Source organism: Oryza sativa, chromosome 2 (genome assembly GCF_034140825.1).
Source record: "Oryza sativa Japonica Group chromosome 2, ASM3414082v1".
Taxonomy (NCBI): domain Eukaryota; kingdom Viridiplantae; phylum Streptophyta; class Magnoliopsida; order Poales; family Poaceae; genus Oryza; species Oryza sativa.
The window spans coordinates 5,437,944-5,548,328 of NC_089036.1; the positions used below are offsets into that span (position 1 = coordinate 5,437,944).

The 110,385-nt window shown below is 42.4% G+C and overlaps 16 protein-coding genes and 3 non-coding genes across 24 annotated transcripts; 5 read left to right on the forward strand and 14 right to left on the reverse strand.

Annotated features, from left to right (window-relative positions):
* Positions 1 to 14,619: 14,619 nt before the first annotated feature.
* Positions 14,620 to 20,024, forward strand: LOC4328620 (MLO-like protein 13). 2 transcript variants are annotated; one of them, XM_066307125.1, is made up of 14 exons: positions 14,694 to 14,894; positions 15,622 to 15,679; positions 15,947 to 16,107; positions 16,336 to 16,452; positions 16,532 to 16,633; positions 17,478 to 17,552; positions 17,640 to 17,728; positions 17,815 to 17,864; positions 18,245 to 18,285; positions 18,388 to 18,597; positions 18,747 to 18,814; positions 19,007 to 19,067; positions 19,363 to 19,613; positions 19,697 to 20,024. In XM_066307125.1, exons 1-14 carry the CDS (start codon positions 14,766 to 14,768, stop codon positions 19,821 to 19,823), a joined length of 1,539 nt encoding a protein of 512 aa, XP_066163222.1. In that variant the 5' UTR covers positions 14,694 to 14,765; the 3' UTR covers positions 19,824 to 20,024. The 2 variants fall into 2 exon arrangements, with proteins under 2 accessions (XP_015622664.1, XP_066163222.1); XM_015767178.2 differs by having other exon boundaries at positions 14,620 to 14,894; positions 19,363 to 20,024.
* Positions 20,025 to 23,760: 3,736 nt separating this feature from the next.
* On the reverse strand, positions 23,761 to 25,928 carry LOC107277661 (protein MONOCULM 1-like). Its single transcript, XM_026023267.2, has 2 exons — positions 24,370 to 25,928; positions 23,761 to 24,268 (listed from the first exon to the last, which is right to left on the reverse strand). The coding sequence occupies exon 1, from the start codon at positions 25,801 to 25,803 to the stop codon at positions 24,463 to 24,465; it is 1,341 nt and encodes a 446-aa protein (XP_025879052.1). The 5' UTR covers positions 25,804 to 25,928; the 3' UTR covers positions 23,761 to 24,268; positions 24,370 to 24,462.
* A 10,515-nt stretch (positions 25,929 to 36,443) lies between these two features.
* Positions 36,444 to 37,069, reverse strand: LOC4328621 (uncharacterized). Its single transcript, XM_015768613.2, has 2 exons — positions 36,887 to 37,069; positions 36,444 to 36,781 (listed from the first exon to the last, which is right to left on the reverse strand). Exons 1-2 carry the CDS (start codon positions 36,966 to 36,968, stop codon positions 36,678 to 36,680), a joined length of 186 nt encoding a protein of 61 aa, XP_015624099.1. The 5' UTR covers positions 36,969 to 37,069; the 3' UTR covers positions 36,444 to 36,677.
* Positions 37,070 to 37,702: 633 nt separating this feature from the next.
* On the reverse strand, positions 37,703 to 41,262 carry LOC4328622 (ultraviolet-B receptor UVR8). Its single transcript, XM_015769944.3, has 4 exons — positions 40,441 to 41,262; positions 39,522 to 39,738; positions 39,125 to 39,437; positions 37,703 to 38,649 (listed from the first exon to the last, which is right to left on the reverse strand). The coding sequence occupies exons 1-4, from the start codon at positions 40,803 to 40,805 to the stop codon at positions 38,165 to 38,167; spliced, it is 1,380 nt and encodes a 459-aa protein (XP_015625430.2). The 5' UTR covers positions 40,806 to 41,262; the 3' UTR covers positions 37,703 to 38,164.
* Positions 41,263 to 41,290: 28 nt separating this feature from the next.
* LOC4328623 (chlorophyll a-b binding protein 8, chloroplastic) lies at positions 41,291 to 43,625 on the reverse strand. Its single transcript, XM_015769946.2, has 3 exons — positions 42,869 to 43,625; positions 42,710 to 42,771; positions 41,291 to 42,161 (listed from the first exon to the last, which is right to left on the reverse strand). The coding sequence occupies exons 1-3, from the start codon at positions 42,995 to 42,997 to the stop codon at positions 41,543 to 41,545; spliced, it is 810 nt and encodes a 269-aa protein (XP_015625432.1). The 5' UTR covers positions 42,998 to 43,625; the 3' UTR covers positions 41,291 to 41,542.
* LOC4328624 (uncharacterized) lies at positions 43,571 to 46,659 on the reverse strand (the record flags this gene model as incomplete). Its single annotated transcript, XM_066307211.1, has 8 exons — positions 43,571 to 43,953; positions 44,154 to 44,246; positions 44,597 to 44,679; positions 44,879 to 44,987; positions 45,104 to 45,296; positions 45,426 to 45,493; positions 45,989 to 46,250; positions 46,585 to 46,659. Coding segments are annotated over 8 exons (891 nt in total), but the record flags the coding sequence as incomplete, so codon positions are not given.
* A 3,094-nt stretch (positions 46,660 to 49,753) lies between these two features.
* LOC107276623 (B3 domain-containing protein LOC_Os02g10420) lies at positions 49,754 to 50,810 on the reverse strand. Its single transcript, XM_026022903.2, has 2 exons — positions 50,790 to 50,810; positions 49,754 to 50,065 (listed from the first exon to the last, which is right to left on the reverse strand). The coding sequence occupies exons 1-2, from the start codon at positions 50,808 to 50,810 to the stop codon at positions 49,754 to 49,756; spliced, it is 333 nt and encodes a 110-aa protein (XP_025878688.2).
* Positions 50,811 to 51,341: 531 nt separating this feature from the next.
* Positions 51,342 to 53,503, reverse strand: LOC4328625 (uncharacterized). Its single transcript, NM_001425699.1, has 4 exons — positions 53,196 to 53,503; positions 52,578 to 52,685; positions 52,162 to 52,226; positions 51,342 to 51,979 (listed from the first exon to the last, which is right to left on the reverse strand). Exons 1-4 carry the CDS (start codon positions 53,298 to 53,300, stop codon positions 51,832 to 51,834), a joined length of 426 nt encoding a protein of 141 aa, NP_001412628.1. The 5' UTR covers positions 53,301 to 53,503; the 3' UTR covers positions 51,342 to 51,831.
* A 1,852-nt stretch (positions 53,504 to 55,355) lies between these two features.
* Positions 55,356 to 61,947, forward strand: LOC9266683 (uncharacterized). Its single transcript, XM_015767293.3, has 14 exons — positions 55,356 to 55,795; positions 57,122 to 57,203; positions 57,314 to 57,417; positions 57,656 to 57,782; positions 57,856 to 57,950; positions 58,241 to 58,364; positions 59,167 to 59,247; positions 59,821 to 59,919; positions 60,060 to 60,227; positions 60,332 to 60,419; positions 60,504 to 60,574; positions 60,644 to 60,712; positions 61,012 to 61,143; positions 61,384 to 61,947. The coding sequence occupies exons 1-14, from the start codon at positions 55,755 to 55,757 to the stop codon at positions 61,588 to 61,590; spliced, it is 1,488 nt and encodes a 495-aa protein (XP_015622779.1). The 5' UTR covers positions 55,356 to 55,754; the 3' UTR covers positions 61,591 to 61,947.
* Positions 61,948 to 63,141: 1,194 nt separating this feature from the next.
* LOC4328627 (uncharacterized) lies at positions 63,142 to 64,709 on the reverse strand. The gene has a single exon (XM_015769388.3). The coding sequence runs from the start codon at positions 64,455 to 64,457 to the stop codon at positions 63,315 to 63,317; it is 1,143 nt and encodes a 380-aa protein (XP_015624874.1). The 5' UTR covers positions 64,458 to 64,709; the 3' UTR covers positions 63,142 to 63,314.
* A 9,099-nt stretch (positions 64,710 to 73,808) lies between these two features.
* LOC4328628 (probable calcium-binding protein CML21) lies at positions 73,809 to 77,023 on the forward strand. 2 transcript variants are annotated; one of them, XM_015768248.3, is made up of 5 exons: positions 73,809 to 74,622; positions 74,774 to 75,013; positions 75,524 to 75,723; positions 76,297 to 76,471; positions 76,567 to 77,023. In XM_015768248.3, exons 1-5 carry the CDS (start codon positions 74,538 to 74,540, stop codon positions 76,680 to 76,682), a joined length of 816 nt encoding a protein of 271 aa, XP_015623734.1. In that variant the 5' UTR covers positions 73,809 to 74,537; the 3' UTR covers positions 76,683 to 77,023. The 2 variants fall into 2 exon arrangements, with proteins under 2 accessions (XP_015623734.1, XP_015623735.1); XM_015768249.3 differs by having other exon boundaries at positions 73,809 to 73,961.
* Positions 77,024 to 77,686: 663 nt separating this feature from the next.
* LOC4328629 (ADP-ribosylation factor GTPase-activating protein AGD12) lies at positions 77,687 to 81,057 on the forward strand. 3 transcript variants are annotated; one of them, XM_015767492.3, is made up of 10 exons: positions 77,687 to 77,842; positions 77,960 to 78,091; positions 78,227 to 78,298; positions 78,609 to 78,693; positions 79,088 to 79,163; positions 79,338 to 79,501; positions 79,703 to 79,820; positions 79,927 to 80,043; positions 80,187 to 80,282; positions 80,549 to 81,057. In XM_015767492.3, exons 3-10 carry the CDS (start codon positions 78,274 to 78,276, stop codon positions 80,828 to 80,830), a joined length of 963 nt encoding a protein of 320 aa, XP_015622978.1. In that variant the 5' UTR covers positions 77,687 to 77,842; positions 77,960 to 78,091; positions 78,227 to 78,273; the 3' UTR covers positions 80,831 to 81,057. The 3 variants fall into 3 exon arrangements, with proteins under 3 accessions (XP_015622978.1, XP_015622976.1, XP_015622977.1); XM_015767490.3 differs by lacking the exon at positions 77,960 to 78,091 and having other exon boundaries at positions 78,092 to 78,298; XM_015767491.3 differs by lacking the exon at positions 77,960 to 78,091.
* A 174-nt stretch (positions 81,058 to 81,231) lies between these two features.
* LOC112938032 (small nucleolar RNA R11/Z151) lies at positions 81,232 to 81,330 on the reverse strand. The gene has a single exon (XR_003241081.1). It is a non-coding gene; the product is annotated as a small nucleolar RNA R11/Z151 (small nucleolar RNA).
* Positions 81,331 to 81,629: 299 nt separating this feature from the next.
* Positions 81,630 to 81,723, reverse strand: LOC112938033 (small nucleolar RNA Z152/R70/R12). Its single transcript, XR_003241082.1, has one exon. It is a non-coding gene; the product is annotated as a small nucleolar RNA Z152/R70/R12 (small nucleolar RNA).
* A 150-nt stretch (positions 81,724 to 81,873) lies between these two features.
* On the reverse strand, positions 81,874 to 81,972 carry LOC112938031 (small nucleolar RNA R11/Z151). Its single transcript, XR_003241080.1, has one exon. It is a non-coding gene; the product is annotated as a small nucleolar RNA R11/Z151 (small nucleolar RNA).
* A 1,856-nt stretch (positions 81,973 to 83,828) lies between these two features.
* LOC4328630 (uncharacterized) lies at positions 83,829 to 90,674 on the reverse strand. Of its 2 annotated transcripts, none has more exons than XM_015768307.3 (22): positions 89,931 to 90,674; positions 89,680 to 89,776; positions 89,488 to 89,578; positions 89,305 to 89,385; positions 89,077 to 89,211; positions 88,855 to 88,976; positions 88,524 to 88,688; positions 88,341 to 88,446; positions 88,128 to 88,233; positions 87,924 to 88,037; positions 87,667 to 87,839; positions 87,462 to 87,579; positions 87,054 to 87,278; positions 86,288 to 86,478; positions 86,031 to 86,198; positions 85,788 to 85,893; positions 85,580 to 85,708; positions 85,334 to 85,492; positions 85,052 to 85,255; positions 84,750 to 84,944; positions 84,596 to 84,667; positions 83,829 to 84,191 (listed from the first exon to the last, which is right to left on the reverse strand). In XM_015768307.3, the coding sequence occupies exons 1-22, from the start codon at positions 90,561 to 90,563 to the stop codon at positions 84,078 to 84,080; spliced, it is 3,504 nt and encodes a 1,167-aa protein (XP_015623793.1). In that variant the 5' UTR covers positions 90,564 to 90,674; the 3' UTR covers positions 83,829 to 84,077. The 2 variants fall into 2 exon arrangements, with proteins under 2 accessions (XP_015623793.1, XP_025879182.1); XM_026023397.2 differs by having other exon boundaries at positions 89,488 to 89,581.
* A 1,273-nt stretch (positions 90,675 to 91,947) lies between these two features.
* Positions 91,948 to 92,565, reverse strand: LOC4328631 (uncharacterized). Its single transcript, XM_015768314.3, has one exon. It carries the CDS (start codon positions 92,507 to 92,509, stop codon positions 92,252 to 92,254), a length of 258 nt encoding a protein of 85 aa, XP_015623800.1. The 5' UTR covers positions 92,510 to 92,565; the 3' UTR covers positions 91,948 to 92,251.
* A 4,095-nt stretch (positions 92,566 to 96,660) lies between these two features.
* LOC4328632 (protein DNA-DAMAGE INDUCIBLE 1) lies at positions 96,661 to 101,302 on the forward strand. Its single transcript, XM_015772171.3, has 16 exons — positions 96,661 to 96,858; positions 97,253 to 97,285; positions 97,394 to 97,524; positions 97,818 to 97,926; positions 98,050 to 98,166; positions 98,540 to 98,605; positions 98,958 to 99,020; positions 99,103 to 99,147; positions 99,334 to 99,395; positions 99,618 to 99,711; positions 100,019 to 100,111; positions 100,205 to 100,274; positions 100,460 to 100,536; positions 100,620 to 100,677; positions 100,779 to 100,810; positions 100,889 to 101,302. The coding sequence occupies exons 1-16, from the start codon at positions 96,793 to 96,795 to the stop codon at positions 101,018 to 101,020; spliced, it is 1,248 nt and encodes a 415-aa protein (XP_015627657.1). The 5' UTR covers positions 96,661 to 96,792; the 3' UTR covers positions 101,021 to 101,302.
* Positions 101,303 to 102,597: 1,295 nt separating this feature from the next.
* On the reverse strand, positions 102,598 to 109,611 carry LOC4328633 (subtilisin-like protease SBT5.3). Its single transcript, XM_015767785.3, has 7 exons — positions 109,292 to 109,611; positions 109,090 to 109,187; positions 108,801 to 108,965; positions 107,143 to 107,251; positions 104,459 to 105,094; positions 103,804 to 104,049; positions 102,598 to 103,722 (listed from the first exon to the last, which is right to left on the reverse strand). Exons 1-7 carry the CDS (start codon positions 109,540 to 109,542, stop codon positions 102,828 to 102,830), a joined length of 2,400 nt encoding a protein of 799 aa, XP_015623271.1. The 5' UTR covers positions 109,543 to 109,611; the 3' UTR covers positions 102,598 to 102,827.
* Between the last annotated feature and the right edge of the window lie 774 nt (positions 109,612 to 110,385).

Consider the following 110,385-nt stretch of genomic DNA (forward strand, 5'->3'; position numbering starts at 1 on the left):
ATATGAATCAATGGCTCATATTTGTTAGATTTTCGGGCTGCAATGGGCTGAGAGCAAATGCTTATGGAGGAAAATTTGGCCCAACAAATACTAGACTTACTTTTTTTTAAGAGGAAAGTACTCCCTCTGTTGCAAAATGTTTGACACCGTTGACTTTTTAGCACATGTTTGACCGTTCGTTTTATTCGAAAAAATTTGTGAAATATGTAAAACTATATGTGCACATGAAAGTATATTTAACAATGAATCAAATGATATGAAAAGAATAAATAATTACTTAAAATTTTTTGAATAAAACAAATTGTCAAACACGTACTAAAAAGTCAACGGTGTCAAATATTTTGAAACAGAGGGAGTACTAGACTTACTAGTACTGTTTTTTACCACTATTTCTGAACACCGTTTGGCGCATCCAACCATTATCATAATTTCAATTTATGGCAGTAAAGACATAAACATCTTGCCTCTTCTTGATCATATTAGAATATGAGAAAGTTGAGAGTTTAACTCATGAACCTATGAACCTATGTCTCGAATCTTAACTCATGAACCATCATTGTCGACAGGTGATGCCCGTAGACCGGATATAGAGGGTATTGGGGTACTTTGGTACAAGGATCTACGTAGTACGACATCAAGCGAACAAAAGACAAGAATTATACTGGTTCAGGCCCCTTGATAGGTAATAGCCCTAATCCAGTTGATGTGGGATTATATGGTAGAAAACACAGGTTACAAAGGGAACAATGGAACTTGTCGAATCCGGCGAAATCGTAGTCGAGTTGATTCGACTAGATCTCGATGGCTTGGCTCCTTGCAGGCTCCGGCTTCGTAGGTTATGTGGGTTGTGTCGGCTCTGAGATTCGATCCTTTAAGCCCTCACCAGGGGTCCCTTTTATATCACAGATCTGGAGGTCTCCAAGTAGAACTCGGAGATATCAGACCCTATTCGATACGTCAACGACCCAATCTTGTCCGAGTAGGATTCTTCCCATCCGTAGATTCCGTGAAGTATTTCCATAGAATATATAGGAAGTATCTGTATGCGCGTGGGTATACCATACCGATATGTAACATATATCGAAGGGTAAAGGGTATGCCTAACCCGTAACCCTGACAGTAGCCCCCGACTTCTGCTTAAAATGGGCTCGTGTAACCATTCACGACTTCGGGTGTCGAGATTGTTGTCGTTCCCGGTGCGAGGATCGCGGAGACAGGCCGTAGTCGAGCACGCCATTCAAAGCCCAACGGTCACGAGCGAATTTTAAACTGAAGTCCAGAAAACCGCCGCGCGTAACGGACCCAGAAATTTCCGGCGGGCATCTCTCTCTGTCCTTGGAATTCGCACCGTCGGTAGTGCGCCTATTTAAAGGAATTTTGGAGATCCATTTTGAAGTCCGCCAACCGTGTTGAAAACATTCCACCTGTAAGCGCTCTTCGCCTTCTTCGCCGTCACAAGAAACCCTAGTTCATCAACCTAGGCCCTTTCTCCGGCGATCTTGAATCAGCAATGGACCTCAGCAAGTCATCTTCCACCAGTGCGTCGCTGAAGAAGCTTCAGGAAGACGGCGTCCTTCCTGGCCGTGGAACCATGGAGAGAGAAGCAGGAGGTACTAATCCCCAGCCCATCTTGGGTCGCATGGTTGCGATCGAAGATTATGTTCTCTGCGGTCTTCTCCCTCCACCTTCCGAGTTTCTTCTCTTGGTTTTGAATTTCTATGGTCTTTCTCTTCTCCATTTGAACCCCAATTCCATTGCCTTTCTTAGCATCTTTGCCCCATCTTTGCGAGGCCTACATTGGGGTAGAGCCTTTTCTTGATCTCTTTCGCTCTTACTATGAACTGTGTTGGATGGAATCCAACAGGGTATCTGGTTGCGTCGGGTTCCGACTTCAGGATGGCCTGAAGTCGCGTTATATCCCCTTCCAGTGCCCTTCTTCTCGCAGCAAATAGCGGAATAGGTGGTTCTACCTTGAGATCAAAGATTCGAACCCTGTCTTCGTTGTTCCCAAAGAACAACCGGACAAGATTTCGTCTTGGACCGCAAAGCCCCCCTTGACCCCTTCTCTTCAGCCGTTTATCGACATCATCGATGATCTCCGAGTACGGGGCTTGTCGGGGTATGAAGTCATTGCAGACTTCGTTGGTAGGCGGATCCAGCCACTCCAGGCTCGGGCCTATCCAGCTTATAATTATTCCGGACCGGAGGACGCGACCCGGGTTTCTCCTCGGGGTATCTTTCTCGCATTTATCCTGACATGCTTATGTTCGCGTTCCTATTGACTCATCGAAATCTGGTTCTCGATTTACAGGTCTGAACAGTGAGGCCGTGGAGCGCCGTGTCGGCCAGGTGATGATCAGCGGTCCGACAACGGCGAGCAACATCCCCACGCCTCTTTGTGAAAAGGGGGCGGCCGAGCGTGATGACGCTATCAACGTAAGTGCACCCGATAAGCATCACGCATTTTTCCTTCGAGATCACCTTATGACTTGATTAAGCGTAGGCTCTTCCTCTGACTGACATCATCGGGCCACTCACAGACCATCAGGTGGCGGCGTCTCTGAAAGAGAAGGTCGCCAAGGAGGCGTATGATGCTGCTGCTGCCACCACTAGCGGTGGCAATGTTGCGACAAAGGGGAGGAAGTTCTCCTCTGTAAGCGGACATCGTCGCAAGACGCCGACACCCTCGGTAATTTATCCTGTCGTCAGATCGTGCAGCCAGAAGGATTTTGCCTTACTTTGCGTTGATTGTCTTTCAGGCCTCGGACGCGTCACCCCCACCTCCACGACGACAACGTATTGTGACGATCGGCGAGAAGTAAGTAGATGAATTTTTAGATTTCCGTGATTCTATTCAAGCGTTGTCTGACCCATGGTCGTCCTGTAGGGAGGCGCGGGCAAAGGCTGCGCAAGCCAAGTCCGGAGGGACTTCCAGTGCGTCGCCTGCCGCGGCTTCGACGGATGTCGTGCCCGCAGCCGGGAGCTGGAAGGCGACGCCTAGCGGCCCAGTCAGCGATCCCGCGGTAGGTCGTGATCCACCAGCTGCCGTCCTCACCTGGGAGGAGCTCTAAGTCAAGATGGGGCGCCTCCTCGAAGCGGGTGCTCGCGGTATTGGCCGCGAGATTGCGGAGGCGAGGTCGGAAGCAGCGCTGGCGAACGCACGTGCTGACCGGCTGGTGCGCGAGTTGGCTGGAGCTCGTGAAGACCTCACGAAGATGAGGGAATTGGTGGCCGGCAACGAGCGACAACGGAAGAGGCTCGAGGACCGCATGTCGGAACTCGGGAACAACCTATCGGAGATCCAGGGCTCGTTGCGGGTCACCTACACTGGCCTGCACCAGCTCGCCGGGGAGTGCGGCATCAAGTTTACGATCCTGGTGAATCCCGACGAGTTCTCGCTGACCTCCTCCCTTGCGGAACTGGCGACGGCGATGGGGGAGATCCCCTCCAAGCATGCAGCCAGGATCGCGAAGGAGACGTCGAACGGGATCTACACTGGGGCGTGTCATGTCCTCGCGTGTGTAAAGCTGTCGCGTCCTGAACTCGATCTGCGCGAGATCTTGGATCAGGGGGCGGCTAGTGACACGCGGAGGGAGGTGATGGAAGAAGTCGGTGATTTGGGGGAGTCTGTTCTCCCCCTATTTGAAGAGTAGGACTTCTTGTACTTCCAAGACACAATGTGTAAAACTTGAATTCTAACCTCCTTCGTGCGGGCGATTATCATCCTAGTTTACTTTTGTATGTTGACCTCAGGAACTCTTGTCCTTTGTAGAGATGCTGATGACGAGGATGTCTAGCAGCGCGGGCAGCCCGAGTCACTGGCGATAATTCCAGTACTCGAGTTTGAACCACACGTGTCGCCCGACAATGTGGATTAGACCCTTGATACGGAGACAGGGATAACGACGACTTCCTCAGGTTAGTAGTCCCTTCACCCCTTGATGCCATCCCGACTAGATCAGCCATGTTCTCGAAAGAGGCGTACAGCTTGACTTAGTGGTTATCACATTATGCAGATCTCGAGGGTGCCCTTGCTAGCCAAGATCGTCATATCCAATACTGGAAGATGAAGTTTGAAGTGGCGGAACTCGAGAGAACCATGCTGGCCGTGAAGAAAGAGCAGGCTGTGGAAACGCTCCGAGGTCGTGAGGTGTGGTTTAACTCGTACTTAAAGAGTTGCTGCACATCCATAGCCAGAGTCTGTAAAGAACTTCGAGTGGTCCGCGGAGATCCTGAGGAGTCGGCGGCCGGGTACATCTCGTGGCTGAACGGGGCCTGTGCCCAACTCGATGGCATCGGCAAGCGTATCGACGAGGCCTTGAAGCAGGAGTGTCGTCGATCGAGCCGATACGCCGGAGGGCACGTGTTGGCTTGCCTACGAGGTCATCGCCCGAGCTTGGACCTCGAATTTCTCCGTGAGGGTTTTGCTTGTTCTCGGAGGACTCCGGCGGAGATAGACCATCTAGCGAGGTCGATGTCGCCATTGGCCGAGAAGATCTTCCAGTCTATGGACTAGCGTTGGCCTTCTTGGTAGTTTTCGTACCCTGTGACAAATATCTTAGGAAAAAGATGTAATGTAGCGAAAGATTTGTGTAAAAACTGTAACAAGTATTGTGTGAAATAGTAAAGAAATCTATCTTTAACAAATGTCTCTTACTCTGAATGTCGTGTGTAAGAGTGCGTTCTCAGTTAACGACTTTAGTCAGCCGTTTGAGTCGTACACTCTCCCTAGCCCCCAGCCTTGTTGTCGGAGAAATTTTCTCGGAGGATAAGGCTCTTGGACCTTTGACCCGCCTTGGTTAAATAAGCTCTGATCCTAGCCCCCAACCGTGAAGTTGGAAAGTTGATTTCCGATTTTACGGCTTGGTTAATACGCACGGCGAGAACACTTACATGACCAGATCTTACATGGTCTTTCGTCTCTACAGGATCTGACAAGGCCTTATCGGCTCTGGGCGTCCCCAGCCGAAGATCCCTTAGGTTCCTCAGAGGCCTTTTCAAGACGGCGTAAAGGGACATAAGGACAGGTTTCAACGCGAGGTGTCATCAGGGTAAGGGATCATCAGGCGAAAACACTTTGATTGTAATATGGGCCTAAAAATAGGCTTCATTGATACTGTAAGGTGTCTTACAGGTATGGATGGTATTGACTCATACATAGAATTTACGTAGTTGGTCAATGTTCCAAGAATTTGCTAACTCGCGACCGTCGCCGTCTGCGATTTTGAATGCGCCTGGCCACAAGACTTGTGTGATCGTGTAAGGTCCTTCCCATTTTGGTGAGAGTTTGTTTCGCCCTGCTTGGCTTTGAACTCGTTGGAGGACGTAGTCGCCGATCGAAGGTATGCGTGCTCGGATGCGCTTCTCGTGGTAACGGCGAAGGGCCTGTTGATAGCTGGCTGCTCGGACGGCAACCTGTTCACGATGCTCCTCAAGAAGATTTACATCGATGTCCCGCTGTTCCTCCTGGTCCTCATCGCAGTGCTTCTGTACTCGTGTACTCTGATGTCGTAGCTCGCCGGGAAGCATAGCCTCAGAGCCGTACACAAGGAAGAAGGGTGTTTCCTTGTTAGACGTTGTCGGTGTGGTGCGTACGGCCCATAGTACTGATGGGAGTTCTTCAACCCATTTTTTGTCGTGTGACATGAGTCTGTCGTAGACGCGGGTTTTTATCCCTTGTAGTACTATGCCGTTTGCCCTCTCGACTTGTCCGTTGCTTTGAGGGTGAGAGACCGAGGCGAAGCATATTTTGACCCCTAGCCCGATGCAGTAATCCTGGAAATCGACGCTGATGAACTGGGAGCCGTTGTCAGTTATGATGCGGTGCGGTAGTCCGTATCTGCAAAATATCCCTTTGATGAATTTGATGGCGTTGTCGGCCTTGATTTCCCCCGTGGGTACTGCTTCGATCCATTTAGTGAACTTGTCGATCGCCACGAATAGGAATCTGTAGCCGCCCTGCCCTCGTGGGAATGGCCCAAGTATATCTAGCCCCTAGCACGAGAACGGCCAAGTTAGAGGGATAGTCTGGAGCGCTTGCGCGGGTAGCTTTGTGTGTTTACTGTGGAATTGACAGGCTTCGCATCGCTAGACCATGTCGCATGCATCTTTAAGGGCGGTTGGCCAGAAAAAGCCTTGTCGAAAAGCTTTCCCGACCAATGTCCGACCGGCGGCATGTAACCCACATATGCCTTCATGTATACCGAGGAGAAGGTGTCTGCCGTCGTCGGTCGAGACGCATTTGAGAAGTACCCCGTTTGGCGCTTTCTTGTATAGATCGTTGCCGACCATACAGTAGATCTTTGCTTTACGGGTTATTTTCTCGGCCTCTGTATCGTCCTCAGGCAACTCCTTGCTGTTGACGAATTTGATTAGTGGGATGCGCCAGTCGTCTGTGGTCTCGATGTCGGCGACGGCACGTTCTACCTTGGTGACCTCTGAGCTAATGTCGGGGGTGTCCGAGCTAACTTCGCCGCTAACCTCTTTCACTGATGGCTTCGTCAGGATGTCGAGAAAAGTGCCAGGCTCGAGCGATTCTCGTCTGGACGCACGTCGTGCTAGGTCGTCTGGCTCAATGTTGTCCTTGCGGTAGACGTGTCGGACCTCGATCCCATCGAACCTTTTCTCTAGTTTCCTTACTTCTGCAAGATACTTGGATAACTCGGGGTTAGAGCATTTATAATCTTTGTGCACCTGGTTCGCGACTAGCTCGGAGTCCCCTTTGACGATTAGTCGCTTGACTCCAAGTGCAGCTGCAGCTCTTATCCCGGCAAGTAGTCCTTCGTATTCTGCTGTGTTATTGGTCGCCCTGAAGTTGAGGTGGATTGCATGCTTGAATTGATCTCCGGAGGGAGACGTCAAGATAAATCCTACCCCTGCTCCTTGGCTGTTGAGTGCGCCATCGAACGTCATTGTCCATGTTTCGTTATCAACTTGGTTGTCTGATTTGTTATCCGGCATAGTCCAATCGGCAACGAAATCGGCGAGTACCTGGGACTTGATGGCTGTTCGTGGCACAAAGTGGACATCAAACTGGCTCAGCTCGACTACCCATTTCGCAATGCGGCCGACAACATCTTTGTTTCTCACAACTTCGCCAAGAGGGAAAGAGGAGACAACTGTGACTCTGTGAGCTTGAAAGTAGTGGCGTAGCTTCCTTGATGTCATGATGACCGCGTAAAGTAGCTTTTGGATCTGTGGGTATCTTGTCTTTGCGTCGTGGAGAGCTTCGCTGACGTAATAGACTGGTCGTTGTACTTTCTCTCTCTCGACAACAATGACGGTGCTAACGGAATACGGTGTGGTGGCAATATAGAGGAATAATTCTTCATTAGGTTGGGGAGCAACAAGTACAGGGGGGTTTGATAGGTAGCGCTTGAGTGCAACAAATGCCTCTTCGGCTTCCTGTGTCCATACAAATTTGTCTTGTTTCTTTAGCAGAGCGAAGAAAGGTTGTCCTCGTTCTCCCATCCTAGCGATGAACCTGCTCAGTGCCGTCATGCATCCGGTTAGCTTTTGTACCTCCTTGAGTCTTGTGGGCGACTTCATGTTCTTGATTGCCTTGATCTTCTCGGGGTTTGCTTCTATTCCTTTGCTAGAAACGAGGAATCCGAGCAGCTTGCCCAACGGTACTCCGAACATGCACTTCTCTGGATTGAGCATGAGGCGATATCGTCGGAGGTTGTCGAACGTTTGCCGCAGATCGGCAATCAATGAGTCGCCTGTCTTGGTTTTGACAACGATGTCGTCGACGTATGCCTCGACATTGTTGCCAAGCTGGTCGCTAAGTGCGCCCTGGACCGTGCGCTGGAAGATATTCCCTGCGGTTATTAGTCCGAACGGCATCTTAACGTAGCAAAATACCCTGAACGGTGTGATGAATGCTGTCTTCTCTTCGTCCTCTTTTGCCATGCTGATTTGGTGGTAGCCAGAGTAAGCGTCAAGGAAGCTCAACAACTCGCAACCGGCTGTTGAATCCACCAGTTGATCTATTCGAGGGAGAGGGAAGTGATCCTTGGGGCATGCCTTATTGAGGTCGGTGAAGTCAACACACATTCTCCATTTTCCGTTGGCCTTCCGCACCATGACTAGATTGGCTAGCCACTCTGGATGAAGTACTTCTCTGATGAAGCCAGCTTTGAGAAGTTTGTCGAGCTCTTCTCGTATGGCTTGTTTTCGGTCTGGTGCAAATCTCCGCAGTCTTTGCTTTACTGGCTTGGCATCGGGTCGCACCATGAGTTTGTGCTCAATCACCTCCCTGGGGACCCCCGGCATGTCGGACGGCTGCCAAGCGAACACGTCAGCATTATCGGGGAGGAAGGTGATGAGCGCGAGTTCCTATTTCTCGTTTAGTGTCGCCCCGATCTTGACGGTCTTGTCAGGGTTGGCACTGGAGAGTGGAACGATCTTGATGGTGCCGTCCGGTTTCGGCGTCTTGTTTGTCTTGCTCACTTTCTTGGGTGGCTCAGTCATGGCGGGTGGGCTGGGCGTTTGCTCGACCATGTCGAGGCTCCGCTTGTCACACTGCACTGCCAGCTTTGCGTTCCCTTGAATAGTGATTGTTCCCTTCGGTCCCGGCATCTTGAGCACTTGATACGCGTAGTGAGATGCGGCCATGAACTTCGCAAGTGCAGTTCTCCCGATGATGGCGTTGTAAGCTGTGTCGAATTCAGCGACATCAAAGGTGATCTGCTCTATTTGGAAGTTGTTGGCTTGGCCGAAAGTCACGGGCAACGTAATCTTGCCCAATGGTTTTGGGGAGTAATTCCGTGGAAGGGTTGATCGGTTGGTGTCAACTCGCTTTACGGAATTCCCATTGCGTCCAAAGTGCTGGCGAAAGGAAGATTGATTGAGCTGCCACCGTCGATGAGGACTCGCGCTACCTTGATGTTCCGAATAGTGGGTTCGACCACGATCGGATATCGTCCTGGGATGACGGCGGTCTTGGGGTGGTCTTCTTCCGAGAACTCTATCTTCTGCTCAGACCACTTCATCTTGGGTGCAGCCCGCTGCCATGTCGAACAGACGTCACGTTCCACTTTCTTGTATTCTCGCTTTGAGGAGTACGTTGTGGAACCGCCGAAGATGTGTGAAACGTGGAGGTCGGAGTCTGGATACGCTGGATCCGATTCGTGAGGAACCTCCTCCTCGTTCTTCTCGACCACGCGTACTCGCTTGCCTTTTTCAAATGCGATGTGCTTCTCGAGCGATTTTTTGAAAACAAGGCAATCTTCCAGAGAATGTTTGTCCGTCTTGTGAATGGGGCACCATGCTTTCTTTGTGTTGCTACTTTGTGGGTCTGGGCGCTTGGGAGGGTTCACGTATTCTGCTGCAAGAACTTCCACTTGAGCTTTCCTTTTCCCATTTTTGCGATTTTTCTTTTTGCTTGACTCAGATGCGTCCGTGGCTGGTTTCTTGTCTCCCCCGGTCTTCGGCTTATCGTTCTTGCGTCTTAGCGCATCATCTGCGTGGGCGCATCGCTCAACAATCTCGAACAATCTCCGAGTGGTTGTGATGCGTCTTGTCGCCAACTCCTGTGTAGTGTAGCGATCTCTGACACCGGATTTGAAGGCGCGAATTACAGAAGTGTCGGTGATTTCGGGGATTGTATTTCTGCACTCGTTGAAGCGCCGAACATATTCCCTCAGTGATTCACCCGAGTTCTGAGTCAACACGTGTAAGTCGTCTTCGATCGCGTGGCGCTTGTATGTTCCTTGGAAATTGGCGACGAACTGTTGCCATAGGTCTGCCCACGAAGAGATTGAGTAGGGAGGAAGATGCATCAGCCATGAACGTGCAAAACCTTTCAACGCAGTTGGTAAATAATTTGCCAACGCGTTGTCGTCTGCTCCGGCAGCGTAGAGTACTGTGGAGTAGACTTGAAGGAACTCCTCTGGGCCGGTGCTCCCATCATACTTTTCTATTGCTCCAGGTTGGAATCTCTCAGGCCATCGGACATCACGCAGGGAACGACCGAAAGCCCTACACCCAGCGTTGGGGGCGGTGGGTTGTCGGCGGTCGTGTGTCCTTCGTGGATGTCTGTCTGATGATGAGGAGGACGAGGATGATGACGATGACGACGGGTCGCTTGGTTCCGGCGTACGATTACGAGGATGTCGGCCTGGATCTCGGGAATCCTGTCGTCGTCTCCCACTGTTGTCTCGGCGCCGATCTCTGTCATCGTCTTCGTTATGGCGATGGCCTCGACCTGTATTGTCTGGCACCCGTCGTTCGCGATCGTTGTGATCGTGGTGGTTGTCCTGGTCTCGGTCCTCGTTTGAGCGGTCTCTTTGATTTCCGTTATCATGGCGCCGTGAAGAGACATGACGCCGAGAACGATTCACATTGTCTTGTGTACGTCGTGCCTCTCGGCGGCCGTTGATGTGATCTCGGAGATCGCCAGTGCCGCGAGGTGGAGGGGTAGCTCGTTGGGGTGATTCCCTTCGTTCTGGGTCTTCACCATTGACATCGCCAGTTGGTGGCTGCTCCGAGTGCGCTGCGGTAGCGGCTTCTTCAAACGCGTTGCTGAGGTTGGTCACTGATTCCCGTAGTCATTCTGTCCAACGCTCGAGGTCATCGTTCAGAACGGGATCGTAGGGAGTTTCCCTCAGTATAGCTTGAACGGCCCTAATGTGCTGGGCTGGAGTAGTCAATTGTCCTCCCGCTTCTGCGTTGGCATGCGCTGACGTGCCAACGTCATCGATAGCCAATACCTCCCGCGGCGCACTCGTTATCGATGACCCATAGTCTTCGAGAAGGTGTAAGACTGATGATTCGTGAGGATCGATATCGATTACCCCAACAAATCGATCTGAAGTTGAAGTCGCTCCTTGTTCCTTGTCGTTATCCCTGATGGGGACGTATGACTTCGGAGACGGAGCTTTCATGGCGCCAAGAAAGACCTTGCAGCTTGAGAGGTCGTGATTCTTTGTCTTGTGAATAGGACAATAGACATCACGAGTTGGAGAAACACGCTGAATTCCACGCTCTTTGCAGGCGCGAATTTCAGCGCGGACGTTGAGGAAAACCTAGCAGGCTTACAAAGTGTGTTTCCTGGTTTTGTGGATAGGACACCAGGACCTTGTGGCTTCGGAAGTCATCTTTGTCAGCTCGCGATTCATGTCGGAAGAACAAGGTTTGGCCGCATCAGAATCCTTCTCGAGCTCGGATGTCGTCGATGCTCCGTTCTCCGTCTCAGCGGGAGGATTTTTCGACATGAAGTCGTCTTGGTTTGTAGACACTGCGTTCTCGTTTCCGGTCATTGGGGGACCGGTTGAGATCGGCGTTGTGGTGTAAACCGGGAAGACGATTTCGCTGACTTGAGTCCATACCAGCATCGTTAAAGCAGGGTGTACTTGGCTGAGGTTGGTGTTGACGCCGTTGTCGACGAAGCTGGATGACATAGTAGTAGAACCTTGAGTACCAAGTGCCCCTACCTGGCGCGCCACTGTCGATAGGTGATGCCCGTAGACCGGATATAGAGGGTATTGGGGTACGTTGGTACAAGGATCTACGTAGTACGACATCAAGCGAACAAAAGACAAGAATTATACTGGTTCAGGCCCCTTGATAGGTAATAGCCCTAATCCAGTTGATGTGGGATTATATGGTGGAAAACACATGTTACAAAGGGAACAATGGAACTTGTCGAATCCGGCGAAATCGTAGTCGAGTTGATTCGACTAGATCTCGATGGCTTGGCTCCTTGCAGGCTCCGGCTTCGTAGGCTACGTGGGTTGTGTCGGCTCTGAGATTCGATCCTTTAAGCCCTCACCGGGGGGTCCCTTTTATATCACAGATCTGGAGGTCTCCAAGTAGAACTTGGAGATATCAGACCCTATTCGATACGTCAACGACCCAATCTTGTCCGAGTAGGATTCTTCCCATCCGTAGATTCCGTGAAGGATTTCCATAGAATATACAAGAAGTATCTGTATGCGCGTGGGTATACCATACTGATATGTAACATATATCGAAGGGTAAAGGGTATGCCTAACCCGTAACCCTGACAATCATCATTTTTTTTACCCACTATATTTTCTTTTAAAAAAGATTTCTGAACTTGAACAAGAGCTATATAAGAAAATAAGCTCACACCCACCAAGTTCATAATACTTATTGTTTTAGATAAGTAAACGGTCTCGAAAAACAATTTTGACCACTTTCCTCCATCATAATATAAATAGAAATATTGTAATAATATAATTTCATTGATGTACTTTTTAAGACTAATATATACATATAGTCTTCATATTTTAAAACAAATAATTTTAAAATATTTATAGTTAAAAAGTTTAAAAGGGTGTGTTTATTTCACGCCAAATTAAATTGGAAGTTTGATTAAAATTGGAACGATATGATGGAAAAGTTCGAAGTTTATGTGTGTAGAAAAGTTTTGATGTGATGAAAAAGTTGGAAGTTTGAAGAAAAAGTTGGGAGCTAATCTAGGCCAAAGTTTGACATTAGCCAATTCCAAACGACGAGTATTATCTATGTAAAGAAAGTAGCTAATTATACCAGTATATGTTAAATGGTATTGTCATTTTTTCTTTAACGGTAAATGATATTGTCGTTATCCATGATATGGATGGTTGATCGTTTTTATCAAAACCAAAACCCACCATTTGGACCCTGCTCGACTAACTACGACGGGGAATCGGGGATGTAGGAGTGTAGGACATAACAACGGCCATAGGAAAGCTAGTAAAGCAGTGGCTGTAAAAAAGTCATAACCATCGCTACTGCTCTTTGAAAGGTTATAGAATATTCTCGATTACTTTTTTTTTTGGAATACATAAAAGAGCATTGTACACTTTTGCATTAAGAGAAATAAAAGTTACATAAACGGCAAACAAAGAAGAGGGGGGGAGGGGGGAGGGGGTGGAAAGGAAAAAAAGGAAAGCAAAGACTTAAGTCTATTCTCGTGATTACAATGTGACGGCCGAACGACCAAACACGCTAACTAGAAAGTGTTGGCGATGGGGGATGGGCAAGAAGCCAAAGCGCTGTCTCTTGCGACATGGCTGCGACAACCTCAGGCTAGGATCGAGAACGGTTGTTTCTTTCCTTCCAAATGGACCAGGCACCAAGAGTCACAATAGTGTCGAACCCACGACGACGCTCCCTCAGAATTTTGAGCCGGAAAGAGCAGTGCCACTCATGGAAGGAATCAGCGTCAGAGGGGAAGCATTGAAGAAGGCCAAGGCTCGAAAAGATAGTCCACCACAGCTGGAGGGACTCAGCGCACCTAATCAGAATGTAATCGATTGTTTCTTCCAGTTGGTCATAGAAGACACAATAGGTTGGGTGCGACAGACTACGCTTCTCTAACCGGTCAGCCGTCCAGCAGCTCCGTTGAGCGACAAACCATAGGAAGTAGCGACACTGAGAGGGGCAAAAAAGCGCCAGATTGGTAGGTGCTAAAATGAGATCCTGCCTGGGAAGAGGGCAAGGTAAGCCGACCGGGTAGAGTACGACCCCGAACTCTCCCACCTCTAGATGAAAGAATCAGGATGGTCCTTTGAGAGAGTTGTTGTCTGCAACAACGACCAAATCTGCAAGTATTGCAGCATTGCCTGGACTCCCAAGGAGCCATGGAGATCGCGGATCCAACGGTTGTTGGCCAACGCATCAGCGACCAAGAGCTTTCGGCGGACACGCACCGGGACGCGATCATAAAGCTCAGGTGCCTAAGAGCGAAGGCTCGAATCCTGTAGCCATCTGTCCTCCTAGAAGAGGATCGACTTGATATTCTCGATAATCTGCCCATTTAAGTTTACTGCTCAGGCCATGACATGATAAACCAAGTGGCTGGAGAGTGGCCTTTGTATGGTAGCGAATCTATACGAGGGATGAATCTACATATGTGTTATAAATGTTTTTAAACCTATATGTATATTAGTGAATCTAGACCATGGACGGAGAAAACAATACGTTATATAATATGAAATTGAAGAAGTAATTAAGTCACTAGTTCAATCTCATTTCCTCAGAAGAATTATCCATGAATAAGTCCAACACAACTAAGATATACACACTACATATATGAATGATTCAGTATGCATCCGTCAACATAGTACAATATAGAAATTTTCTAGTACGATGATTCTTGATATGAGATATGCTCAGATTCGTAGTAATATGATGTATCACATTCTGTATTGCATTGTTTGTTATATTTTGGGATGTATGTAGTAGTTTATTTTTTTGTTTCAATAGATAAATAATTCAGTAGCTCAGCCTCAGATGAAATATCAGCAGATGAGGTCAGTCAGTCCCATTTCCACCACACAGCAGCAGCATCCATACATTTTTCTCTCTTTCTTTTCTTTCTTTTTATTTGTTGTTGAAAAGAGCATCCAAACATGCACGCATCAACATCCACACTCCACAGTGTGGCTGACGCCCTGCCGGTTTCTGCCGCCTCACGTCGCCGCGAGCGCCACCACAGTAGTACTAGTACACTAGTACACGAGTCCTCCCTCCATAATAATAATAATAATAATAATAATAATAATAATAAAAAAAAAACCGAGTCTCCGTGTACAACGTGACCGTCCATCTTATTTGAACGGAGGGAGTAGCACGCAAGAGCACAGAAGCCACAAAAAACGAGTTCGAAAGCGAGGCTGCCTTTTTGGCGCCATCCATGGCGCTCGCTGTCGTGCGCGCGCGCGCGCGCCCCCCGGCCCTTTTAACGGCAGCCGCATGGTGCGGGTAGCGCGCGCGCGCATCGCCTCGTCGGAGGAGGAGGAGGGAGATCGGAGATGGGGGCGGGGGAGGGAGGGGAGGAGCAGTCGCTGGCGCTGACGCCGACATGGGTGGTGGCCGGAGTCTGCTTCATCATCGTCGCCATCTCGCTCGCCGCCGAGCGCCTCCTCCACCGCCTCGGCAAGGCAAGCCAATCTTAATTTGCTTCAATTAATTACCTCCCCTTTTATCTTTGCGGCTCAAATCAGTAGTGTTTCCAGTTGTTCTTAGTTAAAATCCTCTGGTACTAAGCATTCAGATTCGATGAAGAACATCACCTGCTCATTCAAATTGATAGTATAGTATATACCATGGAATTTGCTGGTAACTACTCCCTCCACATTTTAATGTATGACGCCATTGACTTTTTATCCAACGTTTGACCATTCGTCTTATTAAAAAAATTTATACAATTATCATTTATTTTATTGTAACTCGATTCATCATCAAATGTTTTTTTAAGCATGATATAAATACTTTCATATTTGTACGAAAATTTTGAATAAAACGAATAGTCAAACGTTAGTCAAAAAGTCAACGGTGTCATACATTAGAATACAGAGGGAGTATCTGTCAGTGACCTGGAATTGTTGTTCAAGCTTGCTGCTTCACTTCCCACTGCACTGCACTGTTTCTCGTATGGCTTTACTCATGATGAACTCGGGCGATACAACTGTAGGATTGAAAAAGAGAGAGAGAGAGAGGTTAGATTCAGATGTTAGACAGCTCGAAATTGAAGTTTACTCTGTAGGAAGCAGAGATTTAGCCTTGCAAATTCCTGCAGTATATTGAGCCATCACTTTCTTTTACAGCAATAACTTCGCTCAAAACAAGTTTGCCTTTTTTACTAATTGTTGTATCCTTGTTCATCAGGTGCTAAAATTCAATGGGCAAGAAGCACTGTTTTCTGCTCTTCAGAGAGTCAAAGAAGGTAATATCATCCAAGTTCTTATAGTTAGAATGTTAGATTGCTGCCTGTACAACAATTTATTTCTTGGATACAAAGGACAATTTTCACTCTGTTTCTTTCACATATTACTGCCAGCAGAACCTGAAAAGATGATCTTATCGTCACCAAATGATAAAATAAAATGCTTCATGACACGATGGCCAGAACATTTCATACCAGTTTACTTATGCCACAATAATTTGTGCCATTTGTTCACTGCCTGATCCAGCTTGTTGATTACTTGTGCAGAGTTGATGCTTCTGGGTTTCATTTCCTTCCTGCTTAGCGTCTTCCAAAAATTTATCAATCACATTTGCATCCCGGAGAGTGCTGCACATCTCATGCTTCCATGCATTACTAGAGAGACGTCCGAGACCACAGAAGATGCTTCCAAACTTTGCAAGCGAAAGGTAGGATGTGAACTATGGAGAGATTTTCTTAAACTTTTGGGAATTTTTGATAAACTCCACCACGAAGTGTCCACTCTGGATTGTTTAGCTTTGTTATTTTTCACTAAAGAATTTGTTTCTTGTGGGTATCTTTTCTTTCTTGAAGAGTAGAACAAACAAGAAACTGTTATCTTCATGAATTTTTTACCAGATTGGTCGTTCCGAAATCACATTCTTATGCTTCTGTAGGGTGAAGTTCCTATGCTATCTGAAGAGGCTTTGCATCAGCTGCACATCTTTATCTTTGTCCTTGGTATTGTCCATGTTGTATTTTGTGTTACAACATTGTTACTTGGTGGAGCCAAGGTAAAACTATTTGTATGGATAAATATGTGCTCCTCACGGTGCATCAGTAAAATCAACTCATCTATGGTAAATTCTGCAGATGAAAAAATGGGAGAAATGGGAGAAAGAAATTCAACAAGGAAGAACCAAGGAGCGACCAAAGAGGCCAGGCTGGATGAAATTCATTGTTGTAAGATGTGCCGTAAGTAACCCGGGCCACCTATTATGCTTATCAATTACTATTTGTAACTCCATTATTAAATCGTCAGTTACAATTTACAAAGGAGGATGACAACAAGACTAAAATAGGTTCTCTGTTTATTCTGTTCTTGCCTCGCTGTTCCACCAATGATCAATTCGGATTTCAACCGCACCCCGGCCAGAAAATCATACTACTCTTTAGAGTAGTGTTGGTTAAATGTTACCTTGAATTGATAAGTAATCATATGCTTTCCTAGAACACCTAACGGTGATTCGTTTATTGTGGCATCCACTTATCATGTAAAAAAAGACATCCACCTCTAGTGAATTTTACAAAAAATATTTTTAAAAAAAAAATCAAACACTCAAGAGTCAGAACTAGAACTCAAAAATAAAATTTTACTATATAAGATCATGTAAGTTAGGAATTAAATATGTCGATAACCAGCAAAATATAAAAGTAGAGCCCTCGCGAGTAAGTTGTCATAATTCATAAAGTCCAAATGTGTGATCAGGACACACGCAAGCTCCATTGTGATAAAGGAATAGAATACCTGTAGATGGTCCATTGTCAGATAAGGTTAATTAAGGTACGGAAAAGCTATTGACATCAAAGATATGAATAGCATGGGTACAAACTGCAGCAGTACTGTATTACTTTTTTTTCTTATTTGAGGTGTCTCCCTGCAACATGGCAATATCATGACGAAACACTGATGTGTCTTGTACTAGGACAATGCATACTGTCTGCATAGTTATTGCAGAAATTCTGTGTCTCAAATACAAATTTCAACTTACTTTAGCTATATTCTAATACAGCCGATTTTGTTCATACATGATTTCAGATCTCATTCTTGAAGCAGTTTTATGATTCTGTTGGTAAACCTGATTATCAAGTACTTAGATCAGCTTTTGTTCAGGTCAGATGCATCTCTGAGTAACTTCAGCTCAATCATAAGTGTCATTGTACTATTTTTGAAGCTAATAGGACATAATTTTTTCCCCAGAGGCACTACCCAAACCGTCCTGATTTTGATTTCCACAAGTACATGGTTCGTGCTCTTGAGCATGATTTTAAAGAAGTAGTTGGAATCAGGTTAGTATCTTGGTTAAAATACTAACTTTACTTGATTAAAAACTACATCATCTTTACTGTATCTAATGCTATGCAATTACATGCAGCTGGTACCTATGGCTTTTCGTTATTGTCTTCCTGCTACTGAATATAAATGGTAACTCCCATAAACCTAAAAACAAGTGCCCTCATGTAATTGTTTGGATAACTGAATTCCATCACACTGATATCTACTTAAATTTTCTTTTCTTTCTTTTTTTTCTTTTTTTTTTGCTGGGAGATATCCACTTAAGTTACCATACGACTTATTCTATTTCTAGTACCACAATTTAGACTTTAACCACAGCATTTCCAGTTGACGAACATGATCCATTTTCACTCATTCAGAACAAGTCATGGATCACAACAACAATTGATCTGCATCAGACTGTTGAATGCCTGAACTAGGATTGTCTTTTGTCATTGAATGAAACTATCCAGTTTCCATCATCTATTCAGGTGGCTATCCCCTAAACTTTTCATTTGCATCCAATGCAGGGTGGCACACATACTTCTGGCTGTCTTTCTTGCCCTTAATTGTAAGTATGAACTTCAAACAACTCAACATATATGTCAACAGTGAGCACACTCTTTTCAGTTTTAATGATTGAGGAATTCCAACTTTTGGGGCACATCTGCAGCTCCTACTCATTGTTGGCACAAAGCTGGAGCTCATAAGCACTAGGCTGGCACAAGAGGCAGCAGACTGCCCAGATGAAGCAACAGGAAACCCCTGGACAAAGCCATGCAAGGAGCACTTCTGGTTCAGCAAGCCTAGGATTGTCCTCCATTTGATCCACTTCATCCTGTTCCAGAACTCCTTTGAGATGGGTTTTTTCTTCTGGGTTCTGGTCTGTTTTACAGCATTACATTCTTTTTTTTCCTGCACTTTTAATTTATCTTGCAGAAAGTACTCTTATGTCTTCATATGGGTTTCTGCAATTTTAATTAGTATAAAACTATGGTGCTAATTAAACAAGCTGGTAAATTTCAATTGCAGGCAACATATGGGTTTGATTCATGCATCATGGAGAACAAGATTTATGCCCTCCCCAGACTTGCTATTGGGTCAGTACTAAAAGTCTGAGCTTTACATCTGATTTCTGCTAGAAATTGATTGCTTTTCTTTAATTGGAATCTTAAAAAAAATTCAAATATTTCTGTATTACCTTCTCTAAAAAAAAATTTTAGTACATATTTCTGCACTGAATTGAATTGAACTGAACAGTAATGTGATGTTTCTGTCATGAACTTTTGCAGAATCATCGTCCAGGTGCTCTGCAGCTACAGCACGCTGCCGCTATACGCCATCGTTACCCACGTAATTAACATACAATTACTCTTTGCTACTACTCCGATCCTTCCATTACATATTATATCATTTTGACTTTTTTTTAAGTTAAACTTTATTAAGTTAGATTAAGTTTATAAAAAAATTAAATACGTTTTTTTTAAAAAACTTGGTCAAGCTTAGTCAAATTTAAAAAAGTTTGATAAAAAAAAATCAAACAACTTACAATATGAAATAGAGGGAGTATAATAAAAAAATTAAGTATATTATGCTTTAACTGTGACTCCGATGACGTGGGGCTGACGTCACGCTCGCCGCTGCTCAGATGGGCGGGGACATCAAGCTGCAGGCGTTCGGCGAGACGGTGCACGTGTCGGTGCACAGCTGGGCGACGGACGTGAGGAAGAAGAAGGCGGCGCCGCCGCCGCACTCCCACCTCCGCATCCCCTTCCTCATGAAGCGACGCCACAGCACCCGCGGCGCCGACGACGCCGCGGACGACGCCGGCGGCGACGTCGACCACCACCACCACCATCACGGCCACCACCATCACGGTCACCACCACCACGAGGGGAGCTCCGCGGCGGCGGCGGCGCCGGACCTGGAGGAGATCGTGGCGACGACGTCGGGCGGCGAGGACGGGCACCCGCCGGCGCCGCCGCCGCCGCCGCAAGGCCCACGGCCGTAGATATTATCGTATACGGAAGCCCGAGCCGCCGGCGGCCGGTGCCCACGGCGGCCGGCGTGGCGAGCCGGCGGCATGGAGACGTGTTGCTAGCTGAGTAGGTAAGCTACCTTGCGCGACACCGTTAGACCAATCGCTACGTGCCACGTGTATGGAGTTTGCTGATGAGCTGTACAAAATGGAGTTAATTATTAAAATTGTACATGCATGCAAACTTATGGAATTGGACACATATCATATTTTTGGCATACATGTACTCTTCTGTGTTATAGTACAATTAATGCAAATTAAATTGGATATAACTCTATGGCGTTAGTTCTACAACTTTATGGCGAAGTTCTGAGGAAAGCTCTGATGATGAACCTAAACAACCTCAAAGAAAGAAGTTTTACAACTAGCCAAGACAGAAAAATTAATTGATTTCTCTACAAATTAAAATCCACTTGTTTAATCTCTTCCGTCCAAGCATATAGCACATACATGCATGCACGGACGATCTCCTCTTGGGTTTAATTTGTTCGGAAACCTTTGCACGCACGAATTGTCTGTCACATGACTAAGTTTAATTTCAATCTTAATTAAGAGATAGATGATTCAGTATTCAGAAGCTTAATTAGGAGATGGTTTTGTTTTCATATGCTTAATTAATTAACTTTCTAGCTGCCTCCTTGTTAGAGTATGCATGATAAGGAAGATTGATCATGCTCTACCATAAAAGCTTTAGTATACAAGATATGTATATTGGATAATGTGGATCCGACCTCTGGGCTCTAACACTTTTATTAATTTGTCTCTACGAAAATTGTATTCTTTAATTAGAAACAGTATCTAGCTAGTAGCGACCAAGCTTATTAATTAAGAACCCTACAAAAAGATACATATATACTAGTCATGTATGTTTCCAGTTAACTAACTATATATATAAGCACCATTTGATAGCCAGACTCTATATGACCAATCTGTGGTTCGTATGGTGTGCTGCACGACTGTTTGAACCAATTAAATACAGCTACTCTGCTTGATAACAACTAAAGAATTTATGTTTGATTTTGAAAAAAAAAGGTACTATCAACAGCCATTAATTTTATAAAAATATATACCTGCAAAATAGGAGTAAGTATGAAAACAAAAGGTACAAAAATATGTGTAGAAAAAGGTAGAAAAATTATGATAACTAAATACACTCAGTTAAACCTACTCACCCGAGGTGTTCGATCAAGCCCTACATATTACTGCAACTAATAATTCTTTTTAGTGGTACGTGGTACCTTTGTCAATTTTATATGTCGATCTTTCGAAAAGTGCTATACAGTAGGTTATGTGTTTTGAGAAAGAAAACGTAGTAATTGCATGTGTGTTTTTGCTCGTTCAGTAAGAAATCTGCCTTTAATTTGTGCTAGCTTATGCTAGCTGGCCGATGTGATGTTACGTGTGCATGATGCTTGCATTGCTGTTGGCAACTGTGTGTACACGTATGTGTCAAGAATGGTTAAAGAAAATGGATGGATGCCACCAAATATGTCATGATCCTATCATTGACTTATGTCATATTCGGTTAATTTAGTTTATACTAGGGCAAATCTTTTGGGTCAAACAGTACTTTGCCTTTGGCCTTTTTGGAGATTTTGCATGCGTTTTTCTGCTCTAATTAACCAAACTATACGTTAAATTGTTTAGGAGAAAATCAAGCTTGCGTATGAAAAATTCTGCAAAATCTCCGGAAGAATATATGAGATAATAATTAGCCCTAGAACAATGTCACATCCCTTTGGCCACAAAATATATACGTCAGTAATTAATTTTAGAACTTGTGCAATCAATAGATATTAATTACTCCCTCCGTTCGAAATTGATCTACATATAGTTTTTTTAGGTTATTCCTAAATAATCTACATATTTATGTTCATTCATTAAGTCTATTTGCTATTTATGCATTGGATTATGCATTGGAGTAAATAGACATTGATGCATACATCCATGCACACAAGTATTTATAACCCACATGCAATATCTTAATTTGCTATTGGCTAGGAAATAGCGGGGATGGTGCATGCATCGAGTTTGTTGCTAGAGTAAATATAATATGAGATAATTATTAGTTTTTCTTAATCTTGGTGTACTTATGAAATATGTAGATCAATTTGGAATGGAGGGAGTAACTTTGACAAAAAAAAATATTCTAAAGTGTATATATTTTTGGACATATGGAACGATACACGAGTAATTAAAATTTTTTTTGTTCATATATATGTTTATAATAATATTACATGTTTATACATATTTTTGAATATATAATATACATATCATGATACACAGTTGAGTGATCAAAATAGGTCCGATATATTGATTTTGAAAAGTCAAAATCAGATTTTTTTTTCTAGAGGTTGTAGATGTGATATATATATCCAATGACTACAGATGACGTATGCATTGATCACAAAATCAACAAAATTTAAAGAAACACACATATATATAGCTAGGAATCACACAAAGATATTCACAAATTAAATTTAGATAGTCATCATCAGCAAAAAGCCTTTTTCATATAATATTGTCAGCAAATACTTAGTAGTTAGTCAGTTATGGTTAGGTAAAAATGTACAGCTATGCTGCTGCCTGCTGATGTGCTAAAATCAACTAAAAGTGATACTGACGAAAGAATGCAATCAATAATGTTGATCCTTTCTCCGCTATTTATTTATTGAGCATGGATAAAAGATGGTCCGTGCTTTCGATATGCAATTTATGATATCTAAGCAGATGATTTATTACTGAGAGTCATGCTATTTATGTGCTATAAATTCAAGAACCAAGACACACATGAATAAAATCATTTCCTTAGTTTGAAGTCTGAACTCCATTTGGTAAGGACATGTCTAATAAATTATTACTGTTATTAAGTTCCTAGCCATAAAATGGTATATATGCAGAAACAATGAATTTAATGGGGCACAATAATTAAATTGAAGTGTGAGCTAGGATAACTTCAGATTTACACAAAAAAAAAGTGCTTCGATTTGTAGTTAACTTTGTTTCTCTAAATACTACTCCTAATAAGAACAACTTTGGGAGAAAGGTTGGTACGACTGGTAGACTATAAGTGGTCAACCTAAAGAACTTTCCATGAATGGCACTGTCTTTTCGCTCTTCCTTTGATCCAACTAGTATGCAATTAAACAAAGCGGCCGTAATGCAAGAAGAATGAAGGAACCATTAACAAATCCTATGTATGTGTTAAATATGGAATGCAGTTCAACCAACAAATTAAGAATTCATGCATTCAAAGATCCCAATGCAAAATCAAGATAGAGAAATCAAAGTCTTCAAAAAAAAAAGATAGAGGAATCATATATCCAAAATGGAGTAAAAATGGAGTAAAAATGGTCCGTGTGTGTGAGAGAGAGAGAGAGAGAGAGATTCATATATCCAAAATGGAGTAAAAATAAATAATGGTCATCTTCAGAGAGATGAGAGGCAGCAGAGAACAAGCTAAGTGAGAGATTTAAGGATTGCAGGGTGTGCCACCAAAAGGGGGTACTTGGGCTTGAGAAATCCCATGATTTTGTTAGAGGGGACAGGGGGCAGGAATTAGGGTTGCCATTGATGCATGGGATCATGCCATTTCCTCCATGCTCTCCCAAGGACAGCTTCCCAGCATATCTGGGGCATAGACACACTGACACAGGACAAGAACACAATAAAATTCTCCTTAATTAGGCAGCAGGAGACATGATTCTACTATTTTTTGTTCTCTTAATGCAGCAGCTATAGCTTAGCTAGCACACATTTGAGAATTATACTAGCTAGCTTAGCTACACAAGAGTGGTATAAATATAGTAATTAATTACTAGCTACAGTGTGCAAGAATGCACTGGCCTTTCGCAGCACACAAGAGTGATCATTGTTCATTACCCCCCTAAGTAAAACAAAGACCAACCAAATTGCATTAGTTTATAGCTAGTGGTGGCCAAAGCATGATTAGTTATAATACAAACAAGCGCATCAAACAGCAGAGAGAGGAAGTGAAATGCAAGGATAAAATTTAAAAATGAGCCCAATCCATTGAGCCACAATAGGGAGATCATCTTCATTATTTGAGATCAAAGAAACCAATTGTATATGCAACATGACCTAATTTTGCAAGAGCGTGCATGCATGCACAAACCCTTTTAACATAGTAATTAACACAGATCTAGAAATCTAGATATTATGTAGTAGTAGTAGTGTCAAAACCAACAATCTATAACAACTCCACCAATATCAGATTTGGGTATCAAAGCTAAACAAAAGTAGGAGTAACTAAAGGAAAAAAAAATCAAGATTTGCCAAGCAAAAAAAAAATGAAAAGAATTTGGTGCTAGAGCTAGTGGTAGAAGGAAGCTGGCTCACCAAGTTGAATGCCCAAAAGATCCTCTTTTTCTTCTCCCAACAATGGCGCCTTCTCATGCAACGTGTCCATCACAAATCCAAGCTCGAGTTGCCATGAAAAATGGCAGGTAGCTTAGCTTAGCTAGCTAGGATCATTGCTTGATCCCTAGCTAGAATGCTAGATCATCGATACATGAAGCACTGAGACTATGATCAGTTCATCCTTCGTAAGATCCAATCTTTTTTTTGCCAATGCGATCGATGGATGGAGTGGGGTACCTTTAGCTTGAGAGCAAGCTAGACGCCATTGATGGAGCTCTCGAGGTCGAACCGTCGAACACCATGGTTGATCACTTGTGAGCTTGGCCATTGCTATGGCTGCGGCTGCCACGACGACACCGACATGAGCGGCCGCTGCTGCCACCGGAGGAAGCAGGCGCCGCGGCCGCCGTCGTCGTCGGCCTTGTACCCCTCCGACGGGTAGTGCAGCCGCAGCAGCAGCCGCGCCTGCGACGCAGCGAACGCGCTCAGCGGTCGCGGCGCGAGGCCCGCGGCGCGCGCGGCGGACGCCCACGCGTCGAAGTCGCGAGCGCGCCCGCCGCCGCCGGCGCCGGGCGCCGCCACCGCCGCGTCGATCTCCCGGCTGAGGATCTCCTGCTCCACCGCCAGCCGGTCCGCGCTCGCCGGCGGCACCGTGGCCTCCAGCGCGTCGAACACCGACGAGTAGTAGTCCATCGCCGCCGCCACCCGCCGCGGCAGCTCGTCCGGGACGTTGTCGTCGTCGACGTCACCTCCGAGGACTCCTTCTCTCTCGGCGATGGTCACCACGGCGGGGTTCATGGACTTGACCCACCTGAGGAAGGCGGCGAGCTCACCGTCGCCGCCGAGCTTGTGAAGGAACAGCACGCAGTTGACGGCCAGCGTCTCGTCCGGGTGCAACTCCAGGGCGGCGGTCGGGTCGGCGGCGAGCTCGGCGGTGCAGGGGAGTATGAGGGGGTGGAAGCGGAAGGGGAGGTTGAGGGAGCTCGAGAAGGCGCGGAGGCGGTCGCCGGTGCGGAGGAGCACGTCGCGGTCGGTGCCGGCGCCGGTGAGCCTCACCTCGGGCGGCGGGCCGACGGCGGGGTCGGCGCGGTCGGCGATGGCCTGCAGGAGCGGCGGCCACTGCACGCCGTGCGCCGCGTCGAGGTCGACGATGTGCAGCACGCGCCGGTGCGCGCCGCCGGCGTCCGCCGCCGCCGCCTCCAGGATCGCCTGGTTCGCCGTCAGGTGCGCGAACCGCAGGAACGGCGCGATCTTGATGTACGCCAGGTACGCCGCCGACGACGGCACCACGCCACCGCCGCCGCCGCCATGACCACCCTTGCCTCCTCCGCGGAGAGCGAGGAGCGCGCGGGCGAAGTGGTGGGCGAGGCGGTCGCCAGCCTCGCCGCGTGGGTCGGCGGCGGCGAGCACGGCTTCGGCGACGCGGCGCGCCCCGTCGAGGTCCCCCCGGTGGACGAGGTCGGCGCACGCGAGCACGAGCCCCCTCGCCTCGCCGCCCCCCGCGCGCGGCGACAATGGCGGCTGCGGCTGCGGCTGCGGCTGCTCGGAGGCCTCGGCGTCGTCGCCGCCGCCTCGATCGCGAGCTGGTGATGAGCCGAGCATGTCGTGGGCGTCAGCGTGGGCGGCATCCGGACATGGCGGATCATCGTCTGCTCTGCCACAGAGTAGCATCAAACGCACGCACGCACATGCCTAAGCCTAGCTTAGCTAGTAGCCTAGTAGGAGCAGCTTCTTTCTTCTTCTTCTTCTTCTTCTTCTTCTTCTTCTTCTTCTTCTAAGAACAGCAGTAGAAGATGCAGCAGCTAGTACTAGCTAGAACCAGATGAGAGAGAGAGAGAGGAGAAGGGTAGATGAAGAACAAGTGTGTTTCTCTCTCTAAAGCTTGGAGAAGAGAGGAGGAGAGGAGGGTGGCAAAGTGAGCATAAACTTTGCAATTTGGTGGCTTTTATCCAGTGGACTTAATTTGGTGGGGGGGAATGGTCAAGAAGGGTCCATCCTTTTTGTGTGAAAGAGAGATTTATTTACTTGCATGAGTATCTGTCTATATCTAGCTAAGGGCTCCTTTGGAAGTATTTTAAAGGAATTTTAAAAGCTCTCAATCTTATGAAAAAAATTCCTATATGTTTCTTGAGATAAAAGTAATGACCTTATAAAAATTTTATGTTTTTTCTTAATCGGCTCAAAACATAAGAATTTTAGAGAAATTTTAACGTAAGGTTTTTTTTCCATCTCTCTTAAGCTCCATGTAAACAGTCGTTTTTACAGATTTCCTGTATTTTTTCAATCCATATGATTTAAAGTGTTAGGGTGCTCCAAAATATATTTTTCCTGATACAGTGTTTTTGAAAAACCTGTGGTCCAAAGTAACCCTAAAATTCTGAATTACACCCCCTTCAGGCAATTAATTTTGTTGCTAAGTTTTATTTCCCTGACAAAATTCTATCACATAAACAGTGTTCAAAATTTTTGGTTCTATGAAGACACATGCAAAACTAGCACATCCTGACGATTTCTACTGAAATATATCCATGTCAGTGTACGCAGAATAGATGAAGTTATGCATGCAAGCTCACCATGAACGGTGAGCGTATAAGCATATATATATATGGACGGATCTATTGACTATTGTACCTAGCAGGGCTAGTGTTAGAGCAAGGATAATAGTAGGCTATAAGCAAGCTATATGCTTATGTGGAAGAGAGATAAATAAAAGTGGGGAGTGTTGGCTCTCATGCAAGAGCTAACTGCACACAAACTCTAAGAAATATGCATTAAATTCATGGTGAGAGAAAGAGAGAGGATGAAGAAAATAAAGATAACCTTATAGCCAACCTACTGTACATGTTAACTTTAACATTGACTAATATAACATTGACTAATAGTAAGTAGTGAGCTCTACTATTAAACTTGCTCTTATTCAGAATATGTACATAATTAACCCTAGAGCTACCCTGATAAACTGCTAATTTGTAGAAAATTAACACCATGATGTAAGTATGACCAACACGTTATGACACCGATAAACACCGGTGACTTTTCTGGTTGTTTCGTTAATTTTGTGGCACAAAGTATCCCATGTGATTATAGCCATAGTTATTATTGATAACACGTACTAGTAAAAAACCAAAAGTTTTTCAAACACCTTGACAAGTTGGTCGTGTGTCTTTAGCTGATGACAGGAGACTTGAACAGTTTGAGCTCCATTAACTACACCCCAAGTATGTTTATGCTAGAATTAATATTTATCCCCTGATTAGTTGTTTATGGCTTCTCTTAACTATGATCATGGTAACTAGCTGCACCCTTGGGCCTCAATTAGGGTCTAATAATATAAAAGGCGTCTACAAGGCTGCAACCAACAAAAGATGAGATGTATCAACGGATCATGGTATAGAGTATAGACGCATGCATATGGCCATAAGATCCTTAGTAAGTCTATCATTTAGACTAAATGGAGTAGCTAGCAACAAGTCTACAATGCATATATTGTCTAGCCAAGTACGGATGTTCAATTTCATATATACAAAGGAGGTAGCCGAGGATTATATAATGAACTAACCTAATTTACAGCTTTTGGGCACCGTTTGGATGGCAGGAATTGAAATGTCTTTAAATTTTGAAGATTGCAATGAAATTCCTACGACACAAATTGTTCTAAACTTTCATGTATTTTCGTACGTTTTTCCACATTTACCCTGCAAAAAAATAAATGTTGCTATTACACAAACAAATAGTCCATCCTTTTCAATAAGATATATATAGATGCATGATAAGATCATAAAACAATTAGATAATTTGAGCTTCTCCATTTTGCAAGAGGAGTATTCCATTAATTTTGATACTACCCGTTCTTATTAATTTCTTTTCCCCTTACGAATTATGGATTAGCAGGGGCATATTATACCCAAACACTTGAAGAGTAATGGACTAAAAAAATGAACTAACCAACTTCAAACATATAGGGAAGGAGATAGTATGATTTTTGCTGAAACTTTCTATATATATGTTCATTAGAAGACTTCTTTTAAACAACATTTCAACTTGGTAATGGTAACTCATTCGTTTGAACACCCTTAAATGTTATCACAAAATCAGATAATCCATCCTCCCAATCAGAGAGAGAGAAAAAAAAAACTAGGCTTAACCCCAGATGCAAGCTATAGGCCCATGTCTCTCTTTTTGTGTACTACGTGAGTGTGAGGGCACACGCAAAGCTTAGCGACGACAGGGACCAGACAGCCCCAACTTGTACAATCATCTGTCTCTCCTCATGTCCCGTTCTGCATCTGCATGCAATGGCATCTCTCATCTCTCTCCCTCTCATATATACTCTTCCTACCCCTGCCTACCTCCCCCTCATCTAATCCCAGCCGTCCATTTTTCGATCCAATGAAAGATAGACAAACATAGATGAGCCATTGAGCACTCACATCAGACAGGAGTACTATCAGCTAGTAGTACTATAGGGGTATAGAGAGCAATGCAAAATGGAATAAAGTTGCAGAGGGAGGAGGAAGAAGACGAACCAGGAAGCTGCTTGGCTGCTGATCGATCGATGGAATGTATCAGCTCGGCTCTATCATCATCATCATCGCCGCCTCCTCTAATAACTGTGTAGTCCTTGCAGCTATGTACTGTCCTCCTGTATGCATGCACTGCACACCACCGTATCGATCGATCAAAGTCTCAAGCTTCTTTTTTTATGCTAGCATATGAGCATAGTATATCCTTGCTTGCTTCCACTCGCACTGCCCCTGCTTCACAAAAAAGGTTTTGCATGCACAGCTGTTACTTGTTGTCATGCATGCATGCATCATATTTTAACTTGTTGTCATGCTAGGCATCTACTGCTAGCTAATTGTTGTCTACTCTTGAAGTAAACAAGAGATTGAGGAAGAAAATATTATGAGATATATCAAGTTAGTTCAGCAGGCAATAATTAAGGCTTCTTTGAAACACGGGATTAGGAAAATGGAGAAATAGAAAAACACAATATTTTAATAGGAATAAAAGTGTAAAATAGAGAACTACAAAACACATAGGAAAAATAAGGAACGACCGTTTGGTTAGACCACGTGAAAGATGCATGAACTTCGAGGAGAGATAAAGACAAATAAAAATTTCCATGAGGTTGAACCTCATTTTAAAATTCCTCCAAAACTTATATGGATTGAGACATTCCATAGGAATTACATACGTTTCAATATTGTTTCTAATCATTTGTTTCAAAGGGCCATATATGGGAAAAAATCTTATACAATTGGAATCCTACAAAAATTTCTATGTTTTTCCTTCACATCAAAGAGGCCCTATTAATTTCATCATAGAAACAGTTCAATTTCCGCAGGACTAGGAATTTTTTTCTTCATGCTCCAAATTGGTTGGTCTGTTGAGATGAAGAACCAAAACGAAATAAAGCTAGCAGAAGAAGCAGCTAGCCAACTGTCATGTGTATGGATAAATGCATCTCTCTTGCAACATATTATGTCAAGTGTGTGCATGCATGCATGCATGTGCCCTTAATTCTTTTACCTCTCGATGATAGGAGTAGATCAACTTCTGTGATTTTGATGTGTTCTAAAGTCCACACAACTAATCCTTGAAGTCCTATCACAATTCACAATATTTGCTGTCTCTCAGACCCCTGCACTTGGCCTTCAATTCTTCAACGATACATACCTTGTAGCATGCAGCAATATGTCCAGTCATCCAGAAAGAGAGAAGACTCTTGAGTAGAGTTCAAGGAAGGAAAAAGCCCAAAGCTAAGCTAGGAGAGGAGAGCACACTCAAAAAGACAGCATGCATGCATATGGGACCCGGGATGTGCATGGTGTCATAATGACAAAGGTTAGTTGGATAACAAAAGGATTATCCAGAACAGGCATGCATGAGAACATTTAAAGTATTATAGACAGATAGGCATGCATATATAGCTTGTTTCTTGTTCTAACCTTATGACCTTTTGTAATGGCTTGAATTAATCTCTTCTAGCTCTGATATCTCTTCCAATCCAGCCAGTGGATTAAACCACACATATTGGTGCATCAGCTCCAAATGTTATCTAGGTTCTGTCAGATTTGACATGTTGTTAAAAACTGCATTAGAAGGATATGATAGAGATAGTTAAAGATTCAAGAAGTGGAAGTCAAGTTACCTTAGCTATAAATATATGCCATAACTTTCAATTGATATCTTTGACGATCTGGATTTGACATCTCTGTGCATGCAGATGCCAAAACCTCCAATTTCACTACAGCTCGATCCAATCAGAGCTAAAGATATCATGCAAAAGTCAAAAACACACATATTTCTGATCATACCCAAGTCACTGTAGTCAACACAAGATAGAGGGAACTTATGCATGCATTATCTGATTATGTTATCTAAAGAAATGTAATTAGCAAATAAAAGAGAGATACTGAGAAGGAAAAGAGAAGGGAAAGGGGTTAACTATGCCAAAGTTTATTCTTCTTCAGATTTTAGAAGAGCTCAAGGAGGAAAAGTTCCTCTCAAGTACTCCAAAAGTGTGCTTTTGCCTTGTTCCTTTTATTATCTTGGTCCTCTCTTGGACCTTCTCCACTGTCAAACGTAGGACCACCTGTGGTCCTGTAATTATTGACAGGTTAATAGTTCCTCCTTATGTTAAGAACAAGTTTAGTACAATTGCACAGGAGATAAGAGAGATAAAATAAATGCATGCAATGTCTGTAGCTACAGCAAGTCTAAATCTTCTCCTTTTTTTTTAGTTTTTTCTGCTCTAAACAAAACTCTAATAATACTCAACATAAAATTGGGAGTTCATTTGACAAAGACAAACTTTCTGCTACAATTAGCAAAGAGAATTTCCTCTTACATATCATCAGCTAGCAGTAAGGGAAATAGTAACACATGAACAACAGGTGGTACTGATAAAATTCAAACAAAAACTAGTGCGATGGATCTGACCAATCAGCTAGAACTTTCATGCAAAAAGCTGTCTAATTGCAAGGGATGGATCATGGAAGGAGAGTATAGGTGCCAGATAGTATAAAATTCTCTAACAAGTGCAGGTCATGTCAAATCTGTAAAATCATATTACAGACAGCCCATGCAATTTGGTACAATGTGGCCAGGTAGAGGTGACAACCGATTGATTGTTGTCTCTGAGTTGCAATTATTAGTCTTTTTTTCCATGTCTATCTATACCCGTGGCCTTTCTTTACTACTCCTACCTTCGTTCATCCTTCTATTCCTTCCCTTCTGTTCTAGCCTGTAAAGACATCTTGGTTGTACCAACAATACCAAGTTCACAAAAAGTAAAAAATAGAATCAACAATCAAATCTGTTATAGATGGAAAGACCACAACTTATATTAATACAAAGGAATTTCTGGGGTTAAAAGTTCCAGGGAAATCTAAGGCTTATTTCGAACAACTAATGTTGCCAAAAAAGAAAGAACAAAATGATTCATACAGAAACAGGAAACATAATGTGTATCAAGACTCAAGAGGCCTCTAAAAGGTTGGTACTCTACTGTTTACATTAGTTTTCACTACTAGAGCATGCATATCTAAAAACTTTAATCCAAAGGAGATGCTAGCATAAGCAGCAATGCAGCACATTGGTGGATACAAATTGTCGGCTGAGACTGTCCAAATGTTTTTATATGTGTACAAAGTCAACTAACTTTTGCAGTTTTGAAGACAAAAACTAAAGCAGCCCAAGATCTTACTCTCTAAACTAATCATAAACAAATAGCCCATGAATAAGCTTCTCCTGAACTTGTCGGCCTATTTTCTGCTAGTAAAGACGATCTGGAATCAGCTTTAAGACTTATCAAAGAATGTTCTGCTGATCAAACATTTTCATATCGTCTCCAAATTGAAGCAAACGTTTTAGTAGTACAATTTTCCAACAGGATTGCCAAACAGGGGAACATGATTAGGGCTGGGTCATATCATATGGCCCACAGAGCATAGCTCAATGAGAATGTGGGACAGTCTTTCTGTTCTACATCTTCTCCTTAAGCACAAAGAATTGCTTTAAAAAAAAGATAGATCAGCAAGTGTTCCAAGATGTACAAAAGGTGTGTTTTAAGTTCATAGAACATGCATGATGCATCTAGAGAACATTGCAAACAAACTGAGCAAAGATCAATGCATTGCAAACAATACATTGTAAGGAAAGAATAAGAACTGAAATAACAGTAGACGCGAAATAAGCATTTATTTTCAGAAAAACAACGTGATACCTAATGCGCGTAGTAGATAAAGACCGTATTTGTACATCCAACAGAGTGAAATTGAGATTTGGACCAACAGTTGGCTGTGTAGAGTTGGCAGATATTATATGCTAAGTGGCTTAGGTGGAAGTGGAACACCAAAAGACAATGACCTGTGTAAGATTAGATTGCAACTAACTAGGGGCACCTATACAGTAATCAACAGAATATGCTATATGATTAAGCCCAGGCCACCCATCACTGCTAAAAGCACAAGAAGTTGGAATTTATGCAAGAAATGGACTAGCAGATTGTTAAAGTACATCCCTACCTGTAGCCACCATCTATCTAAATGTGCATAGAGAAGATAAAAACATCATAAACAATACTTAAAATGGTCCCAGGAGAATAGGAAGGCTATGGCTATGAAAACGTTCAAACAACAGAATCTATCCTTTCCTCCAGCCCCACAAGCAAAAGGGGTTGTAGTGCTGTACATACTGCATACATTGAACTCCTGAGCAAAGCACTAAGCTTTATACCTTCAACTTGTTCTTTTTTCCATCCACTAACTGCATAATTTATCAACCCCTATATGCTATTAGTGACCAAAGCAAAAAATCGCAAAGATGCTCAACCAAACAACCAATTAGGGTTTTGGTAACTTCCTTCCATAGATTCCCCTATCCCCCTAAACCTTTTCTCAATTAGTTAATCTTTTCGGTCCTCATTGTAAACGTATCAATCATTCTTGAACTTTTTATATTCTGTGCCCGATCTTGATGTGCTCACCTTGGGGATAATTTACAGAAAAGGTTAGCATGTTTAATAGGAATTATCTTGTGGCCCAATGCAAGTAGATCATGCTCAGGATGCTCTGCATCAAGCTGATTGCGACATTAAACTTTGTGGGGTTCACTAATAAAAAGCAAAAAAAGGGGGGGAAGGCTGGAAAAGAACAGCACTAACAGCATCTGGAAGGGTGGAGTGCTCATAATTAACCACCATCATCATGGATTTTATTAGAAGGCATCTTGTGATTATGTGGCTTCTAAGATACACTAAAGTAGAATCAACTAAGGTGGATTTGGCTCTATCAACAGGTGCTAAACTTCTTCCTCTAAATCTAAAGTTTTGTTCTGTAAATCCATATGGAATTTCATGCCAGTTTGACGGTAGAGGACAAAGATTATGACAAAAAAAGGCATCTGGAATTGTATAGTCAAACAAATAACATACATGCCAGATTATCTGATGGTCAATTAAATTCATGATGTTGACGCTTGGTAGAATAAACCAGTATCATGTGACATAAAGTATTTTTCAGGATTATTGATGGCAAGAGAAGAATGATGGGTTCTTGCATCACAATTCAGCAACCGCATTCTTTAGTGGGCTCTGCGCGTGGAAGATACCTCGCATTTTTGACGTTTCATACTTAGTATAAGGTGGCACCTAGTTGATCATTAGGTCTACAATATAGCATATATTAAGTTAACACTTGCCTTTCAGTTAAAGTTAAAAACGGAGGCATCAAAGAAAAGCAAAAGACAACAAGAGTTCCAAGTCTTCTCTCAGTGATTAATAAAGAAGTGCTATGTGAAATTCCTCTGCATTCTGCTGAGAGATTAAAATTTAAAAGAAGCAGGGAATGTTAGCAACGATTCTGTCTTGTCTAACCATTACCAAGCCCCAGTATTTTCTCCTGTAGTATTACCTAAGTTTTGATATGGTAAAAGAAAATTTAGTGATGTAAATCTTGATATGGCAAAAGCAAATAATGTGATATCACTATAAGCATTTAGCAGATTCCATAAATCATATTTTGTGCTGCGCCTCTGCGGGCAGCACCCCAGCCATCTATCTACCTCCATAGATGTACACCCACTAATTTCCTTCAAGATGCTTCTCAATTTTGACAAAACTGAATATAGAAGCAATCAATCAATGCCTATCTTACCAAAAAGTACACAAGAAAAAGAATATAACAACATGAGCCTTCTTTTTAGATCCACTGACCCTCTAATCGAATTTTAATTCGAGTATAAAATCAAATTCATCTGCTTAAAAGTCATAAAGGTGGTATACATCAATGCAACTTGATGTCATAAGCTTTTAGGTGAAAACATGATGTCTGCAAGAAATAAAAACATATAAAGAATGTTTACATGTGTATCTGTTGAGACTTTTTAAATTGTTAGTCATTAATTTCTGATGTTTTCTTCCATAACTGCTGACAAAGTGACAGTTATTTTTAAATGTATTTACTTATACTCTTCCTTGTAACTTCTATAACTCGCAGAAACATTGGTTTCTATCCTATGGAAGCAGGAGCATATTTTGCTTCTCTTCTGTTACAAGTTTTACTAAATGCAACGAAACATCAATATTCAGAAGACTGAAAATTATGCTGAGAATTAATCTGCCACATGGGGTATAATATCAATATGCAACCATAAATAAAGGATTGGGAAAAAGAAAAGGGACTTGCACAAAAACAATGGCTTACTGCCTCAACAAAAACATCAAACTTAATGTTTCAATTAAAACAGGAGAAAATAGAAGCTGCATGTTCAATGCATCATCTAATAATTTGTTTTTTTACTATTACCTTAGAATCACATGGTTATAGTAAGCATTTTTTTTTATAGATGAGGCCACATTGATAACTTCCAGTCCCGATGAACTGGTTCACTATGAAGGTAAGTTCTCAGCTGTGCCCAGTAGAATAAATCTAAGCAATAACAATGTGATAAATTGAATTCTGTTTTCAGGTTCATGTCTAATACTACCTACCACTCACCAAAAGAATAACTGCCTAAAGAAAAGCAACGCAACTAAAATAATTAACAGACTCATTTCTAGCCACTGAGGCCGTAAAAGCTATCGATGCTATTATTCTTCAATCTGTGAACATCACAACAAATTAGATAACTATTATCACTGTATCTGCATCAAATAAAAAATAGATACCACAAAACTAAACTATGTCCATGAGAAACTTATTTCTTAAGTAGTCCATGGAATCATTTACAGCAATTTGATGGACTGAATTTTGCAAAAAAATTATACTATATGAATCTTCAATTAGTGCACTGATGGAATTATCCATGAACACTCATACTTCACTGTTGTCATCTGAATGACTGAACATGGTTGTGCACAGCTATAGATGTTTTTCTTACATGACGTTTCATTCACATGGAACATTCGTGAAGAGTTTACAAGTCTAGAATGATATATATAAGAGCTCGAAGAAACCCAGCTGAGTTCAAGCTTAACAAGTGAATCTAAGAATGATTAGATATGGAACTGTTATCAATGTTCAATCAGGGTCAGAACTAAAGTCTGAGCAAAAGATTAGATCTAACGCAAACAAGTGAAAGGAAAAGCTAAACTACCGTTGCCACATAGCACTGCATCATTCGATTCTCATCTTGTTTGAACTTTGAAATCTGAAATGCACATAACTAAATATGCAAATATACAAACTTTAAATACCATTTGCAGGCCAGACTGATTCATTTATCCAAAAAGGATATCCTAATCAGTAACCACTAAAACTATGCTTAAGAGAATCAGAAGGAGAGCAAAACTGATGACAATCTACATATGATGGACATAGGATTTTTTTTCAAGTTCAATGATCCGGTCTAACCTCTGAGTAAGAGCCTGCTAAGTTCAGAATTGACAATGCTGGTCCAGAAACTTAAAAGTTGAGCGAGAGAAGGGGGCATATGTATGGGCACAAGAATATGATTAAGTGGTTGCAAGAACTAATTTTCCCACTCACCCTCCAAAGATATTCTTTAAAGTTGTCTGTCACAGTTTACCTTCCCAACTATATGAAGAATAATAAACTGGATGGAGAATAAAAAATCAGCATGGCAGGCATACCACCTGATCACTATCAACCGGAATTACCTACACAACAAGTTTCTGCTTATCTTGCCCATATCCAGGAGTACATCATATAAATCTTTACATGGATCTAAATTGATTAAAAAAAACATAACCAAGGTTCAGGAGAGAACTTTGCAGTGCTGCGAATGGCCAATAAAATGAAACCTAAGTTACTAATAAACCAATTAAAGTAAGGAGCCAAAATTACTAAAAGAAAAGAGAACAAACAGATGACATTCATTTCGGCCATCATTTCTGGCTCCCATATCGCAAATTGTAATCCAGTTATCGCAATGACAAAGGGGGCAATTACTAGTACATTATTATTGCGAAAATTTCATGAAACAAGAAACAAGGTAAGCAAAAATATAACTCGTTTCGAGCTCGAACAGAGAGGCCGTCTCTACACAGGCCGGGATCACCTCTCCAGCACACAGCGAAGTCACACGTCCTCTCCGGCGCCGGCGCCGTCGAGGGCCTTGAGCCCCTCGGCCACCGCCCGCGCGCGGTTCTGCGCCTGCCTCTCCACCGCCACGTAGTACAGGCCTGCACACGCGGCGACGCCGCCGGATCAAACCACTGCGATTAGGCGGCGGCGGCGGCGGCGGAATACGCTACTAGGGGTCTAGGGTTTCAGGTCGGGGTGCTTACTCACGGCGCTGCCGATGGCGCAGAGCCAGAGGACGCGCTGCGACCACCTCTCCCCCACCACGCCTCGCCCCCCGAGCCCCATCCCGCCGCCGCCGCCGCCGCTGCCGCCGACGATTGATCGCGCGAGCTGCGCCGCCGCTCCGTTCGCCGTGCGGGCCGCAGCCTCCGAGTCCAGTGACCGACAAGTGGGACCCACCTCCCGGAAACCTATTTGGGATTGACGGTTTGTTGGGCTGGGCCCAAGAGCTGACGACAAATGGCCCAATTATAGCCCAAAGCATAATAAGCCCATTTTCGATGCGATCGAGCCTAAATGAGCCTAGATTAGGCCATTAGGGAGCAGCACGGCTTCATTAGCAATGTTGAATTAGGTCCTCTTTGGCATAGCCCGGATCCAAGATTTCTTAAAGCTAAATATTTGTAACTTCACATGTCCATGGATTTAAATCTATAATTATGTTGATAACATTTGAACAAATCATTTTGTTTCCATTTTTTGTGAAATTTAATATTTTAAACCACGGTACAAAATTCAAATCTTTTGAGCTATGCCAAACAGGACCTTACACTCAGCTTCAACCCTCCGCAGCAAAATGAAATAATTATTAGTGTATGGTTAATTAAGCATTAGATAAAATAAACTTTTAAAAATAGATTAATATGTTTTTTAAAAAAAAAAGTTGTTTTCTATATATATTTTTTTTAAAAAAAACGTACCGTTTAGCCGCATGAAACGAGCGAGTAGAAGTTGAAAAGATGTGGTAAAGAACACATCCTTACGCTCTTTGTTCACTTCAAACTCTGTGCACTTCCACATGGAATTCAATAATTCAAACAGAATGAAAATTTCACCAAGATTTTGCCGGAGGATATTGTTCACCACACAAAACTTATTACAAGGAGTTTTGAGTTTTCAAAGACCTCAAATCCCAGGGAATAGGGTAAGCTTTGGCATAGAACATAAGTACCGAGTCTACAACTACAGATGGAAGAAAATGAACTTTTCACACACAAAGATGCTCTATAAGAGGAGGTTTGAGAATGCACACTGGCACTGGCGTCTGACTAGCTTTTGCTATCTTCATTCTGTTAACTCTTTCAAGGGGAATGTGATGTCAAACTAGCTGGAAGAAACACATCTGAATTTCATGGTTCCAAGCATATCGAGTAACATCGCCTGTTTGTTTTAAAGATCGTATCCAGTAGATGGACAATGACAACCTCTCCACTGACAACGGCAAGAATCAAAGGACTTTCGGTGGTGAAGAAAACCCCAGCCTACTCAGCAACCAATAGAAGAGTATGGTCCATCCCAGCAGCAACCTGTGAAACCTCTGCTCCTTCCAGGGTATCGATGAGGAAAGGCTCAGGCTCATCCATCGAGCTTCCCAAACCTAGCCTGCCGTTTCGGCCAGATCCCCATGCCCAAACCTCTCCCTTTGATGTGAGAGCAACCGAATGAACTCGACCAGCCGAGGCCGACACTGGCCTCTCTCCATTCAGACCGTCGACTAGTGCAGGCACGTCTTCTTTGCCAGGTCGTCCAAGCTGGGAGCTGCAGTTCCATCCCCATGAGAGGACGCCGGTCTCGGCATGGTCATCGCCTTCAGTTGATATGATGCATGTTGCAAGAGAGTGGCCAACACTTGCTGACACAGAGAATGGACTGTGGCTAATGTCGACAGGAAGAAATTTGGACCATGCTGATTTCCTGCCAAGCTGTCCGTAAGTGTTGTCTCCACCGCTCAGTACGATGCCATCAGCTGAAGTAATACAGAAACACATCAGCAAGCAGTACTGTAACTTATGTTGGTAGGAATTTGAACTATGACATCCCAAAAAACCTAATGTTTTTTTCATGAGAGATGATAATTATTGCTGAAAGTTTATTGTTCAAACCAAATACTATCAATTACTACAATGGTCCAGCCAGCGCCAGGCTTTCTATGTTAATAGAGCTAAACATAACCATGTAAGAATTGTAAAAAGGGAATATATGTGATAGGATAACCAACAACAGACACTTATATTTACTATTGATATTTCTTAACCAGCGCGGCCATTTCCTAGTCTGAACTCTTACTAAGACAGACAAATGCCATATATACAAGTATGCAACAATGAACCATGGCTTACTAACAGTACTACTGCAAGATGTATGAGACAGAAAATTGTCCATAGGAAGTGCACACAAAAAAGAGGTTCAGTTTGTAGTTAAAAGAAGTAAAGAAGACTCACAGCAGAGAACCAGAGAATGATCGAGCCCACATGACACATCAGACACCTCAACATGACACACTTCATGAACAAGCGAAGGTTCCCAGATGATGGGCATATTGTCTTCACTCCTTATTTTTTCCTCAACCATCTTTTCAACGGCCTCTAGCATTGAGCTAGAGTACTTGTCAACTGTTTTTCCAAGTAATTCTTTGGCAGAAGAAGCCTGAGTAATATGGCCAATTTCTCCTAACCTTCCGTTTTCTGAATATCCCCAGCCAAGTAACCCTCCATCCTTTGTCAATGCCATAGCATGTCCCCAACCAAATGATACCTAGCATCATTCCTTCAATTAACAACTTTTTTCTCACAAGGGAGCAAACATCCGACTACTTAATTTCAGGGAGAAAGTTAGAACCTTGACAATATCATAATTAGCAAGTGCTTCCACTCTAGAAGGTACTGCAGCCTCTACAATGTCCTTTCCAAGCCCAAGTTGGCCACGCTTTGATCTCCCCCAAACCCATAAAGAGCCATCACACCCAATTGCTGCTGAAACAACCCCACAAGCAGATACAGCTCGGACTTGAACATTTTCCAATCCTCTCACTTTTTCAGGCTTGCTCCAAGTATTCCTGTCAGTCAGCAAAATGGTGCATCAGCCTCCCAAAAGAAGTTTATTTTCTCAGAATTAAAACATTTGCAAATATTTGTTAAGTAACCATGTGCAAGAAAAAAAAACTAATTGTTTCGAGCTATAGGTTAACTCATGCCATCATTGGCTTATTGTTCATTCAAATCTAGCATGGAAAACGAAAACACGATTGTTTCATACATATATTATCAGTATTGGAGGTTTGAATTCCAACCAATAAGAATCAGATATACGATATACCATGTCCTGATTTCAATCTACTCACATATCAAACTGAAACCAGCAAAGGACGCTTGTACATCTACTCACATATCAAACTGAAACCAGCAAAGGACGCATGTGCAAACGCCAGGTAGTGGGCAGGTAATTACACCCATCTTATACCACTTCTTCATTTACTCCATTGTTACTAAATAAGCACATATCATGGTTTCTGATTTGTTTGGTCCATTGTTACTAAATAAGCACAGATCATGGTTTCTGATTTGTTTGGTCTAGGAAAGCCACTTTGCTGCTGATCTGAGGCTAAACAATCCACCGCCGTGCCTTATAATGTCTCCACTCCACTATAGAATACGAGAATTTTCCTACCCCAAAGAGGATCAAACTGTTCGAACGCTGGGAATACTTGTGCGTGGATGAGAAATCGAGAATCGAGGATATGAGCTAGATCGATCATCACCTCGGGGCGTGGTGCCCGCGGCCGAGCTGACCTTCATCGTTGCGGCCCCACGCCCAGACCTCCCCTTCGGCGGAAACCGCGAGGGAGTGGTAGTGCCCGGCGGCGACGGCGGCGACGGACGTCGGGAGGGAGGGCACGGGCGTGGGGACGTAGACGTCGGCGGCCGGCGCCGGCTGCCCCGCCGCGCCGTGGCTGTTGTCCCCGAAGGCGTACACGGCCCCGACGCGCGGGAGTGGCGCGCCGTTCCCGGCGAGCTCGGAGAGGAGGCGGCGGCGGAGGAAGCCGGAGGCGGAGGCGGCCGTGCGGCGGAGAGGACGCATTTGGAACTCGAGAGAGGAGGAGGGGAATGGGTGGGTTTGTTTCATGTGGACCTCAAAAATGGGCCTTGTGGGTTGTGGCCCATGTCCAAATCATGTAATTTTGGGCCAGCCTAGTAAAGCATCTCTCAGGCCTTCATCACTATTCCAATCCAAACGGTCCACAAGATTTTATATTTCTATTTCTTTTGGAATACCAGATTTTTTTTTCTAGACAAGATTATTTTATGTGGTGCAATTAAATCTCCTCTAGTTTTCTTCCGGAAAAATTTTTTTCCTCTTTACTGTCAGGGATAAACATACTTCTAAGAAACATCTTACATAGCGTAGCATGTGGATGACAATAATTTAAAAACGGAGAAAATAAAATACACGGGACACTCCTAGTTCTACCGCCTAATAAAAGGGAGATATTTAACTATTTACCACGTTTATAAGTGTTAATTAAAAATTTATCACTGGAACTTTGAGTGACAAACTTTTAATCAACAAAAGTAGTAAATAGTTATATGCCCAACAAAAGAGAGACAAGCTAGCAAATCGATCCATGCGACCATGCGTGCAAATCAGTTGGAGCACAAATTTACATGTTACACCCACACCCTACACCCATGCATAATAATACATCGTATATACGTACGTACATACATACCCCTCTCGATCACACGCACCATCGATCGTACAAAGTTGCGTACATACATACGTACACACATATACGCATACGCACGTACATACATACATAATTAAAAACTCGTAATTAATTAAATACGTAGTTGATGGCATCTCTAATGGAACTTGAGGCTGGTGAGGATGTTGTTGTGGACGGGATCAGCGAGGTGATCAAGCAGGTTCTGCACGGGGCCAACCCCGGTGAAGAGCGCCTGGACGGAGAAGCCGAGGAAGGCGAGCATGGCGAGCCTGCCATTCTTGATCTCCTTGAGCTTGAGCTCCTTCATCTCCGCCTCGCTCTTGGTCCCGAAGCCGAGCGGGTTGAAGAGCGGGCCGCCGGGGTAGGCCGGCTCGCCGGAGCCGGCGAGGTACTTCTCGAGGCCGAGGAAGTACTGCTTCCCCATGGAGCCCGGCGTGTACCAGTCCTGGAAGCGGCGGTGCTCGGCGAAGCCGACGAGGGCGAGCTCGAAGACGAAGAGAGTGTAAGGGTCGGCCCAGTAGGTGTAGGTGCCCGCGGGGGGGATCACGCCGGTCTGGAACCACGGGATCGCCGTCTCGGCGGGGACGAGGCCCAGCTTGCCGAGGAGCTCCGGGGCGACCATGCCGACGACGCCCATCATCGCCGTCCGGCCGTTGAACACCTCGCCGTAGGCCAGCCACCGTGGCTCGATGAACCCACCGGTCCCCTCCGGGTCCGATAGCCCCAGCGGGTCGAACCCGAAGTCTCCCGGAAGCCTGCATCCATCCATGATTCCATGCACGCACGATCAATATTATGGAAGCCATGGCATATTTACAAACGAGATATAATTTGTGAATAAAAACTTTAGAAGCAAAGGCTGAAAAATAAACTTCGATAAAAAAAACATGAAAATTAGCTCTAAATTTAAGATTAAAAATTTAAAGTTTCGCTGATAAGGATAAGCATAAACGAAAAGATGAGGTCCGTAGACGATAAATCATGCGGTTATGTGCCACAGGTCATCTTTGACCATAAAAGTAAAGGTTCTCTGAAATTTACTCTTTATTTATTTATTTATTTGGAAGGTCTATTGATTATTGTTTCCTATGAAAAGTTTGATCATTTTGATTGTACTACTGTACTATGAAATTCAGTTGGATACGGCTAGTTCCTACCATCTTAATTAAGCTCCTTTTTTTTTTTTTGAAACGCATGAATTTTACGGTTGATTCCTATAAAAATTCTTCGAAAATCGTTTCAAATGAGGCCTTAACGCCTCTTTTATTGCAACATGAATAAATTTTACCACATGAAAACTTACGTGCCATCCAGGTAGCTCAGGGACTGCTTGGATGCGAACCACAGCTGCCTGTCAGCACCTTGCTGAAACCAAACCAAACCAAACATAAATTTAACCAGATCAGCATAATATCTTTCAATTTTGAATTGAGGAAGAGTAGAAATCAATCAGCATATATACCTTGGCAGGGGGAGTGGCCTCTGCCCTGACCATGAAGGGTGCCTTCCTGGAGGAAGAAGACCTGGAGACTGAAGATTGCAATGGCCTCCCCAGCAGCTGCCTCCCAGAGAGAAGAGCCTGAGCCGCCATTGTTGTCTCTCTCCAAGCTCAAGCTCCTCCTCCTCTTCCCAAGCTAGCAGTGGTGAGCTGAAATGTGTGCTCCAAATTAAACTTGGTGAGTGCTAGAAAAGGGGGATGAGGGGAACACAAGGTTGCAGGGGTGCTGTGCTTGTGGCCATGGAAAAGGGGTGGGCCCGGGGAAATCTAATTCTGGTGTGAGGTGGCATCTTAGCAGATGAGGGCATCAGTGGACCCAGTAGGAGTGTGCCACGTGGCAGGGGGGCAGGTGAGATAAGGGAGCTGCCTCTCAGTGGCTTACCAGCTGCCAGCACAGCATGCAGCTGAGGTTTGCATTTCCTGCATCTGTGCATGGTGTGTTCTTGGATTGTTGGCATTTGCTGAGATTTTTTTGTTTAGGCTTTGTGGATAGCACAGATTGGTGTTGTTTCTATCCTGCATTTGTGATGGAACTAGTGCCAGTTATTCAGCCAAAAAAATTGACAAAATGATATGACATGAGATATTAATCAATCTTAAAACCAAAAAAAGAAAAGAAAAAAGGAAACAATATATCATGGAGTCATGGTTGGTCATCAGGTCATGTAGGAAGTAAACAGTGTAAAACTACTATTCATTGAAAAACACAATATCTTGGCAGTTTGTACATTTTGTGCATCAAGTACAACAGTGAGAGATGAGAGCGAATTTCACAGGGTGAAAAACAAGACAATCTCGGTACACGTGTTCGGTTTGAGAGTTTTTACCACTGAACTGCACATATGTAGTTTTACATTCTGACGAAAACAAACTAACATTCATTCTACGAGTAGCCCATTTCGATTCTCTATCAGAAAGGAAGGAAGCACAATGCCGATAGCTGCCAAGACTTGCGTGAAATTTGGTCAGTTCCAGAAGCGTCCCCTTCACATAAAAATGGGTCTTCTGTAAACAAGTACTACCTCGCTCTCAGACTCAGTATCATTTACCTGGTAGATAAAAAGGGTTGGTATCAATCATTCAAGCTAAGCGCTATGTACAAATGAAGAGCCAAAAAATGCTACTCCCTCCGTTTCACAATGTAAGTCATTCTAGCCTTTTCCACATTCATATTGATGTTAATGAGTTTAGATAGATACATATGTCTAGATACATCAATATGAATGTGGAAAATGCTAGAATGACTTACATTGTGAAACGGAGGAAGTACTTTTATGAGGATTTAACTGATAGTTAAATACATCGAAACTGTAGTGGAAAATAACCAAGAGTGAAATGCCTCCTACAAAATGGTATTAGAATTAAGAACTTCCAATGCAGCCATATTACGGCAAACATAGCCTACGGAAATGCTGCGGACAAAACATTTGTCATTCAGAACATGAGAGTTAAACACCTTCTACGGAGTATATGTCTATTTATCGAACAAGGCCAGCAGAAATATAGCGACTAAAACATGAGCCACTGAGAATATTTACATCATGTTTTCTTCTGCAAGCATTTTACAAAACAAAAGCCAAATGCTACATAACATTTTGCGATAGCTGAAGTCATTTCAGTAAGGGGCTAACGGCAGAAAATTTTCTACTCTATACAGTGCCAAACTGCCAATATGAAAAAAAAAAGACTTACCATAATTTTGATATTTACGTGAGAACCGATATAAAGCTTTCACAATGGTACCATATTTCATTGATTCCAGTGGACCCACGTACCTATACAATAGAAATTTAGATATTTCCAATTGTGAAATAAAATAAGCATATTATTAATAAGTAATGTGTGATGATAAACATAAGAAAGATAGCAACACCGTCAACCATAAGGTGGAAAATTTTGCATGTAATGGGTGCAAGGAAAATCTGTTTATCATGAAAACTTCTACATACTATATAATTTGGGTGGGGGTCTTACATAATCTCTGTGTACCGTAATCTCCATGCAGGAAATCCCAAATGAAATCTACCAGGACCATACACAAGGAGAAGATCAGGTTCTGGCCCACCAGTACCTAATGAAAAGGCTGGAACAGTAAGCGTTCATCTGGCATTCTGATGTTAGAAATGCCTCGGAAATGCTAAAAGAATATGAAAAATAAAACAAGAATGGAAAGAATAAATGCATTCTTCTCAAACATACCTACAGCTTTCAGTGCATGAGTCATGTCAGCTTCTGTAAACGCAATCTCACTTTTGTTATCAGAGTTGCAGCAAGTGGAATACAGTAAGTTTGCTACTTTGGCGATGGCTTCCTTGCCATCAGAGCTAGATAGACACTCCATAAACATCCCTCCATGTCTATAGCATGAAGCTTTGGTATCTGCAACTACATCCTACGACTCCATATGAATGATACAAATTATGAAGTGATGGATAGATAAGAAGAATAATAGGCACCAATCATTGGAATACATGCTTTAGACAGCAAATGGATCAACAGGAAGCTGAACTCAGCAACTTACTAAAGAATTTATTGGGTTCCCATCTGTTGAGGTTTCTATACCAGGTTGAATCAACTCCTTTAGTACTCCTGTAGAGAATTGTGAAAATGGTTATATAAATCTTTCTGCAGTGCACATTGTACATTCATTAATGCAGTGCTAAAACGAGCTGAGAAGTATAATGGGAAACGCAATGGTCATCATTTAAAGCCATGCCATTTTCCTGTTTAGCTAGATGTAATGGTTCCGTCCTGATTTTCCTTTCATTTTTTTTGGGGCATGTAACAGATAATTTAAATTATTAGAAGTATTCTTATGCAAAAAAATGTAATTTGAAAGCTATTGTTCCTACAGTACAGATTTACAATCTACATTACGGAAAAAGTAGTACAAGTGAAAACTTGAAGGGGCAAATATTTAACTAAAGCAATCAAACTCATTATACCTCTACATTGCTGCTAAAGTGATTTCATTTCACATCACCAGATTTAGGAAAGAAAATCGTTATTGGTCAAGGATAGGTAAAACAAGATGATACTAGATACTCATGAAGAAGCATGTATGGGATATGTTTGTGATCACACCTTCAATGTCATAGAGAATTAGATAATTAATCCCAATAGTTGAGAACCAGCGTAAAAGTTGCTTGACCTTCAAAGCATTCTTTGCCTCTCTGCTATCTACTACAACACCCAAGTATGCAAGTCTCTCAAGATGTAGATTTCGGTACTTGGGCAACAACTTGAATGAAATGAGATAGCATTCTAGATCATTCTTCAGATGTGACAATGAACCAAAGAAGCTGATCACCAAGTGGACAAGGCACCACAGCAACCCTAAGATGAGCTTTAAAATCATAGGTGAATAAGATATCTGCATTGGTGAAACATAAATGATCAACATATCTGGATAGGAGAAGATAGAAACATAACTTTGTTGGTAAACTTCCCCTGAAAGTTAACATGAAAAGGCTAGCAACATTGTCTTGTATTATACATATATCAATTACAATAGGATCAACAGAACATGTGGGTCATGCTCCCAAGATCTATGTAAGGGGGGAATATATATCTAGCTGTGTCAATTAGCCATGTTTGTAATGTACTCATAATTGATGTCAAGCAGGCCCGATCTACTTAAAGCATGTTTGCTGTTAAACTCCTCAACACATACAGGTTACCTGATTGGAGAAGGCTACTGTAGGTTGTTGGACTATGTTGGCTGTAGCAACATTAAGGCTGGGCTGTGCCAGGTTTTTCTTTCACTACTGCACAAAAATTACAACAAAAAATTCTCAATAGGCGATCCAAAGGTCCATACTATACAAGCCCACCCAGGGCAAAGTTCATAAATTACATAAAGAGAACAGGCCAAAGATGCTTTTCTCTTGACATAGCTCAACATGCTACTGGCGTGCCTCCTATCAGCTGAAAATGGTACAGAGAAAGCCTCATGTTCTCTTAACAAAGTTTGCAATCATAAAAGAATTCAAGACATGCTCTCCTCCCCATGTTGTTATTCGCAGGATTTGGGTTTTCAATGTACACTGAATTACAAGAACTAAACATCTGATGAAGTCTAAGAATAGCATGGTGCCAGTTTGGAAGCTTAACATTTTCCAGGACCTTGAGTCATTGACTAGTTCTGCCATGGCATGATGTCCACAGCCACTAATCTTAAAACTCCTAATTAGTGTCCTATCATGTGGATCCATTATCTAAAAAAGTGCTATCATGATCATTAGTCCATTACATGATCGAATGCAACACAAGCTGCATGCGACAGGAACCGACAACTAATGTCCAAACCAATTAACCATACTAGCCAAACTTCAAAGATAGTATAACTTACCCACGAAAAGCTATCTTGAGGAGCTAATGATCCTAAAGCCTTAAATAGTTAAATTGCTATCTAAGAGACGGCTATCTATGCCCAGCGAAGGCAAAATTTAGCTCATCATTCAAGACCATTCAACATTAATGCATGGAAGAAGCTAAAACTTTTTTTTTTTTGCTGACTCTACTTTGCTGCCCCCATTTACTCACCTTCTGCTCTCGAATTCTTCTCACAGTAAAAGAACAAACCCCCCGCTACTGTCCCAGCAAACCAGACCAGCCATGGCGTACCTGAACCAGGAGCGGAGGAAGGTATCGCCGGCAGAGCAGAAATGCCGCCTCCGGCAGCCCTGCCCTACAGCTCACAGCTACGACGTGGAGTGAGATCGATCAGCGAGGAAGCAGGATTCACCGGCTCCAGGGTTCCGGTCACTGGAGGAAGAAGAAGACCTCTCGCCTGGCGCTGGCGCGGAGACAGTTAGCGTGGCGCCGGTGAGGGGCAGGAGGCGCCGGCGGCGAGGGACACCGGAGATGGGGACGGGGAGGAGGCGAGGTGTGCAGGCTGGAGCAATGGACTTCGAGCTTGGGCTGGATGGGCCTCTCGTGGGCTGGGGTGGACGCCCAATCTCAAAATCTCAATGTTGCCAAACTTAAACGCGCTTAACAACTTTTAACCATATAAATCTCGATAAGTGCATGTCTAAATGTTTAAGGACTAGTTTAATCTTAAAGAAATTTTAGAAACTAGTTTAATCTTAAAAGAAATTTTAGAAATTACAACAAAAATTTTGACACTCTGTTTATCAAAAAATCAAAAATTTGTGATAAAGAAAATTGTCAGTTAGGTGGTTTTTGCTTACGTGATGCTTTTTTTCCCTAGAAATTCTTGTTGGAAAAAAACTCCTGACGCTTAGTTGATTCCAATATATTGGAGTTTTGGAAAAAAATTTGAAAAATTGTCGTTGGAGCACTCTAACAAGAGTATAGCTCGCTCTAATAGGCACAAATTCCATGGGCGTGGTTCTTCTTTGTTTCGAAAGATAAACCCGGTTTATTCAGGATCCCTTTGTCCAAATGACACAACCAACAATAGTCGGGTGGATTACAGGTCGGATTGTCCTGACGTCCTCAAACTGCCAATTGCCAGTAAACTAGGATTGTCGCCGCCCTTGAGTGTTAGTGGAACTAGCAGAGGATGGGGCTTGCGGACGTAGTCCTGCGCAGCCGATGGAAGGAGTTTGTGGCAACGGCATGGCTCTCCTCCCTGCATGTTTAGCTCCAGCGAACTCCGTCTTCCCGCATGGTCTACCCCAAGCTCCCGTTCGCCGGCCAACCCCCATTCCTTCACACTAATGTTTGTCATTGACGTCACGTCACCGGACTCATGGTCCTTAGTTCCTCACCTAGCACATCGTCAAGTTCCTCCATCGTCGACGTCGACTTGTGAAGATCCATATATGCTCAGTATCCTCGAGCTTCAGATGTGCGATGAACATCGCCGCCGAGCTTCATCCTTAAGCTCTATCATGCTACATCCATTGTATGCGCCGGTAGAAAGAGACAACAAAGATAGCGTGGGAAGGAAGATGGTGTTGACAAATGAAGTTCACTGTTTTTTATGTTTTAAAAAGTTGATTCGACTACCATATAAATAGCACGTAATCAAAGCCACCTCGATCTTGTAGAGGGTATAAGCTGAACGGTTTAGATACCCATAGAGGGGTTAGTATCCAGTTTTGAAGATTAGAGGTGAGCGTTAGACAAACGCAATAGTTAAGATGGGTCAATGAACTTACGGCTCTATCTTTTCGCTTATGCTTATACTTATTAGCCAAAATTTGAATTTTTAACCTTAAATTTGGTGTTGATTTTGGGGGTTTTTTTATCGAAATTTATTTTTTAGCCTTTAGTTTTAGGTTGCTAAGAACACGTATATAATTTTTTTTTCACAAATTAATTTTAGCAAAATGATGGTACCTTATCCGAGTATTTATGAGAGTCAGATAGATCGATATGTGTGCAGCGTGGACCTCACTGTAGAGTGTAACCGCAAAATATACCGTGGTTTTAAAAATTAGAAATGTTACCATGCATGGTAACTACGATAACCGTGTGGTTTTGTAAGTACTTCCATCTCGCCACCTTTCTCTCTTTCATCTCTCTTCCCGAGCTATGGCCTACGGCCAGCGTGAGCTTGTGACTTTGCCTCTCCATTCATCTGACTTTGACGAGATTGGGCCCTTTTTTGCCATGGCTGTGAATGAGAACCGCAGAATCCTTGTTCGAGAAAGAGAGTAAAATCGATACATCATATGCACAGACCAGCCAGCTGTCGATCGGCAAATGGCCCGATCCACAAACTTCAATCCGAGCAAGCACACCCGTCCTTGGAAAATGACTCCTCCTAATTACATGCAAATCACCATGCTTTATTAATTACTAATTACATGCTTTAAACGTAATTAGCGCGCATGCAACAAACGAAGAGATCGAAGCAAAGTGATGGATGATCGATCACTCGAGGGGATCGCCGCCGTCGGCCTTGTGCACGGTGACGCTGAGCACGTGGTCGCCGTCGCCGTCGTCGACGTCGCCGGCGCCGGAGCCGGCGGAGCGGAGCGCGCGGAAGAAGCAGGTGTCGCCGACGGCGAGGCCGTTGTCGGCGCAGAACCGGTGCCAGCCGTACCGGAGCACCGCGCGCTCGCGGCGCGGCCGCCTGCCCTTGGTGTGCTTCAGCCTCACCGTCCACGACCTCCCCCGCATCCGCAGCACCACCTTCTCCCGCGCCGCGTACCCGTGCGCCTCCTGGAACTCTACCGGCACGTTCTTTGAGATTGATCGAGAGGTTTAGCAACAACAATAAGACAGTGGAAGGCAACTCGATCAAAATGGTGGCATAGGGTGGGTGTGCTGAACAAAGCGCCTGATCATCTCATGCCTCCTACGAAGTTCACTTCGTGAAATGAAGTGAAGAAGAAGAAGAAGAAGAAGAAGAAGAAGAAGAAGAAGAAGAAGAAGAAGAAGAAAGGCTTCAAGCTAGCTGGAGACCTGCAGTTTTGTGCACAACGGTTGGTCATATTGGGAGATGGACTTTTGAAACAGATACTGCTCATTCCGTTTTATATTATAAAGCGTTTTGATTTTTTTTAAAATTTAAACTTTTTTAAGTTTGATTAAATTCGTAAAAAAAATATAGTAACAAACCTAAAGAATTTTGATTTAAAAAATCAAAACAAATTGTAATATGAGATGGATGGAGAGCATATGACATTTCTTCGCCGATCTAGAAAAGAAACAATGCCCCATCTCATCATAGGGCCCCGTTCTCAAGAAGCACTCGCATTGGCCTGGCCAGAATTAGCATGACATCACTATTATGTTTTTGCATTGCACCACCATTGCTGTGTAAAGTTCACTCAACTTTTTGTTGTTTTGACGGAGGAAAAAAAAAGGATATTGCAGGCTGTATGATATTCTGAAAAGCAGGTGTTATTTCTGAATTTACAGTCTAACGAGTTACTGTTAAATTCATATGTTTATATATGGTTACCTCATTTAGCATAGCCGACATGGGGTACCCACGCTAGCGTTAAGGATCATACTATTGCTCTATTCGCACTTCTTAAAGATATCAAAGTCTAGTCTTCATCATAATTTTTCTCTTGCACCATTGGAGTTGAACTCCTACTGATGGATAGTAGTTCATTCATTAATGTGTGTTACACATTAATTGATTTCCTTGCCCAGAAAAAAACTAATATATACACTAGATTTTCAGTTGGTTTTAGACTGATGGGGTAAAAAGAAATTCCTAGAGCTGCCAGGTTATATTCATAAGCGCGTATCTGACCAATTTTTATTCCCGTTCAATGATGGGGATTTGAGGTAAACAAGGTTACAAATTGACACATGCACATCTTCAATTGAATTTCCTGAAAATGTTTTCGTAAAGGTTAAGATGATGCATTGAAAATGAGAACTGTCATGTGCTTTGCATGTGTTTTTAAACTATATATGAATGAATGTACCATATCTGAATATTTGATTTAGATGACGAAAGGTATCGCAAAATCAATATCCAGGACACCACATTAGTGCCGCTTCGTAAGGGCCATCACTGTCAGTTTTGGAACAGTGCTACCAATAATGTTGAGAAATCTAGTAACACCAACAAGATTTGGCTATTACATAACCAAATATCGGTAGAAAAGTTCATCGTCAAAACACACACATAAACTATTTTTGGTCTTGCTCAGGTTAGCATTACACAAATTTGTTTAGTTTTGTTACGGAACAAAACAAACACACCCTTAAGCCTCAAACCAACAAATGTCATTCTTTCCATCTAATATAACTGAAGATATGCCAAAATTTCGACAAAGGCCATCATTTCAAGGTGAAAGAACAGGCTTCCAAGATTGTTATCTGGTGCCAATCTTCATAGAGTGACTGTATTTAGTACTTTACTTGTCAAGCTTCATGCATTATGCGTTTGGTATCTGGAAGCTCAATCCCAGGGCTCCAAGCAGCATTTCTTCTATGAGGTTTCATGGTACGTCAAAATGAACTCACATAAAGACTGACTGCCAGCGTCATTTCCTTCTCTGAGGATCCCGAGTAAGGCCGTGCTTTTTCAAAGTTGTGATATAGCTTCGCATCAGACCAAACTTGTTAGAACCTAGGTGGTGCAAGTAATCCCATGTAAAGATCCCTGTCTTGTGCAGATCATCAAACAATATCCTGCAATACAAATACTAGGTCATATTATAGACATACTGTATTCTTGCGGAAAATCAAACAAGAAGTGCATATAAAAAGCCACAAAGAATTGCTTACTATTTTTTTTTACGAAACAGGATCAATTGACATTATGTGGGGGAAAACCTCCACGAATTTGATAATGCAAGAAACATGACCCTCACCGTACTCCGTAATTTCCTACTGATTCAGCTGACATTATTCCAACATGTCGCCGCCCAAATATAACCTGATCAAAGAAATGCAGATTGGCATAATTTCCACCGTAAAAACTTAGTAGACCGAAATTTTCTAGGGCACCGAAGCGATGCCAATATTAAAGATACAGAGTTAAGGTCTCTGTCCGGCTGCTCAGCTTTCCAAGGCTAATAATCTACAAACGTTCAAATTTATTCATAATAGAAAGTGTAGCCCTTTAGAAACTATAAAATGCACGACAGCTCCACTGTGAATGGATATAACGAGTGAATGGGCTGATCTGATACAACAAGTGAATGAGTAAAAATGCACCACATTGGCCATCCAACAAGCTCAGAAGACCATGTGTGCCACTGAGTACAGAAAGTGCATGGTGCATTACCTTCTCACCAGCTACTGATCTGATTTTGCTATCAGCTGCTGGGCTGTACACTCTAAGAAACTCAGCAGGCAGATGGAATGAGCTGCCATCCTCAAATTCAACTTCTACCTGACAAAAACCAGTAGCACATAGCTCATGTCAAAAGACACACAAACCCATACCCTAATCAACACTCATATGAACAATTCGAGAAGAATAATGGTTTAATGATAAGTTGAGAAATGAGAGTTGAACATTTTTTCTACAACCAATTGTCTGTTTAATTGTTCCTAAAAAAAACTAATCATGGGATCACTACCCATAACATTTCAAAATTTAGGCATGTAACATTAGAACACATTAGAATTACATGGTACATACGAACAAGAGGAGTACACATATTGCACTTGAACACAATATTACAACCTATGCTGCTCAGCTAATAAAATTGGTTTTCTCATGAGAAATTTTTTACTTGCTTCAATCATGCCTGATGGCAACAAAGTTCTTATGCATCCTTAAGCAATCAAGTACAAAGATTGTCATATACCCTCGTAATCTCGTTCACCAGCAAGTCGCCGCGACGTTGAACAAGGGATTGGAACAGTGCAACTGCTTTTGGGAGGGGAAGGAACTCACGAATTTGGGCGCGCGAAGCGCGAGCTTCGTCAGCCGCGGGGGCTGCGCCTGCGCCTGCGCCGCGTGGAGCCGCCGGACCACCGCCGCGCCCATCGCTGCAGCCATGGACGGCCAGCCGGTGAAGCGGCCGGACCTAGCGGGAGGAGGGGCGATGTCGCGAGGGGCGGAGGAAGGTAGGGAGAGGGGCGGCGACGCGGCCGCGGCGTCGATGCGGCTACGGTGGCCGGCGGGCAGCGGATGCGGCGGCGAGGCGAGGCGAGGCGAGGCGAGGGGCGGCCGGAGATTCGGGAGGGAGAGGGGTAGCGATGGTGACGTGGCGAGAGAATAATTGGAGTATTGATTTGGAATTTTGGATTAAAATCATAACGGGAAACGCTACACGAGAACTTTTATTTTTCTTACAAACTCTTACTCCCTCCTTTTTGTTTTATATATTATATTATTTGTTTTGATTTTTTTTCATAGTTAAACATATTTAGCTTTGATCAAACTTTTAGAAAAAAAAATAACATCATTTACAACATAGTTTCATTAAATGTAACATCGGATATATTTTGATACTATGTTTGTGTGATGAAAATGCAGCTATGTTTTTCTATAAACTTAGTTAAAATTTTAAAAAATTAACTAGAGAAAATTTAGAGCGACTTTTAATATGAAACGGAGGGGTATCAATGTTGATGTGTTTTCTTGGGAGCAAATCTATTCGTCTAGCTAAATTAAATGATTATTTAAAAATTTGTTTCTTAAAAGTTTTATAAAATTTTAGTAGTAATAAATCATAATCGTGTTTATTTTCCTTTTAAAAAATACACTTTGATTTAACATGTCTCGATTTAATAAATAAATTGAATTTTAACATGCTTCATGTAAAATTTTGTTTAAATTCTATAGGAAGTGGGGACATATTTACGCATTTCAAAAAAAACATTCTCAACTTTAGTGGTGTAAATCATCTCTCCTCTACCAAAATTATACATGTGTCATTTGTCTTTTACCATCTTTTACCTTGATAACCATTGTATTATCTTGTTTTTAACATTTCATATATTTTATGTAGCATTTTAGATCTCTATGGATTTCTTTTATCCTTTTCTCGAATGTTGTTTTTGATGTTTGTTATAGTGTTGTTTTTTAAAGTGCTATCACACTAAAATGCGTTGTTTTAGCGTCACAACTATTGTGACACTAAAATAGAAGCCATTCAAATTTCCTATTATAGATATCTAAGAATAATAGGTTATCTAGTGCTAGTCATGCATGGTTACAATGGTTTACATATATTATGTTCTTACATTCATCAATTCACAGGCACATTTTAAGTGAACTTTTTTTTCTACCATGTTATCATCATCACACGGTTCTTAATAAAAAGGCAACGATAAGGCATAATGCATAGTGAATTCCAAATTGAGCGAAGGCGGTCACTTTGCGATATTGTGCCAATTCCAGTTTTGAACGACCGCATACTTGTTTCATAGCTTTCAACTGAGCGGTAGACCCGACACAACTGACGGATAAGCGGATTGAGCGCAAAAGCGCATCCGTTTTCTTGCTCCTTGGCTTCAAGCAATCGATTGAATCTGGATTCCTTTGCTTATCCTTTCTGGCTATAATCTCTCTTGTTCCGTTTTCGCAATGTGTTCGCTATAAATATCATATAACTATTACGAATAAACAACATCAATTGGTTTGCCAAAATTTAAAAGCCTCCATCAACAAATAAGCGTAGTAATGCATAATGTTTATATCGTCTCAACTGACTAGGGAATTTGGAGATGCATTGAGACGTCTATTTTTCATTAATTTTTAGTGAATTTTGACAAATTTCAAATAAAACCGTTAGAGATGCACATTTTAAAATTTGAACGTGAAACTCGTACGCAATTCGTTTAGGCTGTGAGAATCGTACCTATGCGTAATACTTCTACAACTTGTGTCAACACGGTTAAACATGCTTCAAATTAAATTATACTCAATACACAAGTTTGAATCTGATTCGAATATAAATTAAAAAATATCCCACGTGTAAAGCACGACAAAACGTTTTAAACTTGCCCCGACAAATTTTGTTTTGTTCAAGAGACAAAAAAAAAAAAGAAAAAGAAAAAGAAAAGAGAAAGCTATTCCCAGTTTCCCACCGATTACCTCGGCTTCGTTAACGTTCTCGTTTCCCACGGCTATTGCCTCCTCCTTCCCTCTCCTCTCCTCCTCTCGTCTCGCCCTCCTCCTCCCCACCTCCACAACCCAACCCCACCCCCACCCCCACCTCCTCGCGGAGATCCCCCTCCTCGCCGCGCTCCCCGCCGGAATCCGCGGCGAGCGGCGAGCGTCCCGAGCCCCGGATCGCCGGGAACCGCGCCGGATCCCGCGGGGGCTCGGCCGCCGCGAGCGAGCTCTCCCCGGCGGCGTTTCCCCGGCAGATCCGATCCGAGGAATCCTATCGCGAGGGCGTTGGCGCTGTTGGGCGGGGTGGGGGGAAAAACTTCTGCAGAGGAGGAGGAGGAGGAATTGGGGGGAGGCCGTGGCGACGCCTAGGTCCCTTGCGCCGTGGACGCCATGATTGAGCAGTTCGTCAATTTCGTCATCCGGCCGCCCCGGTACCCACATTCCGTCGCCCTTGTTTGCTTGTGGTGTGAATTTGGCATGGTTGGTACATTGGCATGTGGCCGTACGTACTGTTGTGAATTGGGAGATTTGCATGATTAATGCGAGCCTCACGTACATGCAGCTTGGGTTCCTCGATTGCTAGTAGATTAGGTAGAATCTAGGTTGTTTTGAGTTTATGTTTTATTCGAGCAAAGGGGAACCACGGGCATTATTTATTGAAACCAGTCATTAGTTCGTACAGAACCATGGAAGCAAGATGAGCATTCAAGCTACTAGGATATGCTGGAAGCGCCAAGTTCTAGCTCGAAATTCGATACATTATGCCTCCGTAATCCATGCTAGAGAAAAGAAGCAAAGAAACCAATAATGTGCTTGAAAGTAGCCCAAAGTTACTTTGACATGTTTCAGTAAAATTTCTGTAGAAAAGATACAAAGGAAACAAAAAGGTGCTTGAAACTAGCCCAAAGTTACATTGTCTGGTTTCAGTACAACTTTTGTCAATGCAATATGCTGGCTCTGAAGCCTCCACCCTGAGCAGTTTGTGAGGGAGGCTGAACCGGTCATGCTAATCTTACCAATGATTCATTTCAAAAGTTTGCATGTCAAGTGTGAGAACGAGGATTTGTACCTAAGGATAGTCATCTTGGATATGATGGTACATTGGCCCTTGATTTTCTTTAGAGCACAGTAACCTGCTTACTGTTAACAGAAACCTGATAGGAGTACATGGGCTCTTGATGTTGTAGATCGGTACCATGTGCCATAAAAGCTAGAGTTAGGTACAATGGAATGGTCATTGCAGTTGGCATTGTGTGGGTAGTTGTGCATGTATGGGCATGCTCTATAATGCCTATAACATATACCATTAAGAAGTAGCTTTAGTGTGGCACGATAATCTAGCCCATGCTCACATGACAAATGTGGGCAACCTGCTGAGTGGAGGGATAACGAGAAAACTGTTAGCAGTTGACCTTCTTAGGTGTCGGATTTTTTCATTCTGGTTGCGAATATTATGGATATGTCTTTTTCAAACTTATCTTTGTTTAAGGGGAGGTGTTTTTTGCATTGAGTTTTGAATTGGAACATCTGCACATGGAAATGTTTTCTCTTCACTGCATTTCAAAGCTGAAAAATCTCATAATAGGTGTCTAATCAAAGAATCAGAGCCATGCTGATGCAATGTATAAATAATTGAATGGACCATTGACTTAGTTTGCATGAACCTGTCAACTGACAATGGTACAGTTTATTGAAAAGAAAATTGTAGGAAATCACTGTACACGGTCCCATGGAATTTACCAGTTACTTGTCTGCAGGTCAGAGTATAATCCAGATCAGTATTTATGGGAGACGGAGTTTATCCTTGCTGGGCGCAAGTACAAACGACTAGACTTGGAGGCAAGTAAGGGAACCAATTGTCGAGGTTTTTTTCTTTAATTCATTTACTGGGAGAAGTTTGACTGCAATTATGGACATCTTTGTTGATAGCCTTATTCTGCCTTTACCAGCTTACGAATGCAAGAGGCCTTACAATAAAATGCAGCCACTATGTTCCTGCTTTCATTCCAGAGAATACTTCTCTTCCATGTGTGATTTACTGCCATGGAAATAGGTATTTACCTTGTGTGCTCAGTGCTAGCATATTAGTCTGAGTCGTGTTTTCTTTAACATTCAGATTAGTGTATTTTGATATATTAATATGTGCTCCTAAGCCTTTGGAAACCAAATTAATATTAAGTTAGTAGCACACGTTATGAGCTAGCATTTCCTCTTAACTGATGAGATTCATCTCAAGCAATCACCGATATCTTTTGGAATCTTTAACAGGCTTTTGCTTTGACTCAATGCAGTGGATGCCGGGCAGATGCAAATGAAGCTGCTGTTATACTGCTTCCTGCAAATATCACTGTTTTTACACTTGATTTTTCCGGGTCAGGTCTATCAGGTGGAGATTATGTAAGCCTTGGTTGGCATGAGGTATATAATCAGTATCACTTTTGTTCTTCTACATTTATATCATGGATAATTACATTATTCTGAAATTTTCTAGAAAGAGGACCTAAAATGTGTGGTGTCATACCTACGGACCACTAAGCAAGTTTCCTGTATAGGCCTTTGGGGGCGATCGATGGGTGCTGTTACAAGGTACCTTTTAGTTTGGATATACTGCATGCTCCTTTTACTTGGTGGTGGAGATTTATTTATTTCACTTCACGTGACTTGATTGATATGTTACACCAAACAGAGATCAACATTGAACAAAATTATCTGTACTTAAGTGGCCTCTGATTCTCCCGTTTTGCTCTTTGATAATGTGCTTTAGAAGGTTTTTAGGCTTTGAGTTCATGTCATGTATAAGATGTCTTAAATATGTGATCTTTGCGTAACGGATCCATCCCAATTCATTCGTTGTTTTGTGAACTAATGTAATACAGCCTACTCTATGGAGCAGAAGATTCCTCGATTGCTGGAATGGTATTGGATAGTGCTTTCACTAACTTATATGGCTTGATGATGGAGCTTGTGGATGTCTACAAAATCCGGGTTCCTAAATTCACGGTATGCACATATTCTGTATAAAGTTGCTTTTGTTCCATAACAAAATGACATGGAATGCTGCAATATTGCATTGGCATAATTTGTAGGGTATCATGGCTTATAATAGCTATGATTCTTTCTTGTTTCTTTTTGGGAAATCAGATTGTTCTATTGTGGCTTAATAGCTCAATATTTGCCCATCGAAACCATGGTTTTACTATTCAGCACTCAGTCACTTAGCTCTTAGTTGCAATTGTTATTTTTTGAGCAATTATTCAACCAGGCTAAGTTAGTAATTACTTCATCAGGTTAGGAGTGTAAAAGGGCTTTGAGTTATGTGATTGAACACCATTCAGTTGCTTCAACTTAAAATGCATTTATATCCCATTTTTAAGCAGAGAAACTACCTAACTTACTGCCAATGTTATTTGATTTCTACTTTCATTGGTTTGCCTGCACCCCCATAATTACCAATTTACATAGTTTCCTTTGATGTGATGCAAGAAATAAACATGCAAATAAAGCTCCATTCTCTTGATGGAATTGCAAACGACTACACACAACTTAAATTCATCTTCTGGTTGCAAATAACTATGATAACTTATCTGGTAGCTCTATCTTATTCTGTTATTGGATATGAATTTTAATTTTAGCACACCCTTATTAAAATTACTTCTTCCTTCGTATTCAGCTTTCACTTCTAATGTTGTGAAGCGTAGCATCGTTGTATGTTCTTACTAACATAAGCTCCTTTCTAACCTTAGTGAGCATTGCTGTATTTGCATTGTTTTAATCATTTTTTTTCTGAAATTCGTCGTTTCAGGTTAAGATGGCTGTTCAGTATATGAGAAAGATCATTCAGAAGAGAGCTAAGTTTGACATAATGGATCTTAATGTTTTACAGGTTTACTTTCTGTATCAATATCTCGCAATCATAGTATTGTAGAAGTTAACACAATGTAATCTTTTTTGTTACTGAATAAACATGTAGACGCATAAGCTCATGGAGTACCATAAAGACTATTTCAGACTACATTTTGCAATTATTCACTGCCATTGGTTATATTTCATATTAAATAACACTATGGACATGATAAATGATATTATCAAATACTCCCTCCATCCCAAAGTATAGTAGCAACCTAGTATACGATTAGGCTTATCCAGATTTGTAGTACTAGGTGGTGCCTAATCATGTACTAGTATTTGGGGATGGAGGGAGTAATTAGTTTTCTGCAGAGCCTGGCTGATTATGCTGGGTGTTATATGTAATTGCCTCCATCCCAAAAAGACCTTATTGTGCATAGCAAGAAATGAAGTCTTTCTGGGAAGGAGGTAGTAATACTTAGAAATCCTCTATTAGTGAACTGTTGATTATTGAACTTTGCGATCTGAAGTGCTCTTAGTTGCAGTAATTTTAAATGCTTGCTCGCTCCTACAATTGTGGCTGACTTTGTGTTCTCTTGTTCTTAAACAGTTCGCTCCCAAGACGTTTATTCCTGCATTGTTTGGTCATGCTTCAAATGACATGTTCATTCAGCCTCACCACTGTGATCGTATTCACCAGGCGTATGGGGTAATGCATAATGTAGTTTGTTTTATTAATGCCACTCAAAATCAAATAAATAATACATAAATCGCTAATTGACTGTTCCTGGCTTCCTGCTGAAGAATACATTATTATTTGTTTAAAATTAAATCATGTTTATTGTACAGGGGGATAAAAGTATAATAAAATTTGAGGGTGATCACAACTCCCCAAGACCTCAATCATATTATGATTCAGTTTCAATGTTCTTCTATAATACTTTGCATCCTCCTCAATTGCCTGTGAAATGCTCCAATAATCTAGGTGCTTTCAAAGTTGGCACGGTGACCAATGAGGTAAAGCTTCATAAAATACGTTACAAAACTTAATTTGGAACCACTATTGTTCTTATGAAGTACTTTGAGTGAAAACAAATATTTGCTTTTGGGTGGTCCTCCAGAGTTTCATTTTTGAGATCATTAGTGGTCTACGAGGAGCTGGAACCAATTCATGCAGTTCATCAATAGATGCATCGAAATTTCCAAATGGTGTGTTACGTTCCGCTCTTTTGCTTCCTTGTAGTTGAATTGTATAACAAGGCGCTATTCACTAACTGTATCTCTTTATTTCAGCTACAACACCAGTAGTTGAATTGCTGTCAGAGAGTGTGAATCAGCTGTCCATTAAGAATGACAGTGACTTGGTAGGATTGCTAATGATACGTTCGTGCATGATATGCAATACCCTTTCCTGACTGTTCGATTAAATGCAGGATTTTCTTTTAGACGAGAATCGCACCCTCTCAGAAATTGATGGTGATAGTGCTGGGTCACGCTTGCAGGTGAAGTATATAAATTGGTTAAGCAGAAATTAATCACTGTATTTTGTAGTGAAGCTCAACATTATCTCCATATGAGTAATTGAGGTCACTGTAAGAAATTGTGGCAATTGTAGCACAACTATGGTTTGCTTAGTACTTAGTAGGGTCATTGAAACCAATGGTCAGTTCCATTCATCATGATTGATTACCCGGTGGACAACAATTGTATATAATTGTCAACAGACAGGAAAAACGCTTCGATATTCCTGTACCTGTAAGTTGTGTGATGAGTGATGACAATATGTCTGCTTTTCTTATAGGACAAATCAAGTGGGCACAATGAGGAATCCTGCTCATGTACAAGCTCTAACAGAGAAAGTTGGGGTAGATGTTCCTCTTTAGGGGGAGCTAGTGACGACTCATTCCCTGGCGATATTAGTGATAAGCAAGAGGTAAGTTGCCTCTCTTACTTCCCTTTCAGTTTAGTTGTGTGTACTAAAAATACTATGAAAGCAGGCACATTGGATGTGAGGTAATTATGATAAATATTTTGCATGATATTTAGATTAATACTGTTATATAGCTTAAGTTGATTAGCTTAGTGTTACTAATCGTTTATTTGGGTTTCTCTCAAATAAGTTCAATATTTTTTCTCATTATAAAATCTCAGATACAGTAAATGTGTCTTGTAGAATATGACTGTAAAGGCTCTGGCAACACCGCTAAGACAGAAAGACAGCAAATCGACAACCCCAAAAACAAAGGAGAAGAAGAAGTCACTATGGAAGAAGCTTAACCGTGAGAGGGCAGGGGTGGGTGATAGTCTATCGCAACGTTTGAAGATGTGCCTCAGTCATTCTTCTCGTCACAAGAGAGTCAAATCATCTGGGATAGTGTAACAACTTATTAGCCTTGACAAAGTCCATCTCAACGAATCACTGACACTGATCAGTTCCGTGAACACCGAATCGCCTTGATTTGATTCTGACTTACCTGCTGGCACTACCAGTGCCAGATTGTAACTTGTAACACTGGTGAGTACATACTCGATTGCCATGGCTCGTGTCAAGCTTCGCAGGAGCCCATGAGATTGAGCGACACGCCCTTGTATTTGCTGTCTCCTGTAATTGCGATCTCTGGCTCGCTGTTTATTTTCCTTTTACCACTTGAATGCTGTAAATTACAATGCTGTAGTGCAAGAGTGCGACTGCAGCTTGTTGGTGAGATGAAAGGGATGTCGTGCGTCGTTTTTTTTACTGTGTCCTGTTCATATTTATTTAATCATTCTGCTATTTAACTTTACTGGAAGGGACGGATAAATTGGATCGGAGGCATAACAATTGTTGAGCTCTTGAAACTTTATACCCAAAAATTGTAAAAACTCTACCCAATTTTTAAAACATTCAACTTAAAATTTGAAGCTTTCAACTTAAATTTTAAAAATTTATATTAAACAACTCTACCTTGAGTTTAAAATTTTTAATTCAAAATTAAAAACTTTTAGTTCGAACTTTGAAACTTTCTATTGTAAATTAAGAAAACTTCACCTAAATTTTAGAACTTTCTACTATAAATTTTAAATTACACCCCAAATATAAAACTTTGTATTTGAATATTTAGATTTATTATTGATTGTATCAGAAAACATTTATGGTCTAAGAAAGGAAATAAAGCATCACAAAACGCTGTTTATATGGGCAAAAAGCACTCGTGGGTTCGCAGCCCGAAAATGAAACGGGAAAGGTTGTTATAAAAAAAAAGGGAAGATTTTTTTTTTCGTTTCCCACTCGAGACAAGTTTGTGGAAACTCCAGCTGAGAGAGAAAAATGAAAAGAAAGAAAAGAGAAAAAAGAAAAGAAAGAAAAAAAAGAAAACCAAATTGTCCCTCTCCCTTTCGCTTCTATGTCGTGCTGATGTCCTGCCACTAGGTTGCTACTTGACGCCTGAATTCTTCGCTCCATCTTTATCGTGTTTAGTTCCAAACTTTTTTTTTTTAAATTTCTAACTTTTCCATCACATGAAAACTTTCCTACACACATAAACTTACAACTTTTCCATCACATCGTTTCAATTTCAACCAAACTTCCAATTTTAGCGTGAACTAAACACAACCCTTATCACTGTTCATCCTTCTTCACTGCCGCAAGCATTTTTCCAACGCTTCTCACCTTACGCTGCCCACTGGCCAAGCGGCCACTGCCTGGGCTTGAAGCATTCTCTTTCCTCTACCTCCAAGCCGCGGGATCTAAGGGCTTTACCCATGCCCACAATTGATTCATAGGTATTCAAACTTCTAAATTTAACTCCAGAAATTAGGTTTGGACTGGAGTTGTAGAGTAGTCTAAACCCAGCTTCACATCTCTAGTTCATTTTATAAGAGCGTTTAGGTGGAGCTGAAATCGTTTGGTTGGACTCCAACATCAGGAGAGATGGAGTTGCATATGGAGTCATGCCAAACAGGTCTTTTATTGTACATGTAGTGTAGAAGGAAAATTCAGTACAAGGAAATTTCCCTATGTAGTGTAGAAAGCATGAGAAATGAACATTGGCACATGGCACATATATACATTTGCACAAGTTATGAAGGACCAAAATGTGAAACAGAAGTGTTGGTGGGTCTTGCTTATATGGATAAAGCAAAGGCGATGGGTGGAGAGGAGAACCCATGGGAACTGAAAATCTTCAAGGCCTTGTCCCGTTTGCAGCGGACTACAATGTCCATATCAGTCTTCTCCCCCTCCACTATTTTATAGGTGGTGAGATTTAAATACATCTTCCTTGGATAGAATTCGTGTATATCTTTATCATAAGACATGTGGTGTTCGCGGTCATCAAGCCTGAATGTAATGCAAGAAAAGCTCCCCTCGTCCTCCATGGAAGCCAAGCATAGCGCTTCCCCTACACCAACCTCCTCACGTGCCTCGGTTTTCACCGGGAACTCGGTGACGGATAGCTTGAGATGAGGAGCGGATGAGACTAGACGGATGCCTACTAGTGGCGTCGCGGAGCCGAAGAACGGCAGGCCGTAGTCGTACAGCTTGTGCCACCGGTGAGTGCCGGTGTCAAATGCATAGGTTGTCATCTTGCCCATATTATTCACGGACACGAGCAGATAGGGGAGAAATAGCACGTAGGAGGTGACGAGGATGAGGGGCGGGGCGAGGTACCCAGCCGGGGAGAGCACACAAGGGAAGCATATGGGATCCGGCAAGGCCTCCCACGAGCACCCATCGAGCGTGTGGCGGCCGTCCGCCGTTGCCACCACCGTGGCCCGGGACAGGTCGAGCACCTCGAACCACGGCTCGAAGTATTGGGGGCGGCTCGAGAGGACGTAGATCCTGTCCCCGACGGCCGCCGCGACGGGCGACAGCTTCGCGGACAGCAGCTTCGGCCCGGTGATGACCCTCCTTGTCTCGGTGTCGAAGAGGACGGTGCCGCCGGGGTTTCCCCCGACGGAGACGATCCACCTTGAGCGCACGGAGACGACGGTCTTGCAGGCCACGTCCGTCGGTAGATGAGCGAAGCGGTGGAGGACTTGTTTTGTCACCGGCGACGACGGCGAGGAGGAGGAGGAAGAGTCGTCTTCCACCTTGTACAGGCGGTAGTAGGAGTGGGAATACCAGTCCCGACGGCATACTGCAATGTACGCCGCTGGCAATGGATCCCGCACCGTCATCAGGTGGGAGTCGTCCAACAACGGCTCGGCCTCCAGCAGATCGGTCCCGTCCCGGCGGTGGTGGCGGCGGTGGCGGCGGCGGCGCCCCATCCCGGAGGAGGAGATTGAACAATTGGGGATTCGATCGGGGGTGAGTTTAGGAGGCAAAGTGGATAGATTCAATTTAGGGTACCCTTCAATTTATTATAGGCCAGCCAACCAAGTCCCTGTCCGGCTGTCCTCAACCAACTCGGCCCACAGGCCCGCCTCACATGTGCAATCGGAAAAGGCCTGATATTTGCCTTAACGATTTCGATTTTGCTAAAGATTTCTCGTGAGATATCACTCGAATTTTCGACGGTTCGATATGCTCTGAGATCCGTGCGTTTTCATGGGCCAGCTGACCCTTCGCACATGGGCTAAAGCTGTGATGTTAAAATTGAAAGATTTAAATTATGAATTTGCTAGTCCCAACGGGTAATACGGATGAAGTACTCCAGAAAACAAAAGAAGGGATACGAATCAGATTCCAACAAGAAATGCGAATCAGATTCGGATCAGTCGATTGTGAGTTTAAAAACCAACAACTCAGGTTCTTACTCTTGTGTTGGGCTGTTATTGGGCTGTGTCCGTAAGATTACCCAACAGGCCCCCCTACGTAGTGCATCCGTCGCCGCTTTTTTTTTTTTTTGACCTTTTCCTTTTCTTCCACAACAAGAACCCATCGAAAGCAAACGACGAAGATGGCGACCAAGCGACGCCTCCCCTTCCCCAACCCAACGAAAGCAAGCCCTAGATCGATCTTGGAGACGAAGACGGCGACCAAGCGGCGTCGAGACGAATCCGCAGAGAATCGGAAGGCGGTTTACCTCGTGGCGGAGCTGTCGACAAATGAGCCATCCCACTCCGTCTTCATGGTCGATGCTGCCGCTGCCGCTGCCGTTGCCGGCGGCGGCGGCGAGGTGCGGCGTGCTCACCCCCTCTCGGGGTCGGGGCTGACCGGTGCGAAGCACGGCATGTCCTTCGTCGCCGTGAGGTCGGAGCACGGGTCCTGGATTCTGGGCGCCGGTGGGCGAGGAGGGTGCACCGTGATCTACGATCCGATCACCATGGAGGAGTTCCGGGGGCCGCACCTCCACTGGCCCAAGCAGGCGTGGTGTACGCCATCTCACGGCGCCCCAGGGTGCGCCTCGCGACGAGGCTCGACTACCTGCCGTGGGTCGAGTCCCTCAGCTTCAACATGGGCGTGCCGCGCCTCGACCGCATGGATTCCCCCTACTGGAAGTCCCTGCCGCCGCCGCCATTGTTCCCTTGCCTCCTGCGCCCGTCGGAGTACCGCAATCCGCCCGACTACTGCGTCTCGTCCTTCGCGGTCGTTGGCTCCCACATCTTGCTGTCCATGGAGCAACTGCCAGGAGAAGAGCAGAGAGGAACCTACGGCTTCCATGTGGTGGACAAGGCGTGGGAGAAGGTCCACGATTGCAACCTGCCATTTGTTGGCCAGGCCGTGTCCATTGGTGGCAGCCTCTTCGCCGCCGCCATGCCCAACAATGGCGGCGGCGGCGCTTCTGTGTTCCACATGTCCATCATCAAGGTCTCCTCCTCATCATCACCTGCAAGCTGGCAGCTATTGGTCCAAGAGTTTCCAGTGGCATCGTTGGGAAGGATGATTCCTCAGCCACGGATCTTCTCTCCCTTGGGAGAGGGCAGCTTCTGTTCTGTCGGGTGGCTGGCTTCCTCTGGTCGAAGCCATGGATGCCAGATTAAGGAGTACCAGATAGAGGGCGCCGAGTCAAAGAAAGATTTGCAAGCCACAGTACAGGTGAAGCACCAGGACCAGACATACCAATTCAAGGGCCAATCTCGATTTCTGGATACACATATGCCTATTGTTGCTGCACTGTCCATGTAAACCATCTGGGGCTCTCTTGCTGTGCTTCTCCTTGTTTTCATACAGCATTACAAAATTATTTGGAGCACTTGAGACAAGTGGTCGTCGCGGGCGATGGCGCGGACGGCCGCGGCGGCTGCGGGTGACGGCGTAGGCCGCGGACGGCGGTGGTGGTTGGTGCGACGACGTCGGCGCCGGGTGCTATGCGAGAGACGGAGAGAGAATAGCCGAAAGGAGATGGGAGGAGTATGTGCGTGGGGTCCACAGTTGGCCAGTCATTTTTGGCTAGCCAAATTTGGCTAGTGAAGGGAGGGTTTTGGCCAGCCAGATGGCTTAGCCATCCGGTTAGAGAGGTTGTTGGAGGGTATTTTTTTTGCTGGAATAGCTAAAATTTAGCTTAGAGAGTCATTTGGAGAGGTTGTTGGAGATGCTCTTAGGCAAAATCAATTGTTTTGTTTGAGAAAGCTTATAAGTGTTCTTTTGCTCAGTCTCAACTTGAACATTCGGGCCACATTATGTCTGATCAGGGTGTGAGTACTGGTCCTGATAAAACTGTTGTGATGCTTGCCTAGACTATATTCCCACTAATCACACTGAGCTAAGAGGATTTCTAGGCCTCACAGGGTGCTATAGAAAGTTTGTACTCCCTCCGTCCCATAAAAATTGCATTTCTAGCTCTAAGGCTTTGTCCCATAAAAATTGTATTTCTAGCCATGTGGGGCCCAACCAATTGATTCATCTATATAAGTTTCCTTCCATCCCACGTAATTTGGGCTGCTAATGCTTGTAATTTTATTAAGTATGCTAATTATATGGGTTAATTCTCTCAAACTTCCTTTTAATCATTTGTACATATGGAATATATGCATGCAGTGGATTCATTAAATAAGGTTATTGTGGTCATTTTCTAATCCTACTATTTTGTCCTAAATTAGCTAGAAATACAATTTTTATGGGACGGAGGTAGTACATCATTATCGTATATGATAATGCTATTGCAGAAGAAAGCTTTTCAGTGATCTATTGAGGCTCAACATGCTTTTGAGGCATTGAAAAAGGCTATGAGTAATACTACAGTGTTAGCTTTGTCTGATTTTACCCAGCCATTCACTTCGGAGACAGATGCTTGTGCAATGGGTATTGGTGTCGTGTTAAGCCAACAAGGTCATCCTGTGGCATATTATAGCAAGGCATTGGGAGTAAGGAATCAAAAGTTGTCTATATATGAGAAGGAATTTCTAGTGTAAAGATGCTTGTGGAAAAGTGGAGATGTTATCTGCAGAGGGTTCCTTTTGTTATTAAAACTGATCACAAGAGTCTCTGCAATCTTAATGATCAGATTTTAGGCACTGAATTACAACAAAAGGTTATGACTAAGCTGATGGGTTTGCAACATAGCTTTCAATACAAAAAGGGGTTGAAAATATAGTGGCACATGCATCGTCCCGCAGACCTCATCAGGTTAATCTTGCAGTATTATCAGTAGTTCAACCTGTTTGGATTTAGGAAGTACTGAATTCATATGTGGTTGACCCCAAAGCTCAACAATGATTAATTGAATTAGCAATGGTAAAGCAGAATAATCAGGGGTTTTCCCTAACTGATGGTATGATTAGGTTATATGGTTAAAGTGTGGATTGGAGCAAATGCTAGGTTGCAAACCAAAATTATCACAACTTTTCAGTCTATTCCTATTGGGGGGCACTCCGGGATTATGGCAACTTATCACAGATTAAAGAAACTCTTTGCTTGGCATGGGTTGAAAGCAGCAGTAGAGAACTTTGTTCAGCAGTGCCAAGTGTGCCAACAAGCCAAACATGAGAATTGTAAATTACCTGGGTTATTAGTTCCTCTTCCTATTCGAAAAGAAGCTTGGCAAGATATTTCAATGGATTTTATTGAGGTACCGGTGTCTAATGGTTGTCATTCAATTTTGGTGGTGGTTGACCGTTTTACCAAGTACAATCATTTTATCCCCTTGAAACACCCTTCTATTTTTTCCCAGGTGGCCGCTGTGGTGGATAATGTGGTGTTCAAAACACATGGTATTCTCAGATCCATTGTTTCAAACAGAGATAGGATTTTTCTCAGGAAGTTTTGGCACGAACCTTTTGCAGTGTGGAAAACTAAACTTAAACTAAACGAGTAAACCAATGTTTGGAGATGTATCTTCGGTGTATGACTCAGGCAAATCCCAAGAAGTGGTGTTCCTACTTGCATCTGGCCGAGTTTAGGTATAACACAAATGATCATACTTCACTTGGTTGCTCCCTTCATAAAGCAATGTTTGGACAAGAACCTCTTTATGGCCAAATGCTTGATTTGTCTGAAGCTTCTCAGCCAGCTGTGGTTGATCTGATTATTGAAAGAACACAATTGAATGACTTTATGAAACAGCAGATTACCAGAGCTCAATTGTGCATGAAGCATGTCGCTGATAAAGGTCATTTTGATAGACAGTTCATGGTGGGTGAACAAGCCTTTCTGAAACTTCAACCATATGCTCAATCATCGGTAGTAAACATGCCTTATTCTAAATTGGGATTCAAATATTTTGGGCTCTATCTAGTGGAGATACGATTGGAGCAGCAACTTATAAATTGGCACTGCTGGAAGGGAGTATATGGTTCATTCGGTCTTTCATGTTTCGCAATTGAAAGGCCATGTTCCTGATTATTCACCAATATACTCTACTTTGCTTGTACCTGTCGTGCTTGACCGACGCTTGGTCAAGAAGGGGAAGGCCACGCATGTGTCAAGCTACAGGAACGACAAGGATGGAAGACTACTCAATGGGGTGGCAATGTCGCACCTGCTTCAGGAACGACAAGGATGGAAGACTAAGTCTGTAGCTGTGTTGTATGCGGGTCTGTGTGATTGGGCTTGGACCTACAAGGTGGTTTCTATGAGATTTCGGCCATGTACTACTTAAAGGGGAACCTAGCCCAAGACCTGGACATGAAATGAATGAGAGAACAAAGTCTCTCCCCTATCTGACCTTCTTTCTTCCTCACATTGCTTCTCCCCTATTCTCTGTTCCTCTGCTTAGGTTATGTTTAGTTCCACGCCAAAATTGGAAATTTGAAGAAATTAGAACGATGTGACAAAAAAGTTGGAAGTTTGTGTGTGTAGAAAAGTTCGATGTGACGGAAAAGTTGAAAGTTTGAAGAAAAAAGTTGGAATCTAAACAAGACCTTACTCTTCTATCTCTCGATTTCTCCAATCAAATCTCATAGAAATCCCTGTGATGGTGGAGATGGCGGTGATAGATTGCAACACGCCAGTTTGCATTTGCCAATTGGTTAGCAATTCATACATATTTCAAATTTAGATTTTGTATGTTACCACTTTGATATGTTGAAGAGAGAGCACTTCTATGTGTTAAACAATGTCAATTCTATGAATAAATGAAATTATGCTTAATTATTTATTATGTCAGCTATATATTGTACACTTAGTACTAGTGTACTACGTGATATTATACTCCCCCGTCCCTGTATATTTGACGCCGTTGATTTTTTAGCATATATTTAACCGTTCATCTTATTCAAAAACTTCTGTGAAATATGTAAAACTATGGCTATGTTTATATCCAGGGGTGTTACATTGGATATACGGACATACATTTGAAGTATTAAACGTAGTCTAATAACAAAACAAATTACAGATTCCGCCTGTAAACCACGAGACGAATTTATTAAGCCTAATTAATTCGTCATTAGCAAATGTTTACTGTAGCACCATATTGTCAAATCATGGCACAATTAGGCTTAAAAGATTTGTCTCGTAACTTACACGCAATCTGTGTAATTGGTTATTTTTTTCGTTTATACTTAATACTCAATGCATGTGTCCAAACATTCAATGTGACAGGGTGTAAAATTTTATCAGTGGATCTAAACAGGGTCTATATGTATACATAAAAGTATATTTAACAATAAATCAAATGATAGGAAAACAATTAATAATTACTTAATTTTTTAATAAGATGAACAGTCAAACATGTTTAAAAAAGTCAACAGCGTTAAATATGTAGGGACGGAGGGAGTACATGCCAGGTATTAAACTTTTGTTGTAAAAAAAAATTCTTGCATTTTCATATGTTGAATCTTTATACATTGAATACACAATATCAAACCCTGAACCCGCCTTGGAGAAGGAGAGGTAGAAGTGTGTGGCGGACTGGGTCGCTTCCCGTGTCGCCCTAGGAGTGACAAGGGGGGCCTTCTCAACACGCTTGTGGGAGGGATTAATCGAACATTGTCTTAGGAGGAGCTCATGACGGGTCATTTCCAGTGATATTATTTCCAGTGATATTATATTAGTGATAAGCAGGAGGTAGCTAGGTTGCCTCTCTAAATTCCCTTTCAGTTTAGCTACGTGTACTAAAACTACGATGAAAGCAGGCACATTCGACTTGAGTCACTAAAATTCTGATAAAAATTCTGCATGACATTTTGATATTATATCTTAAGTTGAAGTTAGCTTAAGTTACTAGTCGCTTATTTGTGCTTCTCTCAAATAAGTTCAACATTTTTTCCATTAAATAATCTCTGATATTATGGTAAAAACTATAGCAACATTTTCAACACAAATCAAATATATTATCAAAATATATTCAATGTTTTATTTAATAAAACTAATTTAATGTTGTAGATGTTGTTAAATTTTTCTATAAATTTAATTAAACTTTTTTTAAGTTTGACTAATAAATAAAGTCAAAGCGAAATAAAAAATGATTTGTAATATGAAACAGATGATGTTATACTACTTTGTTCGGTCTTTGTCGTGCAACTTTGACTATTATTTCTCTGCTAGAATATAACGATAAATCTAACAAACTCTACTCATAACGTTTTTACATTTCGATATTTTGAGAGCTATTAATGATTAAAATTTCAAAAGTTTTGTCGAATGAAACCAAAATTAACATATATTTAAATAGAGAGGGAGTATAATTTATACCCTTGTGAGTTGTGATGACTCATCTTACAAAGGGAAGTAAAGAGGAGTGAGATGTCGGAGGATTTTTACACCGGTTGTGTCTGGCTGAGAGTTTTGACTACTCGATATCATGTAACAAAAAATTCCGACTGTTCCATAAGCAAGGAGGAATGCCTCTACGGTTCTGAATTCTCTAAAAACAGAAATAGAACTGCATAAACCCATACTATTCATGCAATTTTCCATTTACCATTTTTTCTTATATAAAAACTGTTATGAAAATAGATGTACATCGGAGACACGAATTTTACGTGGAAAACCCTTGCGGGAAAAAACCACGAGCGCCGACCGGCAATGATCACTATAGAGGAATTAGATACAAACGCAGGGGATACATTGGGCTGTCGCCCCCTCCCCATGCGGCTTTCAAGGGATATATATAGGAGAAATCTAGGAGTCCTATTAGATAACTAATCCGAATATACTGTGGGCCCAAAATTCGGATCACATATTTAACAATCTCCACCTTGATACGAATTTCCCTTGTAGCATAAAAATCTTCAATCTCCAAAGAACCTCGTGATGATAAAATCAATGTGCGCCAAATAGTCACGACTATAATCCATAACACCCTTGATCCAGAAGAGGTAGACTATACTTCAAACTCGCCATTGGGATATAGATCCTGAATCTGCTAGTATAAACCGATGTGAACCTAGCAGAGAAGCGAAACTGATGCACAAACTTCAAACTCGCCATGGGAATAAAATCCTAAATCTGCTGGCATTAATTTTTGGAATCCTAGCAGAAACGCGAAAAATTCTTATGCTCAAAACAAAGTACTTAGGTCTCCTTATTAACCTTCCGGTCTGTTGGGCATGATGGTAGCAAAATTCGCCATATAATTTGATCACCTTGTGATCTAGACAGGAGCGAGGCTCCCTCTCGACGACTTGAATGTGCTTCTCTTTTTTTTTCAGCATACTTCTCCTCTTAGGTAAATACCCCGCTGCAAAACTTCACTTGCCATAATGAGAATATTGCATCTCAATCCATTGCCATAACGAGAATATTGCATCTCAATCCATTGCCATAACGAGAATATTGCATCTCAATCCAGAAGCAGTAGATCAAACTTTCAACTCGCCTTGGGAATAAAATCCTGAATTTGTTGGTATAAATTTATGAAACCCTAACAGAAACGCGAAACACTCTGGGTGTATAAAACGAAGTATTTTTGATCTCTGTATATAACCTCCTGGTAAATCTGGCTTGTGAACGTAGCAATTGAAAGTGAATTTGGATTCACCTCGACAGAACCAAGCAATGCACAGAACTTGAATTCCTGGTGCGAAGGGCGTGTGCACTTAACAATTCCAACGTGAAATTTAATTCACATGAACAAGACCGAGAAGGCTGCTGAAGGCTTGGACTTTTCTCCTTCCTCGGGATGCGTGCGAAATAGATCAATGGCTTCAACCCTGCTGCTGCTTCTGATTTTCTCCTGCGTTGCTTGATGGACGTGATTCCGATCGATGTGTTGGAGCACCTGCTTAAATCGATCTGGTCGACACCGCTTCGGGTTTGCTTCACCGGTGATTCAATCTCACCGAATTGATTTCTGCGACGACGACGACGCGTTGCTGCTGCGGCCGATTCTCCGCGACGTGCGCTGCTGCTCCTTCCTCGGCGGCGGCAACGACGAGGCCAATCAGATCGATACTCCGATCCGAAAAATCACACCGGTGGCTGTGTGATTAGTAGATCGATCTCCAATGCTCTAATACCACTTGTTATGAAAATACCACTTATTATGAAAATAGATGTACAACGGAGACACGAATTTTACGTGAAACGCCGACCGGCAATGATCACTGTAGAGGAATTAGATACAAACGCAGGGGACACATTGGGCTGTCGGCCCCTCCCCATGCGGCTTAGAAGGGATATATATGGGAGAAATCTAGGAGTCCTATTAGATAACTAATCCGAATATACTGTAGGCCCAAAATTCGAATAACATATTTAAAAAAACAACTAATTTATCATCATGAAAGATTATTAAGAACGCATAGAATTCTAAAATAAAACAACATGATTATAGCACGGGTCGACTTGCCTGAATAAGCTAAAAGTCGTTAGAAAGAGACATATAATTACATTTAAAAATTTAATGAAAATAAACGAAGTGAGAGAAGTAAGTTATTGGTAATGTAACATCCCCACTTATAAATAATTATTACTTCCTCCGTCAAAAAAAATTGTGGACTTACACAAATTCTTGTGTTTATAGATAATTATTACTTTCTCCGTCAAAAAAAACCATCCTAAGTTTGAGTGTTCAGATTCAAATTCAGGATTGTTTTTTTTTTACGAACGAAGACGTCAATCATAAAAAAAAATAAAAGTGATAAAGCTATATTTAGATTTTTCGTCTAGTAGAAGAAAAATGAGACACCATCTGCATGTACTTACGGAGTTTGGAGAGGAAGAAGAGGAGACGCTATCACCCACCACCCGTCCACTCCCGGCGAGCACATGAGCCCCACGTGTCATCCACCCCCACGAGCCGTGGGGCCCGCACCCCCGAACGGCCTCTTCGCTCCGCGCACCCAACCAACGCTGCTGCTTCCAACGCCATTTCTTGGTTTTCCATCCGCCGATCCACTCGCCCGATCCCCTGCCGATCCACACGCGCGAACGCGCCTCTCTCGCCGATCCCCCTCCTTCGAGAGCTTCGTCTCCGAGGCATTTCGGAGCATTGAGCGGCACAGGCAAAGGCAATCCCCCGCTTTCTTGATTTTTTTTTCTTTTTCGTGGTTCATATCATCGGCGGTCGGCATTTTAATCTGTATGAAACTGGCGCGTGTGTTGGTGATCCTGTTTAGAATCTGTATGTAATCTGCGGTGGGAGATGTATGGCTTACTACTGACATGTTTCTTGATTTGTTTGTTTGGGGTATTTGTTAAAGAATTGCAGATTTGCAGTATGGGCTGGTTCAAAGATTCTGCATTATTCTAGTCGGTATAAAGAAATCTTGTTGTCTGATGCTGCCATGCAATTTGGCCTCTTGTTAGGGATGATAACCAGATAAGTAGTCTACATTGTTAACTAGGAGCGAATAGAAAATTTGCAGGCACATTATCATGGACAAATCTGGTTGTTGTTGTGTTGATTGATTGAATGTCATCAAGCAAAAAAAGGTGGGTGCATACTCTTAATTGTTCGCAATGATTCTTTGCGAGAATCATGGGTTTGATGATGCAACCAAACCAAAAATGTAATCGTAGTCCTAACTACTGATGGAATATTGGGAGCAATTAGGTAGGTCCGTAGGTAGATCCTTGTCACTAGGATGTACAGGTCCTATATGCTTTTTGTAGCCTCCATTGGGCTTATGCGCATCGTGCCGCCTCAAGTTTTGTCGAGTAAGGTTTCAGGTAATGCACAACCATGATTGTTTCCTTTTATGAGGCTGGTACCTATTGTTGTAGGCGGTGTGTTTCGTGCCCCCCTGCAAGTTCATGCATCCCCAAACTAGATAGTTGATCATGTTCATGCTCTCATCACAAGCGTTGTTTACATTTGCAGGGAAGTGGCTTCTATCACCCTACAAAATTGCGTTGTTTGCTGAAATGGGGGGCATAGTCGGGCGGGGTGATTCTCCAAGGCACACTTCACCAGCATCAAAGTTAGAGAGAAAGATGGTTGAAGCCATGCAGCAGAGAGCACAGAAAGGAACTTCTGTTAAATCATTCAATAGTGTTATTATGAAGTTCCCAAAAATTGACGAGAGTTTGAGAAACTGCAGAATTATCTTTCAGCAATTTGGTGAGTGCTAACCCTGTATGTGTACTAGTGCTATGATATTACTGATACTTATTTCTTGCGTGCTGTCAAAAGGTCAAAACTCGAAAGGAAAACTGGATTGAACATCGAAAGCAGAAACTGTCCTGAATATTAGCTCATATAGTGATGTTCTAATTTTGATTGAATTGTGTAGCCGTCAATAGCTAAATATAAAGATGTTGAAAGTTTGGAGTTGATTAACTTGTTCGAGTTACTTCAAGAAATTTTCCTCAACCTAATTACCATACAGTTTACATGTGATCCTGTAGCCTGGATCAACTAATTTATGTAACTGGAGATGATAGACCTCCTCAAGTTTTTGTTTCCTTAATTTCTCGATTTCTTTGCTTTTTCTATTTGTGAGGATTTTGGTTTCGACCTAACATCTTGTGAATTGTATTCACTTGGAAATCCCATCCTCGATCTGTGTGGCATTTCCTTTGTCCCCTTTTGTTTTCTTGTTCTGACAAATATCATTATGTTTCTCTCCAGATGAAGATTCCAATGGTGAAATAGATCAACAAGAACTTAAGCATTGTTTTCAAAAGTTGGATATCTCATTCACAGATGAGGAGATAAAAGACCTATTTCAGGCATGTGACATTTATGAAAACATGGGCATGAAATTTAATGAGTTCATTGTCTTCCTGTGCCTTGTTTATCTTCTGAATGATCCGCTTGTGTCAGAAGCAGTATCCTTCATGCTTCATTATAGCAAGTCTTCGAATTTTTGTTATCAATTCATTCTGCTGCTGCATTGCATGTATATAATTAGGAAATGTTTGCCGCTTTTTTATCTTCTCAAAAATATAATTCATACATATTAGTAACACTAACTTTTCCCATTTGATCACAAAAATCTTAAAAATGCAAGTAGCTCGTTGCAAAGTAAGATTAAGGAATAATACTTGGGTATATGGTACCCTTGCAGAAGGGTGATATTTGTATTCTTGCATGCGTACATTGATAATCTGCATGGGCATTTAGAAAGTAAGTCAAAGGAGGCTATTATTTAAGACATTTTTCATGTTGCAACAAATTCAAGACAAGATTTTGAAACAATTTCAACAGAGGTGCTTTCAAACAAAGTTGAAGAGAGACTCAAAGTGCTTTCCTAAAAACTTTCATCATAGCATAAACTTGTTAGACCATACAGGGGCTTTTAAATGGATATTCTCTATATAATCTGCATCGAATTTATTCCTTATCATTTCTCCGTTGTGTTTATTTCTGGATACATTTATACCCTTGACACTATGCTTTAGAGAAAAAGAATGGGACTAGGTAGTCTTGAACCAACTTTCGAGACATTGGTTGATTCATTCGTCTTCTTGGACAAAAACAAAGATGGGTATGTCAGCAAGAATGAGATGATACAAGCGATCAACGAAACCATCGGAGGAGAACGCTCTTCTGGGCGGATAGGCATGAAAAGATTTGGTAAGTTTTCTTTTTTGTGGTATCGTCACAAATCTCACATGAACACAGTACACACTGACAATGATGGTCCTAATACACTCTTTTGGTGGTCCCAGAGGAAATGGATTGGGACAAGAATGGAACGGTGACCTTCAAGGAGTTCCTCTTCGCTTTTACTCGTTGGGTGGGGATTGATGATAACGAAGATGACGACGATGAGGAGGGAGTGTAAAATGAAGATTTACTCATCCTGAATTAGGCCAAGTCAGCAGCCCTCAGGAGCACTCAAGCAGTCCTCCTATTGTGGCTTGGAGTACTCAATGATAAACCGGAGATTAGTTCATGTTGTTTATGTTCTTGTTAATATAAAGATTGGACCCAAGTTATTTCTAGTTGTGGCGAAAGTTTAGTGGTATAAAGCTGCTTTGGTCATATGGCATTTGATCCAATTGATCGTAGATAATTAACCCTGTCATTCAAAAAAAATTGTAAGCTTGGATGTTTCAGAGATAAAAAATTGTAAAGTGTGAGGAAGTGTCATTTTCTTTGAAATTAAATGTTTGTTCTTGTATATACCCCCTCTGTTTCAAATATAGGTGCTTTGATGTTGTTTGTCATTCGAACTCATCTCCCCCTTCCAGTCCTATAGAATTTCCAAGGCATATCCTTCCGAATTATGGGATTTTAAAGAATTTTAGAGAAATGAGGAACCCAATAAACAAATCAAAATAAAGCTAACACGTGGCATGCCAAAACTTTTGCGGCTAAGAAATCGTTGGCCAAATGGTAGGCAAACTTTGATAAAAAATTGTACCCATGACAAGTGGCGATATTGAGTTAAATGTTGTGACATGACAAAAATACGATCAGAAAACAAACAATAGATTAAGTTGGTCAAACTAAGTGACACCGTGGATATGGATCATCTTAAGATTTAACCAATAGGATAAAACTACCTTAATATGACCCATTACATACAAATGGATCACCTTTACTTAACAAATCTTAATAAATCCTAGCTACGTCACTGCCTACTTGACAAAGTTACGGTAAAGCATAGCTATAAACCAAACACGCACTAAGTGTTGAAACAGTTGGAGGGGTGTATAAAAATCCACATTTTATCCCCCAAATAGTAATGACAATTACTTTTTGAGGGGATTGTTGGGGAATGGGGCCTTATTAGGGATATGCTAGAAATACTTTAATACTCCTTTTTTTTAAAAAAAAAGAATTGAGTTGCTGACTCATCCCTGGATCAGGAGCGACGTAGACGAGCTACCGACCAATCCCCATGGAGCTGCTGCTGTAATCCACACGACAGAGTCAGAGATCTGGGGACTAAGTCCCAAGAACATCCCTCCCTCCCCTCCCAGCCAGGAGAAATCCAAGGTAATCCAGAATCTCCCTTGAGCATTCCTGCAAATCCTGGGTTTTTTTTTTCAATTCTTGGTTTCTTGATGTCTCTCAAGTATAGGCGATATCCTGAATTCCTTTCATCATGGTTAGGCTGTTCTTAGCGCTTTGCTGAATTGCATTTCTTCGAATTCATTTCATCGCGCTGCACCGATTGCTGTTCTTCTATGGATTTGACACTGAAAAAGGGGGACAGCGTGATTCACTCGAGTTGAGATTTCTCAGGTGTCAAAAGGCAAAACGACATTGATGCATGAGTGTTCTTGGATGCTTCTTTACATATGTAGCAGGAAACTATAGGATGAGGAAAAGGAACTCCTTGAAGTTCAGTATTTCTGTTTGGTTGATGCATATTTGCAGGACTGAAAACATTGGAAAGTGTAACTAAGCAGTAAGAAGATCTGAATATGAGTGGAAGACGTGATGATTCAGGTACTTTTACCATCAGGCACTGAGCATTCACTTTCTTTATCACTGCATTGAATTGCATAATATGCTCCTGCTGCCCTCAAAAGAGCAAATTGGAGAATCAGTCATATTGCACAGTGAAGTGAATAATGTGTGGTGATCATGCACAAATTGGTGACCAAAAACAAAATTCTGCAACTTCTTGGAGTACTTCAGATTTGGTCATTTTCAATGGGTGTGCATTTACTAGTTTGCTCTTTAGTGCTGACAGATAAGATTTTGCCGGTGGAGAAGGTCTTGCATGATGAATTCATATTTCATTTTTCTCATGCAGCTAAGATGGCAAAACTGAAGGAGCTATTGCACAGAAGTGAAAACCGTATCTGTGCTGACTGCAGCGCGCCTGACCCCAAATGGGCGTAAGTATTTTCAACCTGATTCAAACTATCTGCAGAGCATCTGATTCCCAGTGGCTGTAAGACTTTGTAGAACCTGATTGTTCAATTTGAATCAGTTGGTGGTTTAAGTGATCACTAGTAATTAGTTTGTTTTCATATCCTTGCTGTGTTTTTGTTTGTATCCTCTTCTCTTCTATTTATTTTCTCTGGCAATGGTATTTGCACAAGAAAAAAACCAGGCAGCATGTATTGAGGAAAAATGAATGATGCACACACAGCCTTAAATCTGAAGAATCCCTTCCATTTTGCCCCATACCTGTCATTATGAGCATAATCAGGCTATTGTACACTGATTTTAGTTAGGGGCTTCTCTTGACTGATAGTTCCTTGCAATTAATTGTTTTTTTCCTTACAGATCAGCTAATATAGGAGTATTCATATGCCTCAAGTGTTCCGGTGTTCACAGAAGTCTTGGCACACACATTTCAAAGGTTTCTTCAATTGCAATATAGATAGTGCTATAAATCTTTTTTCATCTTTCTTATCCAATTGAATTCAGCAAGTTTTTCTGTATTTACAGCATAGGCAAAGTTTGCACTGACAATTATGGCATATTATACATCATGTTTTGAGCATAATCACCATTCAGTATTTGTTTTGAGCAGGTTCTGTCAGTCACACTAGATCAGTGGAGTGACAATGAAATTGATAACGTGATCGAAGTCGGTGGAAATTCTCACGCCAATGCTATATATGAAACCTTCCTGCCGCAGAACCACAGCAAGCCACATCCAGATTCTACCCAGGAAGAGCGAGAAAAATTCATCAGGTATTTTATTCCTCTGTTAGTTCGCAGCACTTTCAAGTGCAGGGTATGCCATTCTCTCATCTGAATTCCCAGATACAGGTCAATACTTTGGAGCTTCCCTTTTGTTCTGCAAATTGAACTGAAGAAATAGCTTAAAAAAATGTTCTCCTATGGTGTTTCAGTTATATCAAATGACACATACAGTTAATTACAATTCTTCAGGTCAAAATATGAGTTACAAGAGTTTCTTGAGCCAAGCCTACGGATTGTTTCTCATCAGTCTAGCGACTCCGGGAAACATGCAGGCAGTGCCTCCCATTCTGTCAGTTCCAAGAGCGAAGTAGGCAGCACTGTCCTAAAACTGCAAATTGCATTTTGTTCTACCTTACTTAGCATGTTCTGCGACTCTTAGATTCAAATTTAGTAATCCCCGATTTGATTTGCAGGTAGGCATGATTGAGTTCATCGGAATATTGAATGTCAAGGTGAAAGGAGGCACCAACCTAGCCATCAGAGACATGTCAAGCAGTGATCCTTATGTAGTCCTGACCCTTGGGCAACAGGTAGTATTATGAAATCCTAATTTTCTGATGGTTTCTGGGCAACTAATTCAAGATCGAATTCATCGTTTTGTACCACATTGTCTCTCATTCAGAACATGCAGAAATTCTTGTTCTAAATTTCACCATATCTTCGCTGTGTGCAGAAAGCGCAAACCTCGGTGATCAAAGCCAACCTGAACCCTGTCTGGAACGAAGAACTCAAGCTCTCTGTTCCTCAGCAATACGGCCCTCTCAAACTGGTAAATCCCCTCACAGAATCACAACCAAACCTTCGAAAATCTTCTAATCTGTTTCTTCCATCTGATAGTCAAAATAGCTAATTGTTCACCACTGAAATTTTCCGGTGTGTTCTTCCATCTGACAATTAATTTTCTGGTTTGTTCATACATCTGATAATTAGTTTTTCTGATTAGTGTTCATCCATCTGATAATTGTGACAATTAGTTTCTCTGATCCGAGTGTTCATCCATCTGATAATTGTGATCTTTGCTTTTCTTGGATGCAGCAAGTGTTCGACCACGACATGCTGTCCAAGGACGACCTGATGGGGGAGGCCGAGATCGACCTGCAGCCGATGATCAACGCGGCGGCGGCGTTCGGCGACCCGGGGCTGCTCGGCGACCGGCAGATCGGCCGGTGGCTCAAGTCCGGCGACAACGCGCTCGTCAGGGACAGCGCCGTCGTGGTCGCCGGCGGCGAGGTGAGGCAGGAGCTGGCCCTCAAGCTGCAGTTCACCGAGTCCGGCGAGGTGGAGCTGGAGATGCAGTGGTTTCCACTCAACATGTAGAACAAATCACGCTGTCACTTCGGATTTCAAGCTGGAGAATTTTAGAAAAAGAAAAGATGGGTTTTGATAATGAAGTTCATTGCATGAACTGTTTCAGCAAGTTTTTGCGTTGTTTACATGGCAAATTTTGCTGCGTTCAGAAATTTTAAATTTTTGGTTTGGCACGAGCCATTGCCCTGTTAACTTGGTTCATTTGTGATTCCAATAAAAAGGATTCTTTTGTGCTCTGGGTTAAATTCTTTTAGCTTGGCACTCGAAGTTTGCTCTTCGGAGTTTAAATGTTGTCAAACTTAGATCGAAACATTTTCCGTGTCTAATGCCAGCGAAAAACTATAAAACATTAGAGAACTTTGCTGAAATTTGCGAAATAAAACGGAGAAAATCGATGCAAAAATAGGGTAAGGCTTCAGTGTGTGTAACAACATTAAGCGATCAGCGACGACATAATCGCCTCACAGAAATCCGCTAAGATCCTTTCGGACCTGAATCATCATAAGCCATTCGATGGGAGTATCAAATCAATACAACGATCCGACACGTCCCGTTTCATTGTGTATTTTTAGCAATTTTACATTGGATCACTGTGCTCCCAAAAATTACTGTGCCCAGATTTACCATGTTCCATGCTTCAAAATCAAGGATTCAGAACGCTTCCAGTTTACAGAGCCGTTTCACGGAGCAAACGTTTTCGTAATGAATTTGTATTCGTTTTCGTAATGAAATTATATTTCGAGAATAATACAAATGCTCTATTCAGAAAAAAAGAAACTGGGAAGAATTGAACTGTACATACAACTGCAATGCTCAGTGGAAAGAGAAGTCGTTTTTTGGATTGAAAGCTCACGGCGACTGACGCCGCCACTGCTAAAACCCATTAAAATCATCATTGCATTGCGTTTCTCAAATCGAATACCTTCATCCATGTTTCTTTTAGCAAAAGTTTCAACCAAAATATAGCGGAGGCTTTGAGAGGCAGAATAAAAGAACAGAAAACAAAAAAAGAGAGAAGAAATAGATGCAAAAAAATATATTAAGGAGAGAGAAGGCTTCAGTGTGTGTAACAACATTAAGCGATCAACGACGACAGAATCGCCTCACAGAAATCCGCTAAGATCCTTTCGGACCTGAATCATCACAAGCCCCCTCTGATGGATTTATCAAATCGATAGCACCAAACACCACGAAAAACAAATCGAGATCGCGAATCTGCACGAGGAGAACCAAATCGAGATCGACAAAACGAACTGGAAAAGGAGATGGACCAATCCAAATCGAGATCGACAAAACGAACTGGAAAAGAGATGGAGGTTCGAATCAAAATCAAAATCAAAATCGCCGCATCGAAGCAGATCTGAAGGGGAGAGGAGGGGCGAGATGACGGCGGCTGGCGGCTAGGGCTTGGCTTTTCCTGTTCAGGGCGATGGCTTTATAGAGAGGCGGAGCTCGAATTAGGTCACCGCAAATCTGGGAGAAATTACGCTTTTGCCCTCGGGCGAACTCAAAAACGCCAGACGAATACCGAGACCGTCCGATCGCCCGATTAGTATTTGACGGTCCAGATAGAGGGCAGTTAAAAATCGAAACAAATGAGGAGGCTTTTTCACGAATCCTGAGCACACTACTTTTTCTTTCTTCGGTTGCACAGGATATACATACGTGCATATACATCACTACACACACAACATTATTTTCGTATGAATATGATCTCTAACCCACGCTCAAAGAGACGAAAATTAGCGGTGTCTCGATAAATTTCAATTGCAAACCCATTTACATGTGCGTGTAATATTTATAAGCACCATGATTTGATCCATGTTATGTGGTCCAACACTGCTGCACACGGTGCTTAATCGGAGTACTTTGTTTCTATCTTTTTTTCGATTATACAGAAGACACATACACACGCATGCCACACTCACATGTGAATACTTCGCTTGGTTGATACACACGCTCAAAAAAGACGTAGAACGGTGGCCACTCTTTAGATTCATTAGGTTTTATTAGAATGATATGTGTAATAGGACGCTCAAGAAGATGTAGACTAGTGGCCACTCTCTAGTTTTATTGAGATGATATGTGTAATAGGATTTGACCCATGACTAGGTTTAAAAAACTATGGAAATCAATAGTGAAATTTGGACTTCTCGGACTGGGCAAAAGACACAAACACTCGGTTTTTAGGTCAAGTTAAAAAAAACAGAATTTTAAAATTTTTATGACATATATATTTCCGGATTTTATTTTTTTTATCAATTTATCAAGTTGTTTTTTATTTTAAATAAAGATGAATTATTGTGCTATATGCAGAAAAAACACTGCTACTTCAAGCTCTCCTGACTTCTACACTTTGAGTCTTCAAGGGTACACACATAGAAAAGACAATAGGAATTTACTGTGTTATAAGCAGAGGCTGTGTTAGCCAAATTCTTTGTTTCATTGTCTGACCTGAAAATTGAGCTGAGCTCCTGAAGTATAGGTGGCCATATGGCCCGAGGCCCACGGCCCGGCCCGAAGCCCGCAATTTTGGCACGACCCAAGCACGGTACGGCCCAACCCGACAGCCGGGTCGTGCCTGGGCTGCACCCTCGGCACGGTGGGCCGGCCCAATGCACGGCCCGATCAAATAAAAATATAGGGATGCAAAATAGACTTAAATAATCGTATAAGGCAAGGCCCAAGACAGGAGGTATACAAAATAGACTTATTTTCCAGCCATTTAACCCAGCCCGCAGAGTTGAGGGACCAAAATTAGACTTTTTCTGTGAGGAAGCACGATGGGTCATCGTGCCTTCGGGCCGGGCCATGCCTGGGCCGTGTATGCCGCCCGTGGGCTGGCACAACACGGCCCGGTGTGTCGGTCGGGCCATGCCAGCCCAACAAGCCTCGGCCCAAGCACGGGCGGGCTTGGGCCGTGCCGTACCGGGCGGCCCAGATGGCCATCTATATCCTGAAGTCTCCCCCTTAGCACAGTTTCAAACGATAATCAAACAACTAGGTGTACAAGAAATCACACATTATATATTCCATATGGTAAGCAAATTTTGCTTACCAATTTGGCCGTTACAACTAGTGTTCTCCTTTCCAAAAAATAACTATAGACAAAAAAGAATTAAGGCATCGGGACCTGTATATATCATCTGCACACCAAGGAATAAACCAAACCAAAGACCAAACTTTCAGCAACTGTATAATACGCTGCATTGCCAGAAGAGATAATCTAAGAGAGTTCGCAGCTCCTCCCCACACATCAACAGAGGATAGATCGGGCATCGACCACCGACTGCGGTGGATCGAGGTCCCTGTCCTGCAGGGAGTTGCCTAGATGCTTTTGCATTTCTGATGCAAAGACATCGTCCAGGATCTGCACATAACACTCAAGGTCAGGATTATCATTACAAAGGTAAAGACGTTTTGCCTGTTTGGGGGAGCTTGTCCCAGCTGCAGCTTTTCCCAAAAGCTGCTTCTGATAGAAGCTGCCCCAAACAGTCCACAGCTTCTGAGAATCTGTAGTTCTGAAAAATGAACTAAGAAGCCAGAAGCTGGAGAAGCTAGGTTTCAAAGCTTTTCCAGATTCTCGGAAGCTGGCTACCAAACAGCTGCTTCTCAGAATCTAAAGCTCCCCCAAACAGGCCCTTTGGTGTTTTTCAGAATTTTAAGATTCTTTGTTAACTTGTCTTAATAATTGAACAAATACAGAGCCTATATATGCACAGTTCACATATTATTTGATAGTGGATAAAATATTGGTGTTAAGTATGGGCTTACCCCTAATGCATAATCAGATCCTCTGTACCAAATCCTGTTCTCTTTTCTGCTCTCAAGAAACCTCAACACAATCTGTCCAAACCCCAAGTTAGTATGTAAGCACAATTTGCACCAGAATAAAATGTTAGGGTTGGTCTCGTTTTGTCATATTTACCTGACCCAACCTGTCCCAGAATCCTCGGCAAATAGCAACAAATATTCTGCTGGAAAAGACTTCATGTAGATTGTAAATGGAATCAGAGAGATGAACACGGAGAGCCTGCATCCTCTCACGTATATCGCTTTCTCCTTCGCTTTCTCTCGTTTCTTCAAGAATCCGTTTTAGCCTAGTGGTCCGGTTAGCTTGTGCCTGAAATCAATAACCAAAACTTATGGCACCTCTGTATGTAAACTACCTTAGTTAACATTGGACCAAAATGCTGCATTGGTAAAAGGTCTGTAAAACTTCATTCTTACATTACTGACAAGCTTCTCCACAATTGCTTGCAGGTATTTCTTGTACTTCTTCCTCAGCATTACTGTGATGGAGTTCATTTGCTCTCCGAAAACAGCATTCCCATTTGTTATTGTTAGATATGCTGCCCATGATTTGAGACTATCTTCAACTCGGCAGTGTAACACGTCTAACATTCTTTTAACTGTGTTCATGAATGTTCCTAACTGTGATGAGGGAAAACCAAGTGGTTACTAACAAACTAAACACCACAGCCTACAGAACACTTGACAATGCAAACAAACCTGATTCGGTACAACATAAGGGCTTATAGATTGCCTTCTTGTCAATCTTTGAACCTGCTTCTCAAGAATTTTCGGTATGCCGTCTCTCAGAGGTAGTAGAGTTTCCATGTATTGCTTCTCCAGTGCCTTCATAATTTCTCTCTCCACATCAGCAATAGCCTGAATCAGAAAATGAATATCAATCGAGTCCAACACATGACAAGCATGGGGAGTTGATCATTCAAGGACTATGAAGTGTGTACTTACACTCTCTAAACTCATCAGATAATGTGGCCATCTGTTGATAACTACTCCATATTCATTTATGCTTTCTTTTATTTGTTCATACATTTGCTCGACAAATGTCGAGGTTGTTGAGACTGCAGGGCATGATAACTGCAAAGGTAGGTGAGGAATATAAGCAAGGAAGTGCGAGTGCTAAGGTCTGCTTAATCATCAATGTGTTTATGGTTACCTTATCAGCTCTGCAATTGTCAAGTAACTGCAATCGGGTATCTTCAATCCACACCATGATGTAGCCATGAAATAAATCCCTTGAAACCACACCCCCATGCACAGGTCTAAAATTTTATAGTCAAAACAAATGAAGCAGTAACACATTAGTGTTCAATGTATCAGCTCAAAAGAATGTGACAGTTTGGGAGCACAATCAACCGGAAAAAAACAGCAGTAGATCAACTATTCAACTGTATCTTACCTCACTTGCCAAGAGTCAAGATCTCTCTCAAAATCTGCAGTAGCAATGAGCAGTTCAGCAACATGCTCTAGTGGTCTTGATGGGGGACTTGCAGAAAGAAAACCCTTCAATCGTTTGCAGAGCTCGGTACTGTACAGGGATGCTGCTATATTTGGCAGATCTATTGAACTAAAGGAAAACAAAAAAAAATCTGTGAGATACGCTACCATTGTACAAAAGAAATTAATTTCCTCCACTAGAGTGTATAGATGTGTTACCTTGGAAGTATATTCTGATTGTGAATCTTAATATCTGCTTGAATTTCACGACTTATGTTAATACATATAGTCTTCATTTTGAGATATGCAGCAGAAATAGCCATAGGGTCCGTAAGAAGGCTGTCATTGTTGCTTGACATGAATTCGTCTGTCTCAATCATATGCCTCCTGCACCTTTTTGCCGCAGCAGTCTGTAAAAGGGAAGTTTATGCTATTCAATTCTGTGTACACAAAGAGTAAGCAAAAGCACAGCCTGTTGTCCATTTCTGCTAGTTGGAATACCAATTATTTTGCAAAACCGATTTTGAAAGGTGTTTGCAAAAATTCCCGATTAGCGATTAATGTCTGTGCTTGAACAGGAGATCATATAATAATAAGATAAAAGTGTGAACTCTGCAACTGGACCAAAAAAACTATTTATTGACAAAGATTAATTAGCTTATGTTCAAAACAAAAATATGGTAACATTAGTGAATTGCACATTGTCATCATTGCCTGGTACAATTTTTGAATAATCAACCTAAATCAAGTTTGAGTTCTTCACTTTCCTCAGTAAAAATCCAGTGCAGTTTCACAGTAAGAATTTTCAGGCAGATTAAAAACGAAAGTTTTGAATTTTGATCTATCACTTTTAGAATATAAATGCAGCTATCTCTGATACATAATTAAAGTTAAACTAGATGGCTGCTAAGTTCATTGCTCTGAGAAAAAAAGAATATAGCATCCAAAAGGAAAATGCACAAAGTATCTGCATCTACAATCTCACCTGTAAATAGTTCCGGAGTATGTTTTGTGCTTCATTGGAGAGTATGTCATGCAGTACACTGAATATCTGAACTGCAGGTGCTAAAGCTGGGGCAGCACAATCTGATATGGGACCAAATAGGTCAGACAAACCAGTAGGAGAATTCTCATCCAAGGACTTGTAATTTTCAAACACAACTGCAAGGAGACTCTTGATCCGATCTTCGCAATCTAATAGTATGCTTCTCTGCAACAAATAAAAAATAAGTTTCCATAATTATTTTATTCTTTACATTTTATTGGAATCAAGAATTATCAAAATGTGTTTATTTGCTGGCATGCTACAGAACATAATTATATATTTCAATTGCTATATCTGAATTCTTGTTAAATGGAAGTATATATGAAGTAAATTTAGCTAACATATTACCTCTTGTCTCGTCAAAGTCCTATCATCACGTGCTTTCATTACAGGGAGAAGCAGTTCATATGCAAGTTCCAAGCAATCTTTTGTTGGTGTTGCAACATTCAAAATGTAAGACAAGTATCTGTAGAAAGTAAGATGCAACGTTAGCATGTTTTGGTATATTCAGTAACCAATGAGTGACTGTATGCAACCTAAAACAACATATCACCTCAATTTTCTATATGCGTCTGATACCCCATAGTAATCTGAAAACTCGTCCAATAGCCATTTCCATGAACCACTGACATGCAACATTTTGCTATTGAAATTCTGAGCTCTCATTGCTGCTTCCAGAACCATGTCATATACAATAGTATCCACAGCTGGACCGCCTTGCAGCATCTATAATGACACCATGCAAAAGTTTAGAACATATGTTGGAATTTTTGGTCCAAAAATATACGAGCATGAAAATAATAGACCAACCTTCGCAGCTCCTTGATTGTCAGAAGAGACAGAGAAGTTTATACAAAGCTGAATTTTTCCCACGCATTCTTGATCATCAAGATATAAAGGCCACCACTTAATGATTTCCTCCTGCTGTTTTTTTTCCCCACAAACGTGCCAAGTTGAGAAATGGGTTCATGAAACAATTGCTCCAAATGAAGGTGAGCAACGAGCAGGACATACATGAGTATCAGTGATCGATGAAACTTGAATTTTTGCGCGGCCTATGACAACCCTATTATTGTCTTGTACTTCGACAAGAATAGAATCCCCCTGGCTCTCTAGATAACTGGAACATATGTATTAAGATGATTAAATAATGTTCTGAGTAAGTTGCGTACTTAATAGATTGGAGTAGCAAGTGTACAAAAGAATCATAACTAGGCTAGGACTTACAAGAGTTGAGATTCACCAGTGCCTGGTTTCAAATATTGTGGAGAAATGGAATCTCTCTGGTTATCCTTGCAGGAGCTTTGCAATTCTAGCGTGCATGTGAACATTTCTGCAAGTAAGATATTGTGTTACTGATTGTGGCAACAAGATCTAGCAGAAGGTGCAGAACAAAAGAAAACTGTTAACCTTCTGGCAAAGATGTTGATGATGTGGATGTCAACATGGTAACCTGACTCTTCAGGATTTTAGAAATCTGTCTGACATACTCGCTACCAGCTTGCATGTACAGATTTCTAAAGGATGATGTTGCCCGAAGCTTTGGTCTTTGAGGTACAACACGTATTTTTTTTACTGTATGGAATGAAACATTAAGAATGTGAGTGCAAAAAGCGGTTTAAAATTTGGAACCACGCCTAACTAATCATAAATTCACAGTTTTGCTAAGAAATTTAAAAAAATGCATAATGTACATGAAAGATGGCCCATACTGAAGTTCTTGATGAACGATTGTGCGTACCTTCAATCTCAATCTGTTTAACAAGTTTTCTTCCCTTCATATTGCAACTCCCGTCCTTATCATAGATACTTTTTCCGTCATCTTGACTCTTGTGCTTGGGATGAAGCAAAAAACTCTGTATCCTATTCATCAAAAGGAGGAAAATAAGCTGAGCAAAACAAGGAAAGCAAATTGGATGCTAGTTTACTGGGAACATAATGTCATGAATGATATTTTGCATACCCAAAGGCGCTTCTCAGTACCATACACTCATCACGAAGGAATTCTGGAGCCTCCATGCAGTTTCTTGCCCATGCATTCAGACAGATCCGAAAGCACGCATCATATGCAACAAAAGATTGCCATGCACTTTGGACACTGATAATTTGGAAAAAAAAAAAGACCAGTAAGAACAGTGAGCAGATGAACAACATCTTCAGGGGGTAAGTTCACAGGTAAATCAAAACGCACTTAGCCGTGAAACTCGGCATCTGAGCTAACAAATTGCTCTCGACGTACGGCACATGAACACCATCTTCTTGAACATTTGATCTGGATTGTTTTTTAACAGAAAAAGAACGATGTGAGCAAGAACAATTTCATAGCGTAAAAGCTAAAATACTCCAATTTTCAACCACCAACTGACAACTGTACCTCGTAGGAAGCTCAGGCTCATGAACATCCTGGGCCAGTATATCTGCCACTGATGATACCCCAGCCCTTTCAAGGCCTCCTTTCGTTTCAGCTGCTTCCACATGATCAGATAAATCATCTCAAATCTCAACCACTTCTTCAAGGTCAAGGAAATGATCCAGAATACAATTCCACTATAAAGTAAACACTCACCAACAGTGTCAAAAATGGCCTCAACCCCATCTCCTGCAATTGGAGGGGCACTTGGTGTCCCAATGGCTTGAAATTTTTGCTCACCAAAATAATGTTCCTGAATAAGAAACCATAAATTTGCCTTTTATCTTCACAAACACAAGTGCACAAACTATGCTAACTTCGAATTTCCCCAAGCACATATAAGCTTCCAGAAATCGATCACAGTTAAATTATCATCAATGATCACAGTGAGAGAGTAAAACCCTTACATGCGAGGTGGAATCCACGGTATTGTTGCCGCTGGAGCATTTCCCGGCGAAGGCGCTCGCGGCCCGCACCTCCACCCGCAGGTTCTCCTTGGACTGCCCGCGAACCAACCCGCCGCCCCCGCCCCTCCGGCTGAGCTGCGAGGTGACCTCGTCGTCGAACGCTACCCCGCCGCGGTCCATGGCCCTCCGGAGCAGGCTGGAGTCGCCGCTGGAGCACGCCCCGTCCTCCTCCTCCTCCTCGAGCGTGTCGGAGAAGTTGCCGTAGTAGCAGTCATCGGGCACCCCCCACGACGCCACGCTCTCCTCCCCTTCCTCCCCATCCTCCTCCTCGGAGTCCGCCGCCGCGAGAAGCACGGAGTGGTGGTGCCGCCCAAGCAGCCCGGAGTGCCGCGCCGTGGTCCGCACCGGGGGGAGGCTCTTGGGGGAGAACAGCCCATTCCCCACACCTCCGCCGACGCCGACGCCGACGCCGGAGCAGCCCCTCCCGTACAGCGCGGGGCTCCTCGGCGCCGCGATCTGCCCCGCGGGCAGCCGCTCCGCCAGCGGCGACCTCGGCGGCGGCGGCGCAGGAGAGCCCGTGCCCTGCTTGATCCAGCTGATCGCCGACTCGTCGAGCCCCTCCGTGAACATCATCCTCGCGCCGCCTCCGGTTGCGTGGTCGCCGGATTGGGGGATTGGCGAATTGGTGGTCTCGGATTCGGGGATGGATTGGATTTGGGAGTGGATTCGATTTGGGGATGAATTGGAGAGGGGAGGAGAGGGAGAAGGGGGTAGTAGTAGTAGTGGGGGGAGGGAGGAGAGGTGGTCGGCGAGGGTAGTGGGCGAGGTGGGGGGTTGTAACGGCTAGTTTCTCGGCGCGTGGTTGAATGGATCTTGCTGAGCTGGATGGGCTGAGCTGGGTTGTGGGGCCCATTTGTCAGGCAGAATGGGCTTTTGGGGCTTTGGGCCGCCAGTTACAAACGGGACTAGTGTTGGGATTTCCCTTTTATTGTTGCATGAAAACTGAGGTCCTATTCTTTTTAGCTACTTCATTGGATTATTAAGTGATTATTTGGTCCATGTATATTAATAAAAATAATCTAGGAAGGCTTTCATCCAGGGTTCACAACACCGATAGAGGATCAAAATTCGCTCACAAGTGGTACCATCGGATTTCATGGAATCAATTCATAAACAGATAAAAACTTATGAAGTCCGGATAAATCTTGTGAACAAAATTAAAATCCATTTTTAATTTTGTTAACTTGATTGAAAAATCGAGTGGTTTATGTTTTTGACTCGATCCGGAAAGTTTGTGAACCCTGCTTTCATCTACTGTTGTATTGGTTAGAACACTGGTTCTAAGCTATCGATAAGTTTACTTTTATAAATATTCAATTTGTCCATACAATCGAGTGAATAATCTGTTGAATAGTATGTTCTAAACTGAGCCTAAATGTTCTCTTGCAAATTTTTATAAAACTCTCTTTTCTCAATTTTCCTGGGTATCAAACAAAATATTTCTCACGGATGTTTGCAAAAAAAAAAAGCCAAAATATTTTCAGCAGCATCTATAGAATTTCCTTCTGTAATTTTTTAATATAAAATTTGTGGTGGTTTAGGTGTCACACTCCTGGAGTTTTGCGTTTATGATGTAGTACGTTGGTAGGCTAGGTGTCCTTGTCCTTCCTGTTCCATCCCTTTTCCATTCTTTCTCTGCTCCGCTCCAAAAATTTCCATGTCCCATGAAGGCAGCAGCTATAGGGACAGGATAAGTTTGCCTTCAATTCCAACCAACTCCAGAAGAAATTAAAACATCGTATTAGTTCTTGAATTCTTCTAATTGCAACTTGGAGAGTACTTATTTGACTTGGTCACTCTTGACCTTGGCTTCCAATTTGCAAATTGTCCTCAGTTAAGCATGATCAAATTTGCATAAAATTGTGATTTATGTGTACCAATCATCTATGCCTCTATGCAGTCAACACTAATCCAAATCGATCTAGCTAGTGATTAATTAGCACTAATACTAACAAACTGAGAATCCAAAGATGATGATGATTATTATTAGACTTAATTACAATTTACAGTAACTCCATCTCATTACAGTTAGTAATTTGTTCCTCATGCCGTGTAGTAATTGTAGTACTAGGTACAAGCAGAGTAGGAGCAGTAATTATTCTCTCATTTTTTTTGAAGAAAAAAAAAGGAAGAAAATTAGCTAGCCGTACGGATTTTCAGAGCAAAGCCGCCGCCGCGAAGCTCCATGTACAGTTCGCCGGCGGCGAGCGATCGCCGCAGCTAGCTTTAGCTGGCTCGACGCCGTACGTCGACGGCGATGATCAGGAGAGGTAGGTGCCGCAGACGCAGGCGCCGGAGCTGCGGCCGCCGCAGCCGCAGCCCCTGCCACCGACGAACACCGGTCCGGAGGAGGAGCGCCGCCGCCGCCGCCGCTCCCCGCCGGGGGAGGCCGCGGCGAAGATGATCATGGACAGCACGGACAGGCAGAGGATGACGACGCAGAACACCACGTCGCCGCCGCCGACTCCGGCCACCACCACCGCCGCGCCGCCGTGGGGCTCGAACACCAAGCTCGCCATGGCCACCAAGCTCGCTTTTGCTCGCCGCCGATGAGCACCAAGACGACTTGAGACTTGAGAGTCGTCTCGCTCGCGCGCTTTTTATAGGCGATTTATTATTTTATTTCCTCTCGTAATAAATGCTCCAGTTTTATTTTCTATAAAAGAATTATACACATAGACCCCTCAACAATACTTTCTCCGTTTCAGGTTATAAAGACGGTTTCAAATTTGACTAAGTTTATAAAAAATATATTCAATTATTAATTAATGAAACTAATTTAGTATTATAAATATTAATATATTTGTCTATAAACTTAGCCAAACTTAGTTTGACTTTAATCAAAGTCAAAACATCTTATAACTAAGGGAGTATATTTTTGTGAAATGGTACTGAAATGCTTTTTTTTACGAAAGTTTGAGATTTGGTTGGAATACAGGGTCGGTTGTGTAAAATCTGTTGGTATTTGGTTTGTGAATATTTGTCATGTGGGGGCTGCCATGATGGACACCATCATCAGATTCCGTTTTGTTAGATGATAACGACGGCTTAATTGATTGATAACCTAATACTACAAAAAAAACTGGTACTACCACTCTACTCTAATTAGTGACACATTATTCGGTGCTAATACTAGAAAATTGCTACAGATAAGATACGTTTCCTTCACTGTCGGCATTATTAAAATAAATAAATAAAAGCACACGGATGTTGTTGATTGCATAAGTCATTGCCGTCCAATAATTAACTAAGTCTGTCCGTTTGAATGCAATGTTGTCACGCCGATATCGTCAACTAATAACGCTGTTCCCTTATGTAAAAGGCTATGTATGTGAGCTTTTCTTTTACTAGGTGAAACCCCGTATGCTACTGCGGAAGTTCAGTGTAATAACAATAAGTAAAAATAATGTGTAAGATAGCTAAACAATATAAACTTATATAAGCACTAAAATCAATTGATATGATATGGCTTAATTAGATAGGAGAGAAATAACATTAACCAAGTGAGATAAACTTATATAGGTACATAAGATATTAGAAAAAAATAATGAAGATATATATTGAAATATTTCGTGAATTATATGGGATGATGATTTAACATGCTTTCATTTTAAAAGCTCTAAAATGTAATAAATTTTAAATTATAGATAATATATCATGTTTGCATGATATTAAATATATGACTGTTAGTGGATGATGATGTGTCAACTTGTTAGTGGATGATGACGTGACATCTTTGTATGTTAAGGTTTAGCAGTTAGTGGGTTATAACTTTATAGTAAGATAGGATTTATAGAACTCTTGCAAATTTTGAAGTGGCATACTATAAGTAAATTTAGATTTCATGTAATTTGAATCTAATTAAATTTAATGGTTTAAACATTGTTTCTAAAGGTTCTTTTAAAGCACGGGATTAAAAAAATAGAGCATTAGGAAAAGCATAGTATTTCATCATGAATGCAAATGCAAAACACATTAAGAAAACACGAAAATCATATGAAATAGATAAATTGGGAGGAAATTTTTTAAGAGATTGAAGCTCTTGCTAATTTCCTCCAAAATCTCTATAGGATTTTTTTTATTCTATAGGAATTTCGAAGGAAAATTTGTAGAATTCAATCCTTTGTTTTTTTTCTATAGAATTGAAATCCTAAAACTCCTATATAACAAAAAAAAGCTTAAGAGTTTTCTAAAGAAAAATATTAGATACAGCGTGTAAAGAAAAAGAGTCTTGTACTGCTGCTGCTGCTAAGAATTTGTGGGAGAACTGCAAAGAAAATAGCCGCGGTTAATTAGACCCTCTTTGTTTAGGCTTAGATTTATTGGCCTAGATTTTTAAGTCAGCTTATTGGCTTATATGATTTATAAGCCAGTGGATTTAATGTCCTAAGTTTAGTGGTGGAGTCATACATCTATCTCATATAAGCCAAAAAAAACTTCTCCAACCTAGCTTTTGACTTAATAGTGTTAGAGTGGCTTATGACTTCAACCAAACCAAATAAAAAAACTGCTTGTTTGTTTTGTCTTAGACTTTTCGATTTATAAATTGGCTTATAAGACTAAAGGCCTTAGTATAGTCAAGAACGGACTTGACTTTGTGGTTAGGGTAGGATTAGTGGAAGCTTTTGTCAATATTGAGAGGCGCAGTGATTGGTTGACTGGATGAGAGTAGTAGTAGTTGACACTGACACTTTAGCGGTTGGGAGGGAGGCGAGTAAATAATTTACTCATCAGTGTGGTTGCCAGCCTACCAGCCGGCCGGCCGCCAGGACCAAAACCAGCGGACGTTTTCGAGGGGCGCAGCTCCGGGCTTTGGCTGCCTACCGTCTCGTGGATGGGCCTTAATTTGATTCGTTCCAAATTTGGAAGCCCAACTTAGATTTAATCCGGGATACGTGGGCCAGCATACGAAGTCTGCAGGAATAAGTTCACTTTAGGTTCCTTAATTTGTCACCGAGTCTAAAATTCATTCCAGCATGACAATACCAGATATGACACATTCCTTAACTTTCAAGACCAGTACAAGTGATATCCACGGTTTGGATGGTAGTTTTGAATGATGCCTACGTGATGTTGACTTGATACAAGTGGGACCCACATCTCCTCCTCCCCAATCCCCCCTGCTCAAGAACATGCCAATGCTCATGGTCTTCATGCCCTTGGGGCACTCGTGCAAGAAGAAGTCTAGCTGCCGATGTATGTGAAGGCCTCGCCCGCACCAAGATGAACTGCACCAGGAGAGAAAATACGGACAGCGTGATACCCGAGACGGCGACGCTGCTGCACGCTCAGTGAGCGTGGCAACGACCATGGTGAGGGTGGCAAGGAGGGTACGGGGAGATTAGGGAGGAGGAGATGCGGATCATACTTGTAATTTTCTTTATTTTTAACTGAATAATCACTTACATGTGGGTCCACGGTTTTCTCTGCTTTTAAGTGCTACGTCAACGCTACGTAGGCATCATGACATGCGAAACCACCATCCAAACCATATTGGGATCTTATTTGCATTGGTTTTAGAAGTTGATGAATGCATCATATCTAATATTGCGGTTCATAAATGAATTTTAGACTCGGTGACAAATTAAATAGCATAAAGTGAACTTATCCAAGTCTACTTGTAGCACGTGTGTTTTGTGGCTGAATTAAGGATTTATCCTCTTGGCTCACGCAATGACGACAATACATGTCAATAACAACTCAAGACCATGTTATTTTGTGGGGTTTGGAACCCTTTATCTTGGTATGCAAAACAAGAGGTGGATCAGTGTACAATTAATTAAGCATATTAACTAACAAAACTTGGAAAACAAAGTAATTTGATTTTTCAAAATATTTTTTCTATATAAACTTTTTTAAAAGCGAACCAATTAGCAGTTTAGACAAACACATGTGTGCAAAACTAAGAAAGTGGAAGTTTAAAAGGGGAGAAAATAACCCATAAAAATTCCTTCAATGAATTTAGTAAAGAGGAACAACTTGCTTTACAATATTTTTGGATTCTTTTTTCACTGACACATAAAAGGATTGCACATTATATTAGAAAGGGCAAATGTTCCTTTTCATATGGTTGTTTAAAAATTGAACTAGCTGAACATGCGACAGCTGAATCCGGTGGAATCAAACAAGCATCCACTGTATTTTGCATTTGAATTCCAACGAAATACAAACCCACAGCTAAATACAGGAGCAAACAGTAAATGTTTCACAAAACAGCTCGAGTTCTAACAAAAAAAAAACAAAATTCGCACCCCCAAACACGACCAACAAAACAAAACAGAGCATAAACAGAAAGCAAAACGAAAACCGGGTAAATAATTTCAGATTTATTCCCTCCAAAAAAAACCCAACCTAAGATGGGGTGGAATATATTCTAGCACAATGCCCGTGTTTATTTCACGCCAAAATTGAATGTTTGGTTGAAATTGGAACGATGTGATGGAAAAATTGAAAGTTTGTGTGTGTAGGAAAGTTTGATGTGATAAAAAAGTTGGAAGTTTGAAGAAAAATAAGGCCAATGTATCTGGATAGATGTAGTATGTTTTAGGTTAGAATTTTTTTTTAACGGAGGGAGTAGATTGGATAATGCGACTTTCTTTTTTTCTCAAACCAAGTAGGATTCTTTTCCACTTCTCCAAGCAAAACCAAGGAAGGAGGCAACCTGAGATTTGACACCCGTAGACTCTCCCCCGAGCCCAAGCAAGGCAAGTCCCCCACACCACTTCCCTTCCCTCTCTGCAGCCGAGGCGGCGGAGGAGAAGAGGAGCTCGATCGATCCCCCCCACCGGCGGCGGCGGGCGAGATGAAGGTCACCGTGATGACCGCCGACGAGCAGATTCTCACCGTCGACGTCGACCCCGACGAATCTGTAAGCCCCCCCGCGCCGCCCTCCCACTCGTCTCGATCTCTGTAACTGGGGGGCGTCAATCAAGACGGGTTCCTTTTTGGGACAAATTCGGTTCATCTAGTGGCGGAATTCGTTGGGAATTCGGGTGCGGAGCGGGCGCATTTGAGTTGAGAGGCGGTCAGCGATTCAGTTCTTGTGGTGTGTTGGATCGTCGGTTGGTGTACGGATTGGATGGATCTTTGACAGGCTTCGGTTGTTTGGTTTGGTTTAGAGCGTCAGTCCCTTCGTCTTCCTCGTGCTCTTGGTATAATATGGTTGTAGAGCTAGATTTTGTAGAATACCTTGGAACTGAATTGTGGTTTAGAATGGGAAAGATGCAGTTTTTGGCTAAATTGTGCGTGCTGTGTTCTTGCAGGTGGAGAATTTGAAGGCGCTTCTTGAGGTGGAGGTGAGCTGGGACTGTAATCTTGTGTGAGCTATGTGTTTAAGGCTCTGCAGCTACTGGGTTTGATCTCACTGTTCTCACATTGTTGGTTTTTTGGCTGCTTGTGGACAGACTAGTGTGCCTTTGCGGCAGCAGCAGCTTCACTTCAATGGCAGGGAGATACAGAACACGGATAAACTTAGCACCGTCGGAGTCCAGGATGGCGATCTTGTGATGATGGTGAAGGTTACCTCTAATGAAAGGTCTGCTTGCTGGCATTCCTCGTGCATAAAAAGTAAATTGATTTGCATGACATATACTTGTAAAGTTTTTTAATTGAGTTACTTAAGAGTTTTACATTCCGAATTGAATTACTTAAGAGTTTTACATCCTTCAGTTCAATTCTGGTCTTACTGGCAGTTACCTCCTTTGTAGTTGTCCAGTATTACTTTTTGCGCAATAAAGGATTTTTAGTTTGTTAAAACTGATGCTATGAATCGCGATGCCACTAAGGTTTCTTTTCTCCAATTTAATTTGTCTGGGTTGAAAATTTCAGGCCATCTCAGGATATTATAAGATTAAACCCTGATGGATCTGCTGTTGATCCTCAAGCTTTCCGACAACATATTCGAGGTGATTCACAACTTATGGGACAACTCCTTCAGGTAAATTTTACTGGTAGCTTCATTACTTTGTGGCTGGACAGTTTATATACTTTAATGTGCTTAGATATCACTTGGGGCAAATATTTTCTTTTCTTATATCGGAAAACGGATATTTATTTGCAGAATGACCCGGCATTAGCACAAGCTATTCTTGGTGATGACATCAATGAGTTGCAAAATACCTTGCGGTCACGCCATCAACAAAGACTAGAACTAAAGCGCAAGCAGGAAGAAGAGCTTGTGAGTATCTACCACGAGATAGCATTACTTTTAAAGGGAGAATATTAAGGGGGCCCTTATATGTTACCATGTCTTTGGGAACTAAAGCTGAGATTGTGTGGTTTGTTCCTGCATGTTACTCACAGCACAGTTAAAGATTTTCTATTCTGCAGTCTTTTTATCTAAAAAATGATTTAGCCTTTCCTTGCATTTATATAAGTATATATCTCTATGATGTTTCGTGTGCATTGTATTTTCCAAAATTGCACTTTTGACTTATCTTACATATACTTCACCACTTCGAGGCTTGGTAGTTCATGATTTGTTGGTTGTGTTGTGTTACTGTCTTATTGATTAACGTTAGAAAATTCACTAATAAATGTGTGTTTTGCAGGCTCTAATGTATGCTGATCCTTTTGATGTTGAAGCTCAGAAGAAAATTGAAGCTGCAATTCGGCAGGTAAGCATATTTTTTTCTGAAACCTGTTGACCGCTAGGTGATGATTCCTTTCGCATATCAGTGGACAAGTGTGAGATATCATGAACATCATTACAATAGTGACTAGTGTTAAGGAGACATAAAGATTCTTTATTACAAAGTTAAGAATAAACAAGATAACTTAAATATAAATTTTTCTGGCTACCATGCTTGGATATAATGAATTGTTCGTCACAGCATTCTGTTTTTCTACAGTTAAAAAAGTACCTTTTCTGATTTCACTATGATTCATACTTTCTTCTCTACTCACCTGTTAGAATTTATCCAGTTAGATGTCTGATTATGATACTTTAATTTACTTGTCGCATTACAGAAAGGTATTGATGAAAACTGGGAGGCTGCCTTGGAGCACAACCCTGAAGCATTTGCTCGAGTGGTATGTTTTACCTTAGTTTTCTCCTGTTTTACGTTCTATGCTTTGTGATACTTGCTAACCAATTAGTATTCTGAGATATCAGGTTATGCTGTATGTGGACATGGAAGTCAATGGTGTACCTTTGAAGGTATTACTCTTTCACATTTATCCTATATAACCAACATACTGAGAATTAATGCATTCTGGTGAAATTTAAATATTTGAGAACTAATGTAGGCTTTTGCTGCTCTTTTTTTGGGTGCAATGTTTTAATTCTTCTCACTGATTGTAAGGATATGTTTAATGTTCCATTGTTTTTTTTTTTCATCTTCAGGCCTTTGTTGACAGTGGAGCACAATCAACTATCATATCAAAAAGCTGTGCCGAACGTTGCGGGTACACTTGCAATTTAAGATATTGGTTGATTGGAATTATTTAAACTTTTATAGTTTGTATAGTAATTCTGCATGGGAAGACATAAATATTGAATAGCTTACTTTAACATTTTTCTCTGAGACGGGAGAAACTAAATCAGTTTCTCTTGATACTCAACTGAAATGTACACCATTGCATATTTACATATTGTGTATACATCTGACAAAGAAATATCATATGCAGGTTGCTTAGGCTGCTTGATCAGCGATATAGAGGTGTTGCTATTGGCGTTGGTCAATCAGAGATTCTTGGTAGAATACATGTAGCCCCAATAAAGGTATGTTTGATTGATTCATGTACCCATGCCACTGATATTACAGTGTGAGAGAATATATTATTTATATGATACAAAATTCATCACCTGGGTAGAAAACATGAAATTCCAGGTCCCATAGAAACCATGTGACAAGTCCTAGTATAACCCAAGTCTTTGGTGTTCCTTTAGAACCTAGCGATTTCAGTTATTCTCATACCTCTACAAACTTCAATGGTTTTGCAATTTGTGAATCGTGATATGTAATTCCGTACTAATTATTTAGCAGAAGTAGTTTGTAATGTAAATACTGACAGCTTGATTTGGACAGATTGGCCATGTCTTCTATCCTTGTTCATTCACAGTATTGGATGCTCCCAATATGGAATTTCTTTTTGGGCTTGATATGCTGCGGAAACATCAGGTAATCGTGTGACTAAGATCTGGTACATGCTGTTGCATCTAAATCTGATAGTCTGATTACACTTCTTACTGATTCTTTTGTTATCTCACACAGTGCATAATTGACTTAAAAGACAATGTTCTTAGAGTAGGAGGTGGTGAGGTTTCAGTGCCCTTCTTACAAGGTAAGTAATTTTGTATCAACAATGCATTCCATTTTTATAAATGTACTTTTCATGAAGGTTTACTGAAATAAAGCTACCAAAGAAGTTAATTTTTATAGTTCCCTCCTCCTAGACTTTCATCTGGTTATATACTTATGCAGTTTTATAAATTTAGTTCTTCAACCACTCTGCTATTCTATCTTCAGAGAAAGACATCCCTTCACATATACGTGATGAAGAGAAACTATCGAAGCTAGCATCTCTCAGCCAAGGAGCTGCTGGAGTAAGCTAAATTCGCTTTTGCTTTTTTTCCTTGAATTGTGATTTGTAACATCAAAATATCCTTATTTACTCCATCTTATCCAGGAATCGTCAACGGCACGGGAGAAGACTCCTGATGCGCCACCACGAGCTCCTACTACAGGTTAGTTTGCTTTTGCTCTGGTAGGTCTAGGACTGCGTAATCTATGCCATCTGATAACTTCGAGCTAATGAGAAACCTCCATCTTTTCATTTTCTTTCCAGGTGCTCCAGCTGTGAATCCTCCGCAACCACAGGTAGTCGAGATCTCTTTTATTTTTGTTAAACTTTTGTGCATCAAATTGATTCTGACTGTCTATAAAAACATCTACCAGGGAGGAGGAGATTTCGAAGCAAAAGTCACGAAACTGGTGGAACTTGGATTCGACCGGGCATCCGTAATCCAAGCTCTCAAGTTGTTCAACGGGAATGAGGAGCAGGCTGCTGCTTTCTTGTTTGGTGGTTAGAGTCTTGTGATGATGATTTGAGAGAGTTCTTTCTATTGCTCACGACCCTTTCAAGGGCTGAACATTTTATACACAGTGATGGAGGGAGATATCAGTATATCACCTCTTGGGCCTTTGTGAAACTAGAACTTCTGTTTGGCCAATACAGGCTTTTGGTTTAGAGATGATGGTTCATATTTCTCCTTCCATAGAAAACCCATTTTCTTGCCTTCAGTACCTGATACAAAGATCATGTGCATTTCGATCTCATTTGTTTGCCAATGATGTGAATTATTGGTCTCATATATATGGTCCTCACAGGTGAACTGCAATCAATGTACTGTCGATTGTCGAGTTTTTCTGTTACAATGTGTTGTCGATTGTCAAGCCTTTCATCATGTTGTACTCATTTACATCTCATTTCTCAAATATCAATCAAATGGTTATAAAAGATCATGCAAAAAATAAATGTCAAACGTTGATCTACACAAAGAAAGACAACAAACAAATGCGATTCTTTATACTCCATCCGTTTCTAAATATTTGACACCGTTGACTTTTTAGCACATGTTTGACTATTTGTCTTATTCAAAAACTTTTGTGAAATATGTAGAACTATAGGGGCTGTCTATACATCTTGTGACAGAAAATGTCACCCCATATCATTCGAATTTTGGACCATTGGATATGCTTCAAGATTCGTGCAGACCGTTTTAACCTAACTCCTCTCCTCCTCCCCACCGATTCAGATCGCACGCCGCCACCACCCCGTCCTCGCGCGATTCCCTCCACCACCGCTCGCCTCGCCGGCTAGCTGGAAGGGGTCAACGGCGCCGGCGAGGCCCTCTCCCCTTCCCCCACCCCCTCCCCCTCCCCTCCTCTCCTCGAGGTGGCGACGGCGAGGTGCCCCCGCCTCACCGTCTTCCCCGTCTCCGGCGGCTCCCCGCTGTCGGATCCACCAGCACCGGCCGCCTCCTCCTAATCTCACACTTGCTTTGCCCCCGCCGCCAACGCCGGCCCACCGCCCTCCATCCCCGCGGCTTCGGCGGCGCCACCGCCGCCTCGCCGCCCGCCGGAGTCCGCCGCCCGCCGCCGGTCCTCCGCCGCCCACGGCCATCCCTCTAAGCGCCGAGGAAACCCCCCCTCTTCCCCCTCCCCCAACCCCCCTCGGCCCTCCTACCCTCACCCCAACCCCAAACCCTAACCCGTCGGAGTTGGGGTGTCGCCGGCGCCGGAGAAGAAGGGGAACCCGCCGAAGTTAGAAGAGAGAAGCCGACACACGAATCTTGGCATGGATCCAGTGGTCCAAAATATGTAAGATTTCTTCCCCAAATTTCATTCGAATGACATATAGCAATCCCGAAAACTATATGTATACATAAAAATATATTTAACAATGAATCAAATGGTAGGAAAATAATTAATAGTTACTTAAATTTTCTGAATAAGACGAACAATCAAATATATTTAAAAAGTCAACAACGTCAAATATTTAGAAGCAGACGGAGTAGTTAAATTTGTATATTTTTTCTATGATATGAGATGTATAGATTGGATTTAAATTCTAGTGTTGCATGCTTGTGGAGTAACATATAACATTGTACTGTAACGTGTATTATTATTGATTTTCTTTTCTTTTTTCAGAATTTTCCATGACTTTCCGAGCAAATGCACATGAAACATTTAGATTTTCTGAAGCTAAAGAATTCAAACAAACGTTTAATTATGTCTGCTTCTTTACACACCACCACCCCTCCTAAACCTAATTAAATCGATTAATAATTAATCAACCAATACCCTATATATAATTAATAATTATTAATCACGATCATGCCATCGTCGGCGTCGTCGTCTTCACCACGAGAGGCGACCTGACGAACTGCTTGCCGTTGGTCCAGACGAGCGCGCCGAAGGAGTAATCCATGGCGAGCGACGCGTTCGTCACCTCGAACCTCACCTGGAACGTCTTCTTCTCCCCCTTGAGCAAGAACGGCAGCGTGTCCGGGCTCACCGTGACGCGCACGCCGGCCGGCGAGGTCACGTACGCCTTGTAGACCCCCGGCTTGCCGACGTTCTTCACCGTGCGCCGGACGGTGGCCGACGAGGTGAGGTTGACGACGGTGATGGACGGGTAGTTGAGGTCCTGCACCTTGGGCGGCGAGGCCGGGCACCGGAACGGCGCCGCGCCGCCGCCGCCGGCGAACATGGCCATGACGGTGGCGTTGTAGCTGAGGGAGCAGAGGAAGTTGAGGTAGTCGACGGCGGCGAGGTCGTAGACGAGGCCCGGGTTCATGGCGCGGGCCGGGGAGACGTGGCCGGCGCCGAAGCCGAACGGGTTGGCGGCGGCGAAGGAGGAGTTGAGGATGGCGTGCCGCTCGTTGTCCACCTCGACGGCGGTGGTCATGAGCGCGGAGCGGATCGCCGCGGGGCTCCAGTCGGGGCGCAGCGTGCGGAGCAGGCCGACGACGCCGGCGACGTGCGGGCACGACATGGACGTCCCGGACTCGGAGTTGAAGGCGACGCGGCGCTTGTCGAAGGCGAGGTCCGTCGGCGCGCTGGCTCGCGTCCACGCCGCCACCACGCTCACCCCGGGCGCCGTGATGTCCGGCTTCAGGATCCCCGGCGTCACCGTGTTCGGCCCCTGCGACGAGAACGCCGCCATGAAAGGCGCCGGCTTCGTCCCCAGCCTCGTCTCCGGCCTCGTTATCGTCCCCGCCGGACTCCTAAAACACAACCCACACATCAGCGACGCCGGCGAGCAAATCGATCAACGGCGAGCACAATGTTTTCGGCTGCTTGATTACTTGGTGTTCTTGAGGTAGGAGAAGAGGATCTGGCCGTCGCTGAACTTGATGTGGGTGGCGGGGAGGACATGGGCGTCAGCGATGATCTCGTTGCCGGTGGTGACGTCGTTGGCGAGCACCATCCCGGCGCCGCCGGCTTCCAGCACCGCCTCGCCCTTCTCCACCCTCGGGTTCACTCCTCTCAAGCACACCACGATCTTCCCCTTCACCTTCTCCGGATCAAGCGATCCCAGGAAACAAAGCTGCCTGCATCTCATTAATCACACCACTAATCACACACTAATCACAATTAATAATCACTAATGTTAAATATAAAATGAGTTTTCCGCCTTTTTCTCATCAGCTTACTCCCTCCGTATTATATTATAACGTTTTGACTTTTTGAGTAGTCAAACTATTTTAGTTTGATAGTTTATAGAAAATTATAATAATATTTTCAGCATAAAACAAATATATTATCAAAATATATTCGTTATATTTAACGACACTAACTCGATGTTGTAAATGCTATTAATTTTTTCTATAAAAAGATCAAACTTAAAAAGTTTAACAAGAAAAAAAGTTAAAATGATTTATAGTATGAAACGGGTGAGTTGATATCAGAGTAGCTCTCGAGTTTGAATTCAAATTAAATAAAGATTGCATGTTGACTTACGATTCGTTTTGAGTCCGGTTGGGAGAGGCAGCTAGGGAGGAGTCGATCATGGGGAAGGAGCTCGACGCCGGCGAGAGGGCGGAGGCGGAGAGGCTCTGGCCCTTGAGCTTGGTGTCGTTGAAGACGACGTAGGCAGGGAACTCGCGGTCCATGGTGCTCGCGGCGGCGGTGAAGAGCCACGGCGCGACGTTGGAGACGGTGCCGGGGGCGGGGCCCGAGTTGCCGGCGGAGCAGACAACGGCGATGCCGTGGCGGACGGCGTGGAAGGAGCCGATGGCGAGGCCGTCGGCGAAGTAGTCGCCCGCGTCGCCGCCGAGGGAGACGGAGAGGACGTGGACGCCGTCGTGGATGGCGGCGTCGAACGCGGCGAGGATGTCGGCGTCGAAGCACTCGCTGCCGTTGACGGGGGTGTAGCAGACGCGGTACGCAGCCACGCGCGCCATCGGCGAGCCGCCGCTCGCCGTGCCGTTGCCGTAGCCGAAGACGCTGGCGCCGGCCACCGGCGCGCCGCCCGCCGTGGAGAGCGTGTGCGTGCCGTGGCCGTCGGTGTCGCGCGGCGTGTCGAAGAGGGAGGTGTTGAGGTTGCCCACCGCCGACGCGTACCCCTTGTTGAAGAAGCGCGCACCGATCAGCTTCCTGCAATTCAAATTTATATCTATTTATTTTTGTTTATTTCAAATAAAAATCATTTTATTTGTGCATGATAATGTTTAGAAAAAGGGTTTATTCAGTCTCTATTCTACGAAATTATACATTCAAAATTATAAATAATTGGAAGTGTTCAACTTGTTTCAGCTTCCTGCAATTCAAATTTATATTTATTTGTTTATTTTTTTCAAATAAAATCATTTCTAAGGTCCTGTTTGTTTCAGCTTAAGATTATTTTAATCTAGATTATTAAATCAGATTACTCTAAGCTAGATTATAATAAGTTGACATAGAATAAGCTGCGAGCTGTTTGTTTCTCTAGATTATTGGAGGCATCTGTTGGTATTTAGCCACCCAATAATCTAAAAAAAGCTTCTCCACAGGAGATTATTAGATTATAGTAATCTGTCTTATAGATTATAATAATCTATTATAGTAATCTACTTGTTTGTTTCAGCTTACTCCTAATAATCCAGATTATAATAATCTTAAGCTGAATCAAACAGGGCCTAAGTGTTTATGATGTTTATAAAGAAGGGTTTATTCAGTGTTTGTTCTACAAAATTATACATGCAAAATTATAAATAATTGGAAGTGTTCAACTTGTTTCAGCTTCCTGCAACTGGATTTCTCCCCCCACAAAAATCATTTTTATTTGTTCATGATAATGTTTACAGAAAGGGTTCACTGTCTATTACAAAATTATAAACTCAAAACTATAAATTGGAAATATTCAACTGGTTAAAAAAAGAGAGAGATTCAAAAGCGTAAAGAGCTTTATTTTCAGAGAAAAGCCATCCCTGAGGGGTCTGTCTATGAATATGTTTGTAGATGCATAGACTCTTCTGTTAAACAATAAAGACTAAAAGAGTATAAACTTAAGATCAGGAATCAGGACACGACATTGATAAAATGCAAATATATTGTGCATTTCCTTCCCCAAAGTTGCCAAACACACAGTAAACGAAAATGACATTATTTCTGAAGGGGAAAAAAAAAGAAAAAAGTGCACTGAATCTCCGATCTTCACCGAGATAATTCAGATGTCTTCCTTTCGTAGTGTAACTTTGCCATCTCTAAAATAGGTCTAGATTAAAGAAAATTCTACAAGCAGCAACATATTGTTTGTTTCTTTGAAAAGAATGTTTATAATGTTATGATAAAAGAGAAAAATCTTTAATTCTATGTTTTTTATACACTATACGTTCCACATATTTTCAAAAATGTCACTATAAATCTAAAGTGCCTTTTTTTATTCGGTTGCTTGAAAAGTATCTTCCGTACCATGGATGGATGATACTGAATGTTTTGTCTCTCTCAGAATACCCATAACATTCTGGTTATCTTCACATCAATCAGTACAGTACTTCCCTTTTTGTCATTGCCAAGGAATAAACTTTTATTAAGACCAACACTAAAAGGCTAATAACATTAAGTAATCCTGTTTGTTCGGCTTCCTTAAAAAGCCGTATCATTTGAAATATAATGGTGTCAGTTTTTTTTTCAGAGATTACCAAATCAGACCAGAGTATTCAGATATTCAGATGAAGCTTCTCCAAGTTCTTGTTTTTATTTTCCTGACTGAATTTTTATCCTAAAACTGCGGTTGAGACACACCATCACTTGGTGTCATGTCACTTTGCACACCATGCCTGAATGTCTATCTATCATTGCAGGTTGATCAGAGGGGCATCAGCTGGTGGTGGTCTCACAGGCATGCATATTGTGGTGGTCTCAACTCTAAAATTGGTAGTGCTTCACACTACAAAGGAGAAAAAAGTATCTCAACTTTCAGAAAGAAAAGTGCTGAGATGCTCATGCTCCCCTATTCTAGATCTGAACAACACTGCAAAATCTTTCTCCAAGAGAAGTAATTGCCCCATCTGAATATGCACGCTTGTGACATGGAATGCAACTTAGACAAAGTACAAGTTCAGGTTCAGGATAACAATCCAATGCAAGAACTATATCAATGTATATGCATAAAATATGTATGAGAATGAATTGGATTAGTTCAGGTTCAGTCTGTTAATTACCTGTTGCAAGAGAATGCATCATCTTGGCCTTTCTGGCATTCTCCTCTCCACCACGATGGAATAGGCCCCAATCCATCATCCCTGAAGCTCTCTGATTCTGGCCACACACCTTCACATCCAACACAGCCACACAGAGAGACAAAACAATTCATGCCAAATTCCACGAAACAGTACTGATCAAGCTACAATCAGACATGGAAAAAAGAACAGTCAAGGACAGTGATCACTGACATCAGTGTCATGATCAATTGCCTGCTTAAACAGGCAACTACCAAGCCATTGTCTGCATCTAAAATTCTGCTGTTGTGTTTACCAGCAAGGAGCATGGAGGACAAAATGGCAAAGGAAGGAATAAAATTGTAGTGTGGTTGCACAGATAGGCTGCCACTATCAATCACAGTGGCCAAGAAAATCCAAATCATTGAATAGTCCTGCTCATCCTGTTTTAACTTCCAGCTAGATTGGTTGATTTGTTAATTGTTGCAAGTCAAAAACACTGTACCTTCCTTGTTTCTTAATCAGATGGTGTGATGGATGAATGAATGAATGGATCATGTGCTTTCATCTTCTTTCTTAATCATGTGGAGCATCACAGCATGTGCTTCTTGGGTTAGAAGACAGAAAATAAATTTTCATAAAAAAGAGTTTAGGTGCTCAACCATGAATAGTTTAGTTAAGATGGTAATCATTGTCGAAGTATCTCGGACAGGGGTCTTATGGAATGATCTGACAGCATAGCACCAGTTTTTATTTGTCCACTAGCTAGAATATATTATTATCAGTACATAAAATTCTAGGTACGTTGATTTGGGTAAAATTTGGGTATATCTGAATTTTGTTTGCAATCATGTGACTATTACCATAATGATTCCGGCCATTTAATTTTCCAATTTTGACAGTATTTCAAATAACAATGAAATTCCTACTATAGATTGTTTTCTATTGAAAAGAGTCACATATCCAGAAACCAGAGGTACAAACACACTAATTTCTTATAGACTAGGAATTTTAACCGCTCAGTAATAATCTACCGGTGCGTCGAAATTCATGATATGAAAGGGCATTTTTGTCGGAATTTGCACCTAACTGTATCTATTTAGTCATCACTTTACCTTTTAGAGAAAATAGTACTATTTTACAAGGTTACAAACAAAAACGTAATCCATCGCAAACCAGGTCAATTATTATCTTGATACCTTCCATGTCACATCTAGAAAAGGAGATAAAAGTTTTTTGAATGGATCACAAGTAGTTGTAGTACCCTCCTAATGCCGTAATGCCGCTAAATAAAATTAAAAATTGCACCCCGATTGATCAAGTCAACCGAGCAATTATCTCACATGAAAAGATTTCGCGCCTAATTATCGAGTTAATTGATTCTTGTTACCCCTCCATCCCAAAAAACTCAATATATTATTGGATTTGATATTTTATAGTAAAACAAATTTGGACGGAAGTATGTCCAGATTCGTTGTACTAGAAAACGTCATATCTAATACTAGATTAGGTTTTTTTTGAGACAGAGAGAGTACTAGCAGAGAGAATCTTATCGTGTCCGGCCACTGCTCCGACAACGGCGGCTGCGCCGCCACCGACATCGCCGCCATTGACAAGGAAGCTAGAGAGATATGGAGGTGGAGAGGGTATTATAGTATTACCGGTGTCGAGGTTGCCGATGATGGTGTCCTCGCCGAACCTGGCCTTCTTCCAGGCGGCGCCGGTGGGGGCGCCGCCGACGCCGGCGAGGCCGAGGAATTGCCACGAACGCGTCGTGTGCAGCTTGTGGCCTCTGTTCGGGAACACCGACACGACGCCCGGCTTCTCTGCACGCCGTCGCCGTCGCCATCGTCGACGTCGAAGAAGAGTAAAAGAAGAATTAGTCTCTCTCTCACTAGCGAACAAGCGGTCGTCGTCGTCGGCGACGGCGGCGAAGGTGGAGTAACTCACCGGCGATCTTGGCGGCGGCGGCGGCGTCGAGGTTGGCCGCGAAGCCGTTGATGTGGCGCGTGTACGAGTAGAAGATGGCCTCCCGCGCCTTCTCCTTGCTGCATTTCCCGAAATCTCGCGGTCAAAACTCAAAAACCCAAGAAACAATCTCATCGACGTCGTTAATCCGATCGGCGGCCGGCGGCCGGCGGCGGCGGCTTACTCTCCGAGGACGCCGGCGAGGAGCTCGCAGTGCGAATCCTCCGCCTGCCGCGCGAGCGCCTCGACGTCGACGTCAGCGGCGGCGGCGGCGCCCAGCCGCTCGCCATGGGCGTGCTCTCCAAGATACACGACGTACGACTGCTTCTCCCCGCCGCCCGCAGCAGCGGCGCCGACGAGCAGAGACGGCAGCGAGCAGACGAGCAGAGACGGCAGCGAGCAGACGAGCAAGACAACAATGGCGGCGGCGGCCATGGCGGCGAGAGGGATTGAGGTGGAGAGGATGGGAGAGTACACTGTCGAACACCTCCCCCGAGCTCGCGAATTTATAGAGAAGGTCGTTACAAAGAACAGCCTCTTGTGCCTCCTGTAAAATCGTAAATTTTCCTCGTAAATCGCGCGGATTTCCGTTTGAGATTTGTTGCAAAGATTGCTCGAATTAGTTAGGGAAAGGTTTTAAATCGGTTTAAACTGGGGATAAATATGAATTCTTTTTTCCAATCACGGTTTCATTTATTTATGTCATTATAATAAAGAGAAAAAAAAATGCTTCTAGAGAAATACAATTCTTTGCTAAAGAAAAGAAGAAGAGAATACAGTTGCTTTCATCTCATGACCTTGGTGTGTTCTTCAAAGATCGTGCAATTCAGTCGCCAATGATGTTGTAAATACCTTGTTTGTTTGTCCCATGGTTTAAGACTACACTATTTGATACTGTCATCTTTAAAGTGTCTTTTTACCACACAATTTACTATCAAATATAAAAATTTTAATTTAATAATAACGTTATGAAAGGATAAGTTACAACTTACAATGTCATTTGCAAATATACAAATTACATATTTCATACAATGTTTTTAGTTAAAATAGTACGGCAATTAACATGCGCAGAAGAATACATATCACCTTTTTTTAAGTGGGGAGGGAAGAATAACTACTCCCTCCGTTTCATGATGTTTTGACTTTAGCTAAAGTCAAATTTCTTCAAGTTTGGCTAAGTTTGTAGAAAAAAACATTTTCAACTCAAGACAGATTTATTATGAAAATATATTCAACAATTTATTTAATGAAACTAATTTGGTATTATAAATATTACTA

Coding starts and splice junctions, on each gene's coding strand:
- LOC4328620 (XM_066307125.1), top strand. CDS start 14,766: ATGGGGGCGGGGGAGGGAGGGGAGGAGCAGTCGCTGGCGCTGACGCCG. Junction 19,068..19,362: donor TATACGCCATCGTTACCCAC/GTAATTAACATA, acceptor GCCGCTGCTCAG/ATGGGCGGGGACATCAAGCT. Junction 19,614..19,696: donor CACCACCACCACGAGGGGAG/CTCCGCGGCGGC, acceptor CGCCGGCGCCGC/CGCCGCCGCCGCAAGGCCCA.
- LOC107277661 (XM_026023267.2), bottom strand. CDS start 25,803: ATGCTACTCTGTGGCAGAGCAGACGATGATCCGCCATGTCCGGATGCC.
- LOC4328621 (XM_015768613.2), bottom strand. CDS start 36,968: ATGGGGCTCGGGGGGCGAGGCGTGGTGGGGGAGAGGTGGTCGCAGCGC. Junction 36,782..36,886: donor CGCCATCGGCAGCGCCGTGA/GTAAGCACCCCG, acceptor CCGCGTGTGCAG/GCCTGTACTACGTGGCGGTG.
- LOC4328622 (XM_015769944.3), bottom strand. CDS start 40,805: ATGAAACAAACCCACCCATTCCCCTCCTCCTCTCTCGAGTTCCAAATG. Junction 39,739..40,440: donor CGCGGGCACCACGCCCCGAG/GTGATGATCGAT, acceptor GCTGACTGACAG/GAATACTTGGAGCAAGCCTG. Junction 38,650..39,124: donor TCATTCTCTGGTTCTCTGCT/GTGAGTCTTCTT, acceptor GTATTACTTCAG/CTGATGGCATCGTACTGAGC.
- LOC4328623 (XM_015769946.2), bottom strand. CDS start 42,997: ATGGCGGCTCAGGCTCTTCTCTCTGGGAGGCAGCTGCTGGGGAGGCCA. Junction 42,772..42,868: donor AGGCCACTCCCCCTGCCAAG/GTATATATGCTG, acceptor GTTTGGTTTCAG/CAAGGTGCTGACAGGCAGCT. Junction 42,162..42,709: donor CTGAGCTACCTGGATGGCAC/GTAAGTTTTCAT, acceptor GGATGGATGCAG/GCTTCCGGGAGACTTCGGGT.
- LOC107276623 (XM_026022903.2), bottom strand. CDS start 50,810: ATGTCGGCTATGCTAAATGAG. Junction 50,066..50,789: donor TGTCGGCTATGCTAAATGAG/GTAACCATATAT, acceptor TCAATCTCAAAG/AACGTGCCGGTAGAGTTCCA.
- LOC4328625 (NM_001425699.1), bottom strand. CDS start 53,300: ATGGCTGCAGCGATGGGCGCGGCGGTGGTCCGGCGGCTCCACGCGGCG. Junction 52,227..52,577: donor GATCAGTAGCTGGTGAGAAG/GTAATGCACCAT, acceptor TTCTTTGATCAG/GTTATATTTGGGCGGCGACA. Junction 51,980..52,161: donor GTAGGAAATTACGGAGTACG/GTGAGGGTCATG, acceptor TTTGTATTGCAG/GATATTGTTTGATGATCTGC.
- LOC9266683 (XM_015767293.3), top strand. CDS start 55,755: ATGATTGAGCAGTTCGTCAATTTCGTCATCCGGCCGCCCCG. Junction 57,783..57,855: donor TAAGCCTTGGTTGGCATGAG/GTATATAATCAG, acceptor GAAATTTTCTAG/AAAGAGGACCTAAAATGTGT. Junction 60,575..60,643: donor TTAAGAATGACAGTGACTTG/GTAGGATTGCTA, acceptor GATTAAATGCAG/GATTTTCTTTTAGACGAGAA.
- LOC4328627 (XM_015769388.3), bottom strand. CDS start 64,457: ATGGGGCGCCGCCGCCGCCACCGCCGCCACCACCGCCGGGACGGGACC.
- LOC4328628 (XM_015768248.3), top strand. CDS start 74,538: ATGTACAGGTCCTATATGCTTTTTGTAGCCTCCATTGGGCTTATGCGC. Junction 75,014..75,523: donor AATTATCTTTCAGCAATTTG/GTGAGTGCTAAC, acceptor GTTTCTCTCCAG/ATGAAGATTCCAATGGTGAA. Junction 75,724..76,296: donor ATCCGCTTGTGTCAGAAGCA/GTATCCTTCATG, acceptor ACTATGCTTTAG/AGAAAAAGAATGGGACTAGG.
- LOC4328629 (XM_015767492.3), top strand. CDS start 78,274: ATGAGTGGAAGACGTGATGATTCAG. Junction 79,502..79,702: donor GAGCGAGAAAAATTCATCAG/GTATTTTATTCC, acceptor ACAATTCTTCAG/GTCAAAATATGAGTTACAAG. Junction 80,283..80,548: donor AATACGGCCCTCTCAAACTG/GTAAATCCCCTC, acceptor TCTTGGATGCAG/CAAGTGTTCGACCACGACAT.
- LOC4328630 (XM_026023397.2), bottom strand. CDS start 90,563: ATGATGTTCACGGAGGGGCTCGACGAGTCGGCGATCAGCTGGATCAAG. Junction 86,479..87,053: donor TACTCCGGAACTATTTACAG/GTGAGATTGTAG, acceptor TCCCTTTTACAG/ACTGCTGCGGCAAAAAGGTG. Junction 84,945..85,051: donor TGGAGAAGCTTGTCAGTAAT/GTAAGAATGAAG, acceptor TATTGATTTCAG/GCACAAGCTAACCGGACCAC.
- LOC4328631 (XM_015768314.3), bottom strand. CDS start 92,509: ATGGCGAGCTTGGTGTTCGAGCCCCACGGCGGCGCGGCGGTGGTGGTG.
- LOC4328632 (XM_015772171.3), top strand. CDS start 96,793: ATGAAGGTCACCGTGATGACCGCCGACGAGCAGATTCTCACCGTCGAC. Junction 100,112..100,204: donor ATATGCTGCGGAAACATCAG/GTAATCGTGTGA, acceptor TATCTCACACAG/TGCATAATTGACTTAAAAGA. Junction 100,537..100,619: donor TCAGCCAAGGAGCTGCTGGA/GTAAGCTAAATT, acceptor CATCTTATCCAG/GAATCGTCAACGGCACGGGA.
- LOC4328633 (XM_015767785.3), bottom strand. CDS start 109,542: ATGGCCGCCGCCGCCATTGTTGTCTTGCTCGTCTGCTCGCTGCCGTCT. Junction 107,252..108,800: donor CATCGGCAACCTCGACACCG/GTAATACTATAA, acceptor TTGGATGTGAAG/GTGTGTGGCCAGAATCAGAG. Junction 103,723..103,803: donor TCCTACCTCAAGAACACCAA/GTAATCAAGCAG, acceptor GTTGTGTTTTAG/GAGTCCGGCGGGGACGATAA.